The sequence below is a fragment of the Strix aluco genome, chromosome 7 (assembly GCF_031877795.1).
Source record: "Strix aluco isolate bStrAlu1 chromosome 7, bStrAlu1.hap1, whole genome shotgun sequence".
NCBI lineage: Eukaryota > Metazoa > Chordata > Aves > Strigiformes > Strigidae > Strix > Strix aluco.
The window spans coordinates 20,519,614-20,662,469 of record NC_133937.1 but is presented as its reverse complement, the minus strand read 5'-3'; the positions used below and the strand labels follow the sequence as shown (position 1 = coordinate 20,662,469).

General features: G+C 40.4%; 6 protein-coding genes across 9 annotated transcripts; 3 read left to right on the top strand and 3 right to left on the bottom strand.

Annotated features, from left to right (window-relative positions):
* Window positions 1-18,677: 18,677 nt before the first annotated feature.
* NPY4R2 (neuropeptide Y receptor Y4-2) lies at window positions 18,678-19,811 on the bottom strand. Its single transcript, XM_074830038.1, has one exon. The coding sequence runs from the start codon at window positions 19,809-19,811 to the stop codon at window positions 18,678-18,680; it is 1,134 nt and encodes a 377-aa protein (XP_074686139.1).
* A 20,127-nt stretch (window positions 19,812-39,938) lies between these two features.
* On the top strand, window positions 39,939-40,304 carry ELOB (elongin B). The gene has a single exon (XM_074830037.1). It carries the CDS (start codon window positions 39,939-39,941, stop codon window positions 40,302-40,304), a length of 366 nt encoding a protein of 121 aa, XP_074686138.1.
* A 7,115-nt stretch (window positions 40,305-47,419) lies between these two features.
* LOC141926210 (beta-microseminoprotein-like) lies at window positions 47,420-50,277 on the bottom strand. Its single transcript, XM_074831634.1, has 4 exons — window positions 50,269-50,277; window positions 49,795-49,897; window positions 48,486-48,591; window positions 47,420-47,761 (listed from the first exon to the last, which is right to left on the bottom strand). Exons 1-4 carry the CDS (start codon window positions 50,275-50,277, stop codon window positions 47,632-47,634), a joined length of 348 nt encoding a protein of 115 aa, XP_074687735.1. The 3' UTR covers window positions 47,420-47,631.
* Window positions 50,278-59,485: 9,208 nt separating this feature from the next.
* LOC141925625 (beta-microseminoprotein-like) lies at window positions 59,486-63,694 on the bottom strand. The gene is made up of 4 exons (XM_074830036.1): window positions 63,602-63,694; window positions 61,363-61,462; window positions 60,731-60,833; window positions 59,486-59,842 (listed from the first exon to the last, which is right to left on the bottom strand). The coding sequence occupies exons 1-4, from the start codon at window positions 63,602-63,604 to the stop codon at window positions 59,713-59,715; spliced, it is 336 nt and encodes a 111-aa protein (XP_074686137.1). The 5' UTR covers window positions 63,605-63,694; the 3' UTR covers window positions 59,486-59,712.
* Window positions 63,695-72,694: 9,000 nt separating this feature from the next.
* WASHC2C (WASH complex subunit 2C) lies at window positions 72,695-110,423 on the top strand. Of its 2 annotated transcripts, XM_074830828.1 has the most exons (31): window positions 72,695-72,793; window positions 72,874-72,987; window positions 73,513-73,677; window positions 75,278-75,343; window positions 76,026-76,199; window positions 76,863-76,956; window positions 77,338-77,396; window positions 78,205-78,252; window positions 79,598-79,702; window positions 80,238-80,325; window positions 81,547-81,615; window positions 81,997-82,109; window positions 84,348-84,420; window positions 85,219-85,275; window positions 87,310-87,468; window positions 88,063-88,196; window positions 89,674-89,766; window positions 90,278-90,382; window positions 91,715-91,831; window positions 93,266-93,429; window positions 93,861-93,972; window positions 94,907-95,002; window positions 96,138-96,320; window positions 98,636-98,764; window positions 98,947-99,042; window positions 100,111-100,230; window positions 101,780-101,842; window positions 102,515-102,727; window positions 105,357-105,968; window positions 106,557-106,731; window positions 109,937-110,423. In XM_074830828.1, exons 1-31 carry the CDS (start codon window positions 72,740-72,742, stop codon window positions 110,071-110,073), a joined length of 3,987 nt encoding a protein of 1,328 aa, XP_074686929.1. In that variant the 5' UTR covers window positions 72,695-72,739; the 3' UTR covers window positions 110,074-110,423. The 2 variants fall into 2 exon arrangements, with proteins under 2 accessions (XP_074686929.1, XP_074686930.1); XM_074830829.1 differs by lacking the exon at window positions 101,780-101,842.
* Window positions 110,424-111,904: 1,481 nt separating this feature from the next.
* ZFAND4 (zinc finger AN1-type containing 4) lies at window positions 111,905-136,789 on the top strand. Of its 3 annotated transcripts, XM_074830831.1 has the most exons (11): window positions 111,905-112,336; window positions 112,426-113,163; window positions 114,168-114,470; window positions 121,750-121,825; window positions 121,922-121,989; window positions 122,520-122,706; window positions 126,742-126,889; window positions 127,718-128,899; window positions 129,503-129,557; window positions 131,878-131,995; window positions 134,130-136,789. In XM_074830831.1, exons 3-11 carry the CDS (start codon window positions 114,287-114,289, stop codon window positions 134,263-134,265), a joined length of 2,154 nt encoding a protein of 717 aa, XP_074686932.1. In that variant the 5' UTR covers window positions 111,905-112,336; window positions 112,426-113,163; window positions 114,168-114,286; the 3' UTR covers window positions 134,266-136,789. The 3 variants fall into 3 exon arrangements, with proteins under 3 accessions (XP_074686932.1, XP_074686933.1, XP_074686931.1); XM_074830832.1 differs by lacking the exons at window positions 111,905-112,336; window positions 112,426-113,163 and adding an exon at window positions 113,173-113,365 and having other exon boundaries at window positions 131,881-131,995; XM_074830830.1 differs by lacking the exons at window positions 111,905-112,336; window positions 112,426-113,163 and adding an exon at window positions 113,173-113,365.
* The last annotated feature ends 6,067 nt before the right edge of the window (window positions 136,790-142,856 follow it).

The window sequence follows — 142,856 nt, the reverse complement described above, 5'->3', positions numbered from 1 at the left end:
AACAGCTCACTGATGGTGAAAGCAAGCTGTTCCACTCCCTCTTCCCTGCTCCCAACCATGTACTCTTGCCTGTCACTGCTCCCAGGCCTTGTCTGACCACATGCCAGCCCTAACAGCAAAAAACTAGCTTAGCACTTCTTTGCCTAGGAAGGGAATTACATCAGCTTAGCCTGAGATCATAGCCAAGGCAAGGGAGAAAACCTGCCTCCTTCCACTCCTGGCGGCTCAGGCCGCTGCCCTGGTCAGGTTATCAGACTGCCAGTACTGCTACAGGGGAAACAGTGGGGTAGACAGTGGGGAGAGGAGGGCCGTGCCAGTCAGCCCACTGTATTGCCTTCCTTGCGTTTTGACACTGCAGCCATATAGGTGCTTTTAAAAACAGCACTCCTGGTCAGCAGGCGTAGGAAACCTTTTCAAAATGTCTTGTTCAGGATCACCCATAGTGTCTGAAGCAGAACAAAGGAGAGAGTACAGGTCTCTTGAGCTGTAAGCTAGTGCCATAACTAAATCCTTTGTCTCGGGGGAAATTTACTTTATTTCAGAGGGAAGCCATAATCAGAAAGACTGGCAGATCTTCCAGCAAAAGTGATTTAAACCTTGGGTTTGTAATGAGACCCAGATGATTTTCTCCTAGCTCATCAATAATACATGCTTGCGTCTGTTGAGGAATTCTCGGAAGTGTGTCATTCTTCCAGAGAACGTGTCCTATTGATAGAGCCATAAGCCACTGCCAATTAATCAGGGCATAATGCAGTGTTCAAAAATGAGCATGAGCTTTTCATGCCAGTCCTTTTTGATTCATGCCTCCGCTATGATTAATGCCAGTCCTCTTTCAGATGAGAAGCTGTTTGTTATGAGCAAATTACTTTATTGTCAGTGAAAGGTGAAAACCAGCCTGAGACACTGGTGGACTTAGGTGCAAAGAGAGTTGGAATCAGAGCTACATTAAATTCTGAGTTTCCTAGTTGCTTCCTATGGAAGAGACTCTGCTCCCACACATCCCAATGGTGCAAAGCAGTGAACAGTGGTAAAGTGGGTGGAAGCAACTGTGCCCTGGATGTATGGGACCCCCCCAAGATCCCTGATGTGACCTATGAAGTCCCTGTACTCTTTATGGATCCTTTCCATCACTGATGTACTTCCAGTCTGCAGGCACAGGGCAGGTGTCTTCAGCAGTGTGCATGTCAGGATGGTTCCCCTGGGGGAATTCGGGGCAGTAGTTGAAGAGATTTTTCCTGAATGTTTTGAACACATGCCCCAAACCCTTTTGCTGGGTAAATGTGAGGGGCAGGGCAGCACATGTCAGGCATGATGATTACTCATGCAAAAAGAAGGTGACGGAACTGGCCACTGGGAATGCTGATGATTCTGAGTTCTCCCATGCCATGTCCTCTGCCAGGGGCAGGAGGGCTAGAAGGCAGTAAGTAGCACTGTTCTCATTTTGCTGAGGCAGAAACAGAGGTGAATCACCAGTTCAGGGTCAGCAGTGGAGAAGCGATTAAGATGCAGTTCATCAGCGTCCCAGACAAATCAACCACCTGGGGACTCCACCTCTTCTCTCTGCTTGTACTGGGCTATGTTTCTTTCTGACCTGTGTGCTCTCACTATTGCAGCCCTGAGAAAGTGCTCTCAGCTGAGGTCTCAAAGAGGTTAAAGCAGTAATAGCTACAGAGAGAGCAGCATGGACATCTATAAAACTAACCATTTCAGAGCACTAATTTCATTAGCAAGCTAATTGCGAATATTGTATCTAAGAACATTTCCAGCCATCTGCAGGAAGGGAATGTCACAGTGCTTGAAAGGCATCATGTATTTATGATTGTGTCTTGCTGATAAATAAATCTGGTGCAGTGAGTTTTGGATGTCATGATGATAATCATGCAGAACAAACATCTCTTGCTGTTACTTGGAGGTATTTACAAAACACCTTTATTGTGGTATCTGAATACTTCTTTGTGTGTGTAAAGTCCTGTTACATTTCACCTCTGTTTCAGAGTCTAGAACTGAGTGAATATGGGACTGTTGTTACTCCCTATAGCAGAGCTTGGCTGTGCCTGTTGTCACATGGGAAACCTGTGATGCTGCAGGGAACAAAATCACATCTTCCTGCATCCAAGGCTGGTACTCTGCCAAGTGCGTCTCCATCTTTTATTGTGGATCCAGGTAAATATTTGCAGACTTTAAACAGCTCTCATCAGAATCAATCCTAAGGTGATGTGAGTGTCAAAGAGACAAAGAAAAGGTAGGTCTGTGTCCCATTCACAGAGCAGGAACAGCAGCAATGTCAGGAAAGTGGAAGTTTGTGCTGTCACTGTCCCTGTGTTCTCTATATTCTGGGTAAATTGAAATCCTCACTTCCTAGAACTGGAAGTTTTGACAAACACCAAGTCTGCTGGAAGGTAATTAATTTTGGTAAAACATAGAGGGCAAGATCCACCCTGTGGTGCAGTTTTCTTTGGTTTTTGATGCTGATGGATCAGGCAGTGGAGTTTGAGCTCTAAAGGAACCTGCCACCCTGTTGGATAGAGCTGTGGCACAATTCGCCTTTCTGTCTACTTGGAACCAGCTCCTGAGGCTTATTGCTCCCTGGGAACCAAGTTTTGATGTTTGGACTGTCTCACATAACTCTCAAATCATCTGTGTTTGTAACCAACCCTTTTCCAGGACTTGTGTATAATGTATAAATAAAGTTTAGTTATGCTTACCTTGTTCCTCCCATGCAAAGGTGACCTGTAAGGACCTGACACGTGAAGCTACCTGATGAGGTGGCAATATAACAAATAACCTGCAAGACCTCCCCCCACCCCCCCCCCACCCCCAGCAGTTAAACAGCTGTATGTCTGCATATAGCCTGTAGGTTATGTGAGTTGCCAGCCAAGCAACTGAGAGTTTAACAACACCTGGGTCCTACTTTGCAAGAGACAGCAGCCTTTTAAAGAGAAGCCAAAATTATTTTAAAGAATACTTGTTTGTGAGCCAGTTTAATGAGGGAGGTTGTCCCACTAATCATTGTTATAATACCTGTTATGACACTTCCCTCATCTGATGATCAGTGGAGGCATTATATCCTGAAGTCTCAAAACTTTGTGCTGAGATGGACATCCTACCAAGCACAACAACATTTCTGTCTTGAGAGCAGGGTGAAGTTATTACATCCAGGCTTAAGGCTAAATAATCCCAGGGGTCAAGACATTCAGGCTGAACTTGCAACATAGCTCTTAAAATATTTCTCATTTTCCTCTAGAATAAGCCAGTTGAAAAAACACACTCATGTTTCTTGTTAATTTTAGCATGCAGCTATCAATGAGACCTTAATATTGTGTGCAAAGGAAATTGAAACCTAACCCCAGAAATAGTTTGCTTTGGAAGGTTTTATTAACATCCCAGCTTGTCTGGGCTCCAATCCTGGTAGCTGTTTTGTCTGGACTAATTCAACACTAGGACTGAGCACCATGGATTTTGTTGATTTTTTCTTGGATTGCTGGGGTCCAGTTAACATCTTCTCAAGATCATGACCTATGGTCAGAGCAGAGAGATGCACAAAACTTTCTTTTCCTGTTGATTTATTAGGAGGTGTGGAGGACATGCACCTCTAATAATAAATAAACATACGTGTATAAAATGCTTGTCATAGTAAATAGACAGAAGTAGATGCTGAATCACAGCAATATGAAGGTACCCTGCAGAAGGATATGGCAGGGCAAGCTCTGGCAGATCACTACCTGTATCCTGCTTTTCCTATAGACTGTGTTAGATGTCTACCCTATAAATATATGCAACATAAGATTTTTACCTCTAAAGGCCTAAATGATTTGCATGTGAATACCAGAACACAGTCCTAAGAGTGGTTTCCCATTCTGCAGTCTTGACCATGCTCTGAGAGCTCAGCTTCTCTTGTTTGTAGTTCCCATGTGTTATTGTTTAGGGCAGACACTGGACAGTTATGCAATATGAAGTCTGCTTCTACTTCTGCTCTGACACAGCCCAGGCTAGGTGATCAGAAGCTGTTGATGTTGTCTGGGTACAATAGATGATTTTTAAAAAAATGATATATTAATTAATGGCATCTTAGAGTCTCATTTGTGAGGTTGGTAATACTGGTAACATACATACTGTGACTAGTTCATAAACTCCATATGTCTGTCACTCCTCCTAGCAGAGATAATCCACGGAAATGACACAGGTTGAAGACAATTAAACTAAAGCAGCACCCAGTCACTCAGTCTGCATGAGCAGAAGAGCAGAACCATGAGCATAAACCTAGCCTTGCCACCTGTAGTGCACTTAGCACCAGGACTCCCAAAATCTGAACCCAGGTCACAGGAAAAAAAATAGAAAGCCCAGTTCTTGCTGGCTGAGGTTTCAATTCAGAAGTAATGCTTTTTCTAGACCTTTACGCCTCTTCCCAAGACAAACGCTATAATAATAATACTTTTGCATAGCACATAGAGGAACAGGGCCCCATTTTCCAAATATGTGTAAGGCAGGCAGGAAAATTCACCTTAAATTTTGAAGCTCTTACAATTTAACAGAAGGTCTGTTGAAGAAAACAGGGCCTGCACAATATCTTTTGTAATATAATAATGGAAACATTAGCCTTTGTCCATCCTACAAGAATGGTACTGTTAGGAGCAAAGAAACTTTGATCTTTAGACTGTGAGACAAAATATTGTTTGGAGAAAAAAAAGCAGGTTCACACGAATAGTGGACAGCACTATTAAGGTTACATCCAACTTATGAGGTTCCTTTGAAAATTGAATCCTGATTTAAGGACAAAATCCTCAGCATTCATGGAATCACTTAGAAATGGAAATCTGAGCAGATGTCAACTTAAAGTAGGTGGAAAAGGATCGCTATTTTGACTGAACAAAAATAATTTGTAACACAGATGCACTTGATGAAGTATATGTAGAAAAAATAACCTGTTTGTTCAGGCCTGAGCTCCCAGTTCAGGATGCCTCAGTGAAACAAAGCATGAAATTGCCTACTAACTAAGTGTACCTCAGGATGGTTCAAAATGGGCTAGACCTGGATGGGGACTGAACTTTGATCCAGGTTCCCCCATGATAATGACTTTGCAGTGTTGCAGAAGCCATTGCCATTTGCATAAGTAAAGCCTGTTTTACTGACTCTTATGGTGCTCTGCTGCTTTACAGCAGCTGAAAATCTGGTTTTAATTCAATCAGATGTTAATTCCCAAAGACTGGGCAAGTCCTGACTGCCCGGAAATAAGCTTTTTGAGATGAAACACTCTTCCAACCTCCCCTACTGGGGTAGATGCCACTTCATCTATCATAACCTTTGCTCAGCTTTCAAGATTGTTGTGAGGTTTTATTAATGCTTGCAAAAAATTGCCCCATGTTTTGCAGAAAGTAGCTTTTCAAATCAGGAAGCACAGTGATTGCAGTTTATAGAGAACAGCTGGGTATAAAATCACCACCTAAGGCATCAGGGCATGGAGAGGTGAGAAAATCAAACTTCATATAATTCCAATCTAAGATTGGATTGAAAGTTAATTGCTAGACAGGGACCCAGAAGACTTGCCCTTAATTTGTGCTATTTAAGGGGCAGGACATGGGGTTCTTAGGTAAGATGCTGGAGATGGTGAGTCTGAACAGAGGTAGGAAAAAGAGTATAGCCTTTATGATTGAAGCCTAGTGTATTTCCCCATAAAGTAATTATTGTTAGAGATCTGCTAAAATCTCTTTACTGTTTTGGTTCTGTTGTTTGGGGTTTTTTTTAGATATCCTGGTCTGAGACACTTGCTACTTATAGAAATACTCATCTGGTGATCTAGAAGCTTCAACGTACATTTTTATCCAAAAACAAATATTTCCTGCCCTTACCTGAAAGGAACATGGAGTGATTGTTGTGCTGCTGTGAACTGCTAAAAGATTTATGCTACTTTGTTAAAGAAGATGGTAGCCTAAGCTAATGCCATCTTGGGGAAGCTTCTGCAAAACTGTTAATTTTTTCCTCTGTGCATCACAGAAAGACATACTGAGGCATGGAGAGGTTAGTAACTTGGCAGGCTAGAATAAAGGAGGGAAACTTCAAGCAAGGCTGGCACTGAGACTGCAGTGGTCAGTCTGATATCACAACTACCTGGCAGCAGAACCCAGGACTTTAAGAGCTGGTCCACAGCTATCATCTGCTACAGCACCAGATAATATTGTTTACTGGCTAACCAGTCTTTATTATTAAAGGTAATATGGTTAGGAGGTACCTCAATGAAAGCCTTCCAGTTTCAAGGCCTACATTAGCTTGTTTTTATGTTAATATTGCCCTTTTACCTCAACCACCCTTCCCTTCTGATTTAATTTGCCTGATGCAGATAAAAATGGCAATTGCAGCCTAAATAGCAAAGCTCTTTTAGTCATTTTTGGTATACAGATTGGTTGTTTCTCTAATTCTAGTAATCTTATTTTGCAGCTTGTCCTGGCTTCTGTAGATCTTTTCCCAATGTGGGTCTCTGTATTCTGCATAATGCAACAACACTTTTGTCAGGTATTGCAATTATGTTGCTCTATGCATCCTCAGATTGCATTGGCACTTCTCATAGCTGCTTCATCATGTTATGAGTTCATTGTAATGCTGAAAGGACAGCATTACATTGTCATCTAGCAGCACCAGCAACCACTGCTTTCTTTGAAGGGCACTATAGTATCTTATAATGGAATCTCAGAAGATGGTCTCGGGCATCTACCTTGATGTTGTGGACAGCAGTACCTCAATGCACCTTGTGCACCAGCATTATAAATATTTCTGAGACTGTGCAGGGATCAGACTCTGTTCCTCAGGGTTGTGGTACATAGCTTAAAGACTCCACATCTACACTTATATTGAACTAATATTAAATAAACATATATTGCAATATCTCTAGAGCACTCAAGTGCTCAGATATGACAATGGCAGGACAATTAGGAGAGATGTAGAGAGCTGTTATACACACTCCCTGGAGTAATGATTTGTGGTGGACATTACCAATTTTTCTGTTCAGTAGTAATTTTCCAGCTCATGGCTGCTTACATACATATTCGGTCTTTTTTTTTTTTATCAGCTGACACTTCTGAGCATTTGACCTTTCTGTTGACTCCTTGTTTCTGCTCCTTGGTCACTAAGAAGAAAAAGAAAGTAATTTTAATAACTAAATATGTTCAGATTTGTTTATTCAACTCTCATTACTTGTGGAGAGCTACTTAAGATCTTCTCTATGTTGTTGTGTAGGACAAAATAAAAAATGAGGCTGTCATACTCCACTGTGATACAGAGAGGAACTGAGCCAGCCAAATACAATTATGCAAGCTGAACATGAACAGCGTCCAAAACACACAGTAGGAATTCCCTCTGGCACAGTGACACTCAAACATGCCATACATTTGCAAAAACTACAGAGGGTCAGGATCTCGGCTTTACAGCTCACTAGAGAAAACAGACTTGCTAGTTTATTCTCATTAGTACTTCTACCAGACTGTACCTGTCTTTTTCTGCTGCACTCTCCTCAGTATTGTACGCTGAGAATAGTCCATGGTGTCATGGACTATAAGAATGAGATATTTTTAAGATCTTAGAAGGCAAAAGTTCAACATGGAGTACTTTTCCTCCATTTAGTATGGAACTTAAACCATTGTGTTAGAAGCTTCTATAAAATGCACTTTTGGGTGTGCTTGTGATAATTTGCAGCAGTTGTAAATACTGCAGTAATTCTGCTAAAAGCAGTCAAAATATTTCACCCAAATCACGTGCAAAGTACCTTCTGCCTTATCATAACATTGCCTGCATTGTCAGTGTGGTGCAGAATTTTTAATTTCCTGCTCTGAAAGACTGCTTAGATCTACTGAACACTGTTAAACAGATGTAGCATTTCACCCAAGATCTGGTTGTTTCAATTCTGGATGAAGTGGTTCCTGTAAATAAGGCTTGCAAAATGCTTTCTCTCTGAACAAAACTATGGGCCAGTTTTTATTACATGCTATTATTATAATTATAGGATCTTCTGCTTAATCAGGATGTGCTTAATTAGGATAGCCATTTAATTGGGACATCTCCCAAGGAACCAATTTAGCTTAATGTTATTAGTACTATCTAATCAGGGCAGCTTAGGAAAAAACTTGCTTTTAAAAAATAAGACCCCAGCAGAGGTAAAGATAAACTGACGTTTTGCTAGTCTGATGCATTCAGTCTGTTCCCTAAAGGTTCAGATTGCAGCACTGCTCAAGCAGCTATAGGGATGATCTTAAAGTAACAGAAGACAAGTACAACCCTTCTGTTGTGAAAGTACCAGACATGACCTTCACTCTTGCTGTTGGCTGCTATGTCCAGAATACCCTGGCAGATGAGACTTATTAACTTCACATTGTACCCAACAAAAAAAAAGCTCTGTCCCAAATATAAATGGCAAAGTGAAAAATACCAGCACATTTTAATCATGAAGGTATTTGCAAGGATATGAAATAAAGCAACAAGCACCAGGTCTTAAAAGGAGAGTTCAAACAGAGATTCCCAATGAAACTGTTTGTCATTGAGCTTTTGTTCATATTTTAGTAAAAAAAAGTCTAAAGTTTTGAAGTTAATGTCATTGCAGTTATATGTTCAGCATTGCCCAACAAGATACCACCACTAAACAAAAGCTGCTGTTGTAAGGAAACACCGAATCATTCAAGTTAGGCCTAACTTTCATTAAAAAGTTCAAAGGCACTACCTTCTGTGATCAAACTTAAGACTTCATCTTGGCCTGTGAGCTAACATACCACAGATGGGCAATACGAGCCTGAAGCTGAACGAGGTCTGAATTTGCAATTTCAAATACTAGTGAGAAACTTGGAGTGAAAGAAAACAAAGTAGGGGACAGACTTCCAATTTATGTAAATCTGTGACGTCCCAGTGCAACTGGTGCAGACATACTGGGCTTAACGTGATGAAGATTGAAGCTTAAGACAGTGAGATGAAGCAGGGATACATTTGCTTGTGCAAGGTGGCAGCACTGAAACAAGGTGGTGCAGAGAGGTTGTGGAATTTCCGTCCGTGGAGATATTCAAAACCCATCTGGATATGGTCTTGGGTAACTTGCTTATGGTGACCCTGCTTGAGCTCAGGGGTTAGACAATATGACCTCACGAGCTCTCTTCCAACCTCAGCTGCTCAGTGATTCTGTGAAGGTTCTGACCACGCTCCCCTCAGTATGGGTAAAGAACAAATCCAGAGACTGAGGGTTTAGTTAGGCACAATGTTGACTTTGGTGGTGAAGCTGGCTTAAGAAATCCCAGTCCCCAACACTCCTCCTCCTCTGCTTTTTTCCCATGCTGCAAGGTTGCTGTCTCTACTTGTGGTGATATAACTATTTATAGGGCCACAACATTAACTGGATCAGTGATAGACAAGGTTAAAAAAAAAAAAAGTTTTCTTTTTTTTTAGAATGTTTATTTTTTTGAGTGTTATTTTTAAATGCGTGTCAGTTCAGCTATCCAGTTCCCAGCTCTGCTGGGATGTAGTGTCACAGCACATGCAGTGATGAACAAGTGAATGGGGAGAAAGCTAGGAAGAGACCAGCATGATGCCTGGATCTAACATACTGTATGTATAATTGCATGCTGACTTACACTGTCTCTTGCTGAAAGCAGGAATATCTGTTATCTGATGTTAATTAACTAAAAAAATCAGGCCTCTGTCTTCAGCTGGCTGTACCTCTTGGGTACTCATGGGGATAGGCAGAACATACAAAACCAGGTATGTTTTCTTTAGGTGCAGTTGAGGAAGTCTAACGGTTAATCCAGTAAGAATTAAAACTGCATGAAAGTATATCCAGCAAGTTCTGCACAGGTACTTGTTCCTCGGGGCTGGATGGCTCATTAGTACTACAAAGTCTGCAAGAAATGAACTAATTCAAACTAAGTTAATTATAAAACCAAGTGACTCCCCAAGAAGCAGAATTGTTCTAATTGTGTGACTGCCCATTCTTATTCAGGTCACCTTGTACAGCCCCATCTCCTCTTCAGTGTTCTTACTCTCTATTATTGATTGAAGATGCTGGGCTGCTATTTTCAGAGATTCAGGTATGGTTAAGGTGGAATTGGATTATTGATTAGTGTGCTGGTGTAGGACTGGGTTCAACACCTGCTCAGGTACAAACTCCGTGCATGACTTCAACATGTCACCTTGGAGCTGAATTTACTATTAGATTTAGATAGAGCTTAGCCACCTATATTCCAAAATGAGATCCTCAAAGCTCTTCCTAACGTTAGACCTCTGCTTTGTGCCACTTCCCTGGTCCACCTGAAATCCTGCTGTGGCCATGTCCAGAATCACCTTGGTCTCTTCTCCACTGATGAGCTATTCACCTTTCCAGTTCCTGCTGCTGTGTGCAGAGCAGGTGCTGCCCAGCCTGTGCTTCCCCAAAGGCCTGTCTATTAGATGTGCATCAACAGCTTGGACAAGGCAATACCCTTCCTCTACACTCCTACGTGACTGCTGAGTAGCTGATGCAGTGTTAGGGCAGCGCATGTGAGACCCTTCTTCACTTCCCTGCACAGCTTCTGCAGTAGCAGAGAGCTGTATTTGTAGCCCAGGTAGATGAGCAGAATTACCTGGGTCTTCAGGGCTCTGAAAAGAGAAAGTTAAGGTATAAACCTATTTAATTTGTTAGTGAATTCTGTTCCCAGGAGTTAATTATCTGCACACCATTTCCGCCTCATGTGGCAAAGAGCAGGTGCTCTGCGATTGTGTGTCTGTGGCCCTGAATGTGTGTGCATATCCATGCGTGTGCTTGTGGCATGTAGGAAAACACCCAGTGGTATCCAAGTCAGTGTGCTCCTGCAGCTGGAACTTGAGTTCTCTGTAGCTACCTATACTTAATTTCTGTGTACCATGGTATCACAGGGAGGAACCCATTGTAGGAGATGCTGCTGGTAGTTATTCACAATTAATGCATGTTAACAGAGGATGCAACACAGATATTCTTTCCTAACAGGGCGGTGATTTGTAAACCTCTATTAAGACACTGGACAACATTTTCCTGAATAGATATTATAAATGCTATTTAAAAAAAAATAAAAAATTATAAAGAATGGATGTTCCTGGAAGCTGGTACTACTTATTGGTCCCATATCTCTTATTAATTTTTATTTAGTTATAAAAGGAAATATTAAACATCATTTGCTCTTAATATAAAATGGGAGATTGCCACTGATAAGCATGCTTAAAATAAGGATGACAATGGTTATTTTCATTCCCTAAATATAATAACAGACTATGAGACAACAATGAATGCAGCCAGTCCTGCTGATGGCTGAATCATAGCAAGAGCATCACTTGATTTGTTTCCAGGTCTAAAAAAACTAATAAAGACTTTATGTAATCTCCTAGATATGAAAGGATTAAGATTAATGTCTTAAATCTGCTCCTTATGCTCAAATAATCTCTCTACAGACAGGTGCCTGCTTCTACCTCTTTCATGTGAATTCTATTTGTAAAAAGTGATACTGAATTAAGATAGCTGAAAAAAAGGCACATTCCTTCTTACTATACTTAAGAGAAGCTATTAGCTGTTCTGTACTGCACCAAATCGTATCATTTACTTACAGTTCAGCCACAATAGTGCATTCACGTGTGCTTTACAGTGTTTATCATTACTGTATTGTTTCTTTATGTTCTTTCTAGTGAAGCTAATGTGTTAACCTAGGAAGTACTGCATAGTAGGAAGTCTAAAACCAAGCTACTTCTATTACTGACATAACTTCAAGTAAACAAATCTTTTACTGCATTCAACCTGTTTGCAGAATGAAGGACTATGTTTCATCCTTGTAAGTTGTTGCTTGGAAGTTGTCAAAATAAAAAAGTGGATTTTCTTCATGAATGACTTCTTAAAAGTATAGTGTACATGTGTTCCATGGCCCAGATCCTGAGAAATTACATAGGCTTATGATTCATCTTTTATATATATTTTTTTTTTTTAATCCTGGAATGCTTTGCATATTGGTGTTCTAACCAATTGTGGTTTGTGGAAAACTGATCAGTGAAACTGTTTTGAAGTGTAAAGCCTCATGTTGTCCTCACTCAAAGCTTAACCTTCACAAATCTGGAATGTAATATATTCATTTGGCAGTGCAAAGAATTGAGCATGTGTGCGATCAGTTTTTTGCAAATATATTGCCTGTTGCTCTGAGTACAGGTAGAACACTTCCTTCTGTTTCAGCCAAATAATTCCCTGCTTCCTTCCCACAAATATTAAGATACTCCTTATTTAGGATCTCTCTGCCCTGCTATCTGTAAGCAACTCACACAGAATGCAACTACACTGCCATGAAGCTATCCCTTGCAATGCATGGGGAATATATTCATCCTATTAAGACCCATCTTTCATAGACTGTTTCTGAGGGAGTGAAACTATATTAGCAGTTTGTAGGTTTAGACTACAAGGTTTAGACCTTTTCATCTGTTAGTGAAGATTAGCTTGCTTGGTGTGAAGTTGTGCGTGCTTGTGTGCATTATGGAACTGTGGAAATGTGGGTTATTATGAAAGGACACTTCAAAATTTGTGACAGTAGAGCTGTATTTCTGATGAATGGAGTTGAGTACACACTGAATTTTAGATGGAACTGGTGTCATTAGATTATTTCATTAGCTTTAAAAAATCTTAGACACAGTGCCAGCCAGCTTCTGCTATCTTTGAATCCTGTGAGCTTTCCCAAAACACAGGCCCGTGGGGTACATGTACATTATGCTTCTGAAGCAGTCTGTGTATTTGCCATTACTTTAAACAAAACTCTCTGCTTGACTGTATTAATTCCTGTGAGTTTAATGTACATGCTGAGGAGATCAGAACTTTCCAGTGTTTTTCAGCTGTTTCTGCTGTGAATGCAGTGTGTTTCAGAAAGTGGTTGCATTGGTCTTTAGGACGTCAGGAACTTTCTACAATCTGTCGTGAAATTAAAGAAATACATGGTACATGTAATTACTTTTAGACATTAAGTCAGTGTAACAACTAAATCAATCAGTGTTCATTACCTTACTACAGGTATAGCACAGGACAAGTGCATTTTACATGCAGTCACCTTGGAATAAAATGGAATCAAGACAAATATTTATGAATGATGAAGTAGTATTTGCCCACTGGCTGCCAACAGGGAGACTTTGTATTACTATAGTCTGGATGAGGGACACAGTTATTCATAAGCTAAAACTATTATATTCAAAGGACAAATATTTATCTGGGACTTTAAGGGCAAAACTTAGCCTTGTTTTTAAGAGTTAAAGTGCAAGTTTCATGTTCTGTATGTCATCATAGCTTTTGACTGATAAAATCTGTGTTTCTACTGCCAGAGGTTGCATCTTGAGCCTAATAAAATTAGGTTGTGTTTGCATTTGTGATATTCTATAAAAAATACTTATTCATATTATTATTATTCTGATGGCATCATGTTTAACGTAACCCATCATATTTTGCCAATAGGTAGAAAAAAATGTGCAGTGCTATATTTTCTGTGTACTATGACTAAATTATTTTAATATTATGGCTGGTGATCTGTATTATAGTTACTATTGAACAAAGTATTTCTATCATATGGGATGAATACTATAGCACTATTTAACTGGGCATTTTTTTGTAATTGGGTGGTAAGGTCTCATCAGTTTAAGTTCTAACAAAAAAAATCTGGAACTTGATTTCATCCCAGGTTTCCATCATATAATCTCTGTACTGCTCCTGGGTTTCATGTTTACTAAGCAGTTATTGGAAGGACAACAAAACAATTCTGACTAAGGCCTAATGAGCATTATCTGGCAGGAAAAGGCATTATACAAAAGTATAAATCTCAGGCTTATTTTACTTATGACTTCCTGAGTTCAAAGAAGTGACTTCATAAAGCAAACTGACAGAGTGAGGGAAGGTCATAAAACCTATGTGGATGTTGATACTTATAAATGTAAACCCAGAGTACCCATGGTGCTAAGCAACAAAAATTTTGATTGAGATGAATACTGGTCTGAAAATTGAGCCAGTATTTAATGAATTAGAAATTTGAAGAGAATGGCCTCTAAAAGAAATGTCAGGTGACCTTGTGAGAAGACACAAAGGACAAAGTAAAAGAAACCCTTAAAGGTCCTTAGGATGCAATGTCCTAATTTACAATATGCTCTCTTAGACTGTCATGCTTCATATGTGTGTGTACACTGCATTTGCAAACAGCAAACCTACCGTGCAGACCCTGATTGCTGTCACAATATCATTACCAACAGCTGTTGATGATTACATTACATTTATGACATACAACAACATGTCAGGTAGGTAACATATACTGCTATTGCACTCTTCACCTGTGTGTGGAAATGTAATAAACATAACCTGGTTACAGCACAACCTATAGTCATCTCTAGTACCTTGGTTTACTTTCTGTCAAGACAGGTAACCCAGGTCAGAGAAATTTATCAGTTCTTTTAACCCAGTCAAAGCATTTCTGAGGTTCAATAAAATTTTTATAAATGTCCCACATCAGTTTTCATCTCAGCAGCCTTGGTTACATTCTGGTTGGGTTTCTGGTCGGGTTTCTGGTCAGGGTTCAAGACAGTATGCCACATAGGACCCAGTTTCCTGTGCACTCTGGGAAGTCTGTGAGGAGGAGCTGAGTTCTGGCATCAGAATATTCCAGGATCCCACATTGAATTTTTGATACTTAGTCTGTCCTCTCCTCCTTGGTTGGCTGTGCTGCACCATTGTCTGTCCTTAGGAATAATGCATCAAGCCATTAATCCTTCACATATCATTGGCTCTTATCATACAGTATAAATTGTTTTATCTTGATAAACATTAGTTGAGAACTAAATCTTATGTACTTCATGCCATTTTACAGAAGCAGGCACAGAGAAGTAAAGTAACACAGGCAATATTATTTTATTTGTTATTATTAGACTCCCTACAGCGTGCCACTTATATCATAGCAATAAGTAGTTTTCTTGCTGAAAACCTCATTATCTTTATAAAACATGTCACAAGAAGCAGGACTATAAAAAGCTTTAAAAAAAAAAAAAAGCTGGGTAAGGTCTTAGAATTGTATGAACTCGTGATTTGCACAACTCCTGCATGTTTCCCCAACATTGCTTCTGTAATTCAGTAGCAGAACTTTGCAAAGAGCAGACTCAAAAGCATCACTATATACAATGAACACAAAAATGCTTGATCCTTCTTAGATATGAACCTCACTTGTTATTTAAAAATTAATAAGATGTAAGTAAGCTATTTTGGTTCCGTTACCCTCTGCCGGGACCAAAGAGACATAGTCCCCCTTGGTTGCATTAAAGCCTCAAAGCGACAAACAAAATGGCTCTTTCAACCATACAGGTATAATTGTATCCAGCCTTGTGCTTTTGCCTTCAGAGAGAGCAGGGGACAGTGGCTAGAGCAGTTCTTAAAAACTAGCAGCATAATATCCTCTACTGCATTTGTGCACAGCTGCATAAGCCTTGATGTCCACACAGAATGAAGAAGTGGTGATAAAAGCACCTTTCCTGTTACGGCTATTTGTGCCAGCAGGATAACTAGTGTGTAAATAAAGATTAGGGCTTGCACATGGCATAGATATTTAATCCTTTGGAACTTAGATTTTTTTTTTTTCTGGGTTTACTCTAAAGTGTATTTAGCTACTTAGGGAATTTTAGAGGTTGAAAACCATGTACCTCAGGATGGTATGTAAGTAGATGGATAGGCAGCAGCTGGTTGGGAGTTTTGAGGATTTACATTTTTGCAGTTAGATGTATGGGTGTGGTTTGGTGGCTTTTAGTGTTTAGATCCTTCAGTTTATCCAGTCAAAAGTCTGTTAGCAATAAACAGTACTTGACTCCAAACATGACACTTCTCTTAATCACTAGAGGAAGATACATCCGTTTGTGTCTGTCTGGGTTACTGTAAAGTTGGATCTGCTTGTTTTACATATTTACTTGTGGTCATGGATACAAACAGCCACATGAATTACAGTTAAACAAAGAGTCAGACCCCACTGGTATTTCTACCCTTTGCAGGAAGAACTGGGACCTGATGCATAGTGCCAATGCATAGCTCTAGTGGCAGGCCTCTGACATACTGTAAGTGGTCTATCAAAAAATTTTCACTTAGAACTAGTGAAAAGACATGTTCATGGAAGTACAAATTCTAAAGGTATTTGTGTTTCCATTGAAGATACTGGTGATGGAAAAGTTGTATACTTAAGATCATAAATCAGATAATCTTCTATGTTCATGTTTAGCAGAGTATTCTTACGATAGTTTGACACAAATCTTAGTTAATTAAATGTTGGAATTATAACAAGTGCAGGAAACAGGCAAAATTATTCAAGGCTAATTGGATGAAATTGATCCTAAATACAAAAACACTACAAAGCTTAAGCAGTATTTAAGCCTTCAAATAATACAACAAAGTTTTGGTATAAATCAAGTTGTTGAGGAGTTACTGTATTTTGTACTACTCAGTATCACATGGTTGTATCAGCTCTGGTTTCAGCTACAGTAGCAAATTTGAAGCTGCATATGAGATAAAATGAGAGTCCTCTTGTTCTGTTTCTAAGAGACTCAATGTCCAGTCTAGAAATGACATTGCATACAAATCAAGAGAAACAACTTCTCATCATACTGTGGCAAGTAACAAAGAAAAAAAGAAAGCAGAGGTCCATCTGAAAGAAGCAAAAATGTCTTGCCAGATAATTGAGGAAGATACAAAAGGTAACACATGTGAACTCTTAGTGAGATACACAAGTTCTGCCCAGAATTAGAAGGGTGGCTTCATCAAAACTGTTTCTGCCTTAAGACTCTGCATACAAGAATTCAAGTCCAAACTTAAAGTTTTGCAACTGATTTCTGTTCACCCAACTCATGGCAAGGGATTAACTCCCATTTCTGCCAGATGAAGATATGATCTCACACTTGTTGATAGCTTTTGCTACCTTGTAGCATAAGGTTTTGCTCTTGTCTTTAGATACTCTGTCCAATACCCATATTGCCTGTCAGACCACAGCATGGGAAGAATTTTTTCCTCACCTAACTATTTACCAACTTGTCTAATCAGAGAGCTTCCAGCTGTGGGATTTCTACCTGTCTGCATAACTACACATTGGATAGTTTCAACTATGCAAACCCACAGACCATAACAAGTAACGACTCCTTATCGTAGCATAATTCAGGTTGGAAATTACCCCAGGTGGCCACCTAGTCCAGTCTTCTGCTAAAGTTAGTTTAACAACCTAGGACAAAATATACTTTCATATTTCTTTAGCATTGACCTGGCTGTTCTCCTTTTTACATTTGTTGTCTTTTGTTTTTTAATCCATTCCTCAGTACAGGCTTCTTGAGCATACCTACTTCTCAGTTTCTCAGTAGTCACTGAGCAATGTCTCTGGCTCCAGAGGTTAAAATAAGTTTATGGTTTGTAGGTTTTGTGGACAAAGACTAAAAATGCCACAGATGTGAAAAAACATGACCCTCACTGTAGTAGAGCAATAGACAATACTATTTACATGAGGCTTGGCTTCAGCCTGACCTGGATTCCACTTGTGTATTTTCATTGACCTTCTACTGAATAGTTGAAATTTCAGCTCCATCTCTGTTGCCGATGCCAGTGAGTGGAACTGGTATCTGACATCTGGTTTTCTTTTAATGGAAAACTGAAAGCCACCATGCATATGCTTATTTCATTGGAAACATACCCACTCTTAAAAGACATGGTTTCTACAACATATTTTCTTGCCCCTTCTGACCTTGTGAATGAGATACTTTGCAATTAAAGTACCAAGGAACTGCTGAAGCAGAAGTGACATCTTGCTACCAAGACCTGGAACAACTCCACCAATCCAGCCACCTAGTACCATTGTGGCATGCAGTTTTAGCATTGCAGAGCTTTGTGACTGACAGCAGCAGGAATTGCAAAGTCAACCAGACTCGTTTCCATGTAGATCTACAACTGGTTTTCATTTGCTTAAAAATAGTGCTCTGCTTCATCACAATGTGCTTTAAGAGTTTCATTCATTGAGTAACATTTTCATTTGCCACCATCTCTCAATAAGTAACTGTCTTCTTTACATACCAAGGTCATTCTTCTGTGTCCCTACTTGCAGAGGCAATGGCTATTCCCAAGCCTATATGACAGAGAGAGAAGTTTCATACAAACATCCAGTTGTTTGTTGTGAACTAGATCTACTGAAAGATTACTGTTACCTAATGGTCTATGAGAGTTGGTAAAGCACAAAAATTTATATATTTACATATCTCTGTTCCACTGGTGTGTCAGCTGTGCATAAAAAAATCTTGTTAATACTGAAAAACAGAGAGTCTTCTCTAATACAACTTTTGGCAGTGCTGAAACTGGAAGTCTGGGTTTCTACTGCAGCCATGGTAGAGATATGAGCTTAGCTGATGAACCCCATATCAGTCTGTGAGCAGTCACAGCTTAGTTACTGATCTGTTAGAGCAGGCACATATCCATCAGCCCAGTCTCAATGTCTATACCATCTCAATGACATGAACAACTTGTGTACTGTAGGAGTTACTGTATACATTTACAACCTTCCTTTGCCTATTCTTCCAAAAATCAAGCAGTAATGGGTTTCTGTTCACATCCCAGCTATGGCATCATCAGTTGCTTTTTATATCTACAGGTAATAATTGATGTCAGTGCATCCCTCTGAAATGTTGTCTACTAACTAGATAGAATTATGTCTGTTGTTCAACATCAGTGAGCCCTTGGAAATTTCAGTCTGCATGGTGGATAAAGGCAAATGATCATATTCTTCCATTGATGCAGTTACTGAATTATGCTGGCAGCTCAGAATCAGTGACTTCACTTCTTTTTTGAAGTTGCTGTTTAGGAAACCATAGATAACAGGGTTGACACAGGTGGAAGCCATAGCTACCAGGTGGCACAATGAGAAGATCAGATTGTGGTAGCAAGGCGAAATGATTTTGTAATTCCAGTCCACAATGGTGTTGAAAACATGCAATGGTAGCCAGCAAACAGCAAAAGCTGCAACCATGCATGCTAACAAAATATTTATCCTTCGCAGCTGAACTGCTCGGTTGCTATATTCATTCTTCTCAAACATGTCCTTTCTCTTCTGTAGACGTAAGTAGATACGCAGGTAGCAAAGTATAATGAAGAACAGTGGGATGCAATATTGCAAGAGTAGTAAAGTAGTAGTGTAGATAAGTCGGTGTTGCTCAGAAGGCCACGAGTCGATGCATATGGCCTTGTCAGTGGAAAAATTCATGATATGCGAGAGCTGCTCGTACAAATCATTAGACAAGATAGATGTGGTCAAAAAGGGCAGGGACATGAGACATGCTAAAGTCCAAATCACTCCAATTCCTAGATAGGCTTGGGAGATACTTGGTCTCCAGCCAGTCGGGTTTATGATGAGCTGGTGTCTTTCCAGAGCAATAAGGACAAGGGAAAGAATTGACACTGTCACAGATGTGCACTGAGTGAAAGAGGTCATTTTGCACATGACTTCCCCAAATATCCAGTAGTCCATCATGGTGTAAACAACGGTGAAAGGCAGACAGACAAGACACATAAACAAGTCTGAAATTATTAAGTTGGAAATTAGAATGTTGGTGACATTGGCCTTTTCCTTCTGCTTGGCAATGACAGCAATCAGACAGATGTTTCCCACAATGCCTAGGACAGTCTCCAAGCTGTAAGAGGTGGCCAGAAAGACAGTAAGGTCAGTGATGTTCCTGCACTGATTAGAAATCTGCACAGGGAAGCTTCGGTTTGAGCTCCAGTTCTTACTGTTCAGGAAAGGAAAACCATCATTAACAGCCCTTGTCTTATTCATCCTGAACTCCAAAATATTTATCCAAAAAGGTGATAGTCAAACAGAATCTGGGTCTTCTGGAGCCAGCTTAAAAAGAAGTTTTATCTGTTCTGTTTGGCTGTGGAAGATCTGGGTATATCTGCAAAGGAAAAGAAAAGAGATTGCTTAGTTATGCTACAAAAAAATTAGTCAAAAGGGCAGAGGCGGAGACAGGGAAGCAAATGCCAGGGATTCTGTGTATATTCTGCAGCTCCCTTTTACATAGTTTATTAGATCATAAAACGGAACTCTTTTCTAAAATGTGGAATGGAAGTCTGTGCAACTCTATTGAATTATGACCTCACTTGTTGTGAGGTTGTCCCATGGATTTAAGAACACCTTAACTTCATCATTTAACTCAGTGCAGTATCTTGAACATCACTAATATAGTAGAGCGGTGATTCAAGAAAGCTGGATCAAAACCCACTCGGGGGTAAAAATTGTGTGTAATTCTGGTTTTGCAAGGTTCTGATCCAAAACTGAGCAGAAGACACATTGTGGACTGCATTTACCTTCAATTGAGCTAAACATCAGTGTGAAAAGTAAGCCATATTAGGTGCATAAAGCCAACACTAGAATATTTTATGTGAGTTAATCTGTGAAATGCATTTGTGATTGCAGCCAGAATCCACATTTGCTTGAGACAATCACCATGCAAAAATTCAGGCTCATATCCTCAGGAGGGATAACATGGGACAATTTTGAAAAAGTCTAAAATCAAAATCATTTCAACATTCTACAGCTTCTACACAGCTCTGATAGGTCATGGGAACTGCAGTCCAAATTCCCTGCTTCCCCATTCTGGATGAACTCTAGTGTCCATGAAGCATTGATGTCTCCCTCTGCGTGACTAATGTATCCATCACAGGGTTAATCAGAAATATAGTCCAGTCTCCTGGTTTTGGCTTTAAGAGCAGGTGATTTTGACAAATCTCTTCATTTGATAAGTCTATTAATTCCTTATGAGAAGCTTCTTATCAATTCTCCCTCAGCATAATTTTGCTTTTTTTAACCAAGAGAATTCAAGTGTTGTAATAGTATGTGCTATGTCCTGGATACTGTTCACTCACAGGCAGATGGGGCTGCTTCTTAACCACTGCTGCAAGCCCCAAGCTAGGATTTTCAATGGGGTCTCAGGGAGCTGAATGCACAGAGTTAATTGAAGCTGCACACTTTTGGAAATCTCAGCCATAGGTCTGCCTGAGCTCTACCAGATGGCTCCTGGGAGGCTGTTGTGATCTGCCATAGCAGAGCCTGCTTTATAATCCTGACCCTGAGTCCAAATCCTCTATGTCCAGGACTCAAAGAAAAAAAATCTGACTCTGCTGGGAATTGTCCCCAGGCCAGAGGCAGTTTTATGCTGTACAAAGGCTTGTAATGTGAAAAGTAAATAAATACTCAGGGAATGACACTATTTACCCACTGCTTGACCCTTTCCTCAGCAACAAAATGCCACTCAAACAAGTTTGTAGAGTGGTGAAAAACTTCTGAGCTTCAGAAAAACAAGTGATCAAGATATAAATACATAAATAAAACAGTATAGTGAACCTGCCACTTTGTTTGAGTAGCATTTACTGCAGAGCAACTGCATGCATAAAGGTAACCAGTACTGTACAAAAAAGCACGCACCATTCTACAATTTTTTGTTTGCCATATCTTTCTCTTTTATGAGTTGTATTGTATGCTTCTAGAGATGTTGCCTCTCAGGAACTAAGAAAAGCAATAGTGTACAGTAAATAAAAAGATGTTTTGAGATCATTGTTCTACTTGATCAGCAAAAATTAGTAGAGTCAATTCTTTTGTTGCTTTGCTATCTGTCATCTATGTGTATCCATCAGTCTGAGACAGTCAAGACAGTCACATAAGTAAAATATAGTAACCTTTTCTTCCTCTGTTTCTTTCATTTCCTCAGTAGTTTAAATCTTAATTTAAGAGGGCAAAGGACATTTTTCAAATTGTGAATTTAAGTATGACTCTTTCTGTCCACTCACTTTTGTGTTGTTACTCAACCTGCGTGAACAGGTTGATTTATTTTCTTGAGTTAAAAGAAGAGACAATGATATATGGATTGCATTCACATATGGGGAGGGTATGATGGTCTGCCTCAGTGTGAAGATGGATATAGAATGAAAACTATCAACCAGTCTCTTAGCTTTTAGTGATTACTGGTCAGTAGAGATGCTGCAGATGAAACAGCAAAGAGATCAGCAGCCTGCAATATTGTTTGATACCAGTCAAAGGATCTCAGTCTTGGCATTTGGACAGGACAAACAGACTGCTGTAAATGAGACCATGAGCTTTTTGCTGCAGTCCCAGCTGAGTGTCCTTAGCTACAGTATCCTCAACAACAAACACATGGTTCTCTCTTGTTGGTTGAAAAATGTGTGCTGAGTTATTACAAATATCTGTACCCCACAGAGTAAGCCCTCTGAAGGGTCCCAGACACTTTTGGACATGCTGAGGTGTCACTGAGGAGAACTAACAAAGTTGAAGCAAAGTAAGTAAGTAGTGAAGCCACCTGAAAACAGAAGCCAGATCCTACGGCTTTAAGGGGCACGTTCCTAAGGGGAATGCCAAAGGTAGGGCACAGTTGTGTGTTTGTCACAGAAGGCAAACATGGTGGGGATAAAAAGCATATCTGAAGGCTCTGCTATGCATTTTGTTGGGTTAGGATCTCCCTCTCTTTTAACACCTTGCATTCCATGCAGTCTCCTACAAGGTGACTGTCGAGCACCTCCTGGGCATTCATTCTCATGGTACCTCACAGAGGTAAATAAGGAATGGTCACCCTCTTATCACAGATAAGGGAACTGAGAGAGGAAGGTGAGACTTGAGTTGTCCAGTGTCTCAAGGGAACCTGTGCTGCACTATGCAGTACTTAAAACTGCCTGCAAAGTGATGTCTTGGGAAAAGTCAGAGCCTAGATCAGCTAGGCTGATAGTTTTCTGTATCTCTTATTCTGGCAACCATAACGTAAAAAGCAGTTCTAGAAAAATAAATGTTGCAGTGACCTTATACTTATGTATCCTATTATGGTATCCTTGGATAGCAGATTCTCAAGCTTAGTCACTGATAAATGCTGTGTTATCTCAAGGTGTTTGCCATTCAGTTTGGTCTAAATTAAGAGCCAGTAATAAGCAATGTGTACATATTATGCTTAGTCATTTGAATAAAATTTTAGCTAATATACTGAATCACCGTTGCAGTGGGAACAAGGGTGATAGTCCCCTCACTGTATTGAAGGTTTGTCAATTACCAAGTAGAGTACAGCAAAAACTTTATGGGCTAAGAAAACCAGCTTTTGTATCCAGAAAGTGAAGCAATACTTACTTGGCTTGTAGGAGTGAAAAGCATGCCTCCTAAATCAGTTTGTTGAGGGAGTGGAGGGAAAAGCTGGATTGCTTTTGTTTGCTTGTTTGTTTTTAAAGAGGAAAGAGTAATCCTGCTCAGAACAGTTAATGAACTTCAGGAAAGAGGTCAGTAACAAAAGTTAACATGCTCAAAAAGCAAGGATTTTCTTCTCTAATTGATGCAGCATGAGATAGTTTATCTAAAAAGTGAATGTCACAAAAGTCTGCAGCAAATTGTCACGATATAGAAGGAAAAAGAGAAGGAGCTTTCAGATTTAATCTTAGTGTAAGTTATATTTCCCCACTTACATCTTTTATAGACATTCATCACTCTGCTGTGTGTGTTGGAAGCAAGGAAGAAGAGTGAGCAAGGCTTGAAGGATTTGTCTTTCTGAACAACACAGTCTTCTAAACTTAAAAATGTCACTCAGGTTGTCTCAAAAAAAAAAGGAAACCATCTATCACTAGTCAGCTTGAAAGCCTTGTCCCAGGGGCTATCTTGTATTTCCCAGAAAAATTCCTCAAAGGAAAGGGAATTCTGCAGAGATGGGTCAGGGAAGAAAATGAAACCCTCAGTGGGTTTCGAAGAGACTGCTAGACAAAAGTGACGCCAAGCAGTTAATGCATGACTGCCCTTTTGAGAGACCCCTGGACTTGAAGACATCCTATGAAAACCTCTATGAAACTGCTTTCCTGGAGGTAGAATAAATCAAGGGATGTAACTGATACTGTGCTTTATGTGCTCACTGGGAAGGGGTGGGTCATTCTTACAAAGCTAATCATGATCATCCCCTCACTGTAATCAAAACCAGTCTCCATAGTTGTGATGGACAGTGTGGATCAATTTCCACATCAGACATAAGTCAAAGAAAAAAATATGTTTGCAGTGTTTAGCTTCATTATCTGGTACTTAGAAGCAATTGCTTATCTAGCTCAGAACTTAACTAGTTGCTCAAGCCATGTTTGCTGTTTTCAGACCATGAGACTTCCTGAGGGAAGCAATTCCTAAAGACATGAAGTGATTGTATTACTTATTTAAAGAGTTACAGCAATTATCTGCAGTAAAACAGATATGGTCTGCCTCTTATAAACTAGAAACAAAGAAGCAGTTTAACAGAACTCTGAAATTCATGTTGCAGATATTAACTGAGGTGGTAGTGAATGACTTAACAGTGGTATCCCCTTTTTGCTGGCAATGACATTATCTCAGTAAAATAGATTTGCCTTGTTTAGCGTTACAACCTAGAAGGAGGTTAAAAATCATTTGGCTATCATTACAAGTTCCCAGGAAGGCAACATTTAAGTAGAAGAGGAAACCTACCACTGAGTATGAGCAAACATCCCACAGCAATGTTAAATCCATAAGGGATTTGGTACAATGAAAATTAATGGTGGACTCTTCATCTTTGTTTAACTCTGTGTTGCAAAATTATTGGCAGCAACTATCTTAGGTCATTGAAAAAGCTATATATGTTAAAAATTTCTAAAACATGCATAATGAGGATATAGCACAAGATGTGTGTATTAATATGTTACAAATCTGTAACACTGGGAGATGGTATAAATACCCAGGAAAGTTAATATTTTTTCCCCCTCTCACATCTGCACGTTTTCAGAAGGAAACCTTTTAGGGGTTATGAACTTATATTATGAGTTAACCTTTTCTGATCCTGCAGAAATCAGGGAAGTTTTACAAAAGCACCTACTCTATCATTTTATTTGCTAGTTAAAATCATAACAACCTTACCAAAGACACAGAGGCAGCTCACAAAGGTAAAATGTGACTAGCAGGTCAGCAGACTGGAGAATGGTAGTTAGTCCCTGATTCCTTAAGAGTAAAGGCCATTGTGACTTGTCCTGTACCCAAGAGAAAAAAAAAAAATATTTTTACAAAGGTGATCTTCACCAAAGGAGGTGGGGAATCCATAAATCATTGTAATGGGCACCTTAGCAGACAGCCAGTTAGGATATCTGGATGGTGACATGATGTGTACTGCCAGAAACTACATGGGCTGGGTGAGGAACAAGAAGTCTCAGGGACTAGGAGATAAGAAGTGTTTTCCAGTGACCAATGGTAACCAGGAAGGCTTTCTGTCACACCGCAAGGTGGCGGGGAGCACACCTGAAACCCAAGTTCCCCCAAGAAGCTGCTATCTCCCTCTTGCACCCTGAAAGGTTGCAAAGCTCTGCTCAGTAGATACAAGGATTGGGTCTTTCATGACAAGTCAGACTGGATCCGTTTGTCAAAGCCACCTGCTTTGTTGGAAAGTGCCGGTTCAGTGTACCTATATTCTGTGGACATTTCATGATGCTCAAAGATGTCCCTTCAAATGTTTTTTCTTAATCAGATGGAGGAGGAAGAACCCAGCTTATCACTGGGCTTCATTGGATTAAACATCAGGTTTGGTATCATCTCCTGTACAGTGATTCAAGCCCTTCAGTTTACTAAAAAACACTCAGAAGTTGATTACAATTATTTTGTTTCCAATGAAGCAAAATGTTGCATTCATACCAAAACCTTTTTTTTTTTTTGCATATGAAAATGCATTCTTTCCCTCAAAAACATCCAGTCTTTCAAAACTATACATTTAATGTTTTGGTTCAGGCACTGACTGATAAAATCAACTGTTTGCATGGCCTTAATCAAAGCTGAATGGTAAACAGCAAAGGCCTCCCTTGTTTTTATAACCCTTCTTGCTGAATTATTACCATTAATAATTACATTAATGTTTATTATAGTGGTATTAAAAAAACAATTGAGAATAGGTCCTTTTGTGCTTGGTGCTGTACACGTCTAGAGGAGCAGACAAGCCTCCCTCTTAATAGAGATAGACAAGAGCTTAAAAAGCATACAAAGAGAACAAAGTATTTATTGCTGTTCTCCTTGCTTTGTAACTGGGTTCAGAGCATGTTGATTATAGTGGACTTTGGATGAAGTTCACTTAATATTTCTGCCCTCGTTTCTGTATTGTTTGAAAACCATAAAGAAATGTACAACATTTTCATGGAACTGAAGGACAGTATAAGAATTCTTTGTTTTTAGGAATTGAATATACATGAAGCCTTTCAATCCATGGATTCTCTTTAATTTAAATTTTATGTCCCTGTCAATATCAGTGGATCAATTTTAGAATTTAAATGCTAATCAAATGCTTTTCATTATCTCCTGTTTACCCTAAGAGTTAAATGAATGAAGAATCATAACTGAACTGCTTGTTATCCATACTTCTGTGTTCTTCTAAAACTTGTTTCTTTAAATTATATTAATATAGCAACTACTCAGTATGTCTCCCTTAAAAGTTTCTGATATATAACTCTTGCCTTAGATCTTACGTTGTTTCAGGTGAATCCTTAACAATTTTCAATCAGAAATCAGTCATTATCCAAAGCAGAGGAAGATTTGAGCAGAAAGAGAATTAACAATGATGGCATCAGCTGTCAGTCACTCCAGTGAAAAGTGAATAAATTTTTATTATCAAAAGCAATAACTTTAATAAAGATATCTGAGCTCTTACCAGTCTGAAATACATAATTTAGAAAATTCTTACCTGTTACTGATTGAGAAAATCACTGCTGTTGCTGCACATTTCTATTTTGGAAGAAAGAAGGAATGTTGTAGCAGCAAAGTAAGGTCTTCTGTGTCCTAGCAATCCAGAAGAGAAGCTCTCCTCACTGTTTCTGTAGGTAATTTGGGTGGCATCTCTCTCTCTCTCCCCCTCTCTCTCCCCCTCTCCTTTCTTCCTTCCCTTCAGTTTAGCCAATGAATTCTGCTTTATGATTATGGTCTGACTTTGAAGTTCTGGCTCCCTCTGCTGTTATATAAATATAGAAATTCTACAGATACTTGAGAGGAATAGCAACTTCAGCAAAGAGCTATGGAGTTATCTGAAGCACAGCATGCACCCATGCTGCACACAAGTGTGTAGTCAAATGGAAGTACACTAAAGCAAAGGGACAAAATACAGAAACAGAGCTTAATCCTGTTCTCCGCTGAGATTTCTGTAGGGCTCAAAGAGAATTTTGCCTCATAGATATGAAAAGGCTGCCAGTATCATTTTTCTCAATTTTTCCATTTCATCACAGACTGATATTGAAATTTTATTTTAGAAGGATCCAGGCTACAAGTCCTTAAATTGTGAAAGGGCAAGAGATACACTGTTACTAGGGCAAAGAACTCAGAAATGTAAGAGCACTGAGAAAGTTGGAAAGAGAGGAAAAGAAGGATTTGCAGAAGTGCCGCTTTTCTTTGATTTTTCCCAGGTCTTTCTCATGAAAAACATCAGAGTTGCAAATTTTTCTCTTACATTGGGAAAATACACAAACAGAATATTTCCAAGGGCTATATCTGAATAACAAAATTTCGTTCTTAACTTAAAGTGGGTTTTAAGCTATGGTCAACTACTTAACTAGTCCAGTGGTTAATGCTATTCTGAGGCCCTTCTAAAGGTGTGATAAATAGTTGTAACAAATATGTGTTTTCATTTGAAGTCATGTAGTATGTCACCAGAAATCAAATATTTCAGTATCAAAATAAATACAAGCTCTTACCAACTAAACTAACTGTGAAAATATTTTTTCATTTGTACTGTATTCTTTCTTTCATTTTTTCTGGTACCAGCTATTACAGATGTGCTCATCTACTTCAAGAGTTTAGCTGACATCTTTCATCATTAGAGAAATAATCAAAGCAGAAGCAGGAATATTTAAGGTCTTTCTAGGGTATTTTGGAATTTCTCATGTTTTATGATGCTGAGAAGCATAAAACTGGAACTTGTAATGAATGGTGTAGGCTAAAAAGTTGTCCTTAGCTACTGATTCTTTCTTCAGGGCATGCTTGAGCTGCTTCTTATTTTGTATTACTTACTTTTTCCAGCCTCCTTTTCAGGAGCTTTATCTACCAGCTAGTATGAACGAGCACCCCATATCCCAGTGTTTCCCTTTTACCCAGGCACCTCAGAAGGAGATGACCTTTCTGATCTGGTTAGGGAAGAAGACATGAAGTCTGTGCTCCAGCTGAGGAGGCATCAGCCCTCTTGCCAGCTCCTTAGGAAGTAGAAGCTTCCTATCTTACTGGAGCCAGAAAATCTGAAATTATTTATTTAGCTGGCCTGTTCACTTCTGTTTCTTCCTTAATTTATTTATCATATGTTTACTTGTTCTGCTGTTCAAAGCATTTAAGAAAGAGGAGGAAAACCACTAGGAAACAGACAGTCCTTTTACTGAGGAGTATTTTGATTTGTGAAGCTGTTCTTCTTGTCCCCCTCAGCTTGCAGCATTCTTCAGCAAGCCTTATCTCCACACCTTCCAAACATTTAAAGATATTCTGTGTCGCTTTTATTCTCTCAATTCAGACATTTGGACAGAGCCTGCAAACTAGCAAATTAGCATGTGCTCTCTTCTTAAAGTCAACAGAAAACAGCTGCAGAACTATTCCTGAAGAACTGCTCAGGGGGCTGCCTCCCAGGGATCAGGAAATGACCTAGCCACCAATATTTTGCTATGTCATCTGGGAATTTCTTCTTGACAGGTTTTTTAGGATGAACTGCTGTAGCAAGGTTCTGGCCATTTTTTGATGAGGTGAATGGGGCTGCATTAGAGCTGTTTACATGCATATTCCTTCCACATCATGTCCAAACTGCAGGGTGAAAATGCTCACTATTAACAAGCTAATGTGAGAGCAGCACTTGGGTCATTCCAACCCTGCACTAATTTGTGTAGCTGGGATTTACATGCACACAGCAGCCACTGAGTGTAAGCGAAGAGATGTGGTGTGGTGCAGTAGCTGTCTGGACTGCAGCACAGAGGGGACAATACTGGAGCTAGCTTGGAGTGAGAACACCAGCAGCAAGACAAAGATGCAGATCCCTGTTTCCTCATCCAGGTGGATCTTGTAGGTTTAGTTCTGCACCTTGCTGAAAGGGATGTTGGTACCTGAACTGGCTGGTTTGAATTTGGCCATGTTTAATTTCACTATACAATGGGGACTATTGAACATGTATCTCTGGAGAGTCTCTGTGAGGATCCTGACCCATTAAGGCTTTTGGAAAATGCACAAGTAGTACTTGTATGAGGATGCATAAGGGTGGAAATTCCTCTATATGCAGGACACTTGCTGCTGGAAAGCAGCATGGAAGTACTGTAGTCCCAGCTGGTCAGACTGGCTGTTTCTGTTCATATCAGTAGGTTTGCATTGATTCTAGCAACCAATAGACCAACCCCTGTTTGCTGTTGATAGGGAATGGAGTAAAGAAACTAGCTGGCATGGTATGGGTCTGTCCTACTACCCACAGAGCAATAAGAAGTCTTGCTCCCATTCTCTGTCCACAGCACATGCTCCTGCTATGGGAAGGTACTGGGCAACTGTTTTCTCTGCAGTTTATTACATACAGTTGAACTCCATGGAGACAATGAGTTTCAAGAGGGTACAGGTGCATGGGGAAATAGTCCTCTCTGCTCTGACCAAATAACTCCTTCCTGCACGTGGTTATGGTGAGAGCAAGACCTCTACCAACAAACATTCATTGCGTGCAATTAAGCATTTCCCTAGGAGTGACAGGATTGTCACAGCAGTGGGATTACAGCTGCACTCTGGATGCTTTGAGGGTCTCCTCCAGTGCTCTTGTGTCAGATTTTCAGCCATATCAGCCTTCATTGATGGAGTCCTGATGCTCTGTCTCTTTCTTTCCTCCAAGCATGGAATTTCAGAGGTCAATTCTCCTACAGTACATCTAGCAAATCTAATTGTGGTCCAGCATCTGGAGTCCTGCTCTCTCTTGGCACTGTTAAACAGTGAGCAAACAGTGTCCACAAAGAATAGTACTAGGTACTCAATGATAAAAGCATATGGAGAAAATGTACCATGGAACAGTACATAGTCTATGTGTATGCTAAGCTTATCAGGTCTACGTGGCATCTTTGTAGGTATTTTGCACAATTTAGGTTTGGCTTTATTTTGTCAAAATCTCTACCTCTCTCTGAAGCAGAATTGATATTTTAACCATTTTCAGCCTTCTCCAATTTGTTCATAAAACTCCTTCCATGGGGGGAGCTATGAAACTGATGTATCTTCCCAGGGATATTTCTGAACTGCCTAAATGATGTTTAAGCCTTCAGAAAAGTAGCCCTGTTACTCAAGGTCCCCTAGGCAGGCCCTTATAAATGCATCTAGCATTTAGGAAGCTGATAACATGATCCCTTATATCTATGTCTATGTATCTATATCTATAGTTATATCTCTTTCTATATCTATCTCCTTATGTATATGTATATACATATATAAAACTGGGTGAAATCCTCTGATCCACCCTCAGCAAGTAGAAAAGTGATGGCCTCTCCAGTGTCTGCTACTCACAGGTTGGAAGGGTCATAGCCAGCTCCAGTGATGTCCACTCCATTATTCCCAAGAAGACACAGGGGGATAGCACCAAACAGAGCTGCTACTAGTGAGTTCTAACTAATCATGAAGGTCAAAGATTTAAGAAGCTACAATCGTATTTCTCATTTTACCTGCTTCCTGGAATCACCTTAATGACCTTCTGGTACCTGGAGCCATGGATGGGTTTTCTTCTAAACATTGGTAAGCTGTTTTCCTTAGTATGTGCAGGTTTTCTACTTGTATGCTCTCAGCATGACACTTGAAAATAGACTATGTGACCATGGCTTTCCACAGTAGATATTAAAAAGCAGTTGTTATTTCCATCAGCTGAAATATTTCATCGTAATACACTTCAGCAAGGTAGAGGAAAGGCAGATAAAGAAAACACCTATGATGTCAGCGTTGAATAAACTGAACATACTCAAATGATTTATCTGGGCCTTTTAAGCTGTACAGCACTCTTGTTATAATTGCTTTTAATATTGTCTAAATATGTTTTATAGGATATTTCTCATATAAACCACTTTCATGAACTTTGTACCAGGCACAGTGTAGTGCCTGAAGTCTACTGGCTAAACATGTTTTATAGTCCAGGTTTTCTGTACAAACAGCTTTCATGGGGTTGTTTGTCAGTGGACTTTGATCCCAACAAGATTATTGCAGGAAATTCTACCCCAGTATGGAAGGCTACAGAACTATTTATATGGCATTTCTTTGCAGTAGGTTGGACTCTCAGGCACGGGCTTGCCTTTTCTGCAATATACCTGTCATCTTCTGGTGAATATGTTCCTTTGTGCATCTGCACTTATGGATTGACCCACACAAGGCACCAGGGTGGGGAGAGGCTTTCAAAGGGCTGTTTTCTGCTTTGTTTCATCCCATTCTTCTAGTACACATGTCCTTGGGGGAATGTCAATGAGCATAACAGCACAATTAATCCATTTGTCTGGCAACAATTTATATAATACCTGTTACTCTAAAAGCTAGATGATTTCCAAATCAATAATTAGATTTAGAAACATTTACAGACACCATGAATTCTTCTGTTTTCAACAAGACCAATCAGTGACTACTTAGAAGGAAAAGCAGTGATTTGACATATGTGAAAATTTATTTAACTCTGCATCCCAACAGGAAAAAGGTCACAATGTTATTTGTGGTAAAGCTTGGTTACAAATGTGTGTTATAAGACAAACCACCTAGTGCCAAAAATTAGATAGATGTGACACAATTAGAGCTGTGAAAGGCAATAGGCGAACCCCTTCCTCCTGAAACCATGTTGCTTTGCTGCTTTCCTCTAAAGAAGAAGTCTGGAGTATGTTCAGCTTCTGGGGTAGGTGTGGAAGAGGAGAAATACATCATGTGGTCTTAACCAACTCCATTGTAGACTTTGCAGCTTATGTCAGGATTAGTCTTCTTCACCACTCGGATAGAACAGCTTTTCTTGTGGAATAGGCCAACACAGTTCACCCTATCATAGTTCTTGGGGATTAAAACCCTGTCATTGAGAAAAGCAAAGAGAAAAATCATCAGTCAAGACATGAACTTAAGAAGGATGCTTACTGAGCCACAACCATCTTGGAGCAAGCTACATCATGGATCGATTTGGCTCATGGGTTCCATTAATACAAGTGCTATGGATTATCATAGGAGGAATACAGAGCCCTGATCATGACCCTTAACAGATGAAGTGATTTCCCAATGTTTGTTCTGGTTTAAATGCAGTTCTCACCGGTCATTTTGTTAACGATTGCTGTAAATTCCTGCACAGAGACAAAATAGGAATTAGTTCTGTTTTCCCCATTCAAACTAAGACTTTCTTGATAATAACAAAAGATTTAGAATGCTGAATCACCCCAGCCTGAATACTTCGCAGCCAAGCCTCTTCTCAGCACAGGCTGACTCCCTACCTCCTATGACTGAGGACATCCAGGAATATTTCCCACCAAGAGTTCCTTGGGTTGTATCCTTTCTCACAGACCCTTTATGGGACTCTTTCTCCCTCACCTCAAAAAGAATTTTTCCAGCCTTCTGCGGAAAGAATCAGCTCATACCACTATATTCAGGAAGACACAGCTGGCCATGATGTGTCACCTGCCATCCATTAGCAGGAACACACGAGAAGATTAGAAAGCAAATTATCTGAGCAGGGCGTGTGTGTCCTGCTTTGATAAGCAGGAAGGGTTTGCTCTTGGCAGCATGGAAAGGATGTGGAGCTGCTCTGACCTGATTAGATGCTTGCAGGCAAGCCACTGGTCTGACAGAGCTGCAGAAGCCCACACATATGTGTGTTGCGGGCTGTTTAGGTATCTGGAGACAATCTGCTGAGTAGAAGGAGGAAGAAAACAGAGGCTAAAGGGAACCATACACCCAGTTATTGTCAGAATCAAAAGAAGGACTAGGTGATGAGGAAGAGCTGTGTGTTGGAAAGACCCTAATTCTGTTTCATTTTGTTTCTTCCCAAAGAAGTCTATGTGATTGCCAGATTATTCTGCTTCTTCAGGATTAGAGCTAACTGGGAAATGGGAAGAGGAATTTTGTTTACGCAAGTATGAAATTCTAATGCACACTTTCAGTGAGGTTTTTAAAGTCTGAATATTTCAACTAGTTCCTGAATAAGCAAACAATAATTTGGGTAAACTTACAAGCTGCAGCAAATCATTGCAGTCATCTTACATCTGCATTGGTAACAATCTTCAGTCTTCCACACCGCACCAAAAACATAGAGGTTTCTGTTTGAAAGGCACCCTGCATGTACACACCAGAAAATAATAGTCAGTAGATCAATATGAACCATGTATCAGTTTACAAAGTCTTATGTTTGTGGACTAGCAATCAAAGCACTGATTTCTGTAGAGTCACACCAGGGAAGAATCTGTGCTCTGCAGAAAAGATACTATGTCTTTGCTCCTGAAGTGTGCATGAGTGTATGACATGGCATGATAAAGTAGTAGCAGCCACATATCAGAGAAGTATTATTCTGCTATTGCAGTGGATCTGAGAAATGCCTTCGCTTATGGTTATGGTAGGATCTTTCTGCCCTTTCTCATATTCAACATACAGGTCTAGACTTTAATTTCTCCCTTCTTCCTCTTTCCCAAATCTTATTATACTTCACCTTGCTCTGTTAAACTGAATTTAATCACCAGCTACGTTATTTTTGCTTTGCTTTTATTGTCAGGTACCCCCTCAGGTTAGTCAACACTGCTTAAAAGTACATGGGTTTTGCCACATGGGTAAGGACTTCAGTTATACATCAGCCCAGAAGGTAACTATTGAACCAGGATAGAGTCTCTCTCTCTCTGTGTCCAGAGATGCCTCCAGGTGGGTTGATCCCTCAGTACACAGCTGTTTGGATCATTCCTCAGCAAAGAACATATTATACTATTCCAACATTTCTAAGAAAAAAAAAGGCTTTGAGTCTCTGAATTAATGCTTCAGGGATGTCTAATATATTTGCCATTCTTACCATATTTGCTGGCTGGTCTAAAGTAACAGTGAGCATCACACAGAGTCCTTGAGAAGAGAAGGATCAAGCAAAAGAGCAGCAAGAATTTCTAGAAAAGAAACAAGAATCATTCTTTAAAATTAGGTGTTTTTTTCAGAGTCTAGCAGACTAACTTGCACGGAATTAAGGATCAGTCCTGCTATTCCCAATAAACTCAGATTAAAAAATACTTCCAGTGTACATACACACACACAGAGACACACAGATACACACACTGTAAGCTGTTAACTTACCATACTTGCATGGGCTGCTCACATTTCATAACGAGTAGTGTGTATTTATATACAGTGAGGAAACAATGGTCAATGTAAAGGGAGGTGATGTAAATGTGAGCACCCCAGGTGCCAATGGACACTCTAACCTGTTCCGATCATCGATCAGAAGGTGGCACCTCAAAAAGTCATGCAAAGGCTTGTTTTGTGCACTGATGTACATTGGCATCTTGATCTCCATTGTGCTGGTGTAAAGCTGAAGAAACACCAGTAGACTAGTTACTCCACATCAGCATTTGTGTCAGTGGAAGAGTCTGACCCCCAGAAAGCTATGCCTCCAGAACTGGCAGGCCATCAAGGAACAGTGGGGAAAGGGCACACGATAAGCAAGGCAGCAGGGCACTATTGTTCGGCTGACCTGCTACAAGGAGATCGCCCCCAGGTATGGAACAAGCCATTCATACAGTGCAGTGGTGTGGAGAGTCCACTGTTCTCAGACTGATTTATTATAATTTCAATTATTTCATATGAGACATGTTATTTTGTCCATATTTAGCAACCTGCAGGGACTAGCTGTAGTTTTGTATCTTTCAGTTGCTGAAGCAAAGCCAGGCCTGAAGAACAGAGATCACCACGACCAGACAGCACCTTTTTGGCAGCTACTGGCAGCAAAAGTGAGATGAGATGCACAGTGTCTCAGTTTAAAAACAAATGTAACAGTCACTCATAGCTCCCTGACAGCAACAACATTAATGCTAAGGATTGAGGGAGGCAAAGAAAGAAAAAGTTCTAGTTTTCTTTCACCGTGTGCATGCCCTGCCTCTAACACAGCTGTAATCAGACACCACTGGCAGTGTTATTTCTGCAACACTAAAATGAGGACATTTCTTTCAATACACATCTTGTCGTAAGGGTCCAGGTCTTTGTGCCATTAGACTGTTGGAACACATAGTATGTGAGGCTGCATCTCAAAACCAGACAGGAAAACTAACACAGATCCTTGTGGCTGCATCAGGAGCTGCAGGGATTCAATGGTTTACTGAAGTGGAACATAGACATAACAAGTCTTAAAAATTACTAGAGGATTCCCAGCATAATGAGCTGCATTAACTCCATTAGCTTGGCTCTTTCAGCACACCTGGTTTAATTAGACACCTTGATTGATATGGCTGCACTCATTAGCTTCCACTGATTGACAAATAGCTAGAGGAAGCAAAGCTGCATTAGAAGTGGTTTTGGGATAAAAGGGCCAGTGGCAGAACGGGTGTGGTCTCTTGAGAGATCTGGAGTAAAGGGGCAGTTAGGAAGGTGGTGGCTGCTGCTTGTTGTGATAGAACATTTGATTTATGTAAGTTCCTTTTGTTTATTTGTTTGTATGTACTTAAAAAGAGGCTTTAGAGTTTTTGTTGTACTTTGTTTTTAGCTTTGCAATGCAACTGTTGAGGTTTGTGTTAACCTTGTGATTTTGGTAAATTACTCTGTGTGTGGTCCTGCTGCAGGAAGCAGTTGTGGTATCTAACAACGTGCCTTGAGAAAATACTCCTTCCTTAGTAATCCTTAAATGAAATAATTCATAAAAAATGAATGCTCAGAACTACTTTTGTTAGTGATTAGAGGCAACAAGGTAAAAATATGACATAGCTCTTATGCTACTAAACATTTAAGTACATGATCTGAATTTGGTTTTATTTTAATTGAAACTATTTGATTAGGCTTTAGTCTAACTAAAGGCTAGACCCACTTCTGTCCTGTCCCTGCTGTAACTCTTGACAAATCTTGTGATGTTTCTTGAGGAGAGGTGAGTGTTATAATGTATAATATCTCCAATAAGAGTATAGTTGCAAGGAAATGTAACAAGCAACTTCTGACTTGAAGGGCATGATGGATTTTAAATTATTCTCTTAAGATGATTAGTTTACTTAATTAGTTAATTATGCTTTCTTCCTTGGAGAGAAATAACTATTAATAACTTTCTTATAATTCTTGCTCTTTCTCAGGCAGACAAATGTATAAAATAGGAAACTGAAGCGTAGTGTGACCAAGGCTGTTGCTGCCAGAAATGCCTGTTAGCTTGACTTCCTTAATCTGAAGTGTATATTAAAGCATGTTGTGTGCATTTTTTCCTAAAAAAAAAAAAGGGTGGGGAGGGCATCTTAAGATATCTTGGATTGCAGACTTGAGAATGAAGAAACCAAATGTTTATGAAAGTCTATAATACTGAGTTGTCTATGGGATCTGTAGCAGAGCAGAGGTTGAACCTGTCTCTGTTCATGTTCCTATTGACCTGCTTGGAACTTTCCTCTTGAAACAAATGGTTTTTAAAGTCAAATGGGTAACAAAGGAGTAGAGAGGATTCTCTGTTGTGCAGATGTAAATGAAATTACCTTCTGGGGCTGCAGTATTAAGCAAGTGTCCTCTGATGGTTCCTCTGTTAAGGGAAAGTTAAGTTGTCCTAGCCTAGCTTGCCTAGCTGATGGCTGTAATGGGTGAGAAGGTTGAGTACCTCTGAGACATGAAGACTACGGCAGCTTGCTCCTTTCTCTCCATATCTTCTCCCATGGGGTCTATTGTGCTGGAGGGGCTTGCAGCCCAGCTCCAGACATACTGACTTAAGTTAAACAACTTCCTTCACTGGCTGTGGGGGTAGGGCAGCAGTTAATGTATGGGTCTCCTCAGCTTGAGGTCCATGAAGCATTGAGAGGAATGTCTAGCACTGCTTTTCCCTGTTTATCTAGCTTCTGTGTCTGTCACGGAAGCTGCCAAACTAGACTTGGCAAATAATGTAGTAGCTTGGCTAAAATAGTGACCCCGTGCCAAGTCAAGGAGGCAATTCTGTCCTGGGAAGCTTTTGCCAATTAAAAGGATTCTGAGTTTTCTGAGGAGACATCTGGAATTGAAGGGTATGGGCTGTGGTCTGGATGGTGGCTCCAGATCACCAAGTCTCTGGCTAGGGTATCAATTCCATAATTTGTTTAAAACTTGCTCACACTGAAAATACTTCTTCAGTGGTTTTAGACGTGATCTGCTGGATGTCTGTTGCTTTGCCTTGTGTTTCCTGATTCAACACTAGATCAACGTACTGCTAAACACTCTAGTGGGCTTCAAAATTGGATTAAAGCACATGAATAAATCTGATCTGACTTCAAAATGGTTCGTGTCAATTTGTTTTAGAGAAGGTAGTAAGGGAAATTGATGTTCCTTCTGGCTCAGACAACTGATTGCCTCCATTTTTAGCTGAACTCATGGCAGTGAGCCATTAGGTAGGACCCTATCTAATGTGTGTGCAACTCTTAAGAAATCAAATGCGCTTTATGAAATCTTATATTTTTCCCAAAAGCACCACCTGTGTGACCTGGCCCTTGTCAGTGAGAATATAGTTTGCTACTTATCAGGGGTGCAGCACCATCAGTGTGGCCACCACTTGTAGTGGGTGGTACTGTTTTCCCTCTGCAGGAAGGATTCAAGATTGACTTTCTGATGCTTTTAGGTTATGCAAATGCACCCTGCCCAAATCCTCTCCCTAATGGAAGTTTTATAAAGACATTTCTCTATTAACTCTCCCTTTCTTTCCCCGTCAGTTCACACCTTTACTGGTCTGGGGCAGATGGCAGCTGGGTCTCTTGTATATGTGTGGGTTTTGTTTATTTTGAACTTGAACTATTTCAAGTTGTTTAGCCCATGTTCATGCTTCCCTTTGTCTAGTTTGGCTGTGTTTCTGACCACTCTCCCTTTGAAACAAAAATTGAGTTCTCTAACTGCTGCTCATGCAGAAGGCTTGGCTTCTTTTTTTTTCTTTAAACTGTTCAGCAAAATGACATAACACAAAGGCAGTGTAACACCTTCACTACCTTGAAGAGAGGTAAACGTCGCTTTGTCTTTCCTTCAGTACTAGCATTACAGATGGGATAGTTTTGGTCTCAGTCCACAAACTTATTTAGATCCCAAGGTCCCACTTGCCTTCAGAAGTAATTAGTCATTGCATAAACTCTGAGTCCAAAGCATCTCCCTCTTCTTTTGTTGGCTGTGCTGCACTTGTGACATCTCTCTGATCCTTTCTTCTCTCCTGGAGAACACATTGCAAAGCACAGGGAATCTTGGCTAGAACAGACACATGTGCATGTCTGAGCTGGCATGACATGAAGAGACAGTTAATGGCCATGTTTAGATGACAGTTCCCCTGGGTCACTGCTCAGGGATGGGTGAACTGGGTTCTGCTAGGCTGGAATAGCAGTATCTGTTTTCCTGTTAGACAGGGAAAAAAAATACTGGAAGAACAGAGTTATTGCCTCTGTTACGATTTCTGGTGTAATCTAGTTTGACTGCACAAGGGATTAACTCTAGCCTAGGTCTGTCACGGAAAGCTTGTATGTGCCAGTGATATCAAAGTGCAGATGGCAGAGAAAAACAAGGTTAATTTTTTTTTTTTTCCCCTCTGATCTAGTGAGTGATGGTTCTTCCTCCCTTCAGCAGTGCAGGCCTGAAGGTAGCTGACCACTGCCACTGCTTGCCTTCATCCAGAGGAGTATCTTGCTCCACTTCTTAAGGAAGTTCCTATTGGGGGAGCAGTAACTACTCATGAACCTCTGGAGCTTACGCCTCTCATTCCACAGACAAGAGCAGCCCAAATCCCTGAAGTGCAGCTATTCCTCCAGGGGGCTGGAAGTAGGCCTTGGTGTCTGTGGGTGCAGATGGAGCCAGTCGTATGCTGGCCCTGAACTTCTCTGTGGGAACTAATAATGGTAGCTCTGGGAAGATGTCCTTGACTCTCTTGAGCATTTCAGAGCTGAAGAGAGCCTTTAGCCTCTTGGGTGTGACTTGATCCACATGTGACTGACTACACTGGCACTACCATAAGGTGCTCCTTAAAATGGCTGGGCTTTAAAGAGCTCCTTTTTAAGCTAAAGTTACCAGACCTAATTTCCCCTCCCACTCTACTCCTGTGTGATTCTCTTCCACCCTAGCCAAACTCTGAGGGAGAATAGTTACTTCTAAGCTGAATCTCACTATCAGCATTGGTGCTAGGCGATGACCTATTTTGACAACTAACTTTCTGAAACTGCAGTTGGAGGCTAAAATATCTTAACATTGTCCATTAGTTTGACAACTCTCAACTCTTTTGTATTTACCAACTTTCTTGTCTTTACTGAACATGTGAAGGATCCAGAGAAGTCCTTTTCTCTTGCCTGGCTAGAAACCAACACAGCCCAATCATTTTATGTGCTGTATGTATTCTTCTGTGCTGAGTGCAGTCAGAGCTGCATGCTTGGCTCCTCCAGCTGCATGCTTGGCTCCTCCAGCGATCTCAGGTAGATGAACATGGCCTAAAGCAAACTGAGGATGAAAACCTTTCAGGCAAAAAGCTAAAGTAATACAAATGCTCATTAACAGTGTCAAAAGCTCTCTGCTAGATGATATCTAGCTAGGAACACAAAAGTCATTAAGTACTTAATAGCACCGCTTGTGTAGAGCATGAGAAACTTGGTCTGTCTAGCAAAGCAGCTCCCTCTAGGTTTTTTTGGCCTTCTTTGTCCCCATTGGATCCATTCATCTAATGACAGTTCTGTCTCGACTTCAGCTATTCCTGAAAATAAAGGTTTCTCATTAAGAGGACTGAAATCACAAGTTTCCCAGTGACAGAGGACTGCAGGAAGGCCTAGGGTAGTGATGGATGTCTACCTGATGATTCGCCGTCACAAGACAACAATCTTCACTGAGGCCAAAGAGACAACAACTGTGCATGAGTTGAAAAAGGTGGTGGAGGGAATACTGAAGAGGCCACCGGAGGAGCAGCGGCTCTACAAAGATAACCAGCTACTGGATGATGATCACAGGACTCTGCTAGACTGTGGCTTAAGCAGCCAAAGCTGTCGTCCTCATGTACCTGCCACGGTGGGCTTGGCTTTATTCAGACCTAGCAATGGCACCTTTGAACCATTGTGTATTGACCCCTTCTCAAGCACCCCAGAGCTACCTGATGTTATGAAGTCACAGGAGTCTGGTAACAGCTCTAGTAAACAAGCTTTGCATTAAATCCAGCATCTCCTGCTTTGTCTCCTGCAGACAGGGTGCTAGTCTTGTCCCGGTCACACCCTTTCGACTGTGTCTATCTGACCAATAAAGCATTGCAAAGCAATTACATGATGTCGGTGTGCTGTAGTGTCCAGGCAGCCAACAACTCTTTCCTGTGATCCTTCTCCAAAATTAGTGCTGGAGAAGGGTGGCAGCAGCTGGTTACATGTGCACCTCCTGAATTGTAAATGCCATTTGTTTTCCTTCCAGCCAATGCCCAGCTCAGAGCTGGGCATGGGTTTTTTGGGGGGAAGAAGTGTTGCACAGACTAACTTGGTATACAAGCATTTGTTTCTCTGTCTTCATGTTGACTCATGACAGTAGTGCCTCTGAGGAGTTTGGCTGGAAATCTTGGGGGACAGGGGTGCAGAAGAAATTTCTACTCCTGCCTGTAGCAAAATCTTTAGGAAAACTATAACCTTAAGACGTGAGCAGAGGTAAAACTAGTAAATGGAGCTTATTACCTTCAAAGTTAAGGGATGCTGCACTAATACAATCCACACCAATGAATTTCGAAAGCTGACATTAAGTATGGTTACTGGCATGGACTGTTGAAAACCTCTATGAACTGGACAAAGATTTTTCTTCAAAGGATTAGATACCAGAAGGTAAATTCCTGCTTTCTTCATTCTTGAAAGGCATGAAAAATACAGTTGAAAAAGGACAGTATAACCAGAAACGGATATAATAAAGATGCAGTCTGAGAGTTCTGTAAGAAAAGTTGCTTACCAGAAGCTTTAAAGCATGAGATTGGTCCTATCAATCCTTCTACTGTTAAGAAAGCTTATGAAGCCACTTCTCTTCCCAAACAGAATTGACCCCAGCACTAATTTTTTTCTATGAACCAGCCTACTCCAGAATTAATATTAGATTTTTCCTTTTTATCCCTAGTGATGTTTTCACAAGCCATCACATCTGACTAGACTCGCACTGCTGTGCTGCAAGGGGAAACTCCTGGGTTTTTTCTCTGTTAAACAATCAGATATGTTAATGCATCTGTTCTCTGAATGAAATTCTGAGGTAGTGTTATTGGTAAGTTTTCCCTCTCATGTATCAAGGGTAATTCAGGCAGGCTGGTCTATGTCCAAGTTCAAAAAAAAACTCTTGAAACTACTCAGTCCCATCCATGATAACTCCTTGGATATAGACTAAATATATAGGCACTTTTGAAATGCCACTTACACTCTTAAACCTCACTGGAGCAAACAGAAATTGAGCTCAAATCTGCCAGCTGAATCAGGGTCTAGGTTTTTGTGTTCTCTGTAGCTCTGACTTGTCCATCTATTCCTGCCTGCATAGGAGCATTGTGATGAAACTAGGATGTCACCTAGTGGCTGGTGAAATTATAGGAGAGAGAAAAAATAACAAACCAAACAAAAACCTCAGCAGCAACAAAAAGTTCCAGAGCTGTCATATCCGTACATAAATAAGCTGTGCTAATGTAGCTGGGCTGTAGTTACAAAAATCTGCTCAATCAAGCTCCTGACGCATCCCACTAGGCTTGCTGGAAAACTTAGGTCCTCTCTGAAATTCTTGACTGGCAATGAGCACCAAGCAAAAAATACTGACATGTTACTCCATTTCTGATATAATTTTGGTCATTCTAACCTTTGAACCTCTTCTTACTGAAGAGAGATGGAAGAATTCCTGATTTAAAAGAGATACTTGGAAGAAAGTGAAGGGAGATGTTAATGACAGCTAGTGGCTGCTCAACAGTATTTATATTCTAAAAGCATAGGCCTGAGGCCAGCCATGTAGCCAAACCAGATGCTGAGCTTCTGGATGTTCACAGAATCACAAAATCATTTAGGTTGGAAAGGACCTTGAAGATCATCTAGTCCAACCGTTAACCTAGCACTGACAGTTCTCAACTACACCATATCCCTCAGCGCTATGTCAACCCGACTCTTAAACACCTCCAGGGATGGGAACTCCACCACCTCCCTGGGCAGTCCATTCCAACGCCTATTAGAGTTGATCTCTTATCTAACCTACCTGTATAATTTGCTGTTAATATTAGAGGATGATGTTTTTATGCTTTGAATGAACTTGTTCGATAGTCTACCTTACACAGCCAAATACTATAACTAGGAACTGAGATGGGAAAAGAAAACCAAACAACTTTTGATAAATAATCCAGTCTATGACTTCAGGAGTCTAAAGAATTTTGAATGAATCTGTACCAAGCCAGACCCCTGCTCATCCCTCCTTAACCATAATCTTTGGTGTGCAGGACAGCATCCCTTTTATTCCGGAGCAGGGCAAGGGTAGGGTAACCCCAATAAAATCAACTCTTGCAGTCTCCAGGAAGCATCCTCCATGTGCAGGACATGGGGTGACTAAGGGATAGCACTGTTAGGAGACATCAAGCAAGTCCCAAAGTAGGAACTAAAAAGGGGAGGCAAAGTACCTCAGGAAGCTGTTGAACTCTGAGACTGTAGCTTGGCTCAGGATAGCACATTGGGGAAGCCACACATCCCAAGCTGGTATTTCAGCCCAGTTCAACTATCCTGTCCCCATTACAGCAGACTGGACTGAATTCTTTTTTATACAGTTTAGGGAATTAATTATTTCACAGTCTCTGAGCTGTTACAGTTAGCAAAACTGCTTGGTTCTGTCTCTGTAGATTTGCCCCATCTTTGGCAGGTCAGAGCAGCAATGGGAGAAGCCTCTGGGGTTACAGCAGAGAAAATACTGGGATATTTTGAAGGGAGGTTATCATCTTGTGGTGGCAAAGGACTGCAGTTTATCAGTGCTCCTTAATCGAGAGCTACTTGAAGTATTGACTATGCAAAAGCACTGAAGCCCTGGAGAAGTGTAAAAAGTATGGGTCAGTGGTTGAGATTTACATGCTGAAAGAAATGAAGTGTGAAAACAGAATTTTGGAAGGTGAGGAGTGTAAAAGTAATTCAGTCTTGCTGGGTGTTTTAGATTGGTCATATGATTTGCATGTTTTGGAGTTCTGTGTAAATACCTATTATAAAGCCAGCCAGTCTGCCCTAAAATAAGCTACATCTTGGCCCGGGAAAACATGTACATGACAGTAGATTTGAACAGAAACTTTCAGGCTTTCAGAAGGTGCCAATGTAAACTTTCCTGCATACCAACGGAAGAGTTAACTAAGAGCGAAGTGCACAAGTGAAATTGTCATGAATTGAATTTATCTAAGGTTTTTTTTAAATTATCGCAAAGCTGAATGTGAACTACAAATCTCTAGCTTCTTTGGTACGCATAATGCAAATACGATATGCACTTTCCTTGTTTAAGATTAAGTTGGATTCTATTTTTAAGATTGGGGCGAGAATCTTAATGTAAACAAAACATGAATGGGTACAAAGCCATTAAGTTTTAGGGGATAAACATTGTTTAATAGGAAAACTTCCATTGGATTTTTATGTGTGTTCTGGTGTTTGGCTTAAAAGACTTGATAGTTGGTAGACTGAGCACTAGATTTCATTTTTGGGGCAAGAACACCTTTCCAGTACTCAAAAGACTTGCCTTGAAAAGAATTACTGGGAGTAGAAGGCCAGTATCTGAAATGGCCTCTTTTTCTAGCAGGACTAGCAAAAGAGCTGTGTGCTACTAGGTGGAGAGGGGGAAACTGGGGGGAAGAGAGCATTCAATCTCTTCTGCTCTGCCTGAGCTGTGTTGCCTTCCAAGGTTCTTCAGAGTCTCTTAAACGTTTAATGTGTCAGGATAATTGAGGAAACTCTTCTGTGAATGTTTCATTTTCCACTGTGTGGAGCTAGTGGTGTTACCATCTAAAGCTTTGAGGGTGGAGGGATGTATTCTTTGTATGGGACTGTAGGGGGGGGTGTGTTGAAGTAGTGAAATGCCAAGACAAAACATCACTTGGCAAAAGTGGGAAGAATAAAGCAGGGATTTGTATGCTCTGTCTCTTCTTTCTCAAGTTTTAGGGTTTTGTCATCCTCCCACAGCTAGATTCCTTGCTACAGAAGGGAGCCAAGTCCCTGCTGTGCTTCTGGTGTTCTGAAACTAGATGCAATAGGTAACATCATCTGTTTCCATGTTGAAAATTGGAGCAGACAAGAGGAGAGCAGTCTGCTTCTTGGAGGCTTTTTGAATTACAAATGAAATTAATCTTTCCTAATTCTGCATAGCAGACAGGATAGATCCACATATCCTTGGCAGGTGCTGAAGGGGCTTGGCTGTTCATCCAGAGCAGTGAGTTGGACCAGAACACTGGAAAACAAAATTTTAGTGCTAGAATAAGGAAGGCAGTAGCTAGAGGCAAGTAGGAAGTGCCTTCACTTGCATTGGATCAAACCAATTAGGGAGCTGGAGTCTGCGTAAAGGCAGTTTATTACTGCAAGAACAAACCTAGCAAAAAGCGAGGCTCCTCTTTGTGGGTGGGGCTCAGATTGCATCTGTTGCCAGGATGACAATAACACAGAGAAAAATCTCTCCCTTATGCTGTATAAAAAATGCTGAAGACTATTACACAAGCTCCAAAATGATCTGTCCACATTCTGTTCCACTATAGCAAATTAGGATGGCCTCACAAATGCTGCCTTCTCTTGTCAGGCAAACTTTTTTGTTTGTCTTTGTTGGATATTGGGACAGGCTGTGAATCAGAATGTTCCACCTGCTGTAAACAGCAAGATTCATGTCTGAGAACATGAATGCTGTCTGTACATGGATGGCACCTGTAAGATATGAGTTAGAATAATGGATTGTTTTTTAAACTTCCTCTCATGGCCTTGATGCTTGGGTAGAGTCCTTCTGATATAACTCGGGAGTTGTAATGTTCCCAGCTTTTGGATAATTTTCAGACAGTACATAATGGGATGCCTCATCTGTTTCTACTCTGAGAGTACTCAAACTGGCAAACTTAAGCACACAGCAAGAAGCTTGGGGTAAATGGATTTCAGTGGATTTCATTCTGTTTCAGAGATCAGATTATGATCTGCAGCAGAATATAAATGACTGGTGCCCTCAGAACAACTGGAGCAAAATAAATTAGCAGACTTTAGTGATGCAGAAAAGGAATTAACTGAGGAGGTGAGGAAGATGGCAGGAAGGAGAAATTACCTGCTCTTTTGGAAGACTGCACAGAACTTGATCTCTTGTATACAGAGACTATAAACACAAAGCTCAGCTTTAGTCAAATGCAGGTCACAATTCCAGACTTATCAACATTTTCAGTTTAGGCTATAGTACTGCAGAAAAGAAATAATACAGGCTTTCAGAAACAGGTGTCTCCATACTGAACCTGAATGTCTCTGCAAGTACTGAGAAAATTTATACCACTGCCTTCAGAAATGTCATCAAAGCACCTTGCCTTTTGGTTACTCTTATATTCTTAGTCTCTCTATTCTCTAGCTTGAAGTCTTCCTGAATAGCATTGTGAACTCTGGATCTTATTTTTGACTGGTTCTATGAAATAGTTCCGTATCACTAAGGGACATCTGATCAAGACAGAAACTAATGTGCCTAAATAGTTGGTTACAAAGCTTGGTCCACATTGCGCTATAATTGACTGTCTGCATAAATACACCATAAGCAGGTCCCAGTAGCTTCCAGATATGGGTAAGTATTAGAAAAAAAAAATCTAATTCAGCAGTCAGTTTCAGGTGAGTTTGGAAGTAAGCTACAAAATAAGTGAGTGTTGTAACAGACAAATTGTCAAGCTAGCTCTGGTAAGTACTTGATTAAAATCCCACTGTCTAAAGATAATGAGGGAAGAGATATCCCTTGTTCTCAATCTAGCATTTTGGGAGTTAAGCTCTGAACTTCTGCATACAGCATCTTCCTGGGCTTCACAAGAACATCGGTTCAGTTACAACTCAATTCTGCACATGCTCCTGGGCAGCCTGTGGCCACCTGTGTCTTACCTGATGTGGACCACAAGACCTCAACCAGTGTTGCACATTTTTTGGTAGCCAGGAAAGAAGAAAGTGAGACAGATGCATCTCAGCTCATGCAGAACCCTCTTACCTTTTTTCCCAGTAGATGTAATTGTTACTGCTCTTGATGTGAGTGCCTTATGGGCTTTGTGACAGCTTTAGTCTATTTGCACAGTGATGTTAGCAGTTTTGACTTGTTAACTGTTGTATAAAGTACATTACTGCGGGTCCTCTTCCAACAGGGCATGTGACAGGCAATTAAAAAAAAAGTGTAACCAACAGGGTTGTCTTCCTGGGGAATGAGAAAAGAAAGCAGAGGTGGAATAAAACACTCGTGTAATTCTGAAGATCCTGTGTTGCTCGCTGGAGCATATGTGGTCAAGGCTGATGCAAGCTGAGCTTTGCCTTGCCCCTGCAGACAGCAGGACCAGGCCCTGCTGACAAGGTATGTGTTCATTCCATGATTTGAAACGAGATGTGGAAACTGTGACATCCTCTTTCTGTTACCAGAAAATAGAGCATGAAGTCATAGGATACTCATAGTCACTTGTGGAAAGAGGCAACTGAACAAATGTACCCATAAAGATTATGAAGCGGTGCCATGAGGGAGAGCTTCTACTGGCGAGTGTATCCCTCTCAGTTACTGTCTGTGGATTTGCCAAGCTTCTTCCCTGTTTGAGCCTAGTCCAGATCAGTCTCTCCACCCAGCCACAATCCTTCCCATTGGCCATTTTAATAACTTGAATTTCTTAAGGGTTAATCTGAATAAAGGACCTTTTCTTTTACCCAAACCCCAGGTTGAGGACTGTCTGCTGTGCTGTGAGTGCAATGGAAGTATAGTGCTGGGTTAGACTGGGTAACTGGTAGCTCTTGCTGTCCATAGGTAGGGCAGGCTCCAGGTAGCCATACCAGATAAAAGATCATATAAGACATTGTCCTAGAAAAGACAGCTTTCAGAAAGATTTTAAAGTCACTTTTCATTTCTGTCCCATGGGTTTTTTTGAATGTTAATTCTTTAGGTTTCAATCCTCAAAGATGAAAATGTCACATGAATTTCTGATGTTTCATTTGATTTTTATTTTAGCTTTAGCTGTGCACAGATAACAGAATATACTCCCTGGCACTGAAGAGTGACTAGAGAAGAATTAAAGTTATCAGCTACTGAGGCTGCTTAAAAATGTCAGCCTTAATTTCTTATCTCGAGGAAGGAACAAGTCGATTCTTTCTTCATGGGGAAGCAGAAGGCAGAGAAACCAAGGGAGTCTTTTGTGAGTAGATATTCAGTTTTATTATTGTGTTAGGTTTTACGAGTAGATTTCACTCAACAGCTGCATTTTTCAGTGTTTTTGAATTTGTGAGAGAGAGAACCCTTAAAACACAAAAAAAAAGGAAATATTCCCCAAATCCACAATCTTTCTCTGTTAGCCCACCCACCCATGGACTGGGCATTCTTTTGAGTGATCATCTTTCTCCACTGTTTTATAAGTGCAGGTCTCCTTGTTGAAAATGCTTATACACTTCTCTTTATCGTAGTCAACTGGTCTTACAAAGCTGTTATTGGGAAAAGAAAGACAAAGAGGTGATGAAACCAACCAGTAAGCAGCTTACATTTCAGATGGTATCTACAGTACTTTTAATATGAAGAGGCTATACTAAGGAGGTGTTCAGGAGCAGAAAAGGGAGCTCACACAAAGCTCCCAGCTCAAATGTTACTTAGCCTGCTGCTTAAGCAGGATGAGGGGAGAGTTGTAGTTCACTGATCTGATTTACACACAAGAGATGTTGTGTTTATTTGCTATTCCAATATAATTGCTTTTTCTCTTCAGTCACAGTATGGAACAAGAATTGCATGAGTGGTTGGGTGGCACTGTAGGAAAAATTACCAGCAGGCCAGTGTATCTTGAGTTGCTTCTCGAACAAAAGAGCAACAATGTGTGGCTTTAGGAAGATCTGGACTAGGAGCAGTAGAAATTTCTGAAGTAACTACATGTTCTCTCTCAAATCAGTATCTTGCCTGAAATTTTAGCCCTGAGAAGAATTAAGTCCTCTCTTTTTTTTTTTTTTTCAATCAAGAATAATTTGTTAAACATGAGCTATATTTATCAGAGGAACTTCTTGCATGCTCACTGATGATGATGTTGGGTTAATGAATAACTTTGTGATATGAAGTGAGAAAAGTGTCATGGTTCTTTCTCGGGGTCCCCTGTTTGAAGGGAAGTGGTTTGTGCTGTGTCATGGCAGCAGAGGAAAACCTCCACTGCCGCTCTGAACTCACGCAGTGCAGCAGTCAATTCCGTCCTTGGAACAGAAGCAATCGAGGCAGTCGTCGGTCCTCCACTGGGAACCAAATTTATGCAGCTTTTTTTCTGAGTCAAGGCAGCCTGAAAACATAGTGCACAAGCAACCTTCAGTTTCCGACCTATTGCACTAACAATGCTATTGTTTGTACAGAATGGGTGGGATCTTTGTTGGCTTTTTACATTAACATTCCTATCTGGCACACATGCAGGTTTCCCAACAGAGCAGGACTGCTACTATTCTAATGTATGGAGAAGGGTATTGTGGGTCACTGTTTCCTGTGGTTCTCAGCAGCATCGCGTTTCCTGTAGTAGCTCATCTTTAAGTACAGGAATCAGAGCACCCAGCAGAAAGAGAACTAGGCATAGACCTGGTCAGAATTAAGAAAAGACTCTGACTTCCCCCCTCATTAACACCAACAGATGTTGACTCCTCATTTAGAGCAAGACTAAATCTGTCTGGAAAACTTTTCCCAATCCTGAGCTGCAGGAAGAAAGCATATATTGGATATAAAGTTCCTGTCCAACAGTCACAGAATAATTTCCTAAATAAGTGATCTAGAAAGCAGGATTTTATGAGGACAAGACAAGAAAGAGTAGAGGATTTGGGGGTTCTAGGTTGTGTCTTTGCCTGTAAATAAATTCTGTTTCTTTGGCATTTTTCTAGTTTGGGGCACTTGGTTAATTTTGCATACTGGCATACATCAGCTCTTCTTGTGTCCAAATAATTGCATGTTTCTTTTTCAAGCACTTATTTTCCTGCAGCTCCACTCATCTGTAGACTGATAGATTAGCTGCATTCAGGAAGAGCAGTCCCCGACTCATGGGGAGCAGTCATTCTGTTCTTAAGAACTTGCCTTGGGATAGGGAAACAACTAATGGGTAAATTTATTAGTGTGCTGGACACTTACCAATCTCTTTCCTGATTTATACAGACTACACACACACGTAGAGAAAGGCCCTTCTCTGTATTTCTAAATATGCTGCCTTAGTGAAAACATGAATTATTACTTCATGCAAATAGATAAACCTACGCTGCTTCCCTGGACAAAATTCATTTGCAGTTTGGCCTGTGTGATGCTCCTTGGATAAACTTTTTAATAACTTACTATAAATTCACTGTTCTCCATACCCCATTCCCCCCTCCATTTTCTCCCTGTTTCCTAGTGGTTTCTCTCCACTGTTTCCGCTTACTTCTAAGTTGTGATAAATTGCACAGAATGGACAAATCAAATCAGGCAGTGCTTGTGGTCATGTCTGTCAAGTTGAGGACAGTTGACTTCTTACCTGCAATGTCTGAATTCTCTGAATTCAATGGCTCAATGAAGCAGGAAGCATTGGACAGTGGCAGGCTAACAGCAAGAACAAGAAGGCAGGCCAAGATGGTCTTCTGAACAAGAAAGCAGAATTCTTATGAATACTTAAGTAACTATCAAGATGTCTTGAAGTTAAATAGTACCATTAGATATAGGAAAATACACTGTGGTTTCAAATCAAAATCCAGTTGTTTTTTGCAGTTTAGACAATTTAACATGCAATCAGGAATACTGAACCACTGAGAAGAAACAGAGGCAGAGCATCATGTGGGAGGGAAAAAAAAGTCTGTCTTTCTAAGCTGTTAAAATTAAGCATTGCCTGATACAGTACTGGTAGAGCCAGATACTGTGTGCGAAAGGAGTATGTTCTATTCCTTTTCCTTCTCCATTCATTGTTCTTGTCCTTATTTTCTCCATAGGATTGATCACTGTCTCTACCACTAACCTCACTCATAGTTGTAAAAACTTCTTCATTGGAGCCTGAAGAACCCACTGGATATTTCACCCCAATATTGAAGTATTAGGAACAAGCTGATGAACATTCAAGTTGAAGTTGAACACTCAAGACTTGGCTCTGCTTTGACCAGGATGTTGACCAAATGACTTGCAGGTGTCAGCAGCTTTTTCTGAAAGTTCAGCTTACATTCCTCAGCTAGTCTCTTATCCTTCAATATTAGTTTGAAATGTTTGAAGGGGTTTCATCGGGATATGAAGGAAATAAGTGCAAGAACTCTAGGATGGAATTAGCTGTGATGAATTTAAAATCTTGGTAAGAGAGGAAAGGTAGACCCAGGAAAAAACAATGACATATACACACACACACATATTGTATATATGTGTGTTTGTTTTGGACATCAGAGAACTAGTGTCCTATAAAAAGAAGTCATACTTGAGAGAGGAAAGGAGGAAAAACTAGCATTTTATTTTGCAGAAGAGAGGTTAAAACTCACAGAACTGCAGCAGAGATGTAGATTAGTAAAAATCAAGGTAACGTTTTTGAGTTTAACTAAATTTTCAGATGTTATCCAGACTTTTCACAAAAGTGAAGGCCAGTTCTAGGTTTAGACACAACAGAGCTGCTTTCTGCCAGAAAACGGATTATCTCCAAACATTACATGTAACTGAAAACAGATTACAATAAAAAGCCTTAGCTGGAGTCCTATTAGATGTCTCCTGCTGTATACATGCTGATATATTTTACACAAGTTTCTTACTTGCCTATGCCTATCTAGCTTTTGTTCCCAAAACATAGAATTTATACTTTCTCCAAGTTGCTTAGATCTGAGTACTGAGAAATCCAACAGAACCTCCTTTAAAATCTATAGAAGCATACCTTGGTCTTTTAAAGTATAAGATGTAAGGACTCACCATTCTTGCAGAATTATGAGGCTTCCAGTAAGGAGACAGCCTGTAGGAAGCTCATCTTCTCAGAGAACTTATATAGAGAGGGAATTTATGATACCAGTCCTTGAGCAAACTGAACATGTATGAATAACTCCAATGAGGTTTTTGAAAAATGACCTCGTGGGGTGGCCATTATTAAAATAAGCCAATCATATACAAGAAGGTTTGGTTCTAAAAGGCACTGAAGAAATAGGTGTGGCTTTTGTGCCACACCAGGTCTGGAAGGCAGTTCTGAGAAGTACTTTGAAAGAAATTTCAAGCCTGGAAGAAATATTTAACACTTGCCCTGAGAAACCCATTAGAGACATTGTGGATGTCACTCCACAAAACTTGCATACTTAGTTTGAACCATCTAGGTTTTAAAAGAGGAACTTTGAACAAATGTTTGGCTTTCTTCTTCATTAGCTGAAGATGAAAGAATGCTCTTGAGGAAAAAGAGTGGTTGGAAGGGTTACGTGTAAAGCAGAGTTTCTGTGGAGAGTGGCTCTGTAGGCCCTTAGAAAAAGGTCCTAGATAACCATTTTCTTCCTTGTTCATTTTTCCGTCATGTAGAAGACCCCAATCCTAGGCCAAAGCTGCCTTTTGTGTTGGTTGCAGTGAAGATGGGGAGAGTTCACACTCTCCCTTCCGATATCCTGTTCCTATGCTGCCTGACCGAATTGATTTACATCTGTGGGATGGCTAATGATGGACCCTAGCTTTGAATGCCTGCTCTTCGTAACCTTTATGTGCTGAGAATTAACTATTTCACCTTGGCTGACAATACTGTGGAAAGTACCACAGAGTCCTGTTCAAGGTATTGGCTCCTCCATGTCCTCAAAAGTAATCTGGATCAAGTATTCCATGATAGTTTGGAAGAAAAGGACCATCAAATTATATTGCCTTAATTCTGTTAATATTACTGAGCCATTTAATTTTTGTCTTCTTGCATGTTGCATGCAATATTTTGCTTGACAGGCACCTGCAGCAGTTCTTGTATGTAAGCAGAAGTCACCAGACACAGCAATCTGTGATGCTGGTGTACTGGAGTGAAACTTGTGGAACTGGTTACAGCCAAAACCCAGTCGACTTGCTGGTTTCTTGCTGAGTGACAGAGAACGTGTTTGTTGCTCAACTCCAGAAAAAACAACCAACACGCATGTGTGTGTTCTCTCTCAACTTTTCGGACAAGCAGTGACTGCCGCCGAGCTGTTCCCATTGCAGAACCCTCCCTGTTTTCTAGGTGCAAGCTATGCCAAGTATGGAGAGAAGTTCTTGCAAGCAGCTTTCTTTGGAATGCAGCAGGGAGCAACCTGCCTAAGCCTGGACAATGTCTAGGGACAGTGAAGAAGCTCTTTCCTCATCTGTGAACTATGGGGATTCTAACAACGCCCTGTGGTGTTGAAACCACTCAGATGAGTAAACCCTATGTAGCTAGTCCATTTGTATATTGATTACTAAGGCCATTTGTGTCCCGTATTATGTTGCATTTCTTCTTCACGTTCATGTACAGGATGATAGGTGCCTTGCTTGCGTGGGGAACAGATATCTCCAGCAGACATTGCTCTGTTGAAATCTTGAGTTGTCTTCCCAACCCATTTATTTCTTACTAAAAACATTCTAAGAATATCAGTGCTCTGCCTAATTCTGTACCCTCTTTCCACTTATGCTGGTGAATAGGGTATCCTGTATCTTCCTAAGGTGGGGAAAAATCTTGGGGACTTTCCTGAAGATTTACCTCACTATTTTACTTCGTCATTCTTCAGCTGGGATTTCTGGCTACATCTCACTGATGACCACAGAGATAATGAGAGAAATGCAAGATTATCAGCCTTATTTTTTTCTGTATCTTTCAGTGCTAGGAAATCAACAGACAAATACAGCATGATTTCAGAGCAGTAATGTTATTTAAAAAACCCAATAAACTAGCTAATATCTATGAAAAGCATTACTCTATGAACAATTTAAACTAGAAGAGATGCACTAGAATGAAAGCAGTCCAGGAACCTTGTTTCTTGACCCAACATTTCAGTACTACTCTCACATTCTTGAGAGGGATCAGCTTTCTGCAGGCGAGAGTAAGTGCAGGACTCCTTATAGAAGATAAGTTCATGTATCCAGTCATTAAAACCAGTAGGTTGACTACCAGTGCCATTGAGAATGGGAAAACAAGAGGAAGCATGAGTTATATCAGCTCACAGATCATAAGTAAACACAATTTTACAAATAAATTCATATTGACCTTAAACCAGCAATGCTATGTATAATGTACATTGGTGTTTTATAACTGTTAAACAAAGTCTGCCACATTTGCATGTGAGAGAACAACTGTTTTAAGGAAAAGCAAAAGCAAACAACACTAAAATATACAGTGCACTGTTGACAGAGAAACATATTGTAAATGTGGTAGAAGGAAGTTTTATCTTGGTGGGAACATTTTTATTAACTCGGAGGTTCATATACCCACAAACCTCAAAGCCTGTGCCCTCAGATCTCTCTTGGCATAGCAATTAGCAAAGAATTGTATTAATTTTACAGGCAAGGGGCACAGATGGTGTGAGTGACTTGTCCCAGGTAACATGTAGCATAGCAGAAATTTGAATTGAGCTCTCAGTTCAAGCTGGAGACAACAATGTCATTGCTCCCCTGATCTGAACATCCCTGTCTCCTTCCATATGTGGCAGAGTCCCCATTCCTGGGCCAAATTTCAGTTTTAATTCGATGCAATTTCAGTGGGATGAGAAACACTTCATTTCCCACCCACCCCCCATTTAGTTCTGTGGGAAAGCAAAGATCCCTCTGGTAAGGTGCAAATGTATTTTTTAAAAACACATGGTAAATCCTCAGCTAGTCTGGAAAACCATGTCAGGTCATGATCCCCAGATGAAGGATCAGTGCTAAGGAAGGGACACAGAGACAGACAAGGAGATCTAAAGAACCAACTGCAAATACCATGCTGTGTTTGCAAGGAGGAGACCTCCATCTCTGCAGTGTGGCTAGCACTGAGGAAGATAGCCACAGACACTATAGCAGTGAGGACAGAAGTCCAGAAGCAGTAAAACAAAATGGATAAGTGACAGAGCTAGTCAAAAAGAAATCTCCAATTTATTGGAAGTGCAATATTTCCTACACTTCTAACTTTCAACTCAAGCCACATGGTAACAAAAAGATCTTAGAAATCTTCAGTAAACCAGAAAATGACAGAAAAGTTTATTCCAGAAATGAAAAAACATAGTGATTCCAAACACAGTTTGTTATCCTGATGCTGTAGCTGATTAAGCAAATGAAGATTTTATGTTTATGAAAAAGTAAAGACTTTTTGATGGAGGTTTGACTTAAGGAGTTAGCTATAGGAAGGTGGCTGGTGGGAGTGTTGCTGTAGTTCTTGCCACCAGTGCCTCTGGCTTTGTGGAACTTACACGGTGCAATAGTGGACCCTGCTCTGGCCACACTGGCATTGGAAGCACACCTTTGGTCCTTCAGGTCGTACCAAATTTATGCAGTCTTACGTTTTTAACACAACCTGCACATTCATGCACAAAATAAAAGGGAGCTTAACTTCAGTTTTATAATGTCATTTAATTAGTTCAGTGACATCAGGGCTTTTTTTTGGGAAAGCTCAGTTAGTTCTGTGTATACCCCACCTACACTGTATTTCAGCTCTATTTAGAGAACAGGAGTTTGTTTCCATTATCTAAACTTGTTAGTCACTAATTCCATGAGGATAAAACACAGTAGCTGGATATTGTTGCTGCATGGACTCGGAACAAACTGGGGTGAGGAGGACAGCCACAGAATGCTTCAGTCAAATCCATGGGATATCTTGGCTGTTTGGATCTTTTCTCTTTTTTCTTTTCTGCTGTTTTCTGCTGTAATGTATAAAATCCTGCTTCCTCCCATTTCTTGTACTACACCCTTCCTGTCTGTTCCTGATGGGCAGCAACTAGAACAGAATAACATAAAAAGGGCTGTTGTGACTCTTATCTGGCAGATTTCATGAGAATTGTGCCTGGGCTGTTTAGTTCATAATGACAGTATGCATTGCACAATGGCATCAAGAATGAAGCCCAGGAAGCACTGCTGTAAAAACCCCACAACATCTGGGACTACTTCTTGAAAGTATTTTAACAGTTACTGAGAACATACTAGTGCTCAGAGAATTGCTTTCCCCCTCTTTGAGAAAGCAAACAGGAGTCACAGCATCTGAAAGGGTAGAACATTTAACAGGTTTCATGTCATTTTTTTTTTCACAAAATGACAGCTAGAATTTTATTTTTGTTATTCCTTCAAATATGAAATAAGTTGTAGCTCAAATGCAAATATGGTATTGCCACAGCTCTCTGATCACATACATGTCAACAGATTGACTCTGTGTGCTATGAAATCTTAAGAATCTGAAATTTGGGCTTATGATAACAATGGGTTGATTTTAAGGAGCTCTTATATAGCTTCTCTGGTGTTTCCTGCAGGGGTGAATATAAAAATGGCAAAAACTTATTCTCCAGTATTTTACCAAGCAAATCATTGTTTGATGCATAAATACAAAAATATTTCAGGTTTGGAGAGGTTCTGTTAGAATTTTTAAGGAAGTTACCGAAATTCGACTAGTAATCAACAACCAGTTTCATTGCTGTGAAGGACAGAAAACTGAACTGGTACCTCTCTATGTTTCTGCCCTACACATTTCCCTCATCTTTGATAGTACACAAATAATGGAAAGGATTCAAAACAGAGGGTGAGTGATATATCACCCTGCTTTCCTGCAGCTGGATCATCTCACAAATAATAACAAAAAAAAAAATTACCTGCAGCAATGCCCTCTCAGTAGACAGGCTTTCTGGTTTATAGCAAGAGAGATTCAAGATTCCCGAGCTTCATTGGTAAAATTATTTTATTTAGGGGAAAAAAATAGTTTCAGTAGTGCCAGTTACTCTAGCAACAGAAAACCCAATACAATTGCATGTTGAAACTAAAAGATCCCTTTTTTAAAACACCTGGAGGGAATTTCTGGGTCTCAGTGAAGCCAGACTATTCTCTGGAGCCTCTAGGTCAGTTCTCTCTACACTTCCTTGGCCTGGTAAACTACCAGAATTTTCTTGCTTCTCCAGTGTCAGCTCTTGTTTGTGCTGGGTTGTTCAGATTCTGCTTCAAGTGCATGTGGTGGAGGAGGTGCCCTTGCAGTGGAAAATGGGCCTCTCCACCCACAGATAACTTCTGGAAGGATGTGCTAATCACATTGGTCAAATATGCTGGTTCTTCCCAGTCCCATAACATTAAAGAATATATTAAGCATGAGATCCAAAGCTTGTGCTAGATTTCTTCTTTCAGTCACTCATAATTTTACTGGTGCTGTCAGCAAATCAGAAATATTCTTGCACTGAGAAAGTCATCTTCATCTGTCAGAAAATTGGCACCTAGATTTTACAGAAACTCTTGGGACTCTAGGAGGTAATAAGGCTCCAAATTATAAATAAAAGTCCAAATAAAGTAATAAGTAGAATGAAATTCTATTTAATTTAAAAGTGAACTAAGTATCTGTATATCACTTAAAATATGAAGTCTTACTGAGGAACTGCTAATATTAAAAACATGAACATGACCTTATAAGATAATAAACTAATTTTCATAAGTTTTAGAAGAAAAATGTAGCCTTAATTTGTAAGACTCTGGTAGGGAAAACCTTGGAATACTGAAACAATTTCAGTATCACATGGCACAGTTCCAGACTACAACAAACTGGATGTTAATCTTGATGTGTGCACTTCTCAGTGGTTTGAATTAAAAAATAATCCATGAGGAACCTCCAAGTCACTTTTGTTAGCCATGAAAATGTTTATTTTTAAAACTAGGATCTAAAAAAAAAAAAAAAGAAAAAAAAGAAAACCAGTTTTTCTCAAGAAACAGTTCTGTGAGCTTTTTAGGTAGGAAGTCTTTGGGTCTCCATGCTCAAAATATTACTCCCCCTAAGAAGCTGCAGCTGTTTGCTCTGTAAGCAAGAACATTCCTTCATGTACCGGCTGAGGTACCAGTTCTGTGTAATGTTGACATGAGCTGGCTGTCCCGATCCAATGTTGGGGGAGGTTTCAATATGATCCCAAGAGCAAGATTAAGACACAAACGAGGTCAAATGCCATACACCCAAACCAGTTTTTATTATTAAAAGTGAAGAGGGGTGGTGATAGGACAGAATGGAAGGAAAAGACAGAAATAAAGCAAGCATCCAGAATAGAGTTGCAAGAATAGTCACCAACCTGGATCCAGCAGCATCCTGTTGGTTCTCAGTCTTCAGTTCTTCGGTGGTGGGTGCACACACAGCAAAGTTTTCTGTTGCCTTTTAAGTTCATCATATCAGCTGATTAGCATATCTGCCCACCTTTAGTTTTTCTTCTGGTCCCACAGGTTTTTGCTGATTTCATGCTTCTTGAGCATCTGGCTTCTGGGGCAGAAATGCTCACCTCTTATCAGTTGATTAGCAATGCATGCATGGTGTCTGGTGTACACAATAGAGTCACAAATGGCTACACATGGAGACAGTGATGATAAACATTTGGTTTCACTCAGTTCATGTCTCCCCCTTTTAGACTTATCTAAGGAGTCTGACAATGCAACTGCAAGGGAGCGGGGGGTGCGTCCTTCGATACACTCCTGCTTCCTTGGGTGACGTTCCTTAGAGTAATCCAAAGGCCACAGCTTGTCTTTGAGGTTTCCACAGACACAAGCAAGCTTTGAGGCAGTCATTTGACATTTTAGTCTCTCATACTGGCAGAAGAGGGGAAAAGTCATTCAGGACAAGTTTCAAAACTGTTTCTTTCCTGTAGGATATGAAAACTCTTTGGAGAAGACTTACCTTAGGACCTTAAGCAACATGAGAACATTGATTTCCACATGCTGCTGCTGTTTAGAGGAACGACATGATTAAATCAGTGAATGGAAGTCAGATTTTAAAAAGACAAAAGGAAATGTTTATACTGGAAAAAGCTGAACTGACTAATTCTGGCCCCTTACATTTTTTCAGCCTTGCAGGAACCAATTGTACAGAAACACAGAGTTGTTGACTGTTATCCAGCCTGCAGTGCAGAGAACTTCAAAACGTGAAGTATGTAATACCAGTGCTTGCAAAATGCTTGGATTTTTTTCCCAAGAGAAGCTATCTTAAGTGAAGACGTAAGAAAGTTTAAAACAATATTCATAGGAAAATTACCAAAAACAAAGCCAGAGAAAACATACCACGTTAAATCCTTCTGATTTTACTGAAGGCTCACAGAGCCTGAGACAGGTTGTCTTGAGAAGCAAATACCCCTGCTGAATAAATATAGGCTGACAATTGATTTTGGGCCAAGTGAGGATCCCTGCCCTAAGAATCCTTAGCTGTGTGTAACCTCATGCTTTTACAAGACAACAGACTTGTCGTGATTATGGAGCATCACTAAACAGTCCACTTGTCCTGGAAGATGTGTTTCTTTTCCAGTCATACAACAGTTTAACTGCAGATTGTTGTGTTTTTTTAATACTCAATTCTGGAGTGAAGAAGCCATGTAGGAGCAGCATTTTATAAGGCATTGTTGCCTGGTCTCCTATATGTGCGCAGATTTAGGATATTACCAATTGCCGGGGGGAGATTCCATGTTGAAGCCCATCACCGGCTGGATTTCTATCCCCAGGGAATGTGGGGAATTTCTATACTGAAGAGACACCTCAAGCTCTGCTGCCATGAGGAAGCATGTCTCCAGGGGCTGATGTAGACCTCTAGACCTCTTTTTCAGTTTGGGCAAGAACCACAAATGCAGCGCAGTGTGTGCAGACTTTGAGGAGTGGGGCTTGGAGGAAGACACCTGGCAGCAGGTCAGAGTGGGCAATGGAGAGGAACAGTCACTGCTGTTGGGTAATAACATTGCTGAAAATAAAAGGGGGGGGGGGGAGAAAAAGGATTATGATCCTCCATCCTCACTGTTTTTTCAGAGGTCACAGGTGTTAGCAGCATGGGTCTTGCCAAAACTCCTGCAGCAGTTCAAGTGTGCCCTGTGTACCCTGAGTAGGAACCATTGTACAGCATGTCGCAAACAGTGCATCCCTTCCAAATGATAATGGATTTTGACACCTGGTGAGCTAAAATATCTGCTTTGACCCCTGGCTAGAACAGAACCTCCAAAGCATGAGAGCGTCTCGTGCCAGGGCAGTGATGCACAACATGTCAGAGTAGTGAGGCGAATGCATTCATCTCTCAAAGAAGGTGACATTGCCCAGTTCTATTACATAAAAAGAACTATTATTATGAAGCATTTTTGAATGTTTCATCTGGATTTATTGTATTCAAAAAAGCTCAGTGACACCAATACAAGCAATGACAGAAGTGAGACGTATCTGATTATGCACCTTGTATACTGAATTAGAATAATTAGGAGATTACAAATGAGCTGCTGAAGTACTCTCTTACAAGATCTTCCATGTCTCTGAACTTCTCTTTGATGGCAAAGCATCTGTAGGATGGTTCAGAGCAGGTGGGTTGTTAGCCCACACGAGAATAGACAACACACTCCTTTGAGGGGTCACTCTTCAGCACCACATCATAGTCACAGCTTTTCTTGTTGAAAACTACTTTACAGTTCTCTTTGTCATAACCAATAGGAGTATGAAAGCTGTCATTGGCAAAGAGAAAGTAAATGTTAGATTCAGAGCAATAAAAGATTCAGTACTTCAGTGGTTGTGATTATATCTTGAACTAATGCTGAGTGAGATATCTCTGAAACTATGGCTAAGACCAGCCAAGCTAGCTTGAGTGCCACACAGCTACAGATTCCAGGGCCTCAGATGATGCCTTGCTGCACTGCACTGTGTAGATGTACCAGTATGCACAGCATTTGCATAGGGATTTCTAGCACAGCACTCTACAGCATGACATAAGCACGGTCTTGGCATGGTTTATGTCTTCTCTATGAATTTTTCATTACTGTCAGTTTGCTTAGAATGTAGCAGCTGTTTCCTGGTAGATTGAATGTCACCTGAGCAAAGGTGATGATCATAATCAAGCCATTTTGGCCCTTTGAGAAGGTAGAATAAGAGGAAAGGAAGATGTTGGAGATAGATACTTCAGAGCAGAGCCTTGTCACTCTAGGGTCAGCATATTCACTGGAGAAAAGCACCTCCGGAAAGTGATTCAGATCATCATAAGTCCTTTAGAGGAGCCTCACTTAAGTCCCTTGTGGAACGAATCCCTTCCTACCCCCACCTTCCCTGCTAAGACTTAGTTGCAGTGTAAGAGGGGTTCACAAGTTCCTCAAAATTAAAGACAAGCACCAAGTGGATATGTCTGGAAGGGCCTGTGTCCACTCCCAGTCAGCAGAAAGTGAGCTAAGGTAAATACAGCTGAGGATCCAAATGATCAAGAGCTGTATGTGGCTTGCCCTAGCTCTGTGACACGTGTGAGGAAAGGCTCCCTTGTGCCCTTAGAAAATCATTTATCCCCCACAAATGGAAAGCTGTGGTCTTACTATGGGCAATGATGCTACCAAGAAGTGCAAACTTACAGGGAGCAGCAACGCATTGCTTCTTGGCTGCAGCTGCATCTGAAACAATTTTCTGTCCTCGAGATCTCTCCAAAGGGATATAGTTTTCCATCCAGCATACAGCCTGCATAAGACAGCAGCAAAACAAAACGTGTTCTTTAAGCCTCCACATAAAGGCTGAAAAAAATTATTTCAAGCTTTCTGAAAATGTTTTTCTTGGCAATAGTAAGGTAGAAGTAATTTTGTTCTCTGGGTTATGATCCAGACTATTTTGAGAGCCTGAACTTGTTTCTTCTTCACTTGTTAGAGACAGTTTCAGTGTGGCAGATCTGGGATGAAAGAGAGCAACCAAACAGCCAGATCTGCCACCTGGCACCAGACTTTATTCAGAACTACTCTCAACTCCTGCATCAGTTCCATGTGCTGGAACACCAACAGCAACCTACCACCAATAGTGATAATATTGCTGCAACCATACCCAGTCCAGGGGAAGACTTCGGTTTTCCCTACTTTTGGCAACTTGGTGCTGGAACCTCCTATTCGTGTCTTTCTGACGTCTCCCCCTCCCTTGTATTTTGAGCCCTTCCTGGCAGCTCCACATAGAGCCAAGCTATCACAGAACAATCAAGTGAGAGGACCTTCCCTGTTCTTACCTTTGTCAGCCTCCCCTGGCTTGTTCAGTTTAGAAAAGCAGTATGCATCACCCAGTGTCACGATGATGTCCATTGCAACAAGGAAAGCCAGAAAGCCTTTCTGTAAAAGAGACACAGACCCCGTGGCATGAATTTAATTCCACTTTGATTATCTTTGTTTTCAAAAGCTAAGTTACTGAACCTGAAGCAAAAATTAGAAATAACCTTATGTGTGTATGAAAATGTTGGAAAAGGGCACTCAGGTATTTCACTGCATTGATGACTTTTTCCTAGGTGGGAAGAGACAAAATGATAAATGTGTCCAGCAGCATCACTCACTGCTGAAGTCCAGTCTCTAGAAATCACAAAAATCTTCAACAGTATTGTACACTTGAAAGTCCTGTCAGACACTTATTAATGCTTTAATTATTGCCTTTGAGTCAGATTTAGCTCTTCCTCTAGCTAATCACTGTCTGTATAGCATCCCATTGCTTCACATTTTGCTACAGCAATTTCTCCAAATTTGGCAGTGGAGATCTCAGACCTAATTATATTCCAGTAAGTTTTTGAAGTAGGTGGCTGGGTAGAGAAGAGAGGCACAAATTAGTATCTTAGGACAAAATTCCAGTGCTGTACATTCTGCTTAGAAGTGCGTGAGCCATTTTGTCTAAGCAACTCCTGTTCACTGAAGTTGTAGGACGTAACACTGCAGCTGGTCTCTGCTGAGGCTCCACATGCATTTAGCATGGATCTGTGGGGCTATCTGTGCTACGCAGCTGTCCAGGGCTTTGTGAGCTCAGGGCATTGTGGCTTTCCACAGACGATCTCAACATGCTTGCTGTATATTAATCATCCATCTTGAGTTGTGTGATGGTTTTCCTCCAAACTGGTTCAGGTGTTTGCAACAGCATAGGCCAGTTCTACAGAGGCCTTATGCTGTCACTCATGTCTTTATAGAAAAGACTAAAATCCTTCTTTTGCTGTGCTAGGCTGTCTTCTATGAATGTTTTATGCTTTGTTTGCTGCAACATTTGTCCTTATCTTGCTATTCCTAGAAATGCTAGTCTGATGAACTTGGGCATGCTCCTCTCTCTAAAGACCAAACCTTCCACTGAACCTAAACAGAAACAGAAGGGGAAGTTTGTGGTGTCCAATCACTGTCTGATCTGCCTTTATGCTGGAACAACCAAAGGATACGTCAGCTAAGCAACAAATCGTTAGCAGTAAAGGGCCCACATGTAAATAGATTGAGCACAGAGAGTATCAAACAGGTAAGGAAGCACTGGCAGAAACGGTATCCTTTATTAGAAATGGTAGAGATTATTACTGTTACACTGATGCCAAGAGCTCTTAGTTAAACATCAGAGTTGTGTTGTTCTGGGCAGTCTGTGAGCAAGGCACTTGAAGGAATAATTTTATTTTTTTTTTTTTGCTTGTTTGCTCTCTTAAAAAGGGAATGCCACCAGTCATCTTGCAGAACAGAATCTTCCAAACTGGTTTTAATGGCCTTTGAAAGTGGAATGAAATACCAGATCATTTTGCTCAACTAAGTCTTTCTGAGTATACACAAGTCCTCAGGAAAGCTTAGGCAGAGAAAGAAGTAGATGATCATTTCTCCCTGTATTTTTGAATCTACATATATATCAGAGAAACTACTGCCTCTTCTGTAAAACTTACGCCATTCCTGAGATTCACATCAAAGGTAGTAGTTGATGTCTGTACCTTTGGGGATTATGTGGGCCATAAGGCTTTTTCTATCTATTTAGCATAACCTAACAGTTGATTCAGATTCTGCAAACACATTTGGAGGGTTGAAGAGGTGAAACAGGACACAACTTGATAGAGAGAAAGAGAAATGCAGACAAAATATGCTGTGTATTACACTTTTCATTGTAAAAGGAATGTATTTTAAACTGTATTTCACATCTGCAGGTTTTAAAAGCATGGTCCTAAATGTTTACAAAATTCTGAATATTTTCACAAACATTTCTGAGAAAAGGGTAACAGCAAGTGAAAAATCAAGTGATATAAGTGTATAGTTTCTTGCAAAGAACTACAAAACAGAACAAAATTGACAGTAATCTTCACAAAGGTGTCTTATTGCCTTTGCATCTTGCTGTGTTTAAATAGAATATATACACATTTAAAAATGTGTAACTAGGTGATTCTCTTAAATATCCTTCTTTTGCAGTTTTTAAGCAAAAAGCTATCTGTATCCTCATTTGAAAAAAAAAACCAAAAATCTGAACCTTTGACTTACCATTGTGGAATGCTTGACTTCCAAAGAGCTCCAAGTCTCCAGAATTCTGCAAGTGCTTTATGTGGAATGTGAGAGCAAATATTTTATGGTGCCTTTGTGTTGAGCAATTCAAGTCTAGGAAAAAAAAGCTCACTCAACTCAAATGTAGTGATGTTGAAATTTCTGAAGAAATCACTGAAATTTTGCCAGCTGGCAATGAGAAAATGTTTGATTCTGTAGAGCACTGACCTGGGTAAAATGTTCAACCCAGAACTTTGTATTCCTTCAGAGCATTATGATTAGAAGTGCCTTTCTGATGGAATACAAGTATTGATAGCTAAGCTGTAGGCAGTATTGTACGGTTAGGTGATTAGACAGAAATGCACGCTGGCCATTTCTTCTATCAGTGGGCTAGAATATGCTTAGAGTAGGAAACTAGGTATTAATAGCTTAGGGAGCTTTTGCCAGATCTTTTCATACTCATGTTTAATCCTGTAGTGTGCACTGTAAGATAACTGAAGGTACTTGCCATTACCAGTATTAAAACCTCTTAACATTCAGATCTTAGTCAAAGCTGGATCACATTACAACATTTCTCTTTCTCCTCAACTAAAATAAGGATTTCCTCTCAAATTAAAAGCTTGCTGTGCTCCTGTGGGAATGTTCAAGCTTTGACCTGAATAACTGTGATAGAGTATATGATCACTTTTATATGCGCAAAATACTTTCACAAGCAGTGATAAATTTCAGAGTGCTAATCAAATACTCTGCTTTCTCTTAACTCCTGCAACCTTTTTTTAGTATGAAATAACAGACTGTGACCCTACCTATGTTTTAAAGAGAAACACTTTGTTACAGATGCTGACAAGCAATTTGAAACTTGTTCCTGTGGGAAATTTATCACCAACTACAGAAATTTGGCATATGATTTCAAGATTACATTTAGAAACTTTGGACAAATAAATCCAGTAAAATTTGGCTGTACTATAAGCTAAAAAATTTTGTGGGTTTTTTTTTTTTTTTTTAGAGTAAATTAAACACAGAGTTGTAAATACTGTGGAATGGTGGCAAAAAAAAAAAGTTGTCATTCATTTCCTCCTATGCACCATGTATTTCTGAGTACTAACAATAACTAATTTGGGTTTTGGATGTATTCAATCCAAATAATTCAGCAGGAGTAAAAAAAACATTGCATAACATAATTCCATGACCTTCTTGGAGGAAATGCTGAAGTTGAAGTATGTACAGGTTTGATAATTCTTTAGTAAGAAACACATAATTCATGAAAAGTTATTAAGCATTCAATTTTACAGACTATACACCTGACTTTTTTGTTGTTCTGATATAATCACTACCTGTTTTAAAACTTCCATTTCATGAAAGTCATGTTTGTCATTGAGAAAATTCAATAAATTTCCTTTCTGATCCTTTGCTTCCAGCATTCTAGATAATAGTACTTTATCATCAAAATCTTCCTCTTGTCTGTATTTACCAAATGTCAAGTCAGCTTATAACTTCTCTCAAGTGAGTACAATGTTTTTGGTCTTTAGCTGTGTAACACAGATTTCCTTTCATTCTTGTAACCCATTTCTGAACAGTCTCCAATCTGGCAGTATTTTGTTTCAAATCTGAGTATAGAACAAGTTATGAAAGCTTGTAAGTGTTGTGGAAATAACCCCATATACTATGAAGGATATTGTGCCTTTCCTATATACACATCTAGGGATCACATCTTCTGTCTTAAGCACCATATTGATCTAGGTACAAAATGTTTGCTTTCCATCCCTAAATTCTTCTAAGGGGCACTGTTATTAATATAGATTTTATGTTTTACAGAGTTTTAAAAATTTCCTATTCATACAAAATTTTTAAAAAAGTCTCTAAAGCACAGATTAAGTAAGCATAGTTTATTTCACCATCAAGACAACTAGACTTAGTCATTATTTGTCACATTAAGCATTGTTTGCAAACTCTATCAGCAGTGATTTTATATTTTCTCATAGACCACTTGATATAAGGGTTTCATACAAGTGTAGAGAAACTATACGCAATATGCACCAACCTTATGGCTTGCACCAGTTTTACAGCATTCCCTTCCCTTCACCTACCATGTTCAGGCTTTGCTATCCCAAGGTCACCCTGGGCTTGAAAGGAAATTTTCCAGTTCTTTTGTGGTTTTTGATAGAGAGCTCAAAGCAAAACTGGTTTTGTTTTCAAAGCACTTGTCAGGCAAAAACCTTATTCTTCTGTCAATGAGTTCTTGATAAAGATGCCGGAGCCCTGCCAGCTGTGCTGCCAGTTGTCTGCTGGTAGGCTGACACTCCTCTGAGTGCCTTTGAACCTCCTGCCTGAGGATATGCAGATCTTGCTTTGAAAGATTTTAGTCTCTTCCTAAAGTCTTATATCTGGCTACATCTCCAGTGAGTTCCTTTTTTTAATACACTTTTTTCAAGAATGATTGCTTCCATAGCACTGCATTAATTCGCTTTTCATCAGTTGTCATATAGCGTAAGGAGAGACAAAACTGCCTGACACACCCTCCCATGAAAAATGTATCATCCTTGTGATCAGCTTAGCCATTTCTGATCATTTTCAATACTCCTATGAAGCTGATAGCTGGTTTATGAAAACACACAGAATTGAAGGTCTGCCTTTTCTGAATTCAAGACTACTAAAAATCAGAAAACGTTTTTAAGGCTTTGTTGGTAGGACAGCTGCTAAGGATTTCATACTTAGATCGTTCCTAGTTTCCCAGTTGAATGCTGCTAAACATGTCTGGTCTCTCAGCTTCTCAGGAAGAGTTTTCTCTGAAGTGTTGACACCTGGAAAAATCTCTGAAAAGTTTATCCTGTCCAGCTATTATGGTATTATTTTTGTAGTGGTTAGAGTACTTCTCTAGGACCTTCTAAAAGGCAAGTTGGTTTGGGATGATGGAAAGGAAGGTGATGCCATTTACCCTTGTCCTGTCCCCACAATCCTCCTTCATGACCCACAGGCAATTTGCAGTTCAAGGTAATCTATTGTTACCAGGCCGTTTGTTGAGTGTGTTTTTAGAGCTGGAGAGAGAAAGAAAAGCCTCATTCCTCTGGTTTCACTTCCAGGCTCACATCCTCTGGTTTCACATCCCAGAACAGTTGTGGATGCCCCCTCTCTGACAGTGTTCAAGGCCAGGTTGGATGGGGCTTTGAACAACCTGATCAAGTTCCAACTCCCCATGGCAGGGGGGTTGGAACTAGATGATCTTTAAGGTCTCTTCCAACCCAAATCATTTTATGATTCCATGTTCTTACTTTCTATCAGAAAAGCTTTCCCTTTCAGATCTTGTACAGGCAGAGGGCAAATGTCCTTGTCGTGGATTAATACTGAATGAGAGAACAAGTATTTTGCAAAATTCACCGATGATTCCATAGAACATACATATAATGTGCAGATAAATATTTGCATATAAGTCACACAGATAACTAAAGCTCATATACATTGGAAACACAATTTTTAGCTTAAATAGGTTCAAAGCCTACTAAGGAAAGTTGGAAAATTCCCGTTAACTTCTGCAGCTTTCAGATTAAATCTTAGGGACTTGGGTCAAGCAAAGCACTTAAGTATAGCCTTAGCTTTAGCCATGTGGGTAGTCTCCGGTGGAGCCACTCCTTGCTCCCGAGCACACACTTGGTGAAAGGCTTTGCTGGATCTAATCTTTATCCTAAGTTCACAGTCATCCTGGCTCTGAGTTGCTTTATCAGCTACAATATATTAATTAATATGAGAAGTTTAATTTCTTGACCTGTTTACAAAAGTGGGAGGGTAGTACTATTTCACTATTTCCTGTGAGTTGTGTTTCAAAGTTTTGCTAAAGACGGAAGTAGAAAATCATGGGACTGATTCAGGAGATTTTTTTTTTTTTTCAATCTGATACTGACGTGATGCGTGACTTCAGGTGGCTCCCTTAAGTGTGTCAGAGATTTCAAGCTTCAGAGATTATTACCTGACTGTAGAGGACCACAGAACTCAGAGATAGAACCCCAGAATAAACTTCCCCTGTTCCTCACACACTAAGCACTCCTGCACCACACCAAGGGAACTCCAGGGTAACAGCCATCCTCCAAGACCATGATTTTACCATGAGAGATGAACTTTTGGGATCAAAGAATGACCAAATCCACATGGGGGAAACCATGAGCCAATGAAGTCATGTGTGTCCAAGTCCAGGTTCCTTTAGAGTTTATCGTTCTGGTTATTTTTTTCCTACTTGCCCAACTTATTGCAGTAAGTCATTTGACTCAGCACATACCAGCAAGGTCTTTTAGGTTACAGGGGTAACCATAGTCTGTTTGTTTCTGACACAGGTTATAATTAATTATTTTAAAGGAAAGCTGATTTTGAATTCCGTGAAATGAATAAATACACTGGTAGGCAAGTGGTGTGTTCTGTCATTGCATTAACCAGCAATGAATCCCAAGCAGGAGGGGAAGTACATCTAGGGGCTTCAAGCTCCTGTACTGGTCCAGTGTCAACACGTGTACTTATTTCAAGCTATAGACACTCCCTTCTACACTGTGAAACCAGAGGCTGAGGCATCTTCAAGACCTGACTTCACTCATCACCCCCAACTTCTTTTGCAGCATGCAGGTAACGCAGGTGCTGGGACTGTCTCTTCGAAGCTGGGGACTTCTGGTAATTGCAGGGCTTGGACAACCACACCTCTCCATATCTGTACCAAGCCATACAACACAACCTGTGCATGAGAACAAGGAGTGGCAGGTAAAATTAAGAACAATGCACAAACTCTGTTGGGGTTCTTCCCTGTGTGATACAGAAGCTTGTATTTTCATTGTAACTTGACTTTTTCTTTTGTTTGCATCCTGTTCTAAAGTTATAAAAACATATTTACTTTCTGTTAGCTATTGGAAAAGCAGGCTGTGGTGTTCTCTTTCATTTTTTGCCTTGTAAATATTTGTGAGTTTAATCAAGTGCTGTGTCTGTTTAAGCTTTTGTTAGCACTTCCAGTGTTAGGCAACAGAAAGCAGTACTTTTGCCAAAGTTTTTATCCACAGGAAAAAAAGATTACCCACGCTAGCTATATGGCATAGCAGTACCCAGATTATCAAGAAGAGATAATTATATTTAAATTTATATTGAATGTCATGTCAAGACTCTAAGCCTTTGTCCACTGTAAGCTGTAATTTCTTCATAGACAAATGCTAGTGGAAATTTAGTAGCCACTTCACACAAGCAGTTAAAAGAAAAAAAGTAAAAGAGAAAAATGAGATCCCCTCTAATCCTGTATGAATAAAGAATATTTCTTGTTATTTCATAATCTGTGTATGTGTGTTAGAAATCATTCTGTCTTTAATAGAGTTGCATATGGCCTAGCAGTGACTGGGTATAGCATACACAATACCTCCCTTAAAGCTGGCCAAGTTGTTTATAGGGATATTTTCTGTACAGAATAATCTACTGTTTGGTTTGAGAGTAGTCAGGATCCACGCCAAATGAAAACGTTTGCTTTCTGCTCTGCAGAATTTGTGAAGAGACAGTAAGCTGTGATCATACATAACAAATGTGCAATACTGGCCTCCAAATTACTTTCAAGGTTGCATCGTCTTGCCTTTAGCCTTCTACAGCCATTTTGCAGCTGCTAGAAGTTCTGTGTAGTCCTATGGGCCTGTGGAAATTATTGTGGGTACCCACCAGGAACCAGGTCCATGTCAGCTTGTGCAAGAGCCTAAATACTGGATTTCCTCCTTTGCTTTGCAATTGCTTCTTGTGCTGATGATTACAGATGTTTCTTTATGGACATGAAGAACAAACTTTGAGGCTAACACAACCTCTGCTTAAACTGGTGGATTAAGGAGTCCTAGTGTGCTCTTTGGTCTGGATAACTCCAACTGTTTGTAGTACCCCTCCCACTACTTTTTGTCCCCATTACATGCCTTGGTTTCGCAGGAAGAAAGCTTAGGGATCTAAGCCAGAAGAAAGCCATCCAGATTGCTACAGCACAAAATCCCTAAGTGTGCCAGGATCAGCTCCCACTGTTCAATCCAAACACTGCTAATTTCATTACTACATTGAGGAGGCAAACTACAGACACATATTTATGCCTGTATCCCCAATTCAGCTGGGAAATCCCAGAGCCAGCTGTAATTTCAGGCATATCCCTGAAGCCAAGTCTGTATGTGAGCAAATTTTCACACTAAAGCAACAAACTTTCATCCCTTGTCTCCAATTTTAAGTGTTGGCTTATCAGAACTAACCACAGGATTTATGGTCTAGCAGCAGTCTGGGATAGTAAATTTTTAGACAGGGCTAACAAGCAATTTCAGGATAGGCAGTGGATTTTTCCACAATGGAGCAACACTGCAAAAGATAGACTGAAGTAGGACCAGGAAGAGATTCATAAAGGATTGTTTCCTCTTGCACCATGTCTGAGTAACTATAGCATCCCATTACGCTGTACTAGTTCTTCTCCAGAAACTGGTTGACAGAAGAGAGCATCAACTGCAGTTTGTGCTATGTTTCTCAAATCCATCTTGTGTATATTTTCTTCAAACCCTTTGTGTCCTGTACTCTGCCCCACCTCTGCAATCCACAGGGGCCTAGCAGTAACCTGATTGCCTGACCCCACCTTAAACAGCTTCACTGCAGCCTTTCAGAGTCCCACCAAAAGACCTCTGGCTCATTTCACACTGCTGCAAATGCACAAGACTGAGCAGTTGCATCGGACTGGCAGAATTACAAAGCAACACCAGACTGCTGTAACTTCTGTACTTGTGGCCATGCAGGAAAGAACTTGTCCCCCAAACTGATTCCAGAAGCACTCTGCCCTGCTCTGGAAGGCGCTGGGGAATCTGAGCTGCACAGACAGAGATCTCATGGCCACATACAAGTAGCAAGCGATGCCACAGAGCTAAGGCATACCTGTAAGCATGGATATCAGAGAGCTCATCTCTATGCAGTCTTACGTGTTCTGGTTCTTAATATGCAAATTAGTCCCTCATGACATATGTGATTTTTGAAATCTTTACATTGCATATTCATTTGGAAAGTTCTGAGGGGAACAGCAAGTGATTTTTCTTGTTGCGATCTTTTCTCTAACCTTTAAAAGGAACCTGACTAAATTCCTCCCTAAAAGGAATTTTAGGACTGAAATGTTTTATTGGGACCCTGACCATAATGTTTAGGTTGTGACTTCTAGAAAGCAGATTTTTACTGTGCCATTTGTAGCCCTCTCTGCTCAGAGGCTAGTGTATGTATCACAAATAAACAATTTCCCCTAAGAGAACATTCAGGTTCCATGTGGCTGGCTGGGGTATTTTCCTGTGGTTTGGTTTTTTTTTTTTTTGTGGAAACTAATCTGCAAGACTCCCAGATGTGAAGCTGCCTGATGGTAAGACCCTACATTTTTCAGCATCAGTACACATAGAACATATAGACCTCATGTTTTGTAGTGCACAAAGTTCTGTGCCAGTAGAACTTTGCATTATCAGCAAAGAACTTGGATTTTATTTCACATTTCAGTGAATATGGAAAGTAATCAAAGGCCATTTTTTCTGGTTTTTGGAATATTGCAGAGGAAGTATCTATGGCAAAATGAAAAGCCTTGGAGAATAATTTTAGATCCCATCTGTGTGTTTTTTAACAATCTTGCTCAAGACGTTGTGAAACTAGCCTAGGCTAATATTGTTCTACTTGTACTTTGTCAATTTCTGTTTTATTGTCAGTGTATTAAAAATGTTTAAATTCTACTAGTGTTGAAGGTCTGAGCCAGTTGAGTAATGGTATCTTGCTACAGAATAACAGAAAAATAGAAACAAAAGGAATATGATGATACTTTGCTTTTAGAAGTTTCTATGTCCCTAATCTAGCAATATCCTTCAAGTATCTGGATGTAGCCATTAAAATCAATGCACAAGAACTTGGGAGATCTTGGGCATTTTTCTTATTTAAATTGAGAACCCAAGTGAGAAGTAAATCACCCAGTGTCCTGGTTCCTCACGAGGTCTTCTGTGGTATCAGTGCAGTCAAATGCAGTAAATAAATAAACTCCATGTGCTAATATAAAGGGCTGATCTAAATTGACCATTTCCATTGAATTATTTAGTTACCAGCTGGAAGAACAGATATTTCATTGTAATTTCCTTTCTGGTTAATTCACTTATAATAAAGAACATATGAAATACAGTGGTATGACAAGGTTTTTTAATTCTTTGGAAAAAATGACTTAGTGAGAAAGGGGGAAGTTAGAGTGCGTGTTTGACCTGTAAAGGCCCAGGGATAATGGCCTGTGAATCCCTGTTTGGTGATTTGCACTGTGTATTTATTTATGTTAGGGTATGTAGTGTTTACTTCTAGAAATTCTGGAATTCTGGTGTGGGTTTATTAAGACTAACCCAGTTTAAATCAAAGGAGATTTTACCTGACTTGTCAGGTAAGTCTTGGACTTACTTTTGTAAGAAAAATAGGACGAAGGGGTCCCTCTCTACTTGTAAGACTGGGCATCAGCATACCCCCTTGCAGTGCTCCAGCGGGGAATGCTGCTGTGCTGCAGATGTGTTGCCACAACCTGCTACTCCTGCCACCCCTGACTTTGTTCCAGGTGTAGAGTAGGGCCCCTCTGAGCACGTGTCTGTTACACATCACGAATGGTCTCTCGGTCGAGGGTGTCAGACCCTTGAAGCCGTTGCAGCGGTCGAAGCCATCTCCCATCCGGTTCTCCGTTCCCCTCGCCTGGGCGATACGGTCCTTACGGCCCGCAGAAAGGCGTGAGCATCCCTGACACAGCTGGGAGCACGCTCAGCCAGCTCAGCTCAACCACCCTTGCGGGGCTGTACGCCGTGACGGCTGACGGGGGACACCGGGTGGGTCTCTCGGCTCCTCCTGGGCTGCCGGGCTAGGCCATTCCCCGCAGGGGTTGGCCTGCGGCTGCCGTAGCCCCGTGCGGAAGCGGCGGTGCCTCGGTGCCCTCCCCGACACGTCTTCGCTTGGGCAGCTCCGGCCTTCGCGTTCACCCGAGGCGGGGGGGCGCGCCCGCCCGCGCGCCTGCCGGCGGTGCCGCGGCGCCCCCTGCCGCCCTGCCGGTACGCAGGCCGCGTGGCGCAGGGCGGGGCTGGCGGCGGGTCCCGTGACGGCGCTCAGCTGACCGCCGGGCGGGCGGCGCGGTGGATGGCGCCGGCGGGTGTGGGGGCAGCGGCAGCAGCGGCGCGGCCTGCGGTCACGGTGAGCGCCGGGGCGGTGCGCCTGCCCGCCCGGGCCGGGTACGGTTACCGGCTTCCCGGCTCACTGTCCTTCTCCCGCAGATGAACGGGGCCCCGCGGGACGCGGCGGAGCCGGCGCCGCTGTGGGAGCGGCCCTGGTCGCTGGATGAGATCCGTAAGGGCAGCCAGAGCTGGTCCTTGGCTTCGGATGCGGGGGTGAGCGGTGCGGCCGGGCCCGGGCCTGAGCCTGGGACCGGAGGGGTGTGCGGGCCGCGGCCTCCCCCGGGGCTTCGGAGGTGTCAGTCGGGGCCGTGTGCGGGGCGGTGCTGCCGCCGGCGGGCCCCAGCAGCGGCCGGGGGTCGCCTGCCGGCCTGCCTCGGGAAGGGCGCTGTGGTCGCGGCCTGCCTCGGGAAGGGCGCTGTGGTCGCAGCCCGCCGGGCGGGACGCGGCGAGGGCAGCCCCGGTCAGGGCCCGGCGGGTCGGCAGGCTCTCCCGTTGCTTTAACCCTGCGGCCCGGGCGAGAAAACTAAAATGGGGAGTTGGCCCGAAAGGAAGTGCAGAACGAAGCGCAAACTGAGTAGGATGGGACTTGGTCCTGGGTGTACGCGGGGCTGCTTCAGTCTAAACTGTGTTTATTTTGATGCTCAGTTGAAGTGTACGATCAGCTCTGCCTGTGTCCTGAACGGTGCCAAAAGAAAAAGGAGTTGAATGCTGACTCTTGCTTTCCTCTGTTGTAAACAGCTTCTGCATTTTCTGCAAGAGTTCTCACAACAAACCATTTCCAGGACTCATGAAATCAAAAAGCAAGTAGATGGACTGATTAGTGAAACAAAAGCCACAGACTGTCGACTTCATAATGTCTTCAATGACTTTCTTATGTTGTCCAATACACAGTTCATAGAGAACGTGAGTATGTACTTGTACTTCAAACACTGGTATTGTCCCTTACTGGAAGAAGTGGTGAAGTGATTTGACTTTTCGGCAAGTCAGATGTTAAGTTAGAGATGAAGTGCCTTTTAATCACTTTCTGTTAAAGAGTGTCCTAATTCCTTTGTGAGTGATGCACTATCCAATATTGTTAGATTCCCTTTTGCATTTTTTGAGGCACCTTCCTTCTTTGTTTATATGTGACATGGAGATCAGAGTTTCATTTTGAGGACTGTGAATAAGTTGGGATCTCTGGGATGTCTTGGCATGTCTTTACAGGTAGCGTGTATGTAACATTTGGCTGCACTTGGCTGTCTAAATGTGAAGAATGTTACGCGATACTGTAAATTTGCCCAGTGGTGTTATTTTATGCTAAAAGCAGTTGGTATTAAAGGGGTTGGGCTGTAGACAGTTGTCTGATACGTTTGGTCATGATGAGCGTATTTGTTGGTTAATATTCCCATTTTATGAATATTACTATTTTAAGAAGGTAAAAGCTAGACTTGAAAGCCTGTTACAATGTTGTATCACTAGGAGTATCTGTGTAATTAAGATGTAGAGCCTTAATAGTCTTTCAGATTTGTGGAAGATTTTTAGCACTGAATTTTATCAGGTATTTTGTTCTGATCAGCATTGTTCTCAGGTCACGTGTGTCTCACCTGAAGCCATGATGCTATTATTGGAAAGATACTGGCAGAGGGCAGCATAATGGAAATTTAGATTTCTGTTGTGGGGTTTGGTGTGGTTTTTTTTACAGAGCTGCAATGTCTTTTCCGGCCTACCTTTGCTGTTCAGCATAATGGTTCTGCTGAGAACAGTTTGTACCAAACGTCTTAAATCTTGGGTGCTTGAGGCTGTTTGTTCTCAAATTTAAGTGAAAGAAATAGGTCTTCATTTGTAGTTCTCAATTTAGCTAATGTGAGAGATCTGTCTCTTCCCAGGGGGTAACTGCACCTGTGTTTGAGAGATTTGAATTTAGGCTTGCAGGTTCAAGGGAGACTTTTTCTTCTTGTGTCTCCTTGTAGTTGATCCTACAAAAGAGTACTAAAAGAGCTAGATGGGAGGGATCATTGGAACATACTGCAGGCTGAGGGAGGATGTGAACCTTCTCCGTAAGTACAGGAGAGGGGTAAATGCTAAAGAAGGAAAGCTACTAAATGACAGAAAACAAAAGGAAAATAGCCCATAAGTAAACTTAAGTTTGACTTTGAAGGTTTCTAGAATAGCTTTATGTTAGGGGACATAAAACAGTGCTTCCTTTAAACATATTCATGTCAATCTGTGAAGAGGGTTAAAGGGTCAACTTGTCTTCTACTACTGCAGTGACGTTTGCACTCAAATTACCTCAGTTGGGTTGAGAGGCTGCCTGATGGTAACTTCAAGGTGATGACTTCAATGCATGAAGGAGGCTATGAAGATGCTTGGCATCATCCATGGCTTCTTTGTTTAAATGTGTAATGAATTAATGTGTAATTAATTACACATTAACAGTGTTTTTTATTTTGTTGGTGGTGCCTGTGGTTTAGCCGTCGCAGCAGTATGTTGTTCTTACTTGAATTAATTTTGCTTGATTTTTTAGAGAGTGTATGATGAAGAAGTGGAAGAGCCTATTCCCAGAGCTGATGTTGGAGACAAAACAGAGCAGGTAGTTAACTTAAGCTGTCTTGAGTGCTGGCAGTATGTTTGCACCTGTTGTCTATCTTCTCATTTTCAAACTTATTTTGCGGACATTTACAACTTACAAACCAAACTGTTTCCTTTCTCCTTGAAGTTTCTCTGTTGGAAGGTGTATGTCATTCAAACATAAAGTTGACAGTAACATTGGAGGCTACTACAGTGTATGATAATGTGTTAGGGCCTCCCCAAGCTCAGTACTGTGTCCAATAGGCAAGACTTATGTGTCAATTTTCAAATGGCTATGCATGTTTTTTCAGGAAGAGAACTGAGGCCTTGGGCCTTCTTACTGGATTCAGAGGTAGTGAACTGGGGAAGCAGAATTTGACTGCAATTCCCAGGGATAAAAACTCAGAGAGCTTTAGCTTTTTATATATCTTACAGTCTAGGTGTATTATACCATAAATGTTCCCCTGATGGGCTGGGAGCACAAATAAGATAGTACTGTGTGTGGTTGTTTTAGAACATCTCTGTTTCTGCAAGTGATAAAGATGAATTAAATCAAGCAAAAAAGGGTTCTGAAGGTCTTTCTCTTACCTATAGTGAAAAAGCTTTCATTGTACTAATTTGAAGTTACAATTTTGCATGCATGTTGCAGTGAGATTGAGTCCTGAGTAAAATGCAATGAGAATGTGTTATTCCTGTTACTAAAGGAGAAGACACGGGAACAGAAAGAAGCTGATCTGATCCCCAAAATCCAAGAAGCAGTGAATTATGGCTTGCAAGTCTTGGACAGTGCATTTGAACAGCTAGACATCAAAGCAGGCAACTCTGACTCAGAAGAGGAAGAAAGTAACGAAAGGGTGGAACTGATACTTGAGCCAAAGGTGGAGAGACTTGTTCTTTCTGGGAGCATGGGGTTGTGTTTGGCTTTGTTGGACTTGCTCTTTGTTTCTGTCAGCAGTATCACTGTGTTGGTATAAAATTGGTATTCGTTACCTAAAAAGGATTTGATGAGTACATCCGAAGAAGTGCTTCTTGCTGAGCTATTCCTTTTGTAGCCTACTTGTCTTGCAGTTGAGTAGCATTAACATATGGCACCCTAAAGAGAGTTAAATGGCAGTGAACATGGAAAGGAAATCCTCAATTTGAGGTGGAGTGGGACCTTTAAATTCCTGCTTTTTAGGAACAAACAATATCTTCATAGGTGATTTTTATTCTGCTAGTAATTAAGAACCCTAGGTGTAGGATTTGGGATAAGACTGATGCCCACAAGTCTTTGCAAGAATATTCCTGTTAGGTGACAGCTATAAAACAAGTTGGGACCACACAAATAGAAGTAGCCCCGTTCTTCAACAGTGTTAAAAAGGAATAAACCTCAGCTGGCCCACCCACGTGCATGCTGACTTGAAGCATGTGTCTGGTGTGACTCTCTTTAAACAAGCTTGTATCTTTCTTGAGTTAAAACAAGGGGTGTAAGATTTCAGTCTTCATCAGCATTGTAGAGCTGCTCCTAGATATCAGAAAGACCTGACGTTGTCTCTTTGCAGGATCTCTATATTGACAGGCCTTTACCTTACTTGATTGGCTCTCAGCAGTTTATGGAACAAGATGATGTTGGCCTTGGAGATCTCTCTAGTGAGGGTATGTAGTGGCATGACCTCTTATTCCCATGCAAGTAACTAGTTCCTAATTTGAGACTTCAGTCTGTTTTAACTCACAGATGGGGTTATACTGCCTAGTGCTCTTGTACATTTAGATGCACACTGTAATTAGCTGGGGAAAAAACGTGCATCCAGTATGCAAAGCAGTAACTTCTCAGTAACTTGTCCTCTGTATATTAGAAATGCAAAATACTAAAATTTCATCAGCCTTCAAAGCTCTTCCAAACCACGCTCTTTTCCACCCGATTTTTAGTTTTCTTCACAAAGCTTTTAAAGTTGCTGTCGATATGGCTGGTGACTACCTTGGTCTGTGTACAGACATCTTGTCTGATCTTAACTTTTCTGTTTTCATTTATAATAGAAGGATCAGTAGATAGTGATCGTGGAAGTGTAATGGACAGTGAAGAGAAGGATGAAGAGGTAAGTGACATGTGACAGAATAACAGCTACTTTGCACAAGCATCTGTGACTCCTTGGCTGCATGTGAGGCCATTAGCTACCTTGCTTTTTCACGTGGGGTCTCAAGATAATATTGCACAAAGTCTGTTCCCTATGTCAGTTGTGGTAAATGTGCTTTTCATTATTCTTACGCAGTAGTTTCCTCTGCAGCTTTTCAGAGGACCAATAAGGTAGTGTTGGCTTTAACTGCTATTATAGTAGAATACTTCAAACTGAAGTGTTTTGTTCCAGTCTAACTTCACTTCATAAAGCAAATCAGATTCTTATCAATAATTGTATTTATGGAAAACCAAATCTGTTGTAAATTACAGTTACAAAGAATGGGATGGAGACTAACAGGAGCAAGCTTGAAGGTTAAGTAGGTGTCAGGAATGCATTTCCAGGCTTTGCCTCAAATCTGCTGCAGTGGACTATCAATTTCTGGTATGTTTTGCCACCTTAGCTAGGATGTCTCTGCTTTGTAACTGTGCTATGGAAGCACTCCCTTTTTCCTGAGGAGTTAACTTTAATTGAGCAAAGACACCAAAAGCAAAGCTCCTTTTACTTAAATGCACTGTCAGATGGAGCTTGCTGTCTTCACTAAATTAATGACTTTCCAGTGAGCTCCATTCATAAAGATGATCAGTGGTGGGGAAATAATTCCTTGGTCAGGTCATGGTGAGGAGATCTGAATGTCCAAACATAGGCAACTCCAGAGTTTGAGCCTTCTCCCTTAAACACTGGACAAAGTAAACGTGTGATACTTGTCTTTGGGTCTCTTGTGTTCCAGGAATCGGATGATGAATTTGGAAACCCTAGTGAAGATGACCAAAAGACGGTACGGTTATACACCCTGGTACATACCTGAAAGACTTTCCACTTGTGACACAGTGAGGATGCGACAAAGAGGAGATGAGAGCTCTAGACAATTAACTATTAAAAACTTTGGCTAAGCCTGATTCGTATAACTTTGTAAGGGAAGGTTGTCCTGGCCAGATGGCACTGTGTTGTGAAATTGAACCTGGGTTGGGCTTAAAGACATGCTTGCAAGCCATCACTAGGTGCAAAGCATATATGGGATGGCATTGCCTGATGTCTGTTTTCCCGAGGAATTACTTTGGAGCCATGAGAGTTCAAAGAATCTACCTCAGGAAAACTAGGCTCCTGTGGGATTATTGGGTCTATAATTAAAATTCTAAACTTGCTGTGTAGGAAGTAAGGAACAGTGCAGTTTGGTTATGACATGAAACCAAAGCTGTGAACAGTATTAAACGTCCAAAAAGTATGTCCATTTGGGTAACAATTGAAAAGGGAAAAGAAATGTTTAGATTGAAAAATTCAAGCCTGACTTTAGTTGCTGGTAGTAGGAGAAGGCATCTTACCCATGTTTAGATGTGCCAGTGCAAAAGACTTTTATGTGGGGATCCTCAGTCTGAAATGATTTAGTGCCAAAAGAGAAATGTTTCAAAAAGCAACCCTTTTTAAAACTATGTATTAATAAAGTAATGTTACAAAAGCACTCAGATGTTACATTAAGCTGTATTTACCTTCATAGGGTAACTTTGTATGCCTGATGTATTTTAAGATGAGCAAGTGCCTTTGGGTTGTCATGATTTAGTTGACTTCTGGGCCCTTGTCTGTGTTGACCCCCAGCTCACAATTCACTTAATCTTTTCCATCCTTTTTATTCTTATTGACATGACTGAAGCCAAGATGTGGGCATGTATTTATTGTCTGTCATTCTGCTATCCACCTTAGGAATAGCTCAAGATGATACAATTTTTTACTAGCTGATGGCAATGTTCCCGTGTTAAGGCTAAATACTAGGTCTTTAGTGGAGAGAAGTTTATAAACTAAGGGAATCAGCACAGCCAGAGCAGTTCAGGCTTGTGTACAGTAGCGGTATGCTGCTTGTGAGGAGAGCCTTAATGTCCTCAGTTGCATCTGTGGTCCAGAAATGTTTGGTGACACAGCACAGGGATGTAGTAGAGAATGTGGCAACTTGCTTGGAGCTACAGGCACTCCTTCCTTACCTCTCAAAAGCTGTGAAATACCCCAAACTGGCTGAATGTTTCCCTCCTTTCAGTAAGTTTGCTTTGAGTATTTTCTCTAAACAGGTGTAGTTTTGTGTTACTTTGTATGCCAACTTCAGGAGAACACAACAGGGTATTACTGTTTTTTAGAGGACAGCACAGATGAGTGATGAAGAAGATTATGATGGCTGTGATCTCTTTGACTCTGAAAAAGAGGAAGATGAGGATGGAGACTTAGATGAAAGCACAAGGGTTGTAAGTAACCGTTGCCTTCCTGGAGGGAGAGATTTGACTTCCTTCATGAAAAATCTGTCCTTAGAGGGATTATAATGGTAACTTTCAGTTACCTGGGTTGGGATCCAGTAGAGAGGGCCTGTAAAAATCCTGAATGGTCTTTCAACATGGTTGTTAAGGCTTTATCCCTTTAACTAGGGGACTCCTGCACCCTAAGCTTGCATCAAAGCTGTCTTTAAAGGTCATTAAGAAATTACTTGTTGCATTTTGTGTGGTAAATGCTTCTTGCTTATCCTGCTCTCAAAACAAGGTGACATTAAAAATTATACGATCATAGGAGATTAGAAATGGCCTTTTTTCTCTTGATGGATGCATAATCTCTTAATTGCTTTCTTAATAGAAAGCTGTATTGCCTCTTCTGAGGGCTTCAATCAAAGTCTAGACAGGATATTGTACAAGTGAGGCTGTACGATACAGTATTTATAATAGCAATTGCATCAAGTTGGTAACCAGATTACATATAAGGAATGTGCTGTTGTTTGTCCCTACTCCTCAGAAAACGAAGAGACCAACATCATTTGCAGATGAGCTGGCAGCCCGAATCAAAGGAGAAGTACCAGTCAAACAGGACGAAGATCGTTCATGTAAGTTAACCTTTAAGTTCTGGTAAGTGCTTGTGAGATAGTGGGGGACTCATGAGAGAGCTGGACGGGAGGTTCTGTGTAACAGTACGTGATATTACACGGATCTGCTATTTGAATATGTATTAGGTGAAAGCCTGACAAGAGGAATTAAAGGCACTATTTTGTGTTCTGAGAAACCTTTTGGCCATAACTTACTGGATTAAATTGGAATTCACTGTTATAGTGGAAAATACATTGCTTTCAGGTGAGACCTGTCACTCCCCAAGCGCACATGTTATTGGAAAGGTTTTTTCTCAATCTGATTCTCTCTCTGCGTGCAAAACTGCATGTTTGACAACATGCTTCAAGTGACTCCCTTTTTCACATAACTATGTGGAAGCCACTGGTCACTGTAATCCTTCTGTGAGCTCTACAGTGGAAAACCCGTTTTATGTGGTGTGGGTTGTTTGTTTTTTCCCTCTTTGTGGCTTAAATATACTTTTGGGGGGAACTTTTCCTTACTACTGTTTTCTGCGATATTTTAGACTACATATTGCATTTACTCGTGTCACTTTTAAAGGGAGAGACCTCTCTCAAGTAGTTATTCATGCAGCAAAGCAGCAGTTGAAAACAGCTGACTGAAATTGAGTTAGCAAGTGCTTGTGAGCCTGCTTTTGACCTGTAATTTTGAGAGCATGAACAGACAAGAACAGTGTGTGTATGTGTTCCTGCGCAGTTCAAACAATTAAGATAGGTCTGTGGATATCGGAGCATAAACCCTACCATCTTACCTTGTTCAGTTACAGGGAAATCTTCTCTTCATTGAAATAACCTTGTGATGGTAGGGCCAGAGGAAATAAAACTGTGGCTTTGCTTTTGGTATCTGAATGAAGGTATAATATGTCTGGAGCCATTTGAGATGCTCCAAGGTTCTACATAATCTGTGTGGGATCTGTACCATCTGGAATGCTGTGTTGCTCTCTGGCATCTCAAGTGACACTAGTCTGTGTGTAGGCAACTGTGCTGAACCCATAATGCCTGACAGAATGATGCTATTACAATCTTAAGTGCTAATTTTAGAACTTGTACTTCGTAGAATTGCTTCAGTGGGCTGATTCATATGAAAACATATAGGTCAGCTTCGTTAGATTATTTTTTCAGGTTCTTTTTACCACAGATTGATCATAGGCTACAAGTACAGGTGGACTATTTTATTTTTGCTTTGAAATTTTCTTCTTAAAGCGCTGTCATCAGAGAGCAAAACAAGGAAGAACCTGAAAGAGAAGAAGGAAGTTAGAGTTCCACCAGATGGTAAGATATCCCTCTCTCTTGTTTTTGAATTGTGGGCTGGATTGTAAGACACTACTTAGGAAATTGTGGCATCTACTCTAGAAACTGGATGGGATATCAGTGAGCATCCTTGAAGGTGAGTATGTAAACAAATCTAGGTTGTGATGTGCATGTAAAATAAGGCTAGAAACAGGCTCAGTGAGAGTTCTTCCTTAAATGTGGTATGTGGAGCAACCATACAACCCAATCTGTCTACAGCAGCTTCTCTGTATGTGTCATGTTTATAAGAGAGAGGGGATGGAATCAAACCAGGGTTGGTTTTTTTTTTTTTGGTTGTCCCTTTGATTCCTTTCCTGAAACATGGTCAGTCCCACTTCAACTCTTGGCTCTTGTCCTTTCTAGATGAAGATGATGATATATTCAAGCCTCCTAAGCTGACTGATGAAGACTTCACACCATTTGGTTCTAGGGGTGGCCTCTTCAGTGGTGGAACAGGTCTCTTTGATGATGAAGAGGTGAGAATGCTGGAGAGGATAGAAATTGAGTGTGTCCCCCTTTTAAAAACAAAGGATCCCCACAATTCCCACCTCTGGAAGGCAGGGAGGGGAGACAACATTTTGTTGCTCAGTAATATTCAAGTGTGATGGGACAGTGTAGCTTTCCAGTGGAGAAACAGAACTAAATACGTGAGGTACTTATGATCCTCGTGGCACAGAGCCCTCTCTTCTGCAGTGGTGCTGATGAGAGATGCAAGTGTGGTTCTAGCATTACATCAGACAGGTTTAATTCCAGCAAACCTTACTTGGTACCTCACTTCTATCTGTGGAGGTAAGCCAAATACATACAGTTTGTTTATTTTAAAACAGCAGATTTCTATTAATACCTGTGAGAATACTGAATTTTGTCATTTTCTCTTTCTCCTTGGGTGTAGGAGAAGTTTGAGAGGAAAGAGAACATGATGTCCTTCCCACTTTATCTTTCATATACTGTATCTGGACAGTGATGCTGTTGGGTTTCTCTGTCTCTGTGTTGTTAAAAGTTCCCTATTGCAATTATGCTCTGTTCTTTCATCTAGTTATTGTACAATTCCTGGGTTACCTGTGTAGGCAAGAAAGGTTCACCTTAAGCTTACTCTTGTGCTATGTATCTAGAGCTGACTTGATGAAGGAATGGCGCAAAGTGCATTTCTGACTTTTTTTTTAGCATTGTTCGTGCATATGAAAGGGGATAGAAACGCAATGTCAGGGATACTTAAGATTTAAGAATATGATAGTACAGCTACGTAGAACAAATGATTTCTTCTGATTTTATCATTCGGCTGATATGGGTAACAGTCAAGGTTAGTCTGGAATAATAGCCAACCATGTCTTTGTGAGATGTTATGCTCCTCGTTGCAACTAGAGCAGAAGTCAGGTGTTCCTAGGAGCCGAGGAGGCTATTAGACTGAAATTTGGAAGGAGGTCTCATGTACAGCTGACCTCAAGCTTACCATGGCAGTCCGCCACAATATAGCCACCAAACAAGGACATTGTATGAAGGGAAGAGGATAGTTCTATGCAATGCTTTCCACTCAAACGCAGCCTTTACTGAAAAAATATTAACGTGCCTTCTTTTTAAGTGGCAGCAAACAGCTTTAAAAAATAAAAATAAGTAATCCAGTAGTGCAAGCCAGCTTGTGTCAGTGGAAATTCAGATGAAGCTATCATTAGAGCCTCTTGGTTACTTATTGACAAGACTTTCCTCATACTGTAGACATAGGACCACCAAGCAGATTTGTCTGTGATTGTTGCCTGCCTGCATACACTTGTTCTTGGTTTTCTGTTACCTGAAAGTTAATCATCTAGGAAGGGTAACTTATCTTCACTTACCCTGTGCAATGGAGGAGGCCTTGCTCTACCAGAAGGCAGCCACAGTAGGTCAACAGGCAAATAGTAGCTGAGAAACGTGCAATTAATCACTGACATCCCTTCTGCAGCCCTGCGCTCTCCCACTCTTTCCTAAATATTGCTGCGTTCTTTCCACAAAGCTTTATACAAGACTGTGCATTTTGAGTCTCCAGGTAGACAGCCTCTAATACTCAACTTCCCATAAGAGGGAGGCTTTCAAGAAATTAAGTGGTCAGTATTCACAAGATCTGGAGGCTTCCTGGAGATCTAGACTGTGATTCTTAGGGAGGATCGGCACAGGGCAAGTGCAACCTGAACACAAGGACTTTTGTGGGAGTGTCCTGCGATACTTTTGAGCTATAGTGTATATCTCTGCACCATACTGGTGTCTTAGCATCTCGTTAGCAACAATATTAATCATTCATTAACCGTGTGAAGTTCAGGAGTATTTTTATGCTTGTCCTGACCTGAATCATTCCTTCAAACCTTACTGTATAAGCTTCAATAGGAAAGCTTAGAAGAGTGTAATCAGGACAAACAGCTGTAGATTAATTAGTGTAAACCCTTGAAGATGTGCAAATAAAATGTCATTCCTTCTTTGCAGTAAACAGACTGATAATCAGTGTAAATTAAATTTTAGAAGACAGAAAATTACTCTTCTGAATGTATGCACTCATGTTAATGCTTGGGTACCTAGGTTTAAGTCTATATGTGCAGACATCCTTTTGAGAAGGGAGTGGTGGTTAACTCCTCTGTCTTGGCTTAGAAGTGGATATTCTACATGGAAAAATCAGCAACTGTCTTTTGCTACGAAAAACAAATTCACCACTTCCCACCCTTCCCCTTTGCATTTTCATCTACAATCAGAGCGATCTTTTTGCTGAATCACCAAAAGGAGAAGAATCAAAACAAAGAGAGGAGCAGGTCCCAATAAGTGAAGGTAAGAACCAATTGTTGCCTCCTATAGTCCTGTCTATGCTGGGATTTATCACCACTAGCAGCTAGACTGTTTTGTTTCCAAACTAGAAAGTCTGGAGTACCAGTTGTTGGCAAGTCTCTTCTCCCTAGCCTTAATAGAGAACAGCTGTGTTTCCCTTGAATTTTAAATGTGTTTGTTCACTATGACCTCTTACACACACCTACTCTCCTGGAGCTGAAAAGATGTCCTTACTGACATTGGCAGAGCTCTCTGCACTGAGTTCCTGCTGCTGAAGAATACTTCACAGAATCCAGTTGTGGGTTTGAGTGGAGTAAAGATTTCTTCTTGCAGATTAATGCACATCTGAGTTTCCCATTAGCTGCATATCTAGACCCTTAAGGAGTTTGAGTACACATTTTGTACTGCAGCAGCTTTTACTGAAGCATTGTATTTGAATTTTCAGATACTGATTGGGAGCCTAAGCCTTTTTGTTTTAAGGGTATTGTATTGAAGTGGTTTTGAGTGTGTGAATGTGAACTTTTGTAAATAATGCTATCTGTAAATGTAAATCATGTTTATAAGGTTCAGTTGAGTAGAGCTGTTTTGTGGAGTTTTAATGGAGGAAAAATAGCTAGACTGTTATATATATCTGCAAAAAAACAAGTTCAAGGAGAATGTCTAAAGAGTTCTGAGCTATTGAGGGAAAAAAAGATGGAGCTCAGAAGACTTCTTGGATTCCTATTTCTATGGTTGAGTTCTGAATGCTTTGACAGCATAAAACAAGTGCATCCATTTGTATTGTACTTCCTATGGTTTCAGCATCCTCTACAAAGTCCTTAAAGAAAGTTCCTGCAGGTGCAGTATCTCTGTTCCCAGGTATGATTTACTCAATAGCAGATTGCTTCATGCACAAAATGCTCCATTCTTTAAAACCTGCTGGGGAGGTTTTAAAGAAGAAAACTATCCAAATACAGCAGCACAGCATTGCTTGATCATATGCTTAGCGACAAATGCAGGTGCTTCTACCATGCTAAGCCTAAACTGCAGCATGCTTTATGGATAATCAAGATTCTGTAGGCGCTCTGAAGGTAGATATTATTGATGGCAGATATTAGGAGCTGTCAGCTTCCAGTGTTGTGCTATGAACTTTCAAGGATGTGTGTTACTTTGGCTGATACTGTACAGCTTAAGTCTGCAACACATGCAGTCACAGCTTCCCTCTATACTCTGAGAAGGAAGTGCATTTTGATCTTTCAGATTTGATCATATTTCCTTGGGTTAGCAGAAGAACAGTTTAAACCTCAAGTTCCTATGTTTTTGTGGCATAGGTAAATAAGACCAATCTTGTTTCTCCGGTTTTGGTTAGGAGGATCTGCATACATGTGGAAGGACCAGATCTATAACTCAGAGCTTAAAAAAAAAAAAAAAATTATACTAAGATCCCTGTTCCATGTCAGACTTCCAGCTGAGCAATGAAAAGAAACATGTCACCAGTCTCTTTAAATCAACTGACTTTGATTTCTGTCTCTGTATAGGAACTTCACCTGATTGAGTTATCAGAATTAAGTTTTGCCCTTCATTAAGAAAGGCCTATTTTTAGACTATGGCTTCAGTTAACTGAGCCCTCAGTCAGCATGATTTTTAGAGTAGAACATACATAAATACAGCCTTTTTACTCCAGGATCAAAGAAATATATCAGCAATGGTCGTTCTACATAATTTAAGACTTGGTAGCAAAATTTAAAACAGCAGATAGAGCAACAGATAAAGAAAACCTCATTCTTGGAAGTACTGTTGCATAAGCAATGAATTACCCATCATTTTAACAGTCTCCTGTTCTAGTTCATCAGTTAATTGAATTAAGTTATATGTAGCACTTATTCAAAGTCTTCAGTTGCTCCCTCTCAGTAACTTGTAGACAGGCTAAAGTCACCAGAGAAAAACCAAGATTGAGACTCCTTTGCTATTCAGAATTTCTTGATGAACACATTTCCAGTGAACAGTTGGTTTAGGAACTTGGGAATGTTTAATAATTAATAAAACTCTGGGGCTGTATTCCTGTCAATCCTGTGGCACTTTCTAATTGATACACTTTTTTTATAATAAGCTTCTGCTGTGCTGGTCAAAATTCATGCAGTCTGCTGACTTTTAACCAAATAGCAGTTGTTCTACTTTCTGCCAAACTTTCAGTTAAAGTCTTTTTCTTTTCCCCACCATTTCCAAGCATCTATACATAAGAAGCAAAAAGACAGGCTTAGAGCCAGGCTGCCAGTTTTTACCAAAAATGCCAAAAGTGTTTGCAGACAATCGATCAACATGCATGTATCACTGAAGTCGGAAATTTTCACCCCAGATGTAGAAGAAACAGTTGTTACCAGCTTACTCTAGTTGGTCACTGCCATTTTTGAAGTATGCAGGAATCTTAGGACCAAACTTAGCCTCATACTACAGTACTGCTAGTGGTCTTGCATGACAAATGAAGCTCCTTGGGAGAAGTCAGTCACCTGTCCTTCCCTCTCCTCAAGCACCTTCCCACTTTCATTTGACCACAGTGGTGTGGCTTACTAGTTAGTAAAGTAGGATTCTGGTTTCAGAAGTCCGTAGGAGCAACAGTGTGGGACTGCTGGGTCTTCTAGCTTTAACACAGAACCTGGCTGCTGTTCCTAGGGGAGATGAGCAGGTTCAAGGAAGAGTGATTGCAGTGAGAGTGAGGAGCTCTCTGTCTGTAACTTGGCTTTATCAGGAAGTTTCTACCTAATGCTTTTGATGCATCATTGTTGAGGAGTGCATTAACAGTTGCTGTGATGGAAACTGCCTTGCTCTACTTCCTATGGCACAAGTTCAGCTTTTCAGTAACTCTGGCAATGATCTCTGTATGGGCTGTGGTTTTTTTCTCCATCTGACCTGCAGGAGGAGGAGACGTGTTTAGTTCCACTGTAATTGTGGAAAAAGACAAGAAATCTGTAGCACAGAGCACAGAGAGAACTCCTAAACAGCCTGGGAAAGTTGTTCTGTTTGACGACGATGATGACTTCTTTGTGGGAGCCACTAAAAAGCCTCCAGATTCAGGTACCTCTATACATGTGCAGTGGCAGATTAAACACTAAAGGTCATCAAAATTCAAAGATAGGAACCAGTGAGTTACAAAATTCAAACCTGCATCACTGATACTTCTGCTTGGGGTTTTGTGGGGGTTTTTTGTTGTTGTTGTAATTTCTTTTCCTCAGAGTGCTGTGGGACTGGTTTATTTGTACATTCTCTCCACTGACTCCTCTTTTAGGATGCTTCTTCTACTTCTAGGGCAGTATCTAGACTTGAATCAGGGGAATGGTACAGACTTTATTCACACAGCCTTGAATCCTTGTGCCCAACACTCCCTATTGGCAGGCTCTAGGCCTTTAAAGGTGCCAAGCCAATACAAAACACTGCCTTTAGAGGTGCCAACTGACTACTCCAGTGCTTGTTGACTGCAGTCTCTGTCACCAGTGCTCTCAGGTAAGTGGTGCTTCACTTTGAGAGCTTGTCTAGCTTTTTCTCTTAAACACTCCTGATGCTGGTCGTTAAAAAGGGAGCATGGTATCTTTTGAGACTCTGGTATCTTCTCTTGTCCAGTAGTGGCCATTCTGTTCTCGTCATTCCCCATTTGTTTGTGTCTTAATGCAGTCAAGTCCACAGCTGACCTGTTTGATGATGATGAAGAAGGTGACTTATTCAAGGAAAAACCTGCCATTCCTCCTGTGGTTGCTGGCACAACTAAAGAAACAGAAAGCCACAGGGAGACAGTCATGGAAAAAAAGGTAATGGCATATAAATGGATTGTATGGCTAAGGTTTTAGGAAAAAGCTATTACTGCAGCTGAAGTAGTCTTTCCATGTGCAACACTATGGAAGTGCCATATTTGTGAAATAGGACTAGATTCATAGGGTCTTCCATGACCCAGGTGCCTCAGGGGTTCTTAAATGCCTTTTGCCTCTCAAACTTTGGGTTTATTTGCAGTTTTTCTTGTGTGGGAAGTGATTGGAAGAATCTTATTAAGGCAGGATTGAAATGAGAACAAAATGAGAAGCCTCTGTTAATAAAAAATGTTTATGAAGTTCATTTCTGAAATGAAATCAGCCTGCCTTAAGAACTTCTGGTGTCACAGTTCTGTGCTGCAGAGATTGTGTCTGCACTCAGACCAACCACTGACAGCAACAGGTAACCCATGGTACCAGTACTGATAATAACTGGTAACCCATTGCTTGTATGTATTGTGGGAGAGGAAGGTGGATGTCAGAGTTTTACATAATTATATACAATACTTGGAGTGTTTAAAAAGCTGTTTTTCAGAAGTTGTAGAAAGCTCTAAAAGCTGTCCTGAGGACACATGTGCAGAGTTATGAGAGCCTCCTAATGCCCACTTCGTTTTCATTTTCAGAGCAGTGTTTTGAGGAAAGTAGTAATGCTCCTTGTTTCTATGGCAGAGATTGTATATACTCATTTTATACGTATTTGCTGTCCAAAGAGTATTTGAACTAATGAGCTACAGTGACTCTTCCCCTCCCTGGACTGAGGAGTGTGCTGCGCTGGGGATGTCTAATGCAAATTGCTGTAGGACTTCCTCCATATTGCCTTATGAGAAGCCACCTGAGCACAAGGGCCAAAGCCAGCTTCTATTTCTGGTGCAGTGCAAAAGTATCCATGGTCAATGGAGCGCGGGTGGTGGTAGGAGGTCATCCAATGCCATTGCTCTGATCTCATAGCACTTGGATTTCCTGGAGGAGAGGATGAAAACTGATTCAGCAGCACCACTCCTGCTCTGTCAGGAAGTGAGGGCAGTTTTATACTCCAGGCTTGCTGGCAGTAGTACTTGGGTCTGGAATCATTCTGACTTTAATGGCCATATAGCTGGTGGCAGGCCTGGGCTGTGCTGTGCTAATGCAGGAAATGGCACAAACTGCCCTCTTCCTTTACAGAACACAGCTTGTTAAAAGAAGCATTTTTTGTTTAACTCACGAGGGTGCCTACCATGAGTCACTGCATACATTTTTCTGCTGAGAAGGATGGTGGTGGGAGGCCTGTGGTAAGACCTGCAAGTCACTTGTGCATAGCTCTGGCTGCATGTGAGGAACTCAGCACATGAATTTTGGACTTCAGCCCATAGGTGACAAGATTGTGTTCAGTCCCTTCAATTGCTGGGACAGTGCCAGCAGCATGCCTCTTAGAAAGGGTCGTGTGATGTGCCTGCCCTTACTGAATCTAAATGGGTGCTGATGCAGTGTCTTTGTCCTAAAGAGTCAAGCATCTGCAGGTGAGGACTTCAAGCCTTTATCTGAAAAACCTCCAAGGAAACAGAGGGGCCTCTTCTCTGATGAGGAGGATTCTGAAGTGAGTATCTCTTTAATAAATCTATACAGAAATCCTTGGGATCTGAGTCACCTGATTTCAGTCCACTTGTATCTGGGGACTCCTTATTGTCTGTAGGAGTGGGAACTCTGACATCCATGCATCTATTCCTAGCCATCCTGAAAGTTCCTTCTTGCTCCAAGAGTGAAAACTCTGGGAACCTTTTCCCTGTCTTCAGAGAGTTAAACTTGTGTGGTATACACACAGGCATAAATTGAAAGCCTGAAGAGGGGAGATCAGCGAATCGAGAGCAAGAATCACAAAAGACTGCATATGTTTCTTTGTCCTTGGCCTACAGCTAGCAATTACTCTGCAAAGCTGAGGAAAATCTCTGTGGAGTTGCAGGTGATTGGTACATCGGAGTAAGGCAATCTTTCCCTACTTCACATGCACACTAAACACTTTTTTTAAAAAGAAAAATATGAATGTCCCATTTACAGTTCTTAAATGTATAGCATTGCTTTGCAATGTGACATTTCTTTGGTTTGCACAGGATTTGTTTTCATCAAGTAAAACTGTGAAGTCCAAAGCTACATCTCTCCCCACCAGCAAGTCCATGACAAAAGCTCCGCTCTCCTTATTTGATGATGATGAAGAGGTAAGTACCACTTCCTGATACAACCTGTGTATGGGAACCCTCCTGCACAGCCTGTTGCAAAGGCAGCTGGAAATATTTGGAAGTTTCCAATGCTAAGCTTGTAAATGGAGCACTAAATCAATCTTGCATTGTGTAGCAGTTCTGAGCATGTGGACAGCATTGTGGAGAATGGTAGCAGGGACTCTTGCAAGTTCTTGATGTCTTTTTAGTATTTTGTAGTCAGTGCATATCATCTCTGGATCTAAATGTGAAGGTTGTTATCCCTTTGATAGGACTAGAGAATGCTGAGCAGTAGTACAGGTATGAGCTTCAAGAAGCTGTTTTATCCCGGTCTGTGGTACCTAGCCACACGGATGACTTCTTGCTTCTCTTGTCATGGCTGATGAATTCCTTTTTTCTTTCTTTTCAGTGTTTAAGAAATGCAGCTGCTAGTGCAGAAACTGAGATCAGAGCACAGTTTATGCAAGAAACTTAACAAAACAGAATTTGTGTGCTTTTCTTATAATTTTTTTTTTTTACCCTCTTCTCCCTCCCACACACTCTCCAAAGAGCTTTCAACTCTGGGCCTGCAGCCTTCAGGGTGAGTTAACTTACCCTTAACCTGAGGCAAATAGGAGGCCTGCTCAGAGCTGTCAGATAGGGGACTTACGTAAACTGAAGATAAAGCTTTCCTGTTCAAGAGGGGGCTGCTTCCAGCTCACCTTTATGAACAGGAGCTGTTCAGACACAACTGTCAGGATAGTGAAGCATGCTGTAATGGTGTCTGCCATGAAGGTTGTGTTATGGAACTGAAGTTCAAGTTGAGTGGAGAAAAGCATAAATAGGTGTTAGGTGGTGAAGTCAACGTACACTTTTGTATATTCTGATGCCTATATAATAATCTGCATGAGTGTCTTCAGGTGAAAAGTCTTGGTTCTTGCCCAGTGCCGGTGGTTCAGCTTGACTGTTGCCTGTCCTCTCAGAATAGGATTCATTCTCTATTTCATTATGTAGATGTAGAAACAGTGCCCCATTGTGTTAGCTGCTGTGCAACAGAATTGCTGTGTGGTGGTTTTTGGCTGCGGATCAAGCCTTATGGTGGAGAATCTGGGCAAAAACCAAGCTGTGTGCTTACAAGTTTCTGGTCTATCAAATGCTGTGTGCATAGAATTCCCTGTACCGGAATACTGTATCACACTTAAAATTGTCTTCAAAAAGGGTTCATAAAACACCATTTCCCTATCCTCCTCTAAGAAGTGGATGGCAACAGTCTTACATGCTGATGACTTGTCAATGAACTTGTCATTGTGGCTTTGGCTTTTGATTTTTTTTTTTTTTTAAATTTATTTTAAGGATTTCTTTGGTGTAGTACCTGCCAAGAAGCAACAGGAAAAACCCCCAGAAGAGAAAGCAAAACAGTCAGAGCCACTCAAGAAAGCCTCCAGTTTATTGTTCAGCAGTGATGAGGAGGTACTGGGATGGGAGTAAGATTTCATTGAAAGGGGTTACTATACTTTATGCTGGTCAAAGCATAAAAATGTTGAGACAGGAACCACAGTCAAACTCTGCTGTGTCTACATGCCATGCATACCCAAATCCTGTGACTTGCTTGCAGCTGAGGAAGCTGATTCTTGGCCCAAATTATCTCAGGATCTAGGTAATAGAAGATGCGTGAAACAGAAAATCGATATTTTCAATGTAATTTATAGAAAGACTGGTAACAAATGGAGGCTGTTGCCAAAAAATCTGACTTAAAAATACCAAAAGGGAAAAATAAGTTTGCTCCTACTGCTTTAATTTCTGTAAGGGAAGCATAGCAGTTCTAGATAGATACATGATGAGTTTTTCTTTGTTTTGGGTTTTTGGGGTGGGATTTTTCTGTGTGGTGGTGTTTGGTCGTGGTTTTTTTGTTTGGTGGGTTTTTTTAAATCTAGGGATGGGAAAAATGAAACAAATAACTAGGCTTCCCAGACAGCAGCCCTCTTTTAGGGATGGATTAGGTGTTGTGCTGCATCTTAAATGAAAGCCAGAGACACTAAGTAAGTTAAAAACTTGTCTGGAAAGTCTCTGAATTAACTCGCATGAATAGGATCCAGACTCTTCTTAGAAAATTACTCTTTTTTTGTAGACTTGATTTTTATTACCTGTCCTGTAGTTGCTTGTTTAGTAAATACTAGTAATATTTTTAAATGCATTTTTATCTTAATGTAGAATAAACCAAGTTCATACTTCAGCATGCCTGTAATCCCTTTCAGAAGGGGGTCAAACGGGGGGGAAACTGGGCAAACCACTTGAAATGCTGGGAATAAGAAAACAGACAAGTCAGAAAACTCTCCCAACCCCAGAAATGTTTCCTTCTAAGGTAGACTTTTGACTTGTTCAGTGGGTAGGCTTGCTTAAATGCTAGCTCCAGAGGGGGGAAAAAAGGAAGGTACTGTGGTTGAAAGTTGAGGAAGTAAGAAGTGCAGAATTGTGCATGCTCTAGTAATAAGGTGTCTTGGGTGTTGGTGATGTGGTTTTTCTTTGGGTTTTTTGTTTTGTTTTTTTTGTTTTTTTCCCCATATATCAAACATGCTAATTATTTGAGTGGCTTAAATCAGGTTCTACTAGGTGACCTTACTCCTGTGACTGCAGTTGACACTGACCTCAGTTGTCAGGAGCAACTATAATAGTAAAGTGTGTGTACCCTGTTTTGCTGGGCAAATACTGTATGCCAGAAGGTTGCCAGGCCCTCTGTAAAGCCTGAACAATGTCACATTACAGTGGCTAACACAAAGGCAGGAAAATAAACTAGTAGACCAATGCAAGGACTGCCAAGATTCTGAAGTGTTTTTGCTTATAAAGAAGATGGGAAAATGGCTATGACCAAGGCAAAAGAAAACTTAAGGGCTCCTTATTTTTAAGGAACACTGGGATGTCTCCAAGCCAGCTAAACTTCCTTCTGAAGATGATGGAAAAGATGACCCTCCAAAATCAGCTAGCACTATCAGTCAGGCTAAAGCTGTGAAGAAGACGAGCCTCTTTGAGGAAGAGGATGAGGAGGATTTATTTGCAATCACTAAAGAGAGGTGACGGTGTTGGGGTGGGGTGGAGGGGGTGGCATTTTTTCAGAACTGCCTCAGCAGTGCCCTCAAAACATGACAGACCCAGGTGTATTGCAAATGTCCCTTGCTACTGCTGCTGAGGTGGAAGCAGAGGTGTATGAGTGGGAATGGGCAAGGCTGGGCGCTTTTACCTTTTTGTATCTGGGGTGGATCATTCTCCTTGCCACCACTGAACTGGGCGCTCTCTGTTTCCATGCCTGCCATGTAAAATCCTCTTGATGGCTCTTTATCTTCACTTCTGCAACAAGGGAGCGTGATAGAATTGTTGAGACAGTGGGGAAGCGGAGTCTTGTATCTGGGGTGACTTGCTGCAAATGATGGGCCTAAGTGATACTTTTAAACAGATGCAAGGCATGGCCTCTGAAACTCTTCCACTTTCTCCTCTCTCATCACAGCCAAAGAAAGCCACAGAAGGTATCGCTGTTGTTTGAAGATGATGCTATTAATGGAGACTCATTCTTCAGCTCCCAATCAACGTTACTTTCTTCAGCTGCAAAGGCTGCAGTGGTACCTTCCCTTTCTTTTAAAACTAATGTGGAACACTTAGTCTTTTTATAGTCTGCCTTCCTTGTTAGGTACTGCCTTTAAGTCTAACTTGCTTTAGACAATGGTAGTTCTAGCAAATTGGGAATGGGAACAGGGCAGACTGAACTCTTACATGTAAAACTTCTTACTACCATCAGCCTAATAGATTTCAAAATTTTCTTTACCACTAACCCTAAATTTGGATTGATTTATGCTAAAAGCCCTCCCTAAGGATGTTTTGAGAGCTCTCAACCATGAAATACCATTAAAAGGAGCAAACAGCTTACTGCTGACTGTAAAGCTAAGGCTTTACCCTTAGTGTCACCTCAACCCAAGCTGATTCAGATGTGTCTACAGGCTTCTTAACTGGCCCTCTGTTGAGGGTGCTTGTGCTGTCCTCTATCTTACAAGCTTAGCCCATAGCTTACTACCTGTCTGATTGTGCTTTGGAATTGAGAGTAGGAGTTGCAAAAGCTTAATGCAGTTGTATTAGTAGCAGGAATTCCTGTACATGTGTGTGTGTGCCGCCCACCCCCATGCCTTGCCTTTCTGCTTACCAGGAAAACAGTTGTCATAGCCCATAAAGATAATAGGCTTGGGAATAGAGAGAGAGACAGGCAAGCCACAGTCTAGCTGCTGGCAGTCACAGGAAACTGCACCAAGCAGACAAGATTCCCAGGGCATTTCCTCTAAGCTTGCAACTGCTTCCTAGCACTCTTCAACCAGACTGAGCCTGTAATACTAGAAATCAAAAGTCACAAACTAGAATATCCCATGGGAGGAAAGTAGGAGAAGTCAAGCATGTTGCCAGTGTCCTAGATCCCTGCAGAAGGCAGAATGACTCTGCTGTCCCACAGCAGCGTATGCTTCTTATACCCACCAATTTTGTGTTGCCAACATTCTCTTAATTTTGCAGGAGAAAGTGAAACCAGCGCGAGCACCACCTTTCTTTAATGAAGAAGAAAAGGAGGAAAATGAAAATTTACCAGACAGAGCAGCAAAGCCTAAGCAGGTAGAAGATACATTGTGGTGTTTAGAATAGCCTGGAGCAGTTCCTGTGCATAGAGGGACAGATGTTGCAGGGCAGCAAACAAAGGAAAAAGTGAGGGATTTTCTTACGTTAATCTGAAGTTTGGTAAAGGTTCCGTTGAAAAAAACCCCACAATCTAACAGTGCTGCTCTGGGACAGAATTCTTTTTCTAGATTGCCTCTTCTATTGCCAAAGAGAGAATAACTATCTCCATTTAGCAAAATCACTTGTCAGTCAAACAGAAAATTGATTAAATGGCATTTAAAAGCTGTTTTCCAACTGACTTACATGAGGGAATTGTTTGGGGTTTTTCTGGGGGCGGGGGAGGTTGGGTGGGGAATGTGTTTCATTTTTCTTCCGGAGTGGGTTGGGTAATCTTCATTCACATGAACAGATCTTTCCCTTAAAAGATAGCCTATATTAATGTGTAGGCTTTGCTTCAAGCTCAGTAACTTTGTTGCAACATGCTGTCTGAGTTATAAATGGTGTTGGTAGCTGGGGCTTTCAGGATTGTGAATTTCTCCTGGGCAATACTGTTACAGAACAGTATTGATGTGTATTGAGTATATTATTGAAGAAGCTTCAGCAGAACTTAATCTTGGGCATGGTTTTACTGAGTGATCGTTGGAGAATTACCAGCTGATGAATTTCCAGAGTAGTTATCATGCTTTGCACTTTCTTGAGTGCATTCAAGGTTCGGGTAGTGCAGTGCACTCCAAAGAATCCCAACTTGCATGAACTAGGTACCTCAGAGGTAATGGCAAAGCTGCTTAATGCAGCCTTCTGGTGTACATGCAGCCTGACATATGGATGAAGAGGAAACCTTATGCAGGAAGCTGCTTATCAACAGTGCTACAGTGTAGGGTACAAGAGGAAATTTGTGTTCCCTTCAGAGCCGTAAAGTGTATTCTCTTCTTTATCTACCATCTCTTGCTAATCTGCATGTTGCTATTCTGTCTGCTTAGGAAAAAGGAGTTGAATATAGTTGCCTGCTTGGTAATGGATTGGGGAACTCTGACTACTGCTGGCATTTAATTGAGAAAGCTTAGTGGCTTTTTGAGCAAACCTGAACTAAGTAACAAGTTGATGTGTTAATTTTATTTTTTTTTTGGTGGAGCCTTTTGCAGCAACATCTTCAGAGCCAGCCAGCAGTTCAGATCTGTTTGCAACATCGCCACCAGCTCTGGAGAAAGATGTCAAGACCCAAGCTAAGAAAGTGTTAAGCTTGTTTGAGGAGGAGGAAGAGGAGAGACTGGAAGATGATGATGGCATTAAAAATGCACAGATAGATATTGGTGTGGTGAGTCTAGGGAAGTTCTTGAACACTAGGAAATAGTATTTCTACCTCTACTATTCTAGGCAAGGTTTTGGTTTTACCCTTCCTTCTCTTTGTGTTATGGAGGCCAATTTTTCTCTGTTTCTAAACTTCCAGATTCTTGGGTGAGAAATTATTCCTGCTCTTCCCCATGATCCTGAATCCCTTTGTAAATTTTTCCATCCCACTAACTCAAAAGCATTTTGCTGCATGCTAGTATGAAAAGAAATTCTGTACAGATGTTTGGTGCTTGATGTTTGCTCTACAGAACTGATTCCCCAGTTACCCCTCAAGGTCAGAGGTACTAGGAATTTGAAAGATGTGGAATTTGAAGCCTTGTGGTTTATCCCTTTATTTTCTCTATAGTGTTGCAGTTTGCTTGCTGGATATATGCCTGCAGACTTAGTTTCAGCAAGAATCTTAATTCTATGTTTACTTCTGTTTTTCAAGTATGTGTGTTCGGTTTTTTAAAAAAGCCTCCAGTTGCCATATTCTTGCTGTCTGGCCTTCTTGATATAACATATACTATCAAGAGGTAGACTTTGAATCTTCAGCAGCAACATCCTTGAATCCATGGCAATGTTCTTGTTTCTGCTTAATGCAGATGTACCAAATTTTTTTCTGTTAACTTGAAGTCATGTCAAAAAGTACATACTGTGTAGTACCGTATGCCACAAGGTTTCATCATCCTGGTGTGACCATGTAAAGTAAGTTGTCAACCCTAAAGGCTATACACACTTTATTTAGAAGTCCCTGGAGCTGAATGAAATAGATGGCTCTTAGAGAAAAACCCTTGTTTATTGCTGCTTCTGAATTAAAATGGATTGTTAGCTCGAGTGTTTATTTACTTGTTGTGAATCTATCCTGTGTTTGGCGGGGGGGGGGGGGCACATTGTGAGATGGTTGCAAGAAGCCACATCTGTCCTGTGGTTTTTTTCATCTGTGAATTTTTTCAGATCTTTCCTTCAAAGCACTCAGCTATCAGCATATAACAGTCATGAAGTGATTAAGGTGATGAAATGCATATTCATGCAAAAATCAGAATAGGTGATTTAGGAACTTAACCTTTTTGATAGACAGATCTGAAAGGTGCTACTATTTTCCTTGCTTGTCTCAGCTTAATACGTGTTTCCTGTGTGGACACTTCTAGATGTGCATTAGGTTTTCATGTGTCTGAGCATAAACAGCAGTTCTAGCGCTCTAAAAATGTGACCTGGCTTTTGATATAAAATTAAAGCTGGTGCACAGAGACTGAGAATAGAGCAGTAATAAAAATTATAGGACAGGGTGTATGGACCAGAAATGGTGTACTGGAAACTAGCTTTGCTAAGCAGCCCTTTAGGACTCTTGGAGATTTGGACTAGGAAGGGGAGAATCAGGCTTTGTTCTTATGACTGCTGCTCCTGCTGCTTGGATTTTGTCTGATGTTATGCTACTGGACATGCTCTTAAGAGGCATCCTTTCATTTGTATAGGTCCTGAAGAAACATCTGGGTGGTGAAACATGGATACTGGCCTTTACCTAGACGTTCAGTGGGGCCTTTGCCTTTTGAAAGTCAAACCTGGGTGCATACAGTGACCATGATCATAGAAAGGCATTAGTTTTGGTGTCCAAGGAGCTGATACTGATTGGCTTGCAAGATGGTGGAGGGTTGGTAAGGTGATATGTATGACTGTCAACCTTCCCTCCATCAGCAAATTTGAAAGCACAAGTTCTTGCCAAAGGCAGACAATACGTTCTGTTCTTCATTGTGGGGGTGTGTTTGCTTTAACGGGAGGGGAACAGGGAATCTAGCAACAATAATAGCTTTACAGGCCTTCAACTTTGGGTTTTGATTTTTTTATTTTATTCTTCTTTAAAAAGGTAGCTTAGGAAAATAATTAACCAGATTCTCTTCTTCTCATTTCTCAGTCCTGCACCCTCAACTGAAAAAATCAAGACATAAAAGTCTTACTGAAATATAAACCTTACCGTACACTCATGATAACATACTGAAAACTTTTTTTTTTCCTTCTAAGGAAGCTTTACAGGTAAAAAGTAGTGGCTGGATCTCAGGTCAGCAGACACAGATACATTTTGGTTAATGTCTTCTCATCAAACTGAACTGTGAATACAAATATTTACATTGTAAGTTTTGCAAATTTGGTCAAAGTAAAATATTTAACTGGCAGTTAAGGTTGAATTTTTGTTACCAGGGTCGTAGTTTAGCCTCAGGTGAATTGTAACCTGCCTTATCACTAGGCAAATAACCTCCTTAAGGGGGGGAGTTTCTCACTGTGAACCTTTCTCCTCTCCTTCAGGCTTCCGAGAAAAGTACTCGTCCCAAAAGCACTGGAGTCTTTCAGGATGAAGAGCTCCTCTTCAGTCAAAAACTTCAGAAGGACAATGATCCAGACGTCGACCTCTTTGCCAGCCCCAAGAAGTCAATGGTGAGTTATTTAGAAACAGTCTTTTAAGTGTGCAGCCTACTGGTGTTCCTTGTTTGAACACAGGTTAGAAGTCAGTGATTTCCGGGGAGGGCCAAATGTGCATATGAGTTCAGGCATTGTGTGCCAAAGGAGATGTGCTTTTGATCTGTGACACATCTTTTCTTTATCCTTTGTCTTTTTAGTCTGCAAACCGTATCCTGAAGCCATCATCTGGAGGAGGGCTTTTTGGGGATGATGATGAGGATGATCTCTTCAGTACAGCTAAAACAAATCTTCCGGTATCTGTTCCTCTACTGCAAATGGCTTACGTAAAAGACATTGGAAAGAAGTGTATGGAAAGGGATTTCTTCCATATGTATTCCCATAAGAAATGAAGTGACTTCTCAGATCTCTTTGAGAGAATAGAAATGGCCATTGTGACCCTGAAGACATAGGGAACAAACAGATGCATTAGGTCTCCCAAAGCTGGGATGAGAGTATTAGATTCTTTTTCCTTTTGTGTATCACTGGGACTGACTTTGGTGTAAGAGAACACACTTGAGCAGATAGCAGAGTAGTAGAGTGTATTGTTTAATTGTTTTATTGTCTGAGTTGCTAATATTACTCTGTAGTTCATGCGTGACTGGTGAGCCTTGCTCTATGACTCATGTAATTAAAGTCTCTGCAGGTTGGTTTGATTTAAGGTTATGAATGTGGTATTAAAATCTGTGTGATCACTGGATTTTTCAGAGGGTGAGCAGCTGCAATAATGAACTAGATGGCATTACAGGTGGTCTGAGGTCAAAGTCCTAACATGCATTCTAAACTGCTACTCTCTAAATGTATTTAGCTTATTTAAATTGAAGCCAACTTTTACTTTAGTCTATTTTCATGTCTGTAGCTGGAAGTTAGGCTAGAAAACTGGCAACAGTTTCTAGAAAAGGTTTCTTTGAGGACTGTGGAAGGGGTGGTCTTAAGTAATTAGCACTTGGCAGATATATATGGAGCCTGTTTGCTTGAAAACATAAAAATAGCAGTGTTCCTTAGCTAGCCTTGTGCTTTTATTTTCCCTGCTGTCCTGTGCATGAGGAAATATGTATGCATTTTGAAGTTTATTGAAACTCTTATTATTTATCATTAGCATAGACAGCAAAGGTTGAGATAGGCTAAAGGAATGGAGGAGTGCAAGGCCCTTGTCATTGCAGAGCCAAAAGGCAATGCCTATTATGCATTGCAGAGTCAAAAGATGTGGCTAGTCTTCTTTTCAGATAGAAGCAAGATTTTTAAAAGTTTTGCTTTTTTTTTTTTGATCTGCAGACCATGATTTTTACCTTATTCATGTTGACTTGTGCTCTTAATGTTTTCAGAAAATAGCTGAGAAGAAAACACTTAAGGCCAGTACTGGCTCTTCCTTGGAGAGCAGTAACCTTCTAGAAAGTGCTTTAAGTGCCAAACAAGATGAAGCTCTGAAGGCAGTAACTACAGAGGTAAGTACTTAAATCTTGTGCCTTGAACAGCATGCAAAGAAAAAGGAGATGTATCATTTTGTTTTAAGTCAGTCTCTCGGAAAAGATCAAAACTAATGCCTGGATTCACTCACTGCAAAGTGGCAATACATGGCCAAACTTGAGTCTGCTTATCAGCAGGTGCATTGTTACTAGCAAGAAGTTTAAATGCTATTGATACAGTGTTTTATTCATTGTCCACACACTTATAAGGGCAAAGTTACAAGGCAGTGAAGAACTACACCTCAGGTCCATTTGGATTGAAAATGGGTTGTTGTTCATTCTTCTCTGAAGTGCCAGTGTCTGTTGGAATTAATGTGATCTTTAAAGTATAGGTAGGCTTTCTCAGAAAAAAGATCAGGGCATGATGAGGAAACAAGACTCCTGTCCTTATTTTTGCAGAACCAAGGGTCTCTAGGAGAAGCAGTCTGGATCTAAATTCTGGGTTGTGCCTCACCAGAGCTGCTTGTTGCATTTCCATCTGTAGGAGATGAGCTTTTCATTGTGGGGGGTGGGTGTTGTTTTTTCTCCCCTGGGCTGAGGAATACAGAGCAAGTCAGTAGGGCTAGTAATTAGCCTGTCTTCCCTTATGGTGAAGTATTCCTTGAAGTGTAGAAGGATGCTTGTCTTCCATTTTTTGACAGCGTGGTATAGGAATGATCTTAGCCTGTCTGAGGTTCATCTGAACACCAGATGCATTTAAGTGGAGAACGATGATCTCGGACACTAGGATTCCTCTGTCATGCTATCAAGACTCCCCAAAACCAGTGTCCTAAGCCTTGCAAACCCTCAGTTAACTTCAACCTATCTGAAGGAGCTCTGACTGCCCAGTCACACCAACAGCAGTACAGCCTAACTCACAGAAACGTGTAGACTACAAACTTGTGGAGAACAAGCCCTGGGAAGAGCACCTTAGCTGATTTGGTTCATCCCTGAGACCTAGAATTGACTCAAGTCTTCAGACCAAACAGCTACTCTTGCTCTTCTAGTCTAGTCTTATTTCTGGCACTGATGGCCTGCTTTCCACAGAGGACTGCGTACTTCTCTGAAGCTGCTTTTCTTGTAGGCTGAGAGGTACAATTTTGTAGCCCTCTTGGCTTCTGTGTGGACTTCATTGAAGTCTGTGGCACTATTACAGCCAGTCACAAAGAGAATAGTTATATCATGATCTGGCAACATGGCTTCAGAGGGTCTTAGGGGAGGGAATAAGCAAGGAGGGAGAGTAGCTGTCACAGTTTGGTTTGACTGGTGTTGTGTGTGACCTGGAGAAGATGGAAGTTGTTGGGTTACTATGGCAGAAGTATAATATTGTGTAGAAAAAGGGTGGAATGAAATGTGTTAATGATGGGTCTATGGCATGTGGGGAACTGAAGCTGAAATTGAGTGACTGTAGTTCTGGTGGTAGAATGTGGTGATAACAAGGTATCTTCATAAGAAATTAGTAAGCAGTGAGCTATAGATGTATTAAAATGCAAACTATGGTCTAGTTGATAACTTGTCCACTTGTTTAATCCAGTGTAATTCTGTGCAGAAATCTACAGGTCCTGTTCCCATTAAAACCAAAGAGCCCTCATCTCGGATTGGAAAGCTACAAGTAATTAACTTTACTGGCATTTTGACTTTCAAAAAAAAAAAAATCTTCCTTGCCTCACTGATGGCTTTCCCTGAAATAAAATCTTTTTACTTTCTTACCTTTCTCTTGCAATTTTTTTTTTCAGATGGTGTATTTTGTATTACCTTTTCTGTATTGCATGTTTCATTTTATTTCCCCCTTCCCATTTCAGACCTGACTCTGACAAGCAGTATTTACTCTATTTGGGGGGCAGAGGGTGGGCTCCTCTTCGACCTGCTGTTTTTCTCAGCACTATTTTAAGTATGTTTAGAGACTCTGAGGGGTATGTTCAGAGACTTTTAGGGATTTGGTTATGTCCCTTGGTTATGACATGAAATGCCTAATAACTGTCTATATCACAGTATAGCTCTTAACATCAGAACCATTGTTGTCGTCAGACAGGATACTGAGCTATACAGGTGTTTGGTCTGACATAATGTGGCCATGCTGTTCCTGAAGCTCTTATACAGAATAATAGTGTTGAGACTTAATGAGACAGAGGATGTGGACGATGCAGAAGTGCATAGGTGTGAGAAGGTAGAGCTTGAATGCCTACATACGCTAGTTCTTGCTGCTGTTCTGGAGCTGTGCCTGCTCTGGAGCAGTATTAATGTGATCTCTTTGTATGTATGTTTTTGTTTCTCTGTTTTGTAGGCTAACTTAGCTATTAACCCTGCAGCCTTACTACCTGGTGCAATGCCAAAGGTCTCCAATGTAAAGTCCCCCTTACCCGTTCTGGACACTCCGTTGCATGAGCCCAAGGACGTACAGAACAGCGAAGCCTTCTCTGCTGCAGGAAACAATGAAGAACTAGGTGTAAGCTTTGATCAGCCTATGCAAGCGGATACCTTGCACAGCGCCAATAAGGTAACCTTGGTATTTAGGAAGATAGCAAGGGGGATTAAAAACACAGTCTGTACTCATGCAGGAATTTGTGATTTGGTAGGCAGGTGGTCTGTCTGAATCTAAGTGGAGGTGTGGAAATCTAATCCCCTCACTTCTGTGGACCACTGAAGAGAAAGTTAAGCCTACTACAGTCTTAGCTCTGTGAGGGGCTTATGCGCATGCCTAATTCTGTGCCTTTTTAAGGTACATGTGTACATTCCCCAAATACAGTGGTCTTCCCTATAGGTTGAAGGTATTTTAGTATAACGACTTGTCCTGTCCCAGGAGATGCCAACCTGAAAACCACAAAAAAGCCATCTCTCTGGGCTAACTAAAAGTTACGTTATGGACAGCTGCTGTGGCAAGGTATCAAGAACACATCACTGCTGTAGGTTGACCTTTACCTCCTCTGTAGATAAAAATGTCATGTTGTCCTGAACTGTCACTCCCAATTCTTTTTCAAACAAAAACTTTGTTTTTAAAGAAAAAAAAAAAAAAACGAAAGCAAAAAAGTATTACAGCTTTTGACATGGCAGATCTCTGCCTCCTGACTCACTTGGTTTTTATTCATACCTTTTTACTTTATGGACTGCAAAAGGCATATTCTAATTAAAGATTTAGTGTTTCTTTTAAAAATAAAAAGCTTGAACCATGTAGTTAGGATTTATTCTGGGTGCTTATGATTTTATAAAGCTCTTGGGTTTCCTGAGAGGAGCTATTTGAATAGATAACTTAGGATCTTAACTTTGATTCTTTCTTTCCTTAATTCTGCTGAGTCTGTTCATTACTAAACAAATAGCAGAGATGACTTGGGAAGATGCAGCAGCTGTCACCACAATGGCTGACATGACCCCTTAGTGTCAAATGGGTTTGAAGCTCGTACATCAGACTGATGCATTACCATGTAGGCATAGTTGTTTCCAATAGCAGCATGTCCTGCACAACAGACAAAACCCTCTATCATGATATTTTTAAATAGATAGGCTTGCAAAAGAGTACAGCTCCTATAGCTGCATGTGGTCAACCTTGAATGTTCATTTTATCATAGTGATGATGCGTGTTTGTTTACAGTAGTAATCTGAGAAGAAGCATCTCAGAAACTATAGTGAATGTGTTTTGTGGCTCAGGTTACATGTTTTAATTTTGGCATGTCATTGCTGCTTGAACCTTTCAAGTAAATATATTCAGCCAAATATACTTTTTTCCAAAGTCTGTAACAAAGCAACCTACCCAGCATTCTGGCTGTCCTTTCAAAGAACAGTGTATGAAGCAGGGATCAGGTTTTTTTCAAGTGCATCTCTCTTCTATCATAATTTTCCTGTTTTTTCAGCCATATTCTGATCAATACAGCCCCACACTCTGAAGGCAGATGTGCTTCTGCAATGATTCTAACAAAAGCACATGGGTCCTCTAAGGTGTGTTACAGCATATCCATCCAGATTGTCCTTCTACTTCAACACAGCAATTAACAAAAGGGAACTGGAGGTTGTACTGATCTGTTTCCTACCTGTGTGAATACTCCTGTCCCTATGAGATATGGTACAGCCTATAATGGAACCTTGCAGGGTGGCTTCTTTAAAAGCAGCAGAGGAATGAACTGCAGCAGGCTATGCATAAAATGAAATTAAATGGAAAACATAATTAGTCATGGCTTGGACAGATTTAACTGCACTGCAGAAGCCCCTGGATTAGCAAGCTGTCAGACTGACTAAGGTATTACCTAAAGCCGAAGGGCTAGAGTGGCTTGTTGACCTGTGTTGTGACTCTCCACTTGTGAGTGCTGTTGCTTTTGTACCCCAATTCCACCTGCTGTGGAATGGCCAGAGGGCAGCAAATCAGAAGTCCTGGGTTATTTTTCTGAATCTTGCTGCAGACTACTCGAAGCTTGTATATCCCCCTTGTCCATCTTTCCCCTTTCTGAAAAATGGGGAGGATGGATGATGCTAAGCTGATGATGAATCCTGCTGCTTCTCCCTATAACCTAAATCAGTGTCTGCTCAGCATTCTGTGGTCAAGAATCCCAGCTGAGAATTTGTTTAAATGTACATGTAGCTGCTTAAGTTACTTAAACCAGAGCTGTGAGCAGAACTTGTAGTAAATTCAGTTTCAGTGTGCCAGTATGAAATGGGTAATGCGTGTTAATTGCAGTGTTGTGAAGGCAGGCAAAGTGCTGCAAGGAAACATAACAGGAATCCTAACCTGTCTTCCGTGAAGTGTAGGGTTTTTTCCTTTTTGTGGTGGTTTAGGTCCTGCCGGGGTCTGAGACCACGTGGCCGCTGCCCCTCCCCCACAAAGGGAGTGAAATACAAAGCCCCGGGGCTGAGATAAGGAGAGGTTTAATACAACAGCGCAACAGCAACAAAACAAACAACAACAATAACAGTAATAATAATGAACAGAGCAAGATATGTACCAATACAGCAGTGAGAGGAGAGAGATGGCATAACACGTGTGTTCACGCTCCAGCGCTTGGGCGCCAGGAGGTGATGTCAGCATGGTATTGAATAACCCGGCTAGAGCTTCCCCCCACTGCTGGGGACACTTAACCCTATCCTAGCTGAACCAGGACACTTTTGTATAATCCTGCTCTGCTTTTACTCCTTTCTTGCAGACCAGGATCAAGGTTACAGGAAAACGAAGACCACCTAGCAGAATGGCCCGCCGTCTAGCTGCCCAAGAGTCTGAAGAGAGTGAGGATGTAGACAGTGCTAAAGAATCACAATTCTCTCTACCAAAACAGATGTCAGCAGTAGTGAACATAAAGGAACCTCTTGCTACTGAAGCAGAGTCCACAGAAAATGGCTTTCTCTCTGGCTTGTCACTGCCAGCTCATAGCAGTGTTTTGTCTGCTGGGATGAACTCACTCCTTCCTCCTGAATCTGCAGACCAAGGGGATGATCTCTTTGAATCAGAAGACATTTTTGCAAGCAGCTCAACATCCAGACCAGCTGCACAATCAAAGTTAAAGGAGGGAATGCCAGACAGTGTGACAAACAAACCCATCAACAGCAGGGAGAAAAAGCCTGATATATCTGTTCTGGGTGATCAGGACAGCAGTGATCTCTTCCAGCCCGTACAGCAAAAATCTTCAACAAAAAGCAGCCCTATACCTTTTTTGGAGGAAGAAGAAGACTCTCTCTTCACCTGTCAGAAAACTGGAAGAAAGGAGTTGAAATCTGCTGTCCGACAAACTGTTGACCCTACTGCCCAAGATATCTTTGAGGTAATGGTTAAGCCTGTAACCTTGGCGTTTTTGATCCCCAGGGCCTTATGCAGACCCCTCTACTTAGGCACAGGCTTAATGGAGGATGGGGTGTGCCGGATAGGTAATGAAATAAACTGTCAATCATACTCTGCTGCTGGGCAATGAAAACCCTTCCTTTGGTTGTTCACCCCCTTATTAGCAAAAGTGGATTAAAAGGTGGAGCCTTAACACAGAGCAGGCATGTCACTGTATGTGCTGTGACAACATACCTGTGATTATGACCTTTTTCAGAGTAATAAAGTATTTGGTTCTTACCTGTTAGCTGTCTGTTCAATGCACAGCAGCTCAAATAAGTCTTTTAAAAAAGGAATAAAGTTGGCAGGCTGGGCAGCTGATACAAGCCTCTGTGTGGTGTACTTGACCTGTGCACAATCCCATACTAAAGCACTTCTGAGCCCTCTATGGGGAGAAGGGACTCAAACTTCTCAGGTTTGAGAAGCTCACGGCTGTCAGTCTTCTAAACATCTCAGCTGCTGTGTACAGGTAATTTGACTATTCTCTTGAAGTGTGTTGTGTATTGATGATCTCTCTATGCTTTGCTCCAAGGATGATATATTTGCTACTGAGGCAATTAAACCAATGAACAAAACAAAAGAGAAAATGCCAGAGACTAACCTGTTTGATGATAACATTGATATTTTTGCGGATCTCACTGTAAAACCAAAAGAAAAGAAGACCAAGAAAAAAATGGAACAAAAATCCATATTTGATGATGATATGGGTAAGTGTCTAATGTATTGCGACTAATCTCATAATTATATTATTGTCATGAGTTGCATTCATTGGAGATGTTTTTAGAACTCTTTGCTTTCTTTTAACTTTTCAACTGCTCTGAAATCTCTGGTCATCTTTGAATTCTAGCCTTGGATGAGAACTTCCTGGATTTGTAGAACTAGCACAGCATTTAAATGATTTAGGAGAGTGCTTAAAATTCTTCTGAGGGAATTAATAGTTTAATTCCTGTAAGGATTTTCTCACCTGTTGGAATTATAAAATGTCTCTTGTCTGGAGTAAGAAACTAATCTCACCTTGTTATGGCTCTGAGATACATTCTTTGTTTCAATTTGCACAGCTTTTTGTATCGTACTTTCAGATGAATCGCTGATATGAAGAAATCAGCATCTCTTCCCACCCCACCTTCACTATTGTGTTGACTTCCTTGGAGGTCATAAGATGGTTTTTTTATGTCCATGTATACCCTTAACAATTTACAAATACTACACCTGAAAGCAAAAGTTTGCTCTGTATAATTTGTTGAAAAAGCACATAGTAATGTGAAATGATGCAAAGCATGCTCCTTTTTTGTTCTTCATCAGTGCAGGTATTAAAAGTCATTTGATCCCTGTCTGTGTCTGTTCTCAACCTCTTCATGTTTATAGCTCTTCTTTGGGATTGCATTTATTTTTTTTTCCTCTGAGACAAAAAATTCCCTTCTCCTCTAGCTTTGATTCTTGTCAGTCTTCATTCTTTCTAAACCATTCAAATTTAATCTGACTTATCACTGTTTTGCTTGGACTGCTATTAAGCATTCCAGCCTGATGGAATGACTTGGTTCGAGTCTGTAAATGTGTTAGAAAACTTGCCAGAGAATTAATATCTTGAGATTTCAAAACCTTCTCAATTGATATAAGAAATAAGACTTAAATGTTTGCAGGCAAGGTATTTGAAATATGTATTGGATGATTAAAATATTTTAACCATGTACATTTTTTCATGTAGCCTATAGCAAATGAAAGAATTTTCCAAACACCTACCCCTTCCAGATGTTTCAGGACAAAAATCTGGGCCTCGTGTTGAAAAGTAGTTGTAGAGTACCACTTGAAAGTATTCTGGAAAATTAGCCATGACAGAACCTGTTGTTTGCACTTCCACTTTTGACATCTACTCTGGTGCTAGAGCTTGGTTGTTTGATGTCACATCTGATCTTGATACCTATAGCATCTACAGCACCCTGTGTCTGATAGACTTCATCTTCCTCTAGAGTGTTGACTGTTTTGTGGTGCAGCCATAGGTATGCAACTTCTTAGTGCTCAAAGCTATGGAGCTCCAGAACACCAACAGGAGTCTAGAGAAGGTGAGAATGCCCTGCTGGCTATAAAGTAGTAGAACTGGCACTTGCCTGTGCTTCAGGTTAAGGGTTGGCTTAAGTGATCATAGTAGCACTTTATCAGGGCTGTATATTGTTGTCTTAGGAGATCCTTTCTGCTGCAAATAAAACAGTAAGTGGGTGCAGTTTGGGGGGTGGGTGGAGGCTGCAGGATGCTTTCTTTTGTCCTACCACAGCTTCTAGGTACTATTTACTACATTTGTGTTAGGCTTGTGGTGGCAGTATTAGAAAAACTCTTGCAGGTCTTTATCCTCCTAGCCTCCTCAGTGATGGCTGATGACACAAACATCTTGGTGTCACCTCTGCCTGTCTGCAGAATGGTGACTGAGCTTTCTTGTACACTGACAAATACTGTTTTCCATGGCCAAAAATTTTCTATTCCTTAAGCCTTGTTATAAAATTGGAGTGATACCTCTACTGCTTATGGTACTCACTGTACTTTCCCTCTGCTGTGAAGTCAGTCCATGGGATAGCTGCTTGCTTTGGAGTGATGCCAGTAGGGGATTACTCTCTTTTACTGCCTTTCTAAACTGCTCTTGTGCTGAAATGCTGTCCTGGATTATTCCTGTGTAATCCCTATGATAAGCGCAGTAGCAGATGTGCTGGAATGGAAGTAGCTAGAAGAGAAAGGCAAGCATACTGTGATAGGCCACTTTATGCTTGGCCTCTGCTCAAGGTTAGCATACATGGCTGAAATACTGGTTTTTATACTCTGGACCAGTAAATGGCTATTAACCTCTGTATAAGACCTGTGTTTTCTTAACAGGGGTTCAAGACCAGCTATGTGCTACTTATACTGGCCTTGTGACTCACTAATGATCCACATACCTCAGTCTTGTAAGTTTTTTTTTTATTCCCTCATCCAGTTGCATGATCTGAGTATCCTAAATTTAAAACTTTAGTGTATAGGAAGAGATATGCTGTTGTGTGTACCCAGGAAACCTCAGGGCAACGCTTCAGCATATTGTATGGTAGCAGCTTCATCCCTTTTATATGAGCACAGTACTAAACACAAGCAGCGCTAGCCACAGCAAGAACTGCAGGTCTGTGAGCTCTGCTGCTGGCACAGGGTATCTGGGTTGGAGGGTTTCATTTGTACCTGTTGTTATCCTTCAGGAGAGAACTCTGTCTTAATAGCAACATGATATTTTTCCTACTCTGTGGCCCTAGTTATTCATAACAGAACTACATGTTTTGAGGAAGGTGGTGGGAGATCTTGATTCAGGACTGTAGACAGACTTTCTGAATATTCAGCAGGATGGCAGTTGTAGCTGTCTGCCTCCTTGCATCTTAGCTGTGCTCTGTTCTCAAGTGATTTATGCTGTGTTCTTATTGAGCTGTAGATTAAAGACTGGTATGGCTAGTGGATGTCGCAACAGTAGTTGCTAGCAAGTACCATTTTTCCCCTTCTGATTTTCTTTGGCAACAGCTTCACAGCTCTTGGATCTCTCAGGTTTCTCAGATGCTAATGTTCTAGATAAGAGGCACGTTATCTGGCACTTGCATGATGGAATTTATTGTGGAGGTTTAATTTATTAGTACTTCTCAAAAACTTATGAGAGCTTGCACATGTTATAAAATACAAGTATTGTGCTGCTCTACTGAGAAGAAAAAATATTCTTAATTTGACTTACAGCTAACAGCTCCCACGTATGTCCTTACAAATGCATCTAGAATCGCAAGCAGCAGGAAAGCATTTGTTTATCACAGAATGTCCTTGGCAGTCACTGCTGTGTGCTGGAGACTTATGTACAATGTTACTTCTGTTTGGCAGTCACTTCACATTAAAATGTCTTTTTTTTTTTTTTTCCCCCTTTAGATGATATCTTCTCTAGCAGCCAAGTCAAGATACCCACTCCCAAAAGCAGATCTTCCCAAGCAGCCTCAGAAGCAAAATCTGAAAGCAAGACACTGAGCACATTTGATGACCCACTGAATGCTTTTGGAAGCCAGTAGCCAAGGGGAGTGTGTTGCAGAAAGGAGGCTTTCCTTATGCCCCGTCTAGTACTAATACTCTGGATTCCTTAATCCAGTAGAACTGAAATGAGATGGCTGTGGATATTTAAATGAGATTACCCATTTTAAATGGTTAGTATTCTCTTGTGTTGGGTCTAATTGTGCTAAATGATATATTTTTTAAAAAAGACAGTAACCTCCTGCTATCTTGTTTCCATGGTGCCCAGATGAATATAGCTTGTGCAATACCTGCGATGAAGTAATCTATTATACAAAGTATAATTTGTTTTATTGAACAGATCTATAGAGAAAAGAATTGAGAAATAGTAAATGGAGTCTGTTAAACCAGATCTGTCTGTATGTCTCTCTTTCCTCTTTACTGCTTGCTAAGGAGGTCTGCATCATGACTTGAAAACAACAAAAACCATTACCATGCCTTGTCTGGGTCAGCTGCTGATCTACTAAGCTAACACTAGGATGAGGCTGGGTTCTGTTACCAGGTACAGCTTCTCTTATGTAATTAAGCAGTTAACAAATCTTAGAGCAGGACTTGACACCAGGTAGAGCTAGATATTTCATATTGGCAGCTAATGTAGTCTATAAAAATAACAAATGGTTAAAACTTCTCTGCCAGAAAGAGTGTGTAACAGATGAGCACACAGTGCTTCAGAAAAACAACAGAAACCCAGGATTGTCTTCTGTTCAAGTTGTAAGCCACTAAGTGAGATTTTTCACCTGCCTGGATTTACCAGAGTTTTGCAAATAACACTTCCCAAGAAGTCCACCTGTAGTGAGCACGCTTGGTCACTTCCAGGTTAACAAGCCTATGCACATACCTTAGTGCAGAGCCTCACTTGTGCCCAAAGGCATGCTGTCTGATTTCCTTTCTCATCCATAACACATTGTAGGCTGTTTTCAGGAGGTCGCTATTTTGTGGAATCCCTTTAACTGTCTGATGCATTTGGCTTAACCTTCTTGCTTCCTGTATTTTCTAGATTGTTCTTCTGGAACTGATGCCATTAACAATACTTGATGCCCAATGGTAGACACTTGCTCTCCTGCATGCATACAAGCAGAGCAAGTGCATAAATGCAGAAGGATCAAATGTTTATCTTAATTTACCAGTGACTGCCTGCAATTCTGACTTTAAAACTAGATGCATTGTTTTTATGATAGTGACGTACTACTTTATCTTTAACTCTTAAGACTTCTGCTCTCTGTGAATTTAAATCATGTACTCAGAGGACTTCTTTGAGATCAATTCCTACTTTCACTGAAGCCCTTATTCTGAGACATCTGCTTCAGTCTCTTGTTTCTCAAGTTGGATTTACTTTATCAGGCACAGTAAATACTACAGCAAAAGCATCTAGCACTAATGAGGGTAAAGCAGAAGGAAAGGTTGGAAGGGATAAAGGAGAAACATCGTGTATTGATTTGCGCCATAGGTGGGCCTGGCAATGATTCATGTTAAGTGGGGGGTAAGTTGGGAGTAGCAGCTTGGAAAAGAATGTGGGAGCTATTTACAAATGGGTGTCTACAGTGAGAGCACTTGCACTTTATTTATAGGCATTACATCTGCTGCATATGCCTCGTACGTGATTTGGACTGCTGCTTTACTCCTTTCTTCTGTGCTTAGAAGGGCTTCAAAGACATTCTGGGGGAAAGAGGAAAAACATGGTGAATTCTTCTATTTCTTTCCTGCATCCTTTTTTCTTTTCGGCCCTTCTCATTAATAACTTCTTTTAGCATTGCAGAGAGTGCTGTTCACAACCTAAGAACCCTGGGGGCTAAAAGCTGATGGAGTAGAAGAAGAAAAAGCTCCTGTCTTCAAGTGTTTCTTAAACTTTAATGTGAAAGCCCAGTAGAGAAAAGCTCTTGATAGAAACTTGCACCATGACATAGATCAAAACCTTTCCTCTCCCCCTGTCTTTCTAAACTGGTCCAGGGAAAGTCCCTTCTCCCTGTTAAACTGTGTGGTCCTCAATTAACTGTCCGTAACAGACTGCAAATCCTGGTCTAGCCACTTCACGTTTGGGACAGCTTGGTCTAAGTGGTGGCTTTTTTAACTGAGTTTTGACTTGGTGTGTCTTCTTTAGCAAATTTGATAAACCACAGCTGCATTTTCTGGGAAGGGCAGAGCTGGAGGCCTAGTGTTACAGCACCCAGGACTTAGTGCTCTCTGTTGGAAGGGTCCCATACCAGCTGCGTGCATGTCAAAAACCACTGTTTTAATCAGGCCTGAAACCCAACAGCTAGAGTCAGGGTAAGTCTTTCATAATTTAAAACCTAAATGGAAAATAAAGTGGTTAATGTAATTAGCACCTCCTAATAAGCTAAGCTCGTTTTCTCTAGTATCTTGCCAGAAGACTCTGATCATCTGAAGGAAGCACTGCTCCTGGAGGCCAGCCTGACTGCCTTATGTTGAAGTTTGAGTGGAGCCAAGCACTGACCTTGAGTAAAGGTGCTGAGAGCAGTGCTCCTCTCCCTGCCGGTGGCAGGGGCTGCCCCAGGCCTGTGTCCTGGCTGAGGACAGGGGCGAGGACGGCACAGGCTGGGAGTCATCCCCCTCCTGCTCTACCTGGACCCAGCACTGCGCTGTTAGTAATTCCTGGGCGCCCCTGAGCTTGAGTTTGAGGTATAAATGCCGGGTTTGCGTTTTCCCTGAGGAAAGGCCAATGGTGCGCACCCAGTGCTCGGGCCGGGGCGAGCGGCTGGAGCTGCCGCCCCCTCAGCCGTGCCCTTCCCCGCCTGCCCCATCACGCGCCGGCGGCGGGAGGCCGGCGGGCCGCCATCAGCCCTCCCCTCGTCAGACTGCAAGTTCCAGGAGCCACCGCGGCCGCCCGGGCGGATGTGACGTCGCCGCCGTGAGCAGTGGGAACGCTGCATCCGGGTCCTTCCCCGCGCACGCTCCGCACCCGCCTCCTAACGACCACAACAAGCGAGAGCGGCGCGCCGCGGCCTCGGCGGACACCCGCCCCTGGCGGCGCCGGGAGCACCGCCCCTCGAGGGGGCTGATTGGGCGAGCTGCCTGAGAACGGGCGTCGCATTGGCCCGTCGGAGGACGCCTGGCGGGGATGTCGTAAAGGCTAGGTAGGCGCGGAGGCTGCCGGGGAGCGAGTGGCGGCGGCGGCGCGGGCGGGTGCCGGGTCCTGTCCCTCTCCCGCGGCGGCGGTTGTCCCTCCCGCTCCGTGAGGCCCGCCGGGGCTGGCGAGCATCTGTGAGGCGCGGCGGGCGGGGCTGCGCGGGGTGGAGAGGAGCCGTGTCTCCCCCAGAGCGGGCCCGGCGGCGGCAGGTGAGATGAGACAAGACCCCGCCCTCCCTCCTCTTGTCGCGGACCGGCTCGGTGTTGGGGCCCTCGGGAGCGCGGCGCCCCCAGGGGCCTTGCGGCGGGACCGCCGACCGCGGCGGGGGAGAGAGGGGCAGTGCTCTAACCCCTTGTCTCTCCCAGCCCCGCCAGCGTGAAGTGCGTCCCTGGAGGGAAGGGGGGGAGGTGTTTCCCCCCCGAGGGTGTGCTGGGGGTACGGCTGGCATGGGTGGCGGGGGCCTGCGTCCCACCGGGGCTGTGAGGCCGCCCAGAGGCGCGGTGGCTGTGGGGGGCGGCGGGCAGCTGCGCTCGCTCCTTTGTTTGCGGGCGCTCCGCTCCGCTCTGCTGGCCTGGGCCGGGCTGCCGCCCCGGGGCGGGGGCTGGGCCGGGCCGCCGGGAGAGCGGCGCTGCCGGGGGGGCAAAGCTGCCGCCACCTCCTCTGCCTTCCCCGAGCCCGGATGAGTCCCTGGTGTTACATCTTTCTGGAGTTTTTCCGGTCCTGACCCTGTTGAAGGCTCAGCCCTTGTCAGGAGGCTTTGGCCGTTAATATCGCGGGTTGTCATGGTGGTCGTGAAAGCAGAAATAATAGAGGTAGTAGGTAGGACCTGGAATGCCGACTGACCCTAAAACTACGATGTTACTAATATTTTTTGTGGTTATCTGTTGCACGACCTAGATAGTAATTTACTGCTTCTTAATAGCTGTTTTATTGTTCATTAAGAATAAATTGAAACTGTCTTTTAATAGCTATGTTCAGATGTGGTTAGAACTATACTTGTTTGTTTTATAGGTGAAAAATCCCAAACATGAGCAGCAATGCACCACACTTGTCCTCAAAGCTGATTTGGATAGAAGTGGAATGTAGTTTTCTGACAGATCTTCTTACAAGACAGTTTTAAATCCTTTGTAATGGCCAACAAGAAAGAACCTCCTTTTTTCAATGAAGATAATATGGGACCATTTCACTACAAGCTTCCTTTTTATGAAACTATGGAGCTCTTCATTGAAACGCTCACAGGAACGTGCTTTGAACTGCGAGTTTCCCCCTTTGAAACAGTTATTTCTGTGAAAGCTAAAATTCAAAGACTGGAAGGTACTATTCTCTCTTATTTCAGCATAAACTTTAGAGGAAGTCTTGTTTTACAAATTATAATTGCTAAAATCGAACCAGATAAATTACTTGTTCAATAACATGTATATAAGCTAGGCGTTTGGTTTACAGCTTCAGTTTAATTGGAATTGAGTTGCTTTTCTGTTCTTTCCTTTTCCTATGAGTTCATGGCTTAAGCTTCACTGGAATTTGTGGTTTTGCTGCTCTTTTCTTTTTTTGTATGTTATTATTGAGATAAATCTTAAAGTCTATGGTAAATCATTAATTGTTTTGATATTATATGGGATATAGTATTTTTGGTGTTGAAAGGATTGTCTGACAAAAGTTGTTTGTTAACTAGCAAGGTTGTAAACCTGAGCAGTGTGTCTGTATTGCAACTGTCTGAGCATACTTTGAACTAGGTGCTATGGTTGTTGCTTCTTACGTTAGTCAGTTTATGTTTTGTTTATGATACTGCAGTCGCAAGAGCAACTGCAGTGCAGGCAAATCCCAAAGGCAGTATGAAGTTACTGATTTGAATTTTGTTTAGGTGAGTGATCTTTTGCTGGTAGAGGTCTGGCTGAGCAGTGCTTTGTCTTAAAGTGATAAACTTGGCACATCTTGCAAAGTGAAAACCTCCTTTAAGCTATGAGGCCAGTTGTGGTGCTAATGCAAGGAGAAAAGATGTAAATTAGTCCTCTCTCACCCATTTCCCTCTACAATGAGAATGATCCTGCATGAAAGAATGTGATTTAGCTACTTGGAAGTCCTCTTTCTCACTTGGGAGGAGTTACAATTACGTAGTTGCACAAGCTGAGAGTATTGGAGTTGCTCATTTTAAGAAAAGGAATCCTCTCTTTCCCTGGTATACCTGTACATGCTTTTCATGCTTCTGTCTGTGTTGAACCCCCTCTCTGGGAGATGTAATATGATGCCTTACACTTGAATCTTAGATACTCTCCTCTTACGGAAATCTGCGCTAATGGATGGAAAAAAGTGTAGCTGGCACAAGTCTTAAAACACAGAAGCATTGCAACAATAGGGGTGACTTTTTGCTGGTAAGGTGACATGGTAGAAGCTCTACCACGCAGACAACTAGTTTACATCAGCGTAGCTACAGTAATGCAGCTATGTGGATGTGCTTTTGTTTCCTATGGACAGGGTCATAATTAATCACAAGTCAGAGAATGTGTTGAGATGCTTCTGGAGGCTAGAGGTGAAACAAGAAAAGGGTTTTTCTTCTCCATGACTGAATATAGGCATAGGAGAGATGCAAGCAGGTATGTGATACAATGCTAGCTAAGAGTGAATTAAAAGGGAGCATGAGCAATGAAGTGCAGGAGAAGGCAGGATATCTGGACAGTATAGATGGAGTGAGGTTTAAAGGATGCATGAAGAGAGACCAGTGGGAGATGTGAGGAAGAGGAATTTGAATTTCTTGTAGTCCAAAATGGGACATTACAATAGACATATTGAATTATGCCTAGTTTATTATTGTAGGCTGGGTTTGCCTAACTTACAAAGGTAATTTCTTATTGGAAGAACAGCTCAGTAATAGTTATAATGTTGTTCAGAATTTTGTTCACATGTTGTAGTTCATAAGATAAGGTAATTAGTGGCTTAGGTGCCTGCAGTACATACTTAATTATTAATAAGTAAATTTCATTTAAAAATGAAGAGTTCACTGGTGCTTATCATTGAATTGTTAGAAATCATTTTAAATACCTTGATACTCCAGAACAGAGTTAAAATATCTGTAATGTCCTGATTAATATGATTTATAGGAGGCAGAGTGAAAACAGAATGATCAGCTATGCGTGAAGGGGACAGATACACAATGACAATTTTATGTTGCATTTGGGGTGGTTGTTGCATGTTAAAAAAAAAATAACTTTTCAGTGACATAGTTCCTATTATAGTGCACAAGTTGAAGCAATAAATCACCCAGGTGGAGCAAAAATCCTAAAGTAGTTTTTCTGTTGTAATTTAGCATGGGAAGCAGAAAGCTTACATCTGTTCCTGTTTCTGCTGCTGTTTTCCACTTTTTGTCATTGTATTGTGTTAACTTTCATCAGGCCTGAAGCTGCATGGCTGGCTGGAGAATGCCTCCTACACTGCTGGGAGGCTATATAGGGTCCCTAGTATGCGTGTTGTCTCCATATACTCATTTGGGTGTTGAGGATGATGGTATGTAAGCATACAAAAAGACAAGTTTTGGGAAAATGATCCGAGACCTGAGCTCTCCAAGAATTGTCAGAAGTTAACAAATTTGTTCACCAGTGCTTCTTAATTGTAAGAGGCTAATAATAAAACTAAATCAAGACAAACTGATCATTGTCAACAATTGGAGTATCAGTAGCTATAGACTGCACTGTAATAAGAAAGGACAATATGGATGGTATGTTAGGAATTTTGTATACTTCTGATACTGTTTGTCATTCTTGATGCCTGTTTAATGATCTGGTATGGAAAGGCTTTGCTTAGATAGCTGTAGTAGACATTGGTACCTTACTAAGAAAGAGCTCCAGATCTCCAGCTTTCTGTTTCCAGTTCAGTTTAGTCATTAAATAATATGTCTAAAAATTTATTAATGGGTTCTAATATATCTGACATTTCAGTGCAGGTCTACTGATAAATTGAAGAAAAGCAGATCTGATGGGTGTTTGGATCAAATCAAGGCATTTGTCCTCAAATAGGTTCCGTTTTTGGTATCCAAAAATAGATTTGTTACAATGTTGACTTTGGAGCCACCTAGGGTGAATTGCTCCTAGTCTCAGATTCGCAAAATGAACCTTATAAAATGGTACACTGGATAAGAAATAGCTCCCTTTTTCTCTAGTGGTGGCGTAAAAGCTAGAATACACACAGCCAGCAGCACAGCATAGTGTTGCCACTAGCACTACCTACTCCATTGGTTTTACTTGTTGAATATTTGTGTTTGAAAGCAGGATCACATGTTGATAGACATGGATAGGATGGTACCTGAGTTTCAAGATGACATGAAAGACTGAGCTTTAATACATGAATGGTACTTAAAAATGGCAGGATTTCATTGAAAGAGGAAATAGCATTTATGGGTTGATTTTTTTTTTTTTTTTTTTTTTTTTTAAACTGAGAAAATATCTTCTTGCTTCCTCCATTGCACCAGTCTTTGTAGCTGCTGGGCTGGACAAAGTTTAGTATTCTTCATTTAGAAACACCAATTACTATACTGAATTTTACAGAAGGAACATTCAGATAGTGTATTCCTAGTATGATTAATTCCTTCATCTGTTAAAGACCCATAGATAATACCTCTAAACATGTTTGTTCAGTAAGATAGGATTGAATCTCAAGGGAGGAGGTGACATTTAGGATTTGGTGTTGGTATTATTAACTTGCAGGAAATAATATGCATTCTACAGTATGGAGTATTAAGGCCTTCATTTACATAGCTAGCTTTAAAATCGGCAAAACCAACTCAGTCATGGTTTGTTGTACATGTACTCCAACTGAATTTTATGATCTGTATATATGGAAACATCTACCTTTTATAGATTAAAATTTAGGTGCTCTCTTATTCCTGTATTATTGTAATGGGGAAAGACAACTAGCTTTCAGAGTACATCTTAATTTGGAATGCTTGTGTTCAGCAGAGAATGACAGATGCAACAATAACTTTGTTGTATGTATGTGTACTCTCAATTCATCATGAGTTGTTATTTTTCTTTGGTCTTTTTGCTGCCATTATTTTGCTGCTTGTGTACAGTAGCTTCACCTTAAGTGAAAGGAACTGGATGAATATCAAGCAGACTTCTTTTGGATGTAATTTCTTTCAATATTCTGTGCATTCAGAGTATGGCATAATATTTGTACTACTTGTATTAAAGAAAATAGCTATGCTTCTGTCAGGACTGGAGTAAGTGGATTGCACAAGTGTAATGAGTTTTTAACAGAACCAATCTTGCTTCTCTTCTGTCTACTACTTTTCCTTTATGTCTACTGTTTGCTTTGTCATTTGCCTGTTTACTGTGCTGATAGGCACTAGAAATTCATTAAGCCTTTTTTAGGCTTCTGCCTTGTCTGAGTGGGGAAAACATTCCTGCAAATGCAAGCCTGTGCCCAGATCAGATGGTTAGAGCAGCTTCTGGAAGGTGTAAATAAGGTCACCTTTGTCAGGAATTTTGTGGGCCTGTATTCAGTTACTGGTGACTCGCTGTTGTTAGTCTCCTCTTTGTCTGTCTCTAGGATAAAGTGTAGGTCAATACTGATCACCATTTACACTAGCTTTAGCTTACTATCATGCAAATGAAAGTCGGGGGGGGGGGTTGTCAGTTACAAAAACCATCCTGCTGCTCTAAGTTGTGAGTCTTTGCACCTCTCCTGTAGCGTAGCAAGTTTGTGGGGTAAAATAAGACTGTCAGCCCAGCCTTTCTGTAAGCAGGAACAAAAAGTAAATGTTTAAGAAACTCTCCAGAATTTCAACACTGATGAAAGATAAGTACACTGTTTGAACTTTGACTTTGAAGTGTTTGTTGTCTGTTTAAACATAGTAACCTTCTACCCACAACATAAAATTAAGTTTGTTCTGAAATCTACAGGGGTTTTTTTTTCTGGGTCAGACTTGACCACATCAGTTTCTCTGGTGAGCCTACTTAGCATGCCAGAAAGAAGAGTAAAGGAGTGAAGCTTAAGGGTGCATCTGATACGCTGATTCAGAGACGTACCTACTTCTCTCCTCTCCTCCCCCCATTTTAGTAGGTCGGATTGTCAGCACATCTGCAGCCATTTCAGTAGACAGTCTGCAGACTCTTCTGTCCTCTTATAGCATCACCTGGCTAGCCCACTTCCATTTGAGCTTATTGCTCTACTTTCCTCTAGGTACCAATTTAGAGCACACAAGTGATACAGTTACGTGCTGCTTAGGGAGAGGGGATAGTGGATGGGTATCTCAGTTCTCATTATTGTTGCCAATCTTACATGCTGATCCCATGTGCAAATGTCTCCTCAAGAAAGCCTTATTGTGATCCAGAAAAGGGACAACTGACACACATTTTCCTGCACCTGAACCTATGAAGCACATACCATTTCCCCCATGTATAAATACAGAGTTCTGAAAAAGCAGCATAAAAGGGAATTAGTAATAAAGATGTGTCTGTTTCCCATCAAAGTATAGTCTTTTCATCTGTTCATTTAATCAAAAATACATTGTTATTGTTAAATGAACAAAACCATGTTTCACTGCAGTACTGCCAGTTGCAAGCCAGCCTTTTTAACACATACTCTCTCAGTTTATCAAAGTAATTGGAAATCGCTCCTTGGAGGCTGCTGAAACCATAACAAATGCAGACAGTAATGACTGTTGGTAATCAGAAGACTGCAAAACAACACAGAAAAGAACTTCACTGTAGATTCAATGGCTGTTGCCAGCTTGTTCTTTTTTTACTTACGCTGCAGACTTGAAACATAACCAATAACCAGTTATTAAATAGCTGGTAGCATAGTAGCAATTATGCTAGTCTAATGTATGAACATACCTCATAAATGTCTTGTGGACTCCAGAGGATACGAGATTCAAGTTAAATGCCATCCAAGTGAAGTAAATTTCTGTTGGTTGTTGATAGAAGATCTAAATGTGAGCTGTGCTGAGAAAAGGCAATTGTCATCTTCTCTAAAACTTATATAACAGTGACGGTTCCTCCAAAGTGCACTGCCTCCTCTGCACGGGGATGGCCACTTAGCATGTCTCCTACTTGCCTGTTGAATCTGCTTGGACTTTCACCAGAATCTGGTTCCCTTTTCTTTCTTGCTGGTGATGGGCATTGGTAGTTTTGTGCCCTTCCTCCAGATAGGAAGGGGCTACTTAACTGACCTTTTGCCTCAGCTTGCTAAGCACACTTGCAAGCCTTGTGAAGCTGAGATGTTTTTGGAAGCCACCTGAAAGGCTGAACTTTGTGTTCCTCTCTTGCCAGATGTCTTTACTGGGAAGTCTTACTGTGTAGCTTTGCTACTTGCATTTCCTTTTAAATATCTGAACATGCAATGAATAGAAGTATAAGATAAGGTTATTCTAATGTAACCTTTTGGAAAATCAATTAATATATTTTACTACTTTGAGGAGTAGTGTTTAGAACTTTTTGAAAAAAGGGTAGTTCTTGACTTCTATAGATTGTCATTTTAATTACAATTTGTCAGGAATGCACAGTGAGATCTTAATCACCTGGATTTCACTAGACAAATTGAGCAACAGTACTACTTTTTGATGCTGAAGGGAAGATTTTTTTTTTTATTTCAAAGGAAAAAAACCCTATTGGTCTTCCTATTGGTCTTAATTTTTTTTTTTTTTTTTTTGCAGTCTGATATGTCTTATCCTTTCATAACTGTCCTGTTCTTCCTACTGGCAGCATTCTAGTAAAAAAGTGTGAAGACCTCAGGTTGTACCAGCTTAAGCTTATTATCTTTAACGTGTATTGTATCTGTATCTAAATGAGTTGATTTTGCAGGCAAAAAGAAACAAAGTTAGTTTTTGTGTAGAATATGGATTTTTTAAGTAAGGAACAAATATTCAGTATGCTTACTTTCTTTTTAAGAAAAAATACTTAGCCAAATCCATCCCAGAACTTGAGTTGAAAATGAGTATTAGTGGATATAAGTAATAAAATGTTCTGATGTCCTAAAAGAACACCCACAACAAAATAAAAGTATTTGTAGTACAAAGTTTGACTAATGGCCATGGTACTATATTGTACATGTGAACTTTTAGGTTCCAAACAAAGTAGGGATAAAAACACACTTACAGTTGTCACCACTGTATTAGAGCTGCCACCAGTTACCTTAATGCAACCTTGTCTTTACTGAGTAATACGAAATCAGTCTGTGATTAAATTATTAAGCAGTTCTGTAGTTAGAAGTTTTATCCTGTTTCTTCTCTCAGTAGGCTCAAAACTCTGAGATACGGATAACAGGAAAAAACCTCCCGTATCTCATGACTGGAAAAGAGCAAGTATTCAGTAAGCCTGAAGCAACTGAATACTACTGCAGACCCCTTGTTGAGTCAGAAGATTGAACTTGGTGTGTGAGCACAAGCTTGCTGAAAATCTTAGCTTTGTTCTTAATAACTATTTGTGAGGTTGGATGTCATGACTGAAGGCTACTCAAGTGTCTGTCCTTGTCCTGCTTCCTCTCTTTCCCCTGTGATGTATTTTCTCACCTCTCCTCACATTGTTCAAAAAGCAAAACTTCCCAAGAACCCTCCCACCATGCTCCAATTTTAATAGTCTTTTTGTTTGATTATTTTGTTCAGGTATTCCTGTCTCCCAGCAGCACTTAATTTGGAATAATACAGAACTGAAGGATGACTATTGTTTGAATGATTATAAGTAAGTATAGAATAAAATTGCAGTTAATGTTTCTGAATGATTGTTAGCATAAGCAGTAGAAAATGCTACAAAAATTTTATTTATTGTTATTTACAGCATTTCAGAAGGCTGCATTCTGAAGTTAGTTCTGGCTATGCGAGGTGGACCTATTAACACTAGAAGAGGTAGGTGTTAACTCATTTAAAAATAGTGGTTTTCATGCGACATCTTAAAATTGTAAATAGCTTCTCTTAGCTAAGCCTTTTAGACGAGCAGAGTTCAGTTCCAAATTAACTGGAGAAATACTTAACAAAAGTGGAGGGATTTTTTTCCATCTTTTCTTCCTTAGCATCCCAAGTGCACCATCCCTTTCATCTTGTTTACCCTTAGTTTAACAAGTATCTTTGCATAGAATCATCAAGTCTTAAAATCAGCACCTCTTCATCTGCAGAAAAAATGATACTGTAATCTCGTTATACATATAGTTTTAAAAATCTAGTTAGTAAATTAGGCAGTGGTTCAGTCTGATGATAAAACTTGTTTATGTGGATCAGCTATAGAGGAGTGAAAGTGGATAAATCCCCTTGATAATTTTTACTTGTAAAAGACTTATGTCTTCTAGGTTTGGAATTCCCATTGTAAACTGAGCTGAGCTCTCAAAGGTGATCAAAACAATAATAACAATTTTGGTTTATTCTGTTTTTTCTCTTTGTAGTTCCTGTGGAAGACCCTATCAGGGAAATGGCTGAATACATGGATCCCACTAGAGATGAGATCTGGGAGAAAGGGCCATCCAACAAACAAGTTACCTTTTTAGTATATCGTGAAGGAGATCAGTTGAATTTCTTCCGTGTGGTAGACCGGGGAGATGGCACTTTAACACCGTTATCTGAATCTTTGAGGTAAAGTTGGTTTTGATCTTTATATTATTCTTCAAAAGGGGAATGCTGTATAATTTTGATTAAGTCAACAAATAAACTTATCTGGAATATTGTAAGAATTGTGCCCTAAGGGCTGCTAAAATTCTGTAACTGGGTGGCATACCAACACAGTAGTACTTTGTGGTTAGTGGTTATGCTGACAGTTGTCTAACACTGTGTGTGTGAATAGAGTGAGATAAAGCTGACCTTGTGCTTAAGGCAATTCTCAACATTCCAGCCCTTTCTAAAAGGGAACATTCATAGGAGAGTCAATTTGGCAATAAAGATATTAAAAACTTTTGTTAAGTACTTCCTCTTCCATCTTAAGGCATTTGTTCAGTTTTATAAACATTTCTCTGTTCACAGCATTAACTTTCTTTTTCGTATGGATATGACTTGACCAAATGATTAGTCAGGAATAGTGGATTGGCAGTGCAAAATTAAGAGGCTTTTTCAGAGGAACTGGGCGTTTGGGGCTTGGGGGTATTTTTTTGTTTTGTTCTTTTTGGTGGGGTTTATTTGTTTGCTTTTAAGTATACTGAAGTAATTACCATTAGAGCTAGCCTTTGGACATAATTAGGCCTCAGATTAGCTACTGTTGAGGTACCAAACTTGTCTCAATCACTGTCACAGAATCAAAGTACTGTTATCAGAAGAGCAAGTATGTCACTTAAGCTACTACATTGTAGTAAACAGATTAGTAGTCTTTTTCCTAAGGCTGTCAAAATTGATAATATCTATTAAAAATTATTAAATTATGTGTTTATACTGCAGCTTTTGGGTAGGTTTTTTTTTATCCCCTGAAGAACTTAATATTCATACAACTGTAAGGAAAGGAGTTCCTATTCTGGAGACTAGCTACGTTTTCTCCAAGGCTAAGACTTGCACTGTTTAAAGTAACTATTGTTGTTCCTGATTGCAAAGTGAAAGGAAGAGCTTTGTACTGGGTTTATATTCAGTGTGATTCAGAGTGATACTGCTCTCATAAACTTTTACAGGAGATGTGTACTTAAAAACCACACGCTGAATGAAATACCAAGGTTGAATTTGCACATCATTACACAGAATAGACAGAGATAGTATTTGATATACTGTAGGGAAAAAGATACCAATATTTTAGGTCTGTGATCTTTTTAGCCCCTATGCCCTTTCTCAGTAAATAGCCACATACGGTATTGTGTGTAGATTTGAAATAAGTAAAAACCACCATCATCAGTAAGAACTGAGAATCTCGCTGATGTATTGGGCTAGATATACTTCTGGAAAGAAGAGCAGATAGGTGTAATTCATGTTCTCACTGATACCCTGCTTATTACCAAATTGTTTCCTTTTACCTTTTAACTCCAAAGAACATCCAAACCAATCCAGAGCTAGGACTGTAGATGCTATACTGTGAGCTGATGCAAGAAGTTGTCAGAAGGAGCTTGAACTTTCATTGTTGGGTATAATGGGCTCCCTGGTGTCTGCCTATGTGTTCAAATTCTTGTGTGTGATTTTCCCCCCCCCCCGCCCCATTTAAAACTAGCATGGACAATTGTCTGAAACTCTTAGTACTTTTCAATTAGGTAATCCTAGTGTATAGGTTAAATAGTAATATACTTGAGATTGTCTAAATGTATCAAACCGGAGGAGTAAACTCTTTTGGCTCTGACAAGGCATCTTGGTAAGCCTTTCAAAGCACAGCAGCATGCATAAAAGTCAAATTATGCTTAAGAAATGTGCTGTCGCTGGTCCAATGATCCAATTAGGTTAGAAGCTACCTGAGTTGAAAACATTCAGTTTGAGTTGTTTCTCTTCCTCTATGTTTTCTATGGTAGTTCATTTATTAACTTTTCTAAGACAGACAGTAAATTTTTGGGGGGAGGGGGAATATCCTAGTTTTTGAATTTGTTATTATAGCCGGGTCCAACTTTGTGGGAAATGGGAAGAGTAGCAAATGGAGGAGAGAATGGAAACAAATCAGACCTTTTTATTTGATCATTATAGAGGAAGGCTGTGAATCACTCTGAATGCTAGTGTTTTCCACACTGACAAATGTGTGGGTATACTGGTGACTGAGCGTTTTGAGGCACTTGTTTACCAGCTTTTCTGACCTTGCTTATGCGTGGAGTAGAATTCAGTGACTGCAATTTAGAAATGAGACATTGGTTTGGGTTTTGGTTTATAGTTCTCCAGATTATTGTGTTTTATCTGTGGTTAAGTTAATGGTTAAAACCTGACAAGGTGTAAATATGTATGATGATTATTGTCACTGGATTAAAAGAAAATTTTTGAAGTTGTGGTAGAGGACTGGCAGGCACTGGTGTCAAAACAGTTTCAGCAAGCTACTGATCACTTTTGAGGCACGCATTTTACAAGCAAATCTCAGGAATGTTGGCACCTATGGACAAAGTAAATTTGAAACTTACTCATTTGAAAATGAGCTAAAAGTATCATCAAGAACAAAGTTCCCTCTCCAACTTTTATAATTTTACAATCACATTAAAGCAAAAAATCCTTTTGTTACTGCCTTTTTTTTTTAGTATTTTTGGCTCCTATTTAGTCAGAAAATGCAAGAAAAAGGATAAAAATTATTCTTGAATTAAAAAAAAAAAACCAAACCCAACAAAACAAACAAAAAACCAACCAATCATGTGAGACGTATCACTTTTCTTTCTATCCTCACCTTGAAGGAAGGGAAGTTCAAAGAATTGTTTTGGGTTGGTGACTTAAGTCTTTGCAGAGTTAAAATTCTGAAATGGTTCTTTGTTGTTGAATCTTTACCAGGAGAGATATGTAATATGCGTGCTGACTGTCCTCATATAGAGCTGTTCAGTTTTCGGTAAGGAATGACTGGACTGTTTTGCTGACCCTTGCTTTGAATTTGCTGCTATCTTGCTCATAAAGATCTGTCTCCCAGCTGTGCTGCCTTCAGAATTTTGCTACATTTTAGGCAATGGATTTGGAGGGTCAGTGCACAAATACTGGCTCTTGACTAAGGGCAACAGAATATTTCCAAGAATCAGGTAAGATGCCACCTCTAATTAGTGAAATATCTTTTTTTTGGTACTGACTTTTCTTCCTTGGTCTCTTTTGGAGAGTAGAAACTTCAGTTAAATCTGTTAAGACATTTGTATAAACACAGGGGAGTTACCCGATTGTCACGATTTCTAGATGCTGACAGCCTAATGGAACAATTAGAACACTCTTTAAAATGTACTATATACAGTGTTGAAAATGCATTGATTTGTAATGAATTGGACACTCCTAATGGTTGTTTCATTTCGGTGTCAAATATTGGATGTGAGTGATTAATGCTTCATTGCTTCATAGGAAAAACAAGTCAGATACTGACTTTAAAACATCAGGGGTTTGCGTTCTGTTAGAATACAGAATGGAAAAAGGCAATGTGATGCTATAAATTACCAGTGACTACAAGTTAAAAAATTTTGTCTTGGGACTAGCAATTCTAATCTGTTCATTTTTTTTCCAAACATGAGACTCCTTGGAAACCTAAACTGATCTTTTTTTTTTTTTTTTTTTTTATTTTGAAAAGGAGAAATAGACTATCACATCCACATGGGTGACCCCTCCATTTCCATTTATGGTGAAAACACCCCTCAGGATGGATAGAAATTTGGACTTTCCTTCCATGCCAGTGTCTGGTTAATTGGAAAACTGATCAGCTTGTTGTCTGAGTCGCACAGTTAACAGCTTTGGCCATATCTTCAGGAGACATTTGTGGAACTGGATATTCCCTCTGTGGGGGAAAATATATAGTGAGTGTGAACCAACTGTACGTGGTATAACAAGTTCCCAGAAGTGTGGCTATGTTCTGATTTCAGCATCATCACTTTGCGTGAGCACCTTATAAGGTGCTAAAATAAATGAATTTGAAATGTCTTTGCATACAGTTTTGCATAATGCTTTGTCAACAGATCAACTACGGATATGACCTTCTAGGTGTGAGAATACTCTACGTTGAAAACATAATTAAATTACTTGATTGGGTGAACACAAACTTTCTTTTATTTTCAGTGGTGGTTCAGTTTATAATTTATACGCTGATGATGAAGATGAGACAGAGGCATCACCTTCTGGCCAACAGATTATTGAGAATTCAATTACTATGAATAAAATGAAACTGCTCAAGGCAAAGATGGAGAACATGAATCTGAGTAAAAAGGTGAAGTTGTGATTTCAATTTTTCTATTGTAAAATGGCTTGCACTTTTCCTAGTGCTGGCTTTTCGAAAAAGCAGGTCAGATACTTTGCTGTCTTGGGAAGTAAAATTATCAAGGGTGAATGATTTCTTATCTGTTGTTTAAATAAATTATGTTGTATAAATGTTCTGCTGTGGGGCATTGGCTTTACTTGGATCTACCTGTCCACATTGAAAGAATTCACACTGGTCCTGGATTTATTTGTGTGGAGTGGTTTTTTTGGGTGTGTCATTATTTTGGGGTGTGGGGTTTTTTTTTTTCTTACAATACTTTAAGTAGCATTGTTTCTAGTATTACTCTGGTAAAAATCAATGTTTCTCTTAAGTTAAACTTCATTAGAAATACTGTAACTGAAAAGCCTATAAAGTTAAATATGAGAATGAGATTACCTAGAAGATAAAACATTATGCTGGTGTTCATGTCTGTCTAGGTTAACTAGATGTATAATGAAAATACACTTTCTTTCATTGTTCGTTTTGCTTGAGAGACCCTAAGCTGCTCTTGATAATTTTGATGGCATTCTAGCTTCCCTTTTCTATTCTGCTGACATGTGGCCTATTTACTAAAAAGCCTTTTCTGCTTATAATCTTTGATTTTTATAATTCAGATGTTGGAGTGAAGTCTTGATGGGTAGTAACAGATGAGGGAGTAGAAAGAATGATTTGGTCCTTTCTGGCCTTACACTGTCTGAATTCCTGGGAATATGATCTCAGTCAGGTCTTTGAATGCAACCATAATTTGAATACTAATTGTTGTATGTGTTTTGGTTTGGTTTTTTTTTTTTTTAATAGCCTAAGAAAACTGTCAAGGTGAAACCTCGTCCTCCAATGGCTCCTCGACCATCTAGTGGCTCAGCAGCTGCTGCTCGTCACCGGTTCTTAAGAGTGCTTCCCCATATCGGACAGTCCTGTCTACCTCCTCCTGGGAATTCGTATCACTCAGAGTCTTCCCAGAATGCACTTTCAGCATTGGCTACTTTAGCCACTGCTGGTAGAACAATGCCATCCCCAACTAATGACTTTCTTAAGGAAGATGACACTTGGCAGAGCAGCTCTTGGTCTCAGTCAGTTAGTAGCATCAGGTTACCACCAAAAATATCTCGCGTCGAACTAGAAAATGCAAAACTACCTACAAATAGTATTCTGACTCCTGTTTCATCTCTGCCTGCAAATTCAGAGAAAGCATCTGAAAACGTGACCTCAACAAGTGAGGAGGATGCTGTTTTGTTTCCGAATCTAACAAATGTAGAACTATATGGAACAGAAGAAAAACTTCTACCTGAAACAGATGCTTTTGCTTTGTTAACAGAAGCAAGCACCACTGAACAGTGTAGTGAGATATATGACATAGGAAAGGTGAACCCAGAACTTGAACTGTCTGATGGAGATGAAGAATCTAAGTCTGTAGAGCAACATAGAAAACCTATTAGCAAAGTGCTAAGCACTGCAGCAATGGGGGCTGGTCTTCTCAGTACTCGTGAATTAAGTACTCAGAAAAATCTGCTTTTGTCACCTCTTCGATATTCGGCACAAGTGGCACGTCACAGTTCTCTGAAACCACAAGCACAACCCAAATGTTTTGAGGCTGGTAACTTGAGATCTACAGCCTCCCCAAGCATGCTTCGATCGTTGGAAGTCCGTAGTATAGCAGACTCTTCTTTTTCTAGGACTACTAGGTTTCGTAGCATGAAAGTAGAGTCACTTGGCAAAAGATCTGATGTAATTTCTAAAGCAGAGGCTAGGGATATCACAGATGTGGCTAACAAGGCATCCAAAGAACCTGTGAGTTCTGTAAGTAACTTGGGATTTCTGGCTTCGCTGGCCCGAAGCGCAAATAGGGAAAGTCTACCGAGTTCCTGTGGGACGGGCAGGTTTCGGACTTCTGGTATTGCACTACCTACAAACCTGCAGCATTTTCAGGAAGAAAGCTTTAGGAAAACTGCTCCTCCAAGTGAAGCTGCTGAATATATTCTAGTGAGTACTGATGCTTCCAAGGAAATTGAAGTTTTCCTGTCTTCTCTGGTACTGGCATTATGAAAACTGTACTTTTCATGTGTCTTTTCAGGGAAGGCAGATGGGGAGGGGGAGGTGTACTTAAATCCCTGATGGTCTTAAACTTTTTTCCAGTTCCCTGTTGGTATCTTAGCTGCCTGTTTATCTAAACGGGTCCTAGAAGTAATTTTTCATAAAAATTAAAGTGGTTGTTCAGTTCACAACTAAAATTTATTAGTTATTGTAATGATAGAATTATGAATGTCTGTGTTTGAAGTGTCATCTGACTTCTGCTGCTGCTCACTAATTGTCAGTTATTCCAAAGTTTGTCCTGTGAGTGGCACCATATGTGCCTCGCTTCAGATCTTTTATGTACTTTGTTGTTTTGGTGTGTTGTGAAGTATGGGGAGACTATTAGTCATTTTGAGTAAGGCTTTATGTTGCAGAATTTAATTTTGTGTACAGAAGTCGTCTTGGACTCTTTGTAGGTACGTTGATTGATTTCAAATAAGCTTATACCAGACTGCCTAACTTTTAATGTAATTTCCATCTGCTAGTAATTTCTTTGTGGAAATTTTTTTTTAGTCTGCGCATGGACTTGGAATGAATGGAAGTATTGCAGCTGTAGGGAAAAGAGTAGGTAAGTAATGTGACTTAAATAATAATTGAAAGTGACTCTTTAATCTTTCCCAGTATGTCACATATATAGAGGACAAGAATCGTTTATCTTTGTAAGGCATATAGCTTTCAAAGTCCTTGCTGTATTATACTTCTATAGCATGGTATAACTTTTAATATTTTAAGCAATTCTTTAACACACAGATGTCATCCAGATCTTAAGTAGACATAACAGAGTCTTTCCTAGCTTTTTTTTTAATCATGAATCCTGCATGTCATCTGTAGACATAAACATGACTTTCTGCTTTGAAGTTTCCAAAAGATCAGTTCTGTGAGTACTTCTGAGTGTGCTAAAATGAGAGCCAAATTTATCGGTAGCATTGTCTTTAGGACTGCAGCCTGAGACAGAAGGATTTGGCAAAAGAAAAGTGGGGAGGAAGCAATAATGGCTGAAGATTACTGATACAGTGCAGATTTTTCTCTTATTTCTTGTGGTGGGCATCATTCTTTCTACCCTACTCTTGGTAACTGTGAAGTGCTTAATGCTTGATATCTACTGAAAATGGATGTGTTGTGCCTAAGTATTAATTTCTTATGTGATTAATTCTCTTGGGAGGAATGGAATTGTCTAGCTTGGTACTTCTAAAACTCTTAAGACAGTGAGCTAAAGATTCTCAGCACAATTACTTCAATTCTTCACATTTTTGACTTAACAGTTTGCAGGTTTTCTTTTATTTCTGTGTGACCTTAGGAAAAGAGGCAGGCATGTATTCCAGGATTTTAAGATCTAGGTATAGAGAATGAACTAGAAGATAGAACTTCAAATAGCTGCAACAGAAGAAAAATGGTGTAATTGTAATATTTTGGGATTGTGCCTTTGTTTCACAACCAGAGTTGCAGCTTTGAATTGGCACTCAGTTAATAAACAGGTCTGTCCTTACCTACTCCATGTGAAAGAGTTGATATCCTAATAGCCGTATCTGCATGATGGGGAAGCCTACTGTCATCTGTGTCATTTTGGATAGAACTATGAAGATGACACTCCTCTGGTGTATTTTATGTCAGACAAAAGTGTATTTTCCAAAAGGTTTTAGACATGAGAAAGACAAAGTTGGTGTCATCATGTGCAGGCTCTTGAGAGAGGGGTGGCTGGTTAATGATCTGTTCTATAACCAGCAAAAGGACAGATTCAGTTTACATGCAATTGCTGTAGGGACTGTAAATGTGAGGACAGGTATATTGTTTATTCTGTTTAAGTATGGTCCACAAGGGAGGCTGTCTTTAAGCTCTGTCTTTTTCACAAACTGGGCTAACTGATGTTTCTGAAATAGTATGCTTTTAGATGATGAAGTTGATAGCATGGACAAACATTGCCTGGAACTTTTGATGCTAGATAGTAATGGGATAGCACTGGTCGGTAGCGATGACTGCAATTTGTAGTGACTGCCTGGTGTTACTATTGAATGTAGCCTGCTGTATCTCAGCTGAGAAATGACTGTTGGGATTATACATGTGCTGAACAAAAAATACTCCTGAACTCATGAGGTCACTTTTTGGGAGCATCCTGACAATATAGCAGTAGAAGCACTGAAAGAATGGTTGAGAGGATGCATTGCTCACTTTCACTGTCCTAGCATGTGATAAATATGCATAAGCACATTATGGACAAAGAGTTTACTTCTACAGAGGGAAGGAAGATGCCTTTTCTTCACATGCTCTCCAGTTAGTAAAGCAACAGCCAAGAATTACAGGGCAAAACATCAAAGTAAAGTAAATTTTTAAGTACAGAAATTTTACCAACATCTGCGAAGTGCCATATGAAAGCATATAGCTAAACAGAGGGCTGTAGTCTAATAATGTATTTCTCTTGAAATTATGGAGTACCAGCAAGATATTTAAATGTTGCAGTATTTATTTGGCAAACTTGAGTTATTAGCTACTGAATGTACTAGATGCTAGGTACTTGAATGCCCAGTTGATTCTTTGGAAAGGCATTGTGTACAGTGCTTTCCCAATCACCTTACCTGTTTTCATTTTGCATTTGGGATGACCATGATTTCTTCTGTAACTTCTTGCTTATGTGAACTTTTAACAGGTGTTAAAAATAACAGGTTGAAGTCCCACATTGTGCTGCCTCTTCCAAAGGTGTTTGTAGGCTTGAAGTGTGTTTTCTGGTTTGGCGTTTGGGTTTGTTTCCTCTCTGTTTAGGCTTTGGGGCTCCCACCTTGAGGGATCCTAAGAAATGCAAAATGAATCTGAGTTTCAGAAGATAACATTTAACTAGTTTGTGATCAGGAATAAGTAACAATAAAATGTCTTTGCTGTCTTTCTACCTTTGAAAGCAGGTGAAGCAACCCATCTTCCACCTGTGAATGGCTCAATTCAAGCAAAAAAGAAAATTACAAAGCATTGCTTTCTTTGTGGGAAGAAAACTGGATTGGCAACCAGCTATGAGTGCAGGTAGGCTGAGCGAATAACCAGCTGTTGTTTAAAATTGATAGCTGGGTAAACCAAAAGGTTTTCTGTGCTGCATGGTATTCCTTAAGCATAGCAAAACAAAAGACAACCTTCAAAAAAGTTGCAATTCTCAATTCAGCAAAACTCCAGGAATTAAAATTCAGGAATGTTGTGCCTGTTCTGCTGTTGAGGTATATGTTCTTCCAAGAAAATCAAGAAATGCAAGGTATCGGAATGCAAGGTATCAGGAAATGAAGAACATGATTGCAAAAAGAGAACAATGACATTTTTGACTGGTGTGGGGAGAACTTTCTACAGATTTATGTTCTCCAAAGTTTCTCGACAATAATTATATCATTAACAACATGAGGAAAAACTGGGTTTGTTACAATTTTTCAGAAAATCTCCCTCAGATTTGGCCCTATTGCAACACATCTGCACAGTTTGTGAATTTATACATATTTGACAGCTTTTTGCTTTTATGCATGTTCTGTTTCTTGTGAGACTTCAGTCACCTTTGAGCACCTAGAGCTTCTCAAAAGCAGAACACAGGTGCTGGTCTTCCAAATCATGTTTTGCAGACAACACGATGAGGCCTGGAACTTAGTGGTGATCACTGGAAACTTTAAAAAAAGAACTTAAAAAAACCTGCGTTCTCTGTTCATCTTGGTTCTCAAAGTATTGTTTATGACGAGACATTCTTTTCTCAGTATCCTTTCCCATGAGCTAGTCAAGGTTGGGAACTGCTGCACTGTGAGGCCTACATTTGAAGCTGATCTTGGTTCATGCCAATCAACTGCAAAAAGAACAAGACTTCTGCCATTGGGGAATTGTGTTGAAGAGTTTAGGGTGAGGAACTGCCTCCTTACTGACTCTTCAGTCTTTGATTTTGAAACAGTTTTGGACACTGCACACTTTTCTGCTGAACAAGTAGCTGCAAGCTCTTCTAGAAGTAAGCAGCTTGCTTAAGGTTAAAAATGAAGCACAGAAAAGGGGGAAATTGCGCATATCCAGGAATAGCATTTGTTTTAGTTTCAAAAGGAACAATGATATGACCTTTTACTAGAAAGGAACATGAACCAAATAGAGAATACAGTCGTATGAGAACCAGTGATTATGGGACCAAGAACCAAAGAAAAGCAAATTTATTACCTGGCACACAAAGCTTCAGGAACAACTGCAGAGTTTATTACAAATCCAGGTAGATAAATAGAGGATTATAGTCTAATAGTGAGACAGTAAGTTGGACAAGTAATGCTTAATCCATTTCAAGAGAATTCTGATTTTGAATGATGTCATTGTTTCACTGTCAAAAAGCAACTTTATCAAATAATCAGGCAGCAGGACACTAATATCAGTCTCCACTTAAAGCACTTGTCTAGATCAGATACAACATCCAGAGAATGCTTTTCTCCTGTTAGGACTCTTAGCTGCTGAGCTGTCCAGAGAATGCTTTTTTCCTGTTAGGAATCTTAGCTGCCGAGCTGTCAAGTTTGAAGGCAAAAATCATAATCTTAACTCGCTGAAATTGCAACTGATACTGGAAAGATGTACCCTTATCCAGTCATATAGGAAGTCATGTTCCCTATAGTTAGTCTGTCTGGTGTCTTTACAGCTGACTGGATCTGTATTTATTAATCTCAAATAACTAATTTGAGTTTATGCCAGGCAGAAGTTGTGCTGAACTAAACCATCTATTTTGGTGGCCTGAATGATGATGTGGTTTGGAATTGAAATGCATTATGTGGATTTCACCTGATGCCATTACTTTAGTTCCGTGGTTTTGTCCTCTGAATTCTACTAAATGGTGTTGTGTGAGGTCTTTAAAAAGAAATAAAATAAATCAAAGCCCATCATTCTTAATTTATAAGTGTGTTTGACCCTTGCTAGCTGGTTCCAGGAGTACTGATCTTGGTTAACTTCCCAGCTGAAGAGACTGTTGGGTCAAAACTGTAACATCCAGTTACAAAAATGTCACTTTGATTACCCTTCCAGTTAATGTTATCAGTCAAGGATGATTAGAATCCAAACAGTTATGTCAAATAAACAAGACATGATTAAGCCAAAGGGCTCCCAGCATGTCAGAGAGTTAAAAGCTTCTAAAAGCTTGTAACTTCTAATATTCTTGATTCTTCAGATGTGGAAACAACTTCTGTGCGACACACCGCTATGCAGAGACTCACACCTGCACCTACGACTATAAGAGTGCAGGGCGAAGGTATTTGCAGGAGACCAATCCCGTCGTTAGTGCACCAAAGCTTCCCAAAATCTAACATGGTTGTGCTGCATGTGGCTATTTTGCCATTGAAGAATTGTATTACATGGAGAGAAGCACTTGCTTAAACTGCATTTTTTTGCCATGCTCCATATTTAAAGATTTGCCAAGTAACAAAAGCACACGAGGATGCATCCTATTGAAGAATAATGTGAACACTACTGCAGTTAAAACTTTTCTTCTTTAGTGAATGAAAAGTTAAAGATTAGTTTTTAAAAACTTAAACTATGATTTAACTGTTACTGCACGTCTTGTGTTGTGTTTTATATTTGGAAAAGCTATTTCACTAGACAAGTCTTTAAAAGATGCACTTTACTAACTTTATTTACTGTATAACCAGACTTGAGGGTGTGTTGTAATGAGGGTGTCATGTAATGTCTTCTGTACTCTTGCGGGTTTTTTTTTTTTGTCCATTGCGTGGTATCTTCTAAGTTATTTCACTAGAAAGATCCTCCTCCTTCCCCTTTCTTCAGACAGCATATTTTGAGATTTTTAAGGGGGTAGTGTGTTCTGCCCCTCTGTTCCATTCAGATTGGTATTCATACACCATGTATCCATTCTGAAAATTACATATCATGTAAATCACATTTTCTTAAAATAATACTGTTTATATGACAAGTTTGGTTTTAAATAGAAAATTCCCCCTTTGTTGCCATTAAATATAAGGAACAACTTATTTTAACTTTTTTTGTAATCCTAGATTTTTTTAAGACTTCACAACTTGGTTTGTTAAGATGTTGAATGCTGTTACTGGAAGAAATTCTAATAAATATTAAATTTTATTCTGATTTATGCTCTTATAAATGCACAAAATAACTTTTCCTATCTTACAGCATGCTCCTAAATTAAAAGTTGGGCTTGGGGGGGGAAGATATTTATTATTTTTTTTCCAAAAGCAGTGGCTCATATCTGTTCCTACTGTAGTCGGTAGGATAATTCCCACCAACTTTATTAGGAATAGGATGACTGACACTGTGTGCTTTAAATAAACCTCCTGAAGTCTTACAGATGTACTAGCAAAGGCAAAATGCCTGTTAAACAAATGGCATGTATTAACTTGCAGCCTTTTTCCTCTCCAGCTGATACTGTACAAAGGCAGATCAGTAGTTGCATGAGATACCTCTAATGAGCATGCAGTTACTTCAGAAAGTGATGTCAGAGGAATATAGCTACTGAAAGCCTTTCCTCTTTCATTCCGTTAGCGTGTCTGAAATCTTTTTATAAGCTTATGTTGCTTGAGGTGTTCTAGTATGAACAGATTAATAAAAAAACCACCAAAACAAAAGAAACCCCTCCACATTGCATCTAGACAATTGAATGTCGTGGTCCCTTTCTTGCCAGAGTCCTCAGCTGCTTAGTTGGTTGTGGTATTAAAATGATCTGTGCTGCATTCCAGTCAAACAGTAGCAGCTAGTAAGCATGACAGTCAAAAGCTGGGCCAAAACAAGAAAAGGGATTGCTGAAAGGGAGAGAAGTAACTTGAAGAATTCTCATCCTTGGAGGAAATCCATTTCATGTAGTCCACCTGCAACTTCTTAAACCTTCTGGAGTTTTCAGAGTGATGATCTTGGTGGGCGGGGGGGTGGAAATTTAAAATCATTCTTCTGGGCAGTGATAAGGTAAAAAGGTAGTTCTGTGTGTGTGTGACCTCTAGGCTCATTTTTACTAAACAGTTGCACCTAGTATGAAGAACATGTCGTTACTGAGCAGTGCTAGGTACCGTGAATATGCCTGTAGTTTTTATTTCATTTCCAGCATGGCATGATATTTGATGCCAAAGGAAAAGAATAAGGAACACGGCAAAGATACTAGTGTTTTCCCAACAATTACCGATTTGTGGCTCAGCAACTTTCTTAAGACAGAAGTATTGTAGGTATAGTAGAGACTTGGTAAGAAGTGGAATTAAGATAATATCAGCTGTTTTCACTTAATCTGATTTTGCATAAGTATAATTGTCAGGAAATTATTTTGCAGTGCATTAGAATGGCCATACTCAAATTTTAGTAAGACTACATAACTGAGATGTGTGGCAGGAAGTCTTGAGTCAAATCTTGATTGTGACTCTCCCTTTCTGCATATGCATAATGAAGTGCTCAACAATACTTTTCAGAAATGTGATGTAGTAATAATCTAACTTCTACATGTGTAGCTTCTCATAATTTTTATTATACCTCATTTTGGTTATGCCTAATACAGACATTTCTTGTGCAGAACTCTCCTGGTTTTGTTCTCATCTCCAGTACTGTGTTACAGGCACTCTTAGTACAGCCCTAATAGCACTTAAATTTGTAATTAACTTAGTTGCTAATTTATATGCTGTCAGGTTTTACCAAATCCTATGTTAGACTGTGCTATGGATTAATAACTGTTTACTGTGTAAACTTACCTAAATGGTTTGGTTTTCTGAGTATTAGTCAGTGCACTGTGGTGCTATGCATCTGCTATAGACAAATGTTTAGCTTTTGTGTATTTGTTCATGTAATTAGATTGTATCATAAAGCATTTACATAATGAAAGTTTAACAGTGGCTTTGGTGTGTGCTTCTCTACCTCCCTGTGAAATATTTTTTGCATGCTTCTTTTATGCTTGAGGACCTTTGAGACATAAATCAGGCTGGTCTCTTGTTGAATGACCTCCAGGATTCTTGTGTCAAATTGATAAGCACAACAGAGGTGTCAGAAAATGTTTTTGGATCTTCAACAAAATATTTTCTTTCTCTGAAATCTCTAGAAGGCCATAGTGATAAAAATCTGCCTGCTTACAATTCCCATCTCTATTCAGTTTGCAGTCTCCTGGGATGCAATTGCACTGGCACCTTCTGCTAACAATCTTCAGTTGTAGACAAGGCTAGAATTCTTAATGCTTTATATTACAAAAATTAAGTCTTTCTAGCTTTTTTACCTATCATGAATTAGACACCTTGGTTTCTTTTCAAGTAGTTCCAACTCTCATCATGGGGCACCATCTTCTGGGTATAAATTGTGGGTTTGGAGCTGCTTGTGCCTGTAAGGAGTTGCTTCCACCTTTGCCTTTTGTGTTGGGTCATGTTTTTCCAATTTTTATGTAAATCAGGTTAACCTTGACATTTATTTGATACTTTTTCTGGTGCCTATGTTAGCACTGAGCCACAGTTGCTCATGTGAGGACATTTATGTAACTAAGAAAGCCATGTAACTAAGGGACAGTTCTGTGAGCTGGTGCTGCTTCTGATTGCTGTAGTTCTTACCCTGATTTTAGTTTGGGGTAGTTTTGCAATGTTTGTAATGGTTGGACTGTTGGGTGGAAAACAATGAAAAAATATGATATCTTTCCTGTAGTTATTGTCCTGTTTAAAGGACAATAGACCAAGTTATTGTCTAAAAAAATCAGATGTGCTCAATGGAAAGATGAACTTAGGCTGTTTCTTGTGAAGCTCGTGCTTGGAGCATTGGGATATTGTGGACAGTAACTCTTGGTTTTTAGTATGTAGAACTGTAATTCACTTTCTTAGCAGAAATTTGCCAGAACAGCCTTCTGTTCTCTTTAGCTGGTTTCAATTCCTAGTTCATATTTGATGTTTCTAAGGTTGCTTATGTGTACTATTGATTGTTACAAGCATACCTGTGCACAGATAAAGGGACATTTCTTTTCATAATACTAGTTTTCATCCTCCTTTCCCCTACACACACTAAGCAAATACACAAATCAAAGATTTTGCGAGAAAAATGTTTTAACTAATCAGAAATGCTTTTCTACCCCTTTTGCCAGAAAAGAGCAATTGCTTGAAAAGATCAGGAGGGGCTTGCGTTTCAACTGTGACACGTTACACAAAGGCCATGAGATGTCAGTGGAGACTCCAGTCTGAGAACAGATTTCGGATAAACCAGTGAAACATACAGAATAGGGACAGAACGATGTATTTCTAAAGATGCTTAAACTATTGCTGGTTTTGACCTATTTTATATTCTTAGTCTGTCTTTATTTCCTGTCCTTTAGTTGTTGAAACATGTATTCCTTTATCAGGTAGCCTTTTGGAGCAGAGTATTTCAGAAAGCTTGTCTTTGACCTTCCCCGTTGCTTTATTTACAGTAGGGTGTATGCTTGCCTTGTTTTTCTGCTTGAGGGAAATCTACCACTCCCTTTTTATTAGAATTTACAGCCATAGGTTAAAGAAGGGGTCCTCTAGCTCTTCAGACTCCCTGAGATCCTGTAGGATTTTTCCTGATGAATCCTTCCATCTGATACGAATTTCACTAAGATGGTTGTATGGTTAAACAAACAGTTGTACTTCAAAGCCTTTCCAGTCTTTCAAGAATCCTGTGCTAGATTTTCTGTATATTTCTCTCAAAAGATGAAACCACATCATCCAACCACATGCGGATTGACTCCTTGAACTAAGGTCTTTCCTGCAGCTAACTAATTGCATGAATAAATAACCCAATCGTAACCATTTTCTCTTGGGACCACTAGCTGCATCTTATTAGAAGGACTCAAAGGCAGTTGTTTCAAAGCCTTCAAATGCATCAAAAGGAATGCACTATTTAAGAAAACTGCAGAATACAATGTGCATCTTGCCTTAATGTGTGAATCTGTCTCTAGCTTAGGTTCTGCTTATTCCAGCCATTCCTTCTCCCTACCACACATGCACATTCAGGGGCTGGGAGACTTTGCATTTTCAGCTCTTTTGTGTGTCGGTCTCCTTCATGTTTTTTATCAGTGACTCCATGAATAAGCCAGTATGTTTGGGTTTACTGTGAATGCAACCATGTAATTTTTTGCTCCGTGTTCTTTTATGGCCATTGTGTGCATATTGGAAAGTATTATAGCTCAGGTCATTGTTTTGCTTTTCCCATTAACAGTTCTTTAGAAAAAAGAAAAAAAAAATCCTTGCATAAGCAGCAATTTAATAGTGTTTCTATAGAAGTTTGCATAAAAGAGGAAGACAGCTATTTCCTAGCTTACAGTAAGTCTTCAGTGCAGTTTATTGGTACTCCGACTAATTTGAAGCAATTTCTGCTGGCAAAGTTCAGTCTAAGAGATAGGTTTTGTTTGTTCTGCAGTATCTTACTGGAATGAGGCTTGCCTAGTAATCAGATCTTTTTCAGAAATTATTATAAGCATTAGTCTGCAAAAGTACCGCATCTAGAAATGTGGTCCGCTAGTTTGTGCGTAACTTTTCTCTTACATAAGGACTTTGTGGCAGGGAACTTGAGGAGTCAGCTTTCTGTATGAAGGTGCAGAGAAGAGACACCAGGGGGCAGCGGAAGCATTTAAGAATGGCAAATTTTTTTTTTTTGGTCCAATAATGAGATTTACAAAGAAAACCATAGACAAGGAGAAATGATTGTTTCTTTACAAATTTTTATCTGGCCCACTCTGAACAGATCTGGGGAGGTCAGCAATAGGGTATGTTCCTTCCCTTTTCTTAATTCCAAAGTTTTTCAAAAAACTTTGAAAAGAATGGAAGAATGCCTCAACCATATGATTGTATGCTGGGTTTTATGATGTAAACTATTAGGTAATCTTAATGTGTTGCAGAATAGAGAACCCTCCTCTGTTCCTCCCCACTAACCCTGCAAGTATGAATTTCAGAGGTGTCTGCTAGCTAAGTTATGCTAGATGCTATATATGCAGTAAAAAAACCTGTCCCCATAATTTCATATTGTAGAATGACAAATATCGCTTTCTTTTTCTTATGGACACAGGGTGAGGATATGAAAGAATAAATTCAGTGGTGTGTGAGGAGTGTACATCAGTAAGTGCTCAAACAAACTGACCATTCCTCACTACTTGTCCTTTCTGGCCTTGCAATTCAAGAAGCTTTACAGGTCTTCAGCAACAGACATTTATTCCTAAATCACACTTTAAGGCTGATTTCAATCCTTTTTAATCCAATCTTCAGCAGGGCTGATTACTATATATCATATATATATACAGTGTATATAAAGCTACGTAAGGATTATGTATTCTTATCACATCTGGATGGTGAATTATTGCTGAAATTAAGTGTTCTGCCCAGCACCAGAAATTCAAAACAATACCTAATCACAAAACCAGTATGATTTACATGGTATGTGGTTAAGAGGGTTAATGAGTTGGAAATAAAAATACCAAAGTTTTCTGAAAGGAAAAATCAGGAGTATAGAAACACCCTCTCTTCTTTCTCTGTTTTCTTCTTTAAACAAATATGATTTTAAAAAGTGAAGTTATGTGTTTTCTCTCCCATCTATCCATAAACTTGATGTGCAGACAGTTATTTTATTTGAACTGATGTTGTTTGAACAGTAGACTTGGATTTATTTTGCATGAATATAATTTGTACTTAATGTCAAGTACTGGAACTGTTGCCCATACTGGGATATGGTAGTGGTTTGCTAAAAACCTGCACTGGCTGCTGACAACACAAAGATGTATAATGAAATATCTTTCATTTTAAACATTGTCTTGAGACTGGGAGTTGCGTGACAGGATTTCTTCTTAGCATGGTCTGTCTTGCCAGTGATCATAGGTAGTTTACTTTGGGGGAAACAAAGGACTCATCAAAATAGATTGGATTAGCTTGAGACCCATCCAGTCCAGCATCTCTCTCAGAATAGGAGGTAACAGACACTTCAAAAGAAAGTGCAAGAATTCTTTTGTAACCAAGTGTGCAGGAACCTGTTTTCAACAATGCTTTCAACAGTGGATCTTACCTCCTATGCTAATGACTGGTCTGAATTGTGAAGAACTTGCTGTCTCAGTGTACAGTACAATATTAATTTGGAGGCCCGTAAAGGTCTAAAACTATTTTTGAATCTTCATAGATTCACAGTCTCAGTTATTTCTATTTATGTGTAAGGTGAAAAGCATTTTCTTTAACTGTAGTTTTTAATTTCCTACCATTTTTAAATTGAAATTCATTTTTCATTCTCAGTGTTATGAGGAAGGGAGAACAGTTTCCTGAATATTCATTATGTTCTGTGTTTGTATCACATCTCCTCTTACTCATCTTTTTTATGGTAGCAATTCACTGTCTTTGCTATTCCAGAGCCTTAATTATGCTTGCTGTCCTCTGAATCTCCTCTAATTTTGCAGTATGCTTTCAGAAATCATTTTGTCTTCTTCAGTTCTCTGGTTCCCATTTTCCTGTTTTGTGTATTTACCTTCAAGCTGCTCAAGGTATTGTTACAACGGAAGCCTCTAAAATTGTGATTAAAGTAGTATCTGGTAAAATATGCCCAGGGTTCTTCCAAGGGAGGTCCTATAGAAATGCTTATTATTATTAATCTGTCTGTACTCTGGACAGGATATAAATAGCATTAGTTACAGTATGAGGAGAAAATGTAGGAGAGTTCTGTGAGGGGAACATCTAGCTGAGTTCAGCACAATAGCTGTGCTTATGAGGAAGATGATCTCTGGGTTTTGCTACGCAGAAACAGGCTGCCTTTTTTTATGCCTTTACCACATCTTCATGGTGGATGCATGCAGTCTGTTTATTGCAGTGGAAGAACCAAAGCTGAAATACAGACTGCTAAGAGGTAGGCTCAGAAAATGTCTTTCCTCCTCTGTATATTTGGGGTTGGGGGGAGTAAGTTAGTACAACTTTCTATACACTCCTCAGTAGTCTGAGTAACAGACCTGGAAGTGCAGCATACCAGTCAGGTCCTTTTTCCAACTTCTGATCACTAGAAGAGGAAACTTTTTTTTTTCTTTTTGTTTTTTGCAAAGTAGGGGAAGAAAATTGTGAGCTGTAGTCCCAGCTGCAGTACCACCTGACCTCTGGAGATGCATCACTTGTTACTGAGCTTCACTTTTTTCTAGTACTGCATATCCTGCTTTGAGTAAGCATTACATTTAATGGGGTACAAAGAAGGGACTAAGGTACAGAGTTCTCCTTTTTTCATTTATGTGGATGCTAAATGTCTTGCAGTGCTGTAAGCCTTAATCAAGTGTGGCACCTTAATATGGTTGGTTGGATTTGCCTAGAGCCAGTTCACTCATACCTAGACAACTAGTTTTATCTAGAGACATTACCTTAAAAGGTAAGTTTGTTGCATTTGCCAACCTTTCCCTTAGTTTTGAGGCTCAGTAATGAGAAAATCCCTATTAACACTTCTACAGAGGATAGCATTTATGAGGCCTGGGTTAGGCTTTATGACTGCAGAAGCTTATCTGCCCTGAGACAGATTCAAAGCTGTATCCAATCTTGTCAGTCTTCAAAGGCACCCTCACATGACTGTGAGGAGTTGCTGAAGTCTGCTGGGGTGTATAGTCATATGTCTGTTGTCACATGCCATGCCAGATTAAACCTGCTGCATATAGGGCTGGCTGCAGTCATTGTCTGCTAAATTCACAACGTATAAGGGTCTCACATCACTGTACTGGGAGAAAGGTTACAATTCGGTTTGCAGGCAGGAATGCTTTTTTCACCTGTTGCTCTCCAAGTGAGACTCTAATAGCTGATACCACTCTGTCTCAGAGGTGGGTTTCAAGTTATCTCGTCCTACTGATTTTCCAAGCCCAGGTTTTAGTAAAATGTATTTACCACAGTGCTAATTTAGATCCTACATCTGAGACTGTAGAAAGTTTGATACATTTCAGGCTCTTTGGAAATACACTTGTTAAGATGTC

Excerpts from the sequence above, each read along its gene's own strand:
- ELOB (XM_074830037.1), top strand. The coding sequence starts at position 39,939 with ATGGATGTCTACCTGATGATTCGCCGTCACAAGACAACAATCTTCACT.
- LOC141925625 (XM_074830036.1), bottom strand. Across the intron at positions 60,834-61,362 it reads GCCAGGGGAGGCTGACAAAG|GCTGTATGCTGGATGGAAAA; the intron begins GTAAGAACAGGG and ends TGTCTTATGCAG. Across the intron at positions 59,843-60,730 it reads GCAATGCGTTGCTGCTCCCT|CTTTCATACTCCTATTGGTT; the intron begins GTAAGTTTGCAC and ends TGCCAATGACAG.
- LOC141926210 (XM_074831634.1), bottom strand. Across the intron at positions 48,592-49,794 it reads AGAGAATTCAGACATTGCAG|GCTGCCTTGACTCAGAAAAA; the intron begins GTAAGAAGTCAA and ends CTATGTTTTCAG. Across the intron at positions 47,762-48,485 it reads GGAATTGACTGCTGCACTGC|CTTTGTAAGACCAGTTGACT; the intron begins GTGAGTTCAGAG and ends TCCCAATAACAG.
- ZFAND4 (XM_074830831.1), top strand. The coding sequence starts at position 114,287 with ATGGCCAACAAGAAAGAACCTCCTTTTTTCAATGAAGATAATATGGGA. Across the intron at positions 114,471-121,749 it reads TAAAATTCAAAGACTGGAAG|GTATTCCTGTCTCCCAGCAG; the intron begins GTACTATTCTCT and ends TATTTTGTTCAG. Across the intron at positions 126,890-127,717 it reads ACATGAATCTGAGTAAAAAG|CCTAAGAAAACTGTCAAGGT; the intron begins GTGAAGTTGTGA and ends TTTTTTTAATAG.
- WASHC2C (XM_074830828.1), top strand. The coding sequence starts at position 72,740 with ATGGCGCCGGCGGGTGTGGGGGCAGCGGCAGCAGCGGCGCGGCCTGCG. Across the intron at positions 89,767-90,277 it reads CTGATGAGGAGGATTCTGAA|GATTTGTTTTCATCAAGTAA; the intron begins GTGAGTATCTCT and ends TGGTTTGCACAG. Across the intron at positions 93,973-94,906 it reads CAGCTGCAAAGGCTGCAGTG|GAGAAAGTGAAACCAGCGCG; the intron begins GTACCTTCCCTT and ends TTAATTTTGCAG.
- NPY4R2 (XM_074830038.1), bottom strand. The coding sequence starts at position 19,811 with ATGAATAAGACAAGGGCTGTTAATGATGGTTTTCCTTTCCTGAACAGT.